The following is a 136,369-nucleotide window of genomic DNA, read 5'->3' as shown; positions in this document are numbered from 1 at the left end:
ACTGACCGATACTCTAATCCACTTCAACATTATTTTTCCTGTTGTCTTTTCTCAGGGGCCTAAGTTTTGGGGTTTTGTTCTGTTTTGACACAGAGTCTCACCACGTAGCTCAGACCGGCCTTTGACTGACTGTATAGCCCAGGTCGTCATTACACACATTCCTTCTGCCTGACTCTCCAGAGCGCTAGCATTCAAGGTAGGCCACCTTGCCGTCCTTTCGGGGCCTAGGTTGTTGGATTCAAACCAGAAGTTGTCTGGGTTAGTCACAAGGAACTTCCCAAACCTTCCTTCCCATGGGAGGGAACCAGAGGCAGGGAGGAGAATATGCTGGAGAGACTGCCCTGAGAACAGGTTCCAACCTGGACAGTGCCAAGGTAGAGCAGAACCAGCGTCAGGACCTTAACGGGAGGTCTTGGCACTGGGCCAGCCGTGGTGTCACCTGCCTCTGAGAGACAGCGCCTTTGAGCATCTGTAAATGACAGTGGGGGCTGAAGCCCATAGACCCATGCCCAAATGTCTCATACTCCTCAGGACTTCCGTTCAACCCTGGAGGTGACAAAAGGGAGGGGACTCCTACAGGTTACTGGGAGGACATGTGACATAGTCTTCTGAGGAAGGAGTGGAGTTCATCTACGACTTCATCCGATTTTCAGAATGAAAAGGGGTGCTGTTCCTCACACCTCATGGGGTACTCCTAACATTTGTCCTACCCCCCCCCACACATAAATGAGTGCGCACACACACACACACACACACACACACACCACACCACACCACACCACACAACTGAGTGCATGCACATGAGAGAGAAATATACAGACACCAAGCACATGAGCTTAGAAGCAGTCACAGACTCACGAGCAGAAAGCCACTCTCAGACACAGATATTATCCAACCATGGATGGCCTCTCAGTCACCTAAAACACATACATTCCAGCACATAAGAGAAGGAACAAAGACATCCAAAGCCCTCAGATTCACATGCACACATAGTACATACAACTCCCTAGGCACACACACAAAAGTCCTCACAAACAATACACAAATCCACACCCACCCATAACACACAGACCTCCAGAGACACAAGCTCCAACACAAAGACATAACTCAAGATCTAGCGCGATGGCTCAGCAGTGAAAAGCACTTGATGTGCTACCACGAGGATGCGAGTTCAGATCCCAGCACCCACACAACCAACCAGGTGCCCTGGCAAGTCTGTAATCGCAGCTCCAATGGGGACAGAGGCAGGAGGATTGCTGGGTCTTGCTGGTCCCTAGTCTCACTGAGAAAACAGGAGCTCCAGGACATCCAATGACCTCCTTCTGGCTGCTGCACACGCACAGGCATGTGTACCCACACATGGGAACATACAGTGACTCAAACACATGATTAAATAGAGAAATAATAAAATAATCTTTAACCCAAAAATCAAAGACACAATCCAAGTGCACACAGACACATCTGGATCAGCCACAGAAAAAATCATCTCTGGGCAGTTGTGATATGGGGTGGGAATGATATCATCATCTCTAGCTAGGAGACAGCTGGGTTCTGGGTCCCTATTTGGTAGCACCTAGGGTCCGCTGAGTCACCTTCCTTGCCCACCCCCACATTTGCATACGTTCCCACCCGCCTGCCCAGCCCATACCGTGCTGAAGTTGGGGAAGAGACTGAGCGGGGCGGTGCCATTGAAGTGGAGGGCGAGCAAGTGCTTGAAGTCCAGCGGGGTTTGCAGAGGCCGGGTGGGCAGGGTCAGGGAGGCCAGCAGGGGGCTGGGGGCGCTGGAGGCCGGGCCTGCTGCAGGAGGAAGAAGGGCAGGGTCTGAAGTGAGGAGCCAGAGGGCTCTCTCCCACCTCTGCTGCCGCAAAGAAAGGCTGTTTTACAGCCAGGACAGGAACTCCTGGCTCCCTCTTTATAACTGTACCAGCCGAACCCAGTCGGGGAAGCAGAGTCAGGGAGTCTACAGCTCAAGCCTCCTAGGCAGAAGAGTGACCCTCTCTCACAGACAGGGTCAGCACAGTGACCCAAATAGACACCCAAAAGGGAGTCCGCCAAGAGAGGGGTCGGAGGAGTCAGGGGCGACATACACACAACTATGTTGACAGCCTGGTGTTCTGTGTTCCCGCTTTATCCCACGCACCGAACTCAGGGAGTGTAGGGAAAGGTCAGTTCCCTTTCCTCTCACTAACTGTCCCCTCTCTCCCTTTAGGCTCCACACCACTCACAGAAGGGATGAAAACAAACCCACAGCACGGGGCTGGAGAGATGGCACAGTGGTTAGAGCACTGGTCATTCTTCTACAGGACCTAGGTTTGATTCCCAGCTCACAACTGTAACTTCAGTTCCAGCAGACACAACGCCTGCTTCTGACCTCTCCAGGCATCAGGCACACACAGAGTGCCCATACATATATGCAGCAGGCAAAGCATTCATACATATAAAATAAATCTAAAAGGTCCCAAAAAATTAAATAAGAAAGAAACCCACAGAATTCTGAAGGTTTGGGTCTCTAGTTCTGGTGAGACTCCAAACCAGTCCTCAGGACCCCCAGGAACTACACTGTGGTTTTGCAATCTTTAGTCTTAACAGTGTAAAGTGGAGCAGGAAAGAGCTGGGAACCGACAAACCAAGTTTTAAGGAAGTAGAGATAGATAGATAGATAGATAGATAGATAGATAGATAGATAGATAGATAGAGAAGCAGATATCAATCCAGGCTATTGGAGACTTTCTTGGGACCTGTAATTGCAAAACCAAAAGAAGTGCTTTTCAATTCTTGGGTGTTAACCCTCTGAAACATAAGATGGGTTTATTTAGCATCTGTAGATGTATGCCTATAAACACAGTCATTACAGAAAAGCCCCGGGGCAGCAGGGGGAGGGGGAGGGGTGGGGAGGCAGAGCACCACTGCCTCCCTGGAATCATCGTGCACTTGGTCTATCAGTTTGTGCCCAGCTAGCACTGCGCTGTGGGAGAGAAACAAGCACTGCATTTGGATGGCAATCTCTTGGGAAAGAGACACTGCAAAGCATGGGGCGAGGAAATTCTCAGGGACCCGGTCTTCTTCACCTCTGTTCCCCCAGTTCCTCAAGCCCAACAGAGAGGAAAAGCAAACTCTGAAAGGCCGGAAGGCACTGGAACTGTCCAGACCCTCGCTAGCACCTCTACCACTTGCCCCCGCTCCTCTTTCCTCACAGGCCAGAGGTCTGGTCTGCTGAAGAGCGGGGACAGCACAGTAGGTCAGCTTGAGGTTAGTATGGTTAAGGCTGTGTGTGCTCTCCCTTCAATTTCCACTGCCGTGGGCTAAGGGGAGGGGAGGCCGCCCCCGAGTGAAGTGCCACCCCAGGAGTCCTTCTCCCATCTACTTTCTAAGAGCTCCACTCATGCAGTGGGGGGCGGCATGGATCGTGATCTTCACCATGTGGCCACCATGGCCCGCCCGGGCCGCTCTGTCCCCACCACGCAACTTGCGGCGCTGCCCACCTTGCCCAGCAGCCCCGCGTCCAAGGGCAGCACCAAGACTAGGGAGGAGAAGTTAGGGAAGAATTCGTACAGCTCAAAATGTACGCACGCCAGCTTGGCTCACAGAGCCCGTGGGCAGAGGCGCCCGAGGCTGGCCACCATGCGTTTGAAGAACACGAAGTCGCCCAGCACGCTGGTGCACCAGTGCCCTGCAGCAGCACTCAAAGAGCCTCCTGGCCGTGCGTGCCCCAATCGAAGATCATCGCCACCGCATCCAAAGAGAGTCTGGGGAAGGGCACACCCCACGCGCGCGCGAATGGAACCCCGGAAAGCTTCCTGGAGGCGCCCCAAGCCTAGCAGAGAAGCCCTGGAGTTGCCTAGCAGCCCCAGCAGCAGCCCCGTGTTAGGGGCGGGCTCAGAAATCGCCAGTTACTGCAGGAAGCCCTGGAGCCCCGCTGAGCTTGCAGCGAAGCTGTGCCTGCCATCACCACCGGCTGCAGCAAGACCAGGTCCGGGTCTTTGTGCTGCAGGACCAGGGCAAGCTTCTGCACCAAAGGCAGAGCGTAGAGCAGCGTGGGGTTGAAGGCTACGGAAGTGAATTGGGAACTGGCATATGGCTGAGGCCAGTGCAGCAGCCGTCCACCCGGGGAGGCCAGGGCAAATGCGCACCAAGCAAGGCCAGGCCTCAGCCACTACTTCCACAATGGGCAACACAGAGGACCAGCATACTGGCCGAGGATCCGCCAAGTCAATAGCTGCACGGTCCAAGGCTGCGCGGAGCTCAGGGATCATGTGGGAACTGGGGTCACCATGCAGATAGAACAAGGCATATGCTCTCATATTCACCCAGATAGACAGGGGGCTTAGGGTATGTCGGGCCAGGGAGACAGTGAAGATCCATGAGCAATGGGCAAGTGGCCCTGAGCTGCAGGCCAACACTCCCCAGTCCGTTACAGGGGAGGCTTGAATTGAGCCAGGCCAGTTTGGGTGCAGATATGCCAAAAACCTGTAGGATGTCTAGGTGTGGGCAAGCGATAGCCTCACCCTCCTGTAGCTCTACACTGCCAAAAAAAAGTGGTAGCGGGTTGGCCATCACATGGGGACACCAAAGTGGCCAACAGGGACAGAGTATGGGACTCTGCCCAGTCCCTGGTCTCTTCTAACACCAACCCCACATATGGACATGCTTTCAGGTGCTGACAGGCCTCTGTGTGCAAGACACCGGCAACAGCCACCTGCAACAGGCGCCAAGCTTGGGGCCAGGCAGACTGTCACTTATTGACTGTGCTATCCTGGGCAAGTCACTTTATCTGTCTGAGCTTCGGTTTTCTCAGCTCTAATGCCTGTCTGCCCTCGTCTCCCTAAAAAGGCTACCATGAGTTAGAAATGTAAACCTTTGCCATTGCATTTATGAATGTAAAGCGATTCACAAACCATAAAGAATGCTAAGAAGGGTGGATTGCTATGCCTTGCTTTTTTGTGGTTTTTGTTGTTTGCTTGTTTGTTTGTTTTTGTTTTGTTGTTTGGTGTTCTTTGTCTGGCCCCAATCTGCTTTATTTCTGCAGGGGCAGGGCTTACCCTTTATTTGATAGCTCAGGGGCTCACTAATAGACATATTCACTAGCAATTCCCAGCCATTCAAGGGTCTCAGCTATGTGTGATTTGTCTCTGTAGAATGAATCCAACCCTCATCCCACCCCAACTCATGCAGCTGAACCCAGGTAGAGCTGCAGAGTTCACAGCTCTAGAAGCCACATGAGCGGTTTATAACTTGAAGTGGAATCAGGGATAAAAGTAGGAAATCCATGGAAAGTCCAGGCTCTGGACTATATAATACCCTACCCTGGAAGCAGGAAGACTTCCTTTTCCAGTGGATATCACAAAGCCAGTTCTTGACCGTCTCCTGGTTTTTTGATGTTTGGTTTTTTTTTGTTTTGGTTTGGTTTGGTTTGGTTTTTCGAGACAGGGTTTCTCTGTGTAACTTTGCGCCTTTTCTGGAACTTTCTCTGTAGCCCAGGCTGGCCTCGAACTCACAGAGATCCGCCTGGCTCTGCCTCCCAAGTGCTGGGATTAAAGGCATGCGCCACTACCACCCGGCCTTTTGTTTTTTAATATATCCCAGGCTGGTCTCCAGTTCACCATGTAGCTAAAGATAACCTTGACTTCTGATCTTCCTGCCTTACTCTCCCAAGTGCTGGGATTACAGGCGTGTGCCACTACATCTATTTCTGAATGTTTTGTTTTGTATTGTTTTGGAATTCACTTTGTACACCCGGCTGGCCTGGAACTCACAGAGATCCTTCCTGCCTCTGCCTCCCAAGGACTGGGATTAAAAGATGTGTGCCACCACATCCAGCTGAGTTTTTAAAATTGAAATTAAATTGAGTTTTTTAAAAAACTCATCAAACCCAATGATACATCGTCAATCAGGGCCCCAGATCACCAGTGTCCAACCTCTGGCCCAGGGAGTGAGAAGTGTGACTGTTCACCCAATGACAGGGGCCAGCTCTGGCTTCTTCACTGTTGTACTCAATGTGGCCGACCCAGTGCCAGGCCCGCAGGCAGCCCCTGGTGAAGGGCTAACATAGTGGAGGTATGAATGAAGTATGGTGGTTCCTACCCAGGGGCCTGGCAAACCCAGGTGGCTGAGAGCCTCCCTCCCGCTTAGTCCTCCCCTTATCTCTGGCTGCCACTCACCCACATATCCCTCACCCTCATGGGGCTGTAGTATTCACCATGCTCTGTGCCCAGCAGTGCCTGACACAGGTTGAACCTCTGCAGCTCGAGCAGGGCAGAACGTTGGTTATCAGGCACATTTTTAGTCACATAGTCCACAGTGGTCAGCACAGCCACCTCAGCTAGGTCTGCCTCCGCCTTGATGGCCTCAGAGGTGGGAGTGGTTGTCAGGCTGCCGTAGGTCCCTTCACCCTCAAGCAGGGCCGTCCAGAGCGGGCTGACCCTGGTTGGCTGCCAGAGCCTGGCGGTGAGCGCCTGAGGTGACACCATGCAGCAGGGCATGGTGTTGGACGTGTTAGTGCCCACCGCGACGGCATTCCTGGCTTTGCCACGCTTGTTGCGCACCAGGGCCTGGCGACATTCTAGACGGAGCATCAGCTTCACTTGTCGTCAGAGTTCAGTCAGGGAAGCTCCTCCTTCCACTGCTCACTGAGGAGTGGCTTGCACTTCTCGTTGGAGTGGGAGGCCTCTCCAGCGGGCTTCTTCCCGGGGGGCACCATGCCTGCTCTCAGGGCAGGGGACCCAGGACCCCCTCCTAATGCTCATGGCCTCCTGCTTCTTCTAATTGCTGTTGCAACTAGGAGTGCCACACAGCACCTCCCTAGATAAGATAGCTGGTGAAGAGGTGAGACGACCCACCAAGCCAAGGGGGACCAGCCATCCAACTTAGCTTGGAAATTTTATTCCAGCTCTGCCATAGGAGACCGGAGATGAAAGAGACAAGGGAGAGATATTTAGGGGGGAGTAGGGGACTAAGCTGTCCATGGGGATGCGTGCAGAGTCATGCATTGAGCCACACTGGGGAGAGGGAAGGGACCCCCAGCTCCCTCTACCCAGGACAAGGAAGGTACTGACTGGCAATGGCTGCTGTAGCGTCTTAGAACATAGTCGAGATTTTTAAAATTGAGTCCTGGAGACAGATGTGATTCTCAGGGCTCCTGAGTATTTTGTAGCTGAGCCAGGACTACAACACAGACCTCCTGATTCCTAACCCACAAGATGTTGTCCTCAAAGTCCATAGACGCCTGTATTATCAGAAGGAAGTCAATACGCAGCTGGGCATCTCAAGGCCATCTGCTTTCCCCTAGTACATCTGTCCCTACACACACAGGTGCTGGCTCATACTTAGGAACACTAGTGTGTGGTCCTGGGGAGGGTAGCTCAGAAATAGGCCACAGAGTGAGGACAGACTACGGGCTGGGCTGCAGACTGAGTATAACCAGCTGGGTAGCCTCTACCTGCCCATAGACATGAGGTCAGGATGAGTCTCTTCTGAGATCTGAAGTTCTTGTCCGGTTGGGTTGGACCTGCCAACTGTACCTCCCAGTGAAGTGACGTTTGTCTCCTCTTGTGCCAAATAGCAGCAGCAGCAGCTACAGTTTATCCAGTCAGCGGAAACTGAGCCAGGCCCTAGGTTAAGACCCCACACGATTCCTCACGAAGACCAAGATTATTACTGTCTGTGGGTGGGGAAACTGAGACACTGGACTAAGTCACTCCCCAAGGTTTCTCAAGCCTCAAGCAGCTGAGGTACAGTCGGAACGCTCAGCTTCCTGCTGCCATAGGCCTCACTGCAAACCGCGGGCTGCATGCCTCTCCTCTCCGCAGCCCTGCCCGGGCCCAGGTCAGGCTGTCACCCTCTTGCACTGGTCACTGGAGGAGTCTCTGATTCTGCACTATTCCCCTACAGCCAGAGAACAGTCAGCTCACGCTGATCCGGCTGGCGACCTCCTTTGCTTTACCTCTTCAATGAGACCTTACGACTTAAGTCAAGCACCGTGCCAAGGGCCGAGACTTCCCCAACCTCTGAATATCTCTGATTTTTAGCACTCCTGTCTGCCTAGCCACCTCCAAAAAGGCTATTTCATAAAGCTGCTGAAGTTGTTACTGTGTTCTGTCTCTCTGTCTCTCTTTCCATCTCTGTCTCTTTCTGTCTGTCTCTCTCCATCTCTGTCTCTCTCTCCATCTCTGTCTCCCTGGGGATTGAACCCAGATCCCCGAACACTCTAGGCACCCTCATCCCCTGAGCCTAGAATTCCCATTCTTCTCTCCTTGATCAGTATCCCCGCTTCCACTCCTTGAGATCATCTCAGACATCCCCTCTGCTACCCTGATTCCGACAGCTGGACTGGCATCTGGCCTCCTGTCTGAGGCAGTTTCCCATGTGCAGTGAGTTCTCTGTGTATCTGCAACCGAAAGCCGTTATCCAGGAAGTGCCGCCATTTTCCGTCACTGCCCCTGCTGTCCCCTCCAGTCCACCCCTTACACATTTCTGGTTCTGTTGCCTCACGGCACTTCCCTCAAGTACATTCCCCAAGGACAGGAAAGACAACCAGCTTCTCTTTTCTTTTTTCTCTCTTTGAGATAGGGTCTCACATGTAGACCAGGCTGGCTTCAAACATGCTATAAAAAAGGACGACCTTGGCCAAGTGGTGCTGGCGCACGCCTTTAATCCCAGCATTCGGGAGGCAGAGCCAGGCAGATCTCTGTGAATTTAAGGCCAGCTCGGTCTACTGAGCGAGATCCAGGACAGGCACCAAAACTACACAGAGAAACCCTGTCTTGAAAATTCCCCTCCTCCACACCAAAAAAAAAAAAAAAAAAAAAAAAAATGACCTTGAATGTCTTATTCTCCTACCTCTAGCCCCTGATTACAGATGTGTCCATCACATCCAGCTCTATGCATGCTGGAGCTCAAAACCAGGGGTCCCTGAATATTAGGCAAGAACGCTACAAGCTGAGTCACATCCCCAGACCAGTAACTTCTTCATGTGTGAACTCCAGATAGGGCAATCGTACCTGACTTCTAAAACACGTATCACAAAATTTGTAGAAAGAATTTTAAAAAGCAAGCCAAGTGTGTGTGTGTGTGTGTGTGTGTGTGTGTGGGGGGTGAGGGGGTTCAAGCATGCGCATGTGCAGCAGATCGACCTTGGGCACCTGCTAGTGGGTTAAAATACCTTCCTCCCTCACCTTTTCTTCCCAACAGCCTGTGATATCGACATTTTATCCTGCCTACCACCCAAAGGATGGAAGAATGGGAGACAAACGCAACACCAAGATCAGGTGACAGATTCCTCCCGTATTCCTAGAACCCGAGTATCCCATCCATCCTGCAGCAGCGTGATGAGAACACTAAAATGGAAACATGTTTTCAATCAAAGATTGTATGTGGAACCTGGGACGGTGAAGGCCACATGACACTGTTCCAGACAGTGGTCCTTAGACCCTGGGGATGCTTCATTAGAATTCAGGGGCAGGAGAGAGGGCATTTTAATGGAATAACATCACCCTGGCTGCCACCCAACAGACAGGGTCCAAGGAAACCACATTTTGTAGTTGTACCATCATTGGAAAAGATCGATGCCCACCTCCAAGATCCAGAGGTAGCCACCCACACAGACAGTGCAAGACATAGATGCCAGGCACGTGTGCACATACATCTCCCCACGGTGAGACCAAGTCTAATATCTAGGACATGATGCTCATGCGGTGACACACATCCCCTCAGGCGCCCAGTGGGAGCCTGCATGTACACACAGATGGACACGATCAACAACAGATCAGTGGACACAGACCCTTCCAGATGTCTTTAGATAACTAGAAACCCTAAGCATGGGCTGAGCAGCACGAGCTGAGCGGCACGAGCTGAGCGGCACACTCCTTGGCAAAGAAAGATGCAAACACACTGAGATGGGGACCCAGGACACAAGTGTGTGTACACACTTCCCTACCAAACCAGATACATCTGACTCATAAGATCACCAGACCAAACAGTCCCCTTTTCCTCCCACAGCACTCCAAGCCCAGGGCAGAGGTAGAGACCTCCCAGAGGCACACATGTGTGCACACACGTGCACATAGAAAGGTAACAATACTGTTTCTATCATAGATAAAACAAAAACTCAGAGGGAGAGGCCCATGAGGCCCTACATCTCCCTGGGAGGTCTACACGCAGTTAGTGCTTCCTAGTGGTGGGAGAGGCATTTTTCTTTAGTGGTGTAGCCATGGGTCAGGCATCCACAGTCCTGTAAATAACCTCTCCTACATGCATGCTCCAGCCAGCAACCTTAATGAAACTCATTGGCTCACCAAGAAAGAAAAGAACAGCAGCAAACTGTGGACGGAGAAGGGGGATTATTTGGGAAGAGGAAGGGAGTCAGCAGGAGCAGACAAGGGAGGATGATGGGGATAGAACCAACAAACAGTAAATAGCGAGTATGAAAATGTCATGATTAGCCGGGCAGTGGTGGCGCATGCTTTTAATCCCAGCACTCGGGAGGCAGAGCCAAGTGGATCTCTGTGAGTTCAAGGCCAGCCTGGTCTACAGAGTGATATCCAGGACAAGCACCAAACAACACAGAGAAACCCTGTTTGAAAAAACAAAGAAAGAAAGAAAGAAAGAGAGAGAGAAGAGAGAGAGAGAGAGAAGAGAGAGAAAGAAAGAAGGAAGGAAGGAAGGAAGAAAGAAAGAAAGAAAGAAAGGAAGAAAGAAGAAAGGAAGAAAGAAAAAATGTCATGATAAAACCCATCCATATGCATAATTAATATATGCTAATGACTTTTTAATATGCAAAGAAAATGGAAATCCAGAGGGAGGGCCAAAGGTGAGGTGGAAAGTGGCAACGCAGGGGTTGGGGGTGGGGTGCAGATTGAACTGAGACCCAATATTTGCCCACTCCACTCCCGAGTAGGATTCTAAGTATGGCCAAGGGTCCCTCCTCACATTCACCAGAGCCTCTCTCTCACTTCTGGGATGTCTGGAGTGTGCTGATGCTTCGGACCCTGTCCAATCGAGAGGAACTCCAAAGTCCAATAGCTAGAAAACTCCACTATGCCTCGTTTGACCCTCTGCCTCCAGACCCCTGTCCCTGGAAGAGCTTTCCAGAAACCTTTGAGAGGCGCCTTGCTCCAAAAATTCCCCGAGAGACAGGTGTGGCAGTGCATGCGCACAATCCCAGCACTGAGGCTGAGCCGGGATGGTGAGTTTAAAGCCATCCTAGGCTACAGAGTAAGTTCAAAACCAGCCTGGGTTGCAGCAAGAGTTGATGGGAGCCAGGGTGGGCAGGGGTTGGGGGGAGAAACAAAAACAAAAGACCTGACGACCCTATGTGGGGAGGTAAGGAGAGGGTAAAGACACAAGTAAAGTGGGGTGTGAGGGTACTGATGTGACACCCCTGTGTCCAGGCTGTCTCTCAGCTAGGAGCTTTCTGCCCCATCTTGTCTTCTCTCTCTCTCTCCACAGAGGAGGCAACAGCTCTTCAGCCCCTTCCCATGCCTCCCCTCTCTCCGCCCTTCGAGGAGGGGAAAGTAAGATTTCCTAGGAGTCTTTAGCTCAGGCCCCCACCACCACCACATTTACCCAGATGTGCAGCCCCCTGGAGTCCTCAGGGCACACTCTCCAGCTGTTCCTCCTCTTCCTCATCCTTTGTTCTCAGCCACAGTCCAGGCTAGATAGGACTGGGGTCAGGGAGGGGAGTCTACTGACTTTGGGTCCCCAGCAGACAACCTCTGGGGGTCAACAGTAGCAGGAAAAGGATGGGGTGGTGGTGGAGGAGGCGACCACCTTTTCCTGGAAGCCTCTGAGCCCGGCCCCCACTCCCCACCCAGGTCAGGCGACCTCCGCACTCACCCAAGAGCATTCTCAGCCTTTGGAGACACCACACACAGCAGAGAGCAGAGCAGGAGCGAATGGAATCCAGCCAGAGTGACAGAGGGAAGGGGGATGTGAAGGGCAGGAGGGGAGGGCTTCAGGGGAGGGACTCCCAGTTAGGCTGGAAAGCCCTGTTCCCCTTTGCCAGAAAAGGAGTGCCCAGCCCCTGATTTCTGAGTCCCAACCCTGGGGGACTGAGCAGAGTAACGATCTTTGCCAGTCTGCAGGAGTGTGAGGGAATGTGGAAACCAGGGACCGAGGAGAGAGAGCGTGGATGGAGTGCATCCTACTCACCCCCCTCCTGTGCCCCAGGGTCCCTGCCTTGTGCCTCTTGTGCTGAAACAAAAGGGTGACTTTGTCCACAGAAAACCTCCAGGGACAGAGGTACTACCCCCCCCACCACCCCCACACTTCACCCCTGCCCTGCTGCCAGGCTCCCCTGCTTCTGGACTTGCTGAAGCCCTCTTCTCACCAATTCCTCCTCTCCCGGTTATCGCCTCATATTTACCTGCTTTCACTGAAGGGGAAACAGAGAGGTGTCACAGAGGGCTAGCACCGAGGTAGGAAGGGAGTCCAGGTTAGCCCCTTAGACCTGTTACCTCGGCAATGCCAGGAGGGAACTGAGGAGTAGTCTGCCCGATCAGCTAGAGCTTCTGACACCTGGCTGGGGTTTCCCATCCCTCCTCTCTGCCCTTGCTCCTTCCTCCCCCTCCTGGTGCCGAAAGCTGGCTCCCTACTCATCTGAGCACCTGGTTTGGGGGGGCGGGGTGGGGGTGGAAAAGAGGAGACAGTCAGGCCACAGCTGGGAACCAGTCTCGAATTCCAAACCCTGTCTGCACCCAGTGTGTGTGGGGGGAGTAAGGGGGGGTGTGGGGAGTTGGGGGGGGGAGTAAGGGGGGGGAGGGGGGGCACCAATTCAACATCCTGTCTCCATCGGACAATGACCAGACTCACTAGCAATCTCAGGGCAGCCGATACCTGCCCCACAGAGCCGAGGGAGGAACTGACCATGGCTGCTCTTTGTTAGGAAGGGGCTTTGAGGGGGAAGGAGCTGTCTGTGTGGGGAAAGGAAAGAAACTCAAGCCCAGAGTTAATGAACCCCACCCAGAGACACCAAAGTTCTGCCTTCTTCCAGGCAGAGATCTAAGCTAAGCCCCCTAATTCTCTACCCAGACAGCCTCGCCTCTCTGGGTGGTCTGGGGGGCAGGTCTCACCTGGGGAAAGAGGATGTTTTGGCTGTCTTGGGAGAATGTAGGAGACATTTCTGTCACCTGTCACGGTAGTAGGAGACTGTGGCTGGACTCAGTGGCCTGGAGGGGAATACTATTTCTTTGAAGCTTGCACCTGAAGGCCTCAGGATGATGGGGCTGGAGATGGGCGGCGGCGGCAGAGGGGGGGAGCTGGAGGGGCCGAGGGGGTACTTCAGTGAAGAGGAATCAGCAACCCAGAGAGATGGGAGGGAAGTGGGGAGGTGGGGGGCTGCTTCCGGAGCCTCCTGGCGGGACTGAAATTAATCCATCTGTGGGGAACAGTAGGTGAGGAGCGCTCATCAAGCTGGTGACTCAGGCATGACCCACACCTTTGATTTCCAGGGCTCAGGGTGCAGCCAGAAGCTTCGAAACTCAAAGTTGGAGAGGAGAAGGGCTGGGGGAGCTCTAGGGTGTAGGGTCGGGTGGGGAGTGTGGAAGACTTCACTCTGCTTGCCACAACTACGGGGGGTCACCTTTGACTTCATCTGACCCATCTCCTGTTCGCCTGTCCCTCCCCATGTCTATCTTACATTCTCCCTCCAGGGTCCCTCTAGCCACTTCAGTAAGTCAGAGCTTAAGGCATTTCCGAAGTCCCTTCCTGTTCCTTCAGGTTTCTGTTACAATGCACAGGATGGATGGTGAGGGAAAGGGCCTGGCCTCATTCTCAGTTAGATAGTGCCATCTACCCAGAGAGACAGAGAGAAAGTGGCTGGCTTTAGGAAGCTATCCTTCCTTAGTCATCTAGAGAGGCAGGAGATAGCTGATGGTTCCCCTTCCTTCCTTCCTTCCTTCCTTCCTTCCTTCCTTCCTTCCTTGTTTTTCTTTCTTTTATTTATTTATTTTGAGACAAGGTCTCACTATGTAGCCCTGGCTGTCCTAGAACTCCCTGCATAGACCAGGCTGGCCTTGAACTCACAGAGAGATCCACCCGCCTCTGCCTCCTGAGTGCTGGGATTAAAGGTGTGTATGACCACCATGCTGGGCCTGGTTCCCCACTTTAAGTGGAGGAAACACAGAACAGAGATGTGGCTGGAGGTTCATGAGCTTCTGTATAATCATCTTGCTGGACCTACTTCCTCAGGCCAAGCCCCTTTCCCATTCTCAAACACTGTGGCTCGCGCCACTCTCTCTCTTTCTCTCTCTCTCTCCAAGGTTTTACTATATAGCCCTGCCTGGCTAGCCGGAAACTCTCTACATCTACCAGGCCTTAAACTCTTAGTAACCCTGTTGGCCTTGCCTCCCAAGTGTTGGGATAACAGGGAAATGCCACCCTGACCAACTCAACCCTCTTCAAGTATTGGTTGCTCTCTTCAGCCAGGGTAGGAGTGTGAGATAGGATTGAGAGTCAGCCACCCGGGATGAACACCCAGTTAGCTGGCTTTGGGTATGTTATTTTCTCTGAGCCTGCATAGTCCTGTGTATAGAGTGAGAGCTGAACACCCTCATCTGCTGGGTTGGCATGGGGCTGCCTGCTCTGTGAGCAGTTTGGCTATATAACGATGCTTTATATAGGGCAGGGGTAGACCACAGCTCCTCACCCAGGTCTCCCAGCTCACTGTGCTGCACCAACATCTGGGCTGCAGTCAGGACGGAAGCTGCGCCACGCCTTTGTGTCTGCAGATGTTGAAGAATCAAGTAAGTAGTTTAGGGTGGTGTCTGTGTGAGGTGAGTACCATCACTGGCTTCAGCCTCAGTGTTCCCGGTGACCACATCCCCGTCCCCTGAGAGCAGGGCAAGGGAGTAAAGGCTAGCCCAAGACACATCCCTCCAGACTGAAGGGACCTCCTGGCTGGCAGACAGGTGACAGCAGATATGGAGGCTTGGGGGCGTATCCAGAGGTGGAGATGGGGAAGTGTAACCCAGGTGTGGCTGTAAGAGTTCCTGCAGCTGGTCGAGGTTAAGGAAGGAGGCCTCAGACCTGAGCCAGAGAGGAAGCTCAAGGAGGGAAGGGCCCCGCCCACCTCTGTAACTCCTCCTACAGGCCTCCTCAGGAAGGACAGCAGGAGAGGGTCCTGGCTTCACTGCCTGTGACTGCCTGTCACGAGGGAAGAAGCCTCTAGCCCCAAAGGACCCTAATCAAAGTGACAGCTGTGGTTACACGAGACAAGGACCTTGGGTCTCCTTGTGTGGTGTGGCATCTCAGTGAGTACCTAGGAATTAAGCAGCTTTGTTGAAGGTTCCCCACCTCCAGCTTCCCTGAACTAGGTGGGGATCTCTCCATTTCCCTGGGGAGCTCCAGCAGCCCCAGCCTGATCCCACACCAGGCTGGAACCAGTTTTCAGCAGGACTCAAAGCGCCATGGCTTTTCTTCCCACAACTGACGTCCACCTTGGGCGGCTGCTAGCTAGCATCTCCCTACCCAGGGAGACGTACCTGAGGCCACGACCCGGTGAAGGCCCAGAATTAACCAGGCCAGTGAAGATGGCAGCTTCTCCCACCAGAGCTTCCGAATAACATGGTTATTAGAAACCTGAGGCCTCACATCCTGGCCCTAAGCACAGCTGTCATCCTGTCTACTCCTACCATGCTGGCCATACCTCTCAGCATGGCCAATGGGAGAAGGCCTGGTTCCATACCTGCCTCCCCTGCCTAGCTGTAAGTGCTGAGGGGCAGGCACCTAGTATCCCTCTGAGGATATCTCAGCATCTTGCATTGGGCCAGCCTAAGACTTCTGATTTCTTGACACATCCCGGATACACGGTCTGGAGTGGAGTGCTAGGCATCACATTGCTCGGTGACTCCTAATTTGGTGATCTCCCAAACCAACCCCATCAGCACTGGCCCTCTTCCCTTTGGGTATCTCATTCTAACAACTGAAATGCCCTACTCTCCTCCTCCCCAAGAGCCTGCCTACCGGAAGTCATCCGTGCCTCTCCCTCTCCCTTGGTCCCTAAAGCCCATCAATCACCGAGCCTCGATGGTTCTGCCACATGAAACTGTTTTCCTACATGATCTCTTTCTTCACCGTGTGTCTCTAAGCTTCTCTCATGTCCTTTCCTGGGGACATCTGAAACAGTAAATACGCCTGCCCACACTGCTGCTGTGAAGCCTATCACCTCTGAAACAAAGGTCAAAGGCTAACCTGGTGGACAGCTCCTGCAGAGGTTACCATCTTATCTCAACCAAGCTCAGCCCATACCCTGCATAAGGCCCCACTGGCCACTGCCCAGCAAGGCTTTTGGTCCCCTTCCTGGTATCTTTCCACTACCCCTTTTCTTTTTTTCCTCCGGTACCAGGGATTGAACTCAGAGCCTCAGGCAGGCTAGACAAGTGTTCTACCTCTGAACTATACCCCTACCTTTGTTCCTTTTAACATGAAGACAGGATCTCACTAAGTTGCCGAGGCTGTCTTTGAACTTACTCTCTAGCCCAGGCTAGCCTTGAACTTGAAATCCTCTTGCCTCTGCCTTCCAAATAACTGGGATTACTGACCTGTGTACTGGGTTCTCTTGACGCTCCCTTCACTCATCTCTACAAGGCCTAGTATTATCTGAGAATAAATTAATCTTTATATAGAGTGATTTAGACAGCTTTTTTTTTTTTTTTGGTAGATTTGAAAGCCTTAAAAATGTGAGTCCCCCACCCTCAAGCTGGGTGGTGTTGGCGCATGTCTTTAATCCCAGCATGAAGGAAGCAGAGGCAGGCAGATCTCTGAGTTCAAGTCCAGCCTGGTCTACAAAGTGAGTTTCAGGATGGCCAGGGTTACACAGAGAAACCCTGTCTCAAACAACAACAAAAACAGTGAGCCCCCTGAGCAGCAGCTTGAAGCTCAATAGATAAATAAATATATTTGATGAATAAATGTTTGATAAATAAATGTGTGACTTTTAAAAAGGCAATCTTGCTATATAATCCAGGCTGGCCTTGAATTTACAGCCAGCTAGCCTGCCTCAGCATCCTGATTACAGGCATGCACCACCCACCCAGCTTAAATGAATGACCTTTGAACCCCGGTCTTGCATGCTCCAGAAATATTGATCCATCAGATTGCTTAGTCACAGCCTGGGGAGCTCAGCTCTAAGTGCCTCCTTGGAGGAATTAATTCCCACTACCACAGTCTTCCTGTCACTTGCTGTGGATGTGACCTCTGCCTGAAATGCTCCTCACCTGTCATGCTCATGCTCTCTCCCTCCAAGGCCTTTGTGCCCCCGAGGGAATGTCTCAACTCCTATCATGCTTAGGGGACACAGTATGAATGTCACCCGATGATTAGGCGCTCTCAAGGTTCAGGGTAGCCTCTGGCAAAACCGCCCAGCTGGACTGCAAGGTGGGTTTCTCCAAGCCACCTCCAGGATCTGGGGTACCAATGCCCCCTTCCTCTCCTCCCTAGGCCTGCGTGTGGCTCTGTCTTCCCTGCCAGCCTGCAGCTCGTGACCCCCATGTGCCTGTCAGCAGGCATCACCCTCACAGAAGCATTCACCCATCTCCCCCAGAACACAGCACTGCAGCCAGCTGCCCCTCCAGCATCGGCAGCTAAACCCTACAAAGTCACCCCAGCCAGGGAGAGGCAGAAATCCTGGCCGGGAGTCCGGCTGCCACAGGAAGAGCAGCTCCTGTTTTTCCTTGGTCGGAGTGCTGTGCACTGTGCTGACCTCAGCCTGAAGAGCAGGAGCTTGGAACACCCTGAGGGAGAGGCCATTGTCTGGAAGACTGTCCCTGCCAGGATGCTCCAGGCTGGGGAAATGTTATGAATGTCCTAATCACACACACCACCCTCAGGGAGAGCTCCTAGAAATGAAGGGACCTCAAGAGGAGACCTGAAGACTCTCCTGTCCCAAGAGATCCATAGAAAGCTGTCCAGAAGCAAAACAAAACTTTCTTTGGTTTTGCGGTGCTAAATTCAGAGCACATGCCGGACAGGTACCATGCCGCTGGGCTACATCCCCAGCTCAGTAAATAAAACCTGAGAGTATCAGGGAAGCCACAAACCCAGTCCCCCTTAAGGGACCCAGATCTAGTTTTTAGGAAGGGTGCTAGGTTCAGCGCCACTCTGCACTGACCTGGCCCTGTGGAGGTCTTGCCCAGGCTGAGCTGCCGAAGCCTCCTCTGGTGGGCACGTCCCCCACAGTGCACCTGGGCCTGGGCAGCGGAGTTCAGCTGGATGTTGCAGACATCGCAGAGTGTATAGGAAGGTCGTTTCCTTTCCCGCTTAGGCTTCGATGACTCTGGAGAGTGAGGGGGGCACTCGGGTGCTGCAGTGGTGGGGGGCTCCTTCTCGCCTGAGGGGGATGGGCTCAGTGGCCTCTTCATACCTGAGCAGATAGAGAGAAGGAGACAGACAGGTGACGGCTGAGTGGTTGCGAACCCACAGAGCGGGAGAGGTTTGCAATTTGAAGACGCTGGTGGGTATGCCAGGTGACCCCCACCTGAGTTCCAAAATGTCAAGAGGAAACATGGTGGGGTGGCCTGTTTTAGGCAGAGCAGCATTAAAATACGGGAGTACTGGGAAGACTGTAAGACATGGCTGCACACTGAAAGGCCAGTGGCTCACAGGATCTCAGGGCCGGAGAGCCAATCTCAGAGAGGAAGATGGGGTTTTGGAGACAAGCAGCACTTCAGAATCAGCAGGAGACCATCAGAGTCGTGTTTGGGGACCTCATTGTCCTGTTCTCAGCCTCGAGGCAGGAACTGACAATCCCCTGCCAGACAGGCGTGTGGTACGGTGTACTTACTGGAGACGCAACAGTCCTCTGGCCAGAAACCCAACCATCTTGTGCCCTCTACCTAGCCAGGTGACATTCACCAAGAGTGACAGCCTGCAGAGACGTCCCAGCCCCTGTCCCACATGGCCTGAGATGTCCCTACTGTCTTGGTCACCTGAGCTGAGGCCACCGTTGGTCATTTGGTTGAGACAATCAGAACACACAGCGTCCCAGCCTGGACACCCCAGCCTGGACTCTCAAGTCCTCCTTTCAGGCAATTACCCCCATTTCCCAGATAACCTCCCCTTCCTTCCTCATTTCTTGGGGACTTTCATTTGTCGGCTTCTGTTTCTGCTCAGGAGCTGGCTGCCAAATCCCCTCTTTCAGACAGAACTTGTGATATTCACTTCCTTCCTGGTGTGTGTATGTGCATGTTTACAACGTGTGTGTGATCGCTTCTCGGCCTTTTGGCTAAGATCAAGTGTACAATGTGTGTGTGCATATGGATATGTGTGTGCACCTGTGCATATGTGTGTGTTTCCTGCCTCAGCTTCACTGGGAGACTTCCTGAAGTCACTGCCTGTTCCCCTCAGACTTGAGCAACCCCAAGGTTTGGGGAAAGCATGGATGAGCCCTTCTTTCTAATCACAGATGAACTGTGCAAACTTTTTCCACTCATGTTGAAGCCCTAACCTTAAGTATACCAGAATGTGACTGTATTTGGATAAAAGACTTTTTTCCTCCCCAGGCAGGGTTCCTCCTGGAACTCTGTAGACCAGGCTGGCTTCGAACTCACAGAGAAACCGCCTGCCTCTGCCTCCCAAGTGCTGGGATTAAAGGAGTGGTCAGCTCACCAACACCCTGCTCAAATACTGTCTTAATAAGAAAGAAATTTGAACAAAGCTATTTCAGAAGAAATCAACCCTGAGCCTGGGTGTTAACACACACCTGTTATCCCAGCTTTAGTGGAGGCTTAGGCGGGGGATCAGGAGCTGGAAGCCAGCCTGGGTTACATAGCAAAATGTCTTAAAAAAAAAAAAAAAAAAAAAGAGTAGAAAGTTGGTCTGTAGCTCAGTTGATAGAGTTGCCTAGCCAGGGAAGTCCTAGGTTCAGTCCCCAACATTACGGGAACCAAGCATCGGTGGCATATCCTGTGATCCCAGTGCTTGGAGGGATGAGAGGCTCAAGGTTATTCTTAGCCACATAAAGAGTTTGAGGACAAACCTAGGGTACACCAGACTCTGCCTATGAATTAATGAAAATAATAAGTAAGGAGAGAAGCCACCACTGCCACCGCCAACCCTGTGACACCATGGGTCCTTAGCTCCAGAACTAAGATACAACACATTTCCGTTGTTTAAGCCCCGGTCTTGCACTGCTCTGTGTGGCAGCTGGAGAGAGCTAATACTCCTCCTTCAAGGTCACTTCCTGCGTCCTTAGCCACAGCATATCAGCTCAGTTAGGAAATACCCCAAGGTTCTCACAAGAGCACACATCTAGTGGGGGGGGGGGCACATCTGAAGAGGAGGTTGATTACCCAAGTCCATGGCCGTGAACCTGCACGCATTTCCTAAATGTCCTCCGTGAGCTGTTTAGTGTTTTTGTGGGCAGAGGTCCATGTGAGACGTGTCTGTCATTGCTCGTATTGGGACTGTGGGTGGAAGAGTGACCTAGCTTAGAGTAGGTGTTCCCTGATGGTTCACACCTCCAGTCTCAGTTCTGGCCACATGTCACTCGCGACGCGTTAGGTCACTGCAAGTGTCTCTGTTCACTGTCACATCCACCCTGTGTGCACATCATGTGAGGATGGATACAGAGATCAGGCTATGCACCTACAAGCCGAGGGATCCCAAAGATGACCAGATATCCACTGTAGTTTAGGGGAATGACATGGGACAGATTCCCCTTCACAGTCCTCAAAGGCACCAGCCTTGAGAACCCAGCTCTGTGAGACAATCAATTCTGTTGTCCATTTTGTGTTATTCTCTTACCCCCTACTCTATTAAACTAACACACTGTGGGTTTGACCCTCATATAGCCACAGACATCTGAGAATTTGAAGCTCCCATCCCGGGTTCAGGGTAGTGCCCCTGGGCTGAAGTACCAGCAGTCACTTCCAAGTGGTCCAGTGGGCAGCTATCGGGAAGCTAAGAGGCAGATACCCTGAGCAGGGATACATCACTCTTCTAAATGCATGAGGCACCAAAGTCACCCCTACAGCCATGCCAGGGACCCAGAACACTGCCCTCCCCACAGAAGCCACACTGGAGGTCACACTCTCATCACTCTGAGCAGGTCCCCAGTGCTGCGTGGAGTCTCACTAATACTCAGTCCTCTTTCAGCCCTAGGTGGCAGGCCTCACAGCTCTTCTGCCTTCTCCAACTCTTCCTCCACGCTCTAGCAGGAGATGGGAAGGAGGTCCCAGATGCCACTGTTAGATGATGTGGCCCAGGTGTCAAGAGCCAGGTGGAGACCTCAAAGGAATGGGACTTTCTTAGCTGTCCAGGAAGAGCTCAAGGGGACAGGGATATTTTGAAATCTCAGTGCAATTTATGGCAGACTGGACGGGGACATGGCTCAAGAGAGCAGACAACTATGTGCCACACTGCTGCTTAAACCTCTGTGATATACAGCCTCTGGGCTCGCAGAACTGCCGGGATGCTGGGCTAACGTGTGTCCCCTGCCAGGATGCTGGGCCTGCTGTGGCCTGTCCTGCTTGACCCAGCCTTCCCAGCTGTCCCCTCCTGAGCGACACTGTCCCAGCTAAGCCAGGGCTCTCAGTCATATGGAGACATGGGCAAGTGTGGGGATGCACAGGGCTTGTCTAACTCTACATGAACATCATGGGCACGCACGTGTACACACATACACACATACACACACACACACACACACACACACACACACACACACCCCACCACACCACACCAGCCATACTCAACACCATCATGACTCACCGCTCTCCTGCGACCTCCCCTTCAATCTTAGTGATGTGCCAAGAGAAGAAATGGAGTCCAACGCCGGGCGGTGGTGGCATACGCCTTTAATCCCAGCACTCGGGAGGCAGAGGCAGGCGGATCTCTGTGAGTTCGAGCCCAGCCTGGTCTACAAAGTGAGTTCCAGGAAAGGCGCAAAGCTACACAGAGAAACCCTGTCTCAAAAAACCAAAAAAAAAAAAAAAGAAAAAAGAAAAAGAAAAGAAAGAAATGGAGTCCAAGAGCAAGGCAGTGAGTAGGCTTGCTTCAAAGACCAGGGAAAACCAGGGTGAAAACTGGAGAAAAAAAGTCTCAGAAGCTTCTCTGGGCCTAGGGCAATAGCTCAGTTGCTATTGTTTTCTGCCTAGAATGCATGAACTTCTGGATTTGATCCCTAGCAGCATATAAAACCCAGAGTGGTAGCACATGCCTGTAGTCCCAGCATTTGGGAGAGGCAGAAGGATCAGAAATTCAGAGTCAGCCTTGGATACATAGAGAGCTCAAGGCCAGCCTGGGCTATGTGAGATCCTGTCTCCTCTTCCTCCTTTTCTTTTCTATTTTTTTTTTTTGTTGTTGTTTTTGTTTTGTTTTGTTTTTCAAGACAAGGTTTCTCTGTGTAGTCCTGGGTGTTCTGGAATTTACTCCATAGACCAGGTTGGCCTGAACTCACAGAGATCCACTTGCCTCTGCCTCCTGAGTGCCAGGATTAAAGATGTGCACCACCACCACCCAGCAAGATCTTTTTAAAACTCCACAACAACCTCATGAGGTGGACACTATTAGCAGCCTGCTGCACACCTCCACAGGGTAGAGAACTTCACGGTTCCCAGCTAGACCTGAACTGCACTTGTCTGACTCAGAGTCCTTAACCACTGCCCTGTCCCACCTCTTTTGACTGAACAGCCTGTGGGGAGGTTGCTCAAAGGCCCAAGGGGATCATGGGAGGGTATCAGCTATATATTCCCCTATTAGGTTGAGAATGCTCTTGGGTGAGTGCGGAGGTCGCCTGACCTGGGTGGGGAGTGGGGGCCCGGCTCAGAGGCTTCCAGGAAAGGGTGGTCGCCTCCCCCACCCCCACCCCATCCTTTCCCTGCTACTGTTGACCCCCAGAGGTTGTCTGCTGGGGACCCAAAGTCAGTAGACTCCCCTCCCTGACCCCAGTCCTATCTAGCCTGGACTGTGGCTGAGAACAAAGGATGAGGAAGAGGAGGAACAGCTGGAGAGTGTGCCCTGAGGACTCCAGGGGGCTGCACATCTGGGTAAATGTGGTGGTGGTGGGGGACCTGAGCTAAAGACTCCTAGGAAATCTTACCTTCCCCTCCTCGAAGGGCGGAGGGAGGGGAGGCATTGGGAGGGGCTGAAGAGCTCTTGCCTCCTCTGTGGAGAGAGAGAGAGAAGACAAGATGGGGCAGAAAGCTCCTAGCTGAGAGACAGCCTGGACACGGGCGGGGGCCAGGCAGGGAGATGCCACACTCTGGGTGAGAAGTGATAGGACCAGAGCCAAGGAGGCCAGATGGAAGGACAGGACGAGAGAGAGAAAGAGCATGCGTGGGTCCATCTGTCCAGTGTACCCAGGAAGGGGGGTACCCCTCCCTCTTCCCACCTTCTCTGAGAGAGGGCCCAAGGCTGAAGCAGAGAGAAGGGCTGTGAGTATGATGGGGGCCAGCCTGTGAAAGAGCTGTATCTGTCCACATGGAGCTGGTGGGTGGGGTGGGGGAGCACTCAGACACAGCCCCCAGGGTCCCCTCTCTACAGCTCTGGATGGATAACGAATGCCCTTCAGAACCCCTGGCTTCTAGTGGATTCCTCGGCTACTGCTCGCCAGTGAGATCCTCTGCTTGCCTATGCAGAGGGTGAGAGGGTCAGGGGTCAAAGGCCAGAGAACACGCAGAGGAGAGGGTTGTCTCCCAGAAGGCCAGGGAAGATGTCCTCTTCCAAAGGGGTAACTGGAGGAGAAATTTCTAGGCCTGTTCCCAACTTCAGGCCGGCATGGAGACTCCCTCAGCAAACACTTAATGAGCCCAATTACACTCTGGCATTTCCCCCGAGGCCTGCCAACAGCCACCTTGTATCTCTTCCAGCCAGGCCCCAGGCCCTGGCCCTGAGAAGGGGGCCTGGCTAGCGGGCCAACCTCAGCTGGTCCCTGCCTATCTGGGCTTTGGTTTCCTGGTCTTTAAGGAGAGAGGACTTAGGTTGAACATGATCTCTTGGGACCTTTACAGACAGAGCCACAGTGGTAAAATCAGCGAGGGCAGCTGTGTGCTGGGGGGCCAGGCCAGGCTCTGTGACCCTGCATAAAAGGAGCTGCTGCCGGGTGGGTGAGTGCCCAGCACCGCAAGGCACTGTAGAAAACCCCCCACCCCCCACCCCCCACACCTCAGGACACTCCGGAGGTTCTGCGGGTTCAGAGTGGAAGAGGCAAGTGAATTGGGCCAGGTCCCCCTCCCCCATACACATCCCGAACTGTCCTAGGGAGTCAGGGTGAGGACCCAAGCAGACCATCTCAGTCACTCTCCTGGCTATGAGCAGAGTGGGAGGAGGGCCAACCCTACCATGGACCCAGTTACGCAAGGAAGTTTCTAGAAGAGGAGAAGCCTCCTCATGCTCCTGTCCTCGTGGAGCCAGAGCCCCTTCCGTGAGCTGGAGGAACTGCCACCAAGCTTGGTGGCTTCTCTGCCATCTCAGCCGCCTGCCTCCTGCCGTCTCCCAGGGTGAGCAGAGAAAACAGCCCTGGAGTACATGCAATTGATGGTACCTAGCCACGCTGGCTGGGACTCAGGGCGCCTGTGGAGGCTTCTGTCTAGCCTGTACTGTTCACAGGGAGCTTAGGGGTGGGATGGAGGGGGCGCAGCTCCCCAGGTCCCCTCTCCACCACGCTGGAAGGATGATAAATGCATTTCAGAACCCTGGGCTTCAGTGGGGTTCTCAGCTATCGTTCTCCTGTGAGGTCCTCTGTCAGCCCATGCAGAGGAAGGGGTGGAAAGGGACCAGAGGCCATAGCATGTAGGGTAGAGGGTCGTCTCATGACTCAGACCCCACAGGAGCCAGAGGCCCCCACCTAGAGGACCGAGTTGGATGCTCTGAACAAGGCCAGCCCTGCTGGCCCCCCAGTCCCATACAAGATGCTTGGGGTTGGGCCCAGGAAGCATAGGCCAGGCCTGAAGTTCCACGGGACAAGCGCCAAACAGCCATGTCTGTCTCCTTTCTCAAGTAGTGACAACAGAAACCTGTTTCCTCCCTGGAGACTTCTGGGTGCTTAGGATTGGGAGTGAGCTGGCCAAGAGTTTTGGAAAGTCAGCTTTCCATCCAGCTCCAAGGTAGGGTAAGAGGGCAGAGGAGGTGAGGGCGTGCGATGGTTCGGATAAGATCACAGCCTTTCTCTCCCTGTGCCCTGCCCTGTCCCCACTTCTTGGTGTCGTCTAGGTGCTCCAGGGGACACCCCTTCTTCCCGAAAGCCCAAAGAAGAAGGGGCTTCTTCTCCTGAGCCTTAAGACTCCTCTAAAAGACCCACAACCCATTCTTAAGAAGTAAGGAAGTCCTTCTTACTATCTAACCCGCATCTTTCCTTACATGGTCCTCAATAGCAATTCGGAGTAACTACCTCTCAGGTAGGGGAAGGGAGGGCTAGCGGACTCAGTGCCGCTCTCTCTTCCCTCTGCTGCCTGGAAAAGCTTGTGAAACCTAACTTGTGGGAGTAGGTGTGCTATGCCCTATGTCCTCTCCCAGGCATCCCTGGGCCTGCATCCTGGCAGAGCTTGCACTGATCCTACTTCTCCTAGCCATACTCTTTAAAGTGTCAAAAAGAATAGCACCCCAAAACCCACCCTCTGCCCACCACAGCACCACCAATCAACACTCCCAAAGTCCTGGGAGTCAGGAGGAGGGGGGTCTGGGGGATCCAGGGATGGCTTCAGAGGAGGAGTGGGGGTGGATGAAACGAGGAGGACCCCCTCTTTGTTGAAATGAGCCCCTGGGCTTGGAGGAGGGGACAGGACAAAAAGCCATGGATGCCTGAGAAGGTCATGGGTAGGGGCAGGTGGTAGAAGTGCCCCTTGCACCCTCAAAAAAAAAAAAAAAAAAAAAAAAAACTCGGGACCCCCCCCCATTTTAGAGCCCACCTGGGACCTGATGGGCTAGCTGGACTTTGGGATCCTCTGAATGCCTGAGGAAAAGAAACGGGCCGTTTGGTGGAGCCCTTGTTCCCAAAGGCAAATCTCTAGCTGCCAAATGATCCCAGCCTCCCTGGCCATCACCTACAGCTATAGGTCTTCCCCGCGATCATCACCCAGGCTGTCTCCTTCCCAACCTCAACTTCAGGTTAAGTTGAATATCCCTAGGTCACAAGGCGGGGCAGGGACCTCACTACTGCCCCCCCCCCACCTCACCAAGCCGCCCTGCCGAGCTTGCCCCTCCCTCCCCACCCCCCACCTCGCCTCAGTCAGTCCGCGCAGGGAACCGGGAGTCTGGCGCCCCCGCCTACCTGAACAGGGCCAGGGACGCACCCCGCTGAGCGGCACCAGGGCGATTGTGATCTCAGTTACAGCCGGCCAGTCCCTGTCCCGCGCCTCCTCCGAGCCCGCCCCCGCATGGCCCGTGTCCGAGTAGTTGCCAGGAGCCCTCCCCAGTCCCGCTCTGGAAAATGCCCGCAGAGAGGGGCTCGGTCTCCTGGCTGAAGAGCTGGGCCAGCGCAGCGGACCCACCTTCTTCCTGGACCTTTTTGTTTGGGGACGTGACAGACACTGCGGTTCAAGGCACACTCCTAGATGCCAGGAGACATCCACTCTGCCCAGACTGGCTGAGTCCTTACTTTACAGAGCAGGAAAAGATCCGGGTCCAAAGTCACTCAGGAAGTGAGCACCAAAACCTTCAGACTGGCCCAAGACTGTCCAGAGGTGAGGGGCAGGAGGGGAGACTGCCGGGGACGCTACAGCCAGAGAGAGGATCTGTGGAGGTAGGGGCTGGTGTCATGACCTCCCGTTAGCCCTGGCACTAAGCGTTGGAGAAGCAATCACCAGGTAAGAAAGCAGCAGCCATAGAAAAGGGTCACAGGTGGCTTTTGCATGCTGCCTACCCCTTCTTGACCTGAGGGGAACCTTAAGCGAACAGGCCACCTAAAGAGAAAGCACCAAAGAACCTTGGGGATGCCTGGCCCACCAGACAGGGCACTGGCCAGCCACCCAGGCTCCTGGCCGGTCTTGGCCTTCAAATCTACCCACTGACTCCAGCCCCAGGGTCTTTGCTGTTCATTAGCCTGGAATATTCCCTTGACCTCACTATCTACTTGTCACTGGTCTCCTCGGCTCAAATGTCACCTCCCACACCCCTTTTCCCAGCTCTGTCCCAACCATCATCTCCTGCATCTCCCAGGTGACTGTTCTTTGGATTGAACACTTACCTGTCTTCCCCAAAGAGGCGGGACCTTTATTTCCCAGGTATTCAAGACACCAACGCAGAGCTTGATGAACACTCAGGAGATTCTCCATAGAGAGTTGTGAAGGGACAAATTCGTAGCCACTTGGAAGTCTGTACACTTTAGACAGGCGGATCGTATGGTACACGGATTACATCTCAATAAGACAGTTGCCCGTTTTTTAAAAAGTAAATCCAGGAAAGGGATGGCAGCTACGATCCACCCTGTATACGCGCCACCCCACAGGACACTCATCCTCTCTCCAGACCCAGTCATACTGCCTTCCCACAGTCCACACCCCACGTCTGTCAGTGGTGAATGCAGTTGCTCGGACTTGGAAGGGACCTTAGAGGTCACTCTGTCTCTTTTACACTGTCCCTGACCAGTTACCCTCTGTCCTAAGCTTGGACATGCCCATGACAGAGACCCCAGGACCCCACAGAATGCCCCCATTCCATTGCTTGACTAGTTCATCTCTGGGGGAGACAGCCTTTTCCCAGTGACACCCACATCCTGGTCCTCCATCTGTTCCATGTGACACAGAACAAGCCACTCGGCTTTACATAGAGAGATCTGACTGAGGCCTCTTCCATAGAGGTTCTCTTCAACCAGCTTGAAACCATATTCCTCCATATGCTGCGCTGGATATGGCCTCCTCCTCCAGGAAGCCCTCAAAGATGTGACTCCCAGAGCACACTGAACCCATCACACTGCATTCTTGCCTTCTGAAACCTCACACTGGCTCCCCACCACTTGGATCCTCTCTCCTCAGCCAACATAATTCTGAGGCTTTATGCCCTGCCTAGTACCTGACCCATCATCCCAGCTCCATCTCCCCCAACTGACTTGGGCTTTTCCTCTTTAGCACACAACAATGAACAAGTCTCCTCCTGCTGCCTCAACCTGTCCTCTATGAAAGACACCACCCCTTTACTCTCCTGCAATCTAGACAGAGCCGAGGGTCGGTCCGTGAACCCCCCCCCCCCCCCCTGCCTGCTTCCGTGGGATGTAGCTGTGGGTGAGTTCAGTCTCCATGTTTCGCTCCCTAGTGAGTGACTCCCTCTTTTTTATTTTTGAGGTGCTTGGCATCAAACCCACAGCTTCACGCATGCTTGGCAAGCACACTACGGCCGAGCTACGGCACAGTTCACAAGTACTTTCTGGATAGATGAACAGCACACCGCATGTTTATGCTGTTGGCCCTCCCATCTGCCAGCTCAGGGGCATCACTCAGCAGGGCCACAGGTGCCAGCTCGGGGCCACCGCAAAGACGTGGCTTCACCTAGATACACAGTAATAAGATACATCCCTAGAAGCAACCCCGTACATTGACAAAACATTGTCCTCTGTAGCTGGCCTTGTCTTCCAGACCCTTCCCACAGCTTTAAGGACCCATCGGCTCTGATGATCCCCCTAAAGATCAGTGAGACTCTCATTATGCAGGGAAGGATGGAGGGACACTGAGAGGTTAACTTACCTGTCCCAGGTCACACAGCAAAAGAGCAGTAGAGTTGGGGTCTGAACGCCATCTGGCTGGCTCCAGAGTCTGGGCTATTTCTTTCCTCTATGTTAAGGTGCTTCTAAGGGCCTATTCCAGTGTGCTGGGTGACCTTTGCCCTATGAAGGTGGGATAGGGCCAGGCATGATGGTGGCATGTCTGAGAACACGCACTCTGGAGGCTGAGGAAGGAGGATCATGAGTCTGAAGCCAGCCTAGGGTACATAGCCAGTTTTAGTCTAGCCTAGACTACATTAAAACCAAAACCAAATGGGTATGGTAAGGAGGGAAGAAAAGGCAGCCCCCTGTGTAATTACGGCACCGGCTGGCACGGGCTCTCCCCTGCTCGTCTTCCGCTTGCCCAGGGAGGGCTCCAGTCCCCCTTGTTCTCCTCCAGCCAGAAAAGAATGACCCATGGTCTAAATAAAGCCACCAAGCCTCCAGGTTGGCCATCCTGGGACTCACCCCTGCCGGTTTCATCCCATCTCCTCTTCCCAGGCACCAGTCAGCACACACACTGCTAGATTTGCCCGGTGAACAGAATGACTCACAGCGGGTTTGAGAAGAACAGACTAGGTACTGTGCTCTGGCTGTGTGAGCTTGGGCAAATCACCTCCCCTCTCTGAGCTTGTAAAACATGGCAGTGAACAATACATCACCGCGTTAGGTGTTGTGAGGTCATCTTTGCAGAGTTCCCGATAAAGCAGATGCCCAGTTAACAGCATGGGCACCACCAGTTAGGCATGCCTGGTGCCTGCCTTGGAGATGGGAATGCTGAGGTTGGAGGGGTGTATGCTATTACCCAACTTGGAAGTGGCCCTGGAGAACAGGGGCACTGGAGAACCTAACGTCAAGGCTGCCCCTGTTGTCCCTCCCAGGGACCTTCCCAGAGAGCTTAATAAATGTAATTTCTTGTTTTCCTTTCTTTTGAGTCAGGGTCTCTTGCAGCTCAGACTGGCCCCTAAGCTCACTTTACAGGAGAGGGTGACCTTGAGTTTCTGATCCTCCCGCCTCTACTTCCCGGGGGCTGGGACTACAGGCATTACTACCATGCCCAGTTATATTCCTTTTGGAGGTTGAACTCAGAGCTTTGTGAACGTATGATCAGCAGGCTCTTTACCAACTTCAGCTACATCTCAAGCCCCTCAATAAATGTAATCTTGGCTATAAATATATGCAACTGTTATTATTCTAATTACCCACTATAATAATAATTACCCATTATAATAATAGCAAGAACTCTGGTGGGAGCAAGGCCCTTGCCATGGGGCTCAGGCCAGGAGCCCCATCCTTCCCCAGCTGCTTCTCCATCTTGCCCATTGCCCATATGGGGTCAGATTGCACTGCCATAGTTCTGGACCCATGGGTTCCAGAGGGAAAGTGGGACGGAACCCCATCTTGGGTCTGCATCCTACCCTATCCATCCTGGGTTCTTTATGCTCCTACAGGAGGGACAAAGCCACCAGCCCCTCCCCCCCACCTCCTCTTAAAATAGCTCTGAGCCACCATGTGGCCAGGGCGGCTCCCCACTAGCCGCAAATCCCCCTGAAATCAAATCCCCATCCTGCCCCAAGCAGGATGGCACCACCTCCTGCCACCGCTGGGCTGAGCGCTGGCTGGGCTCCCCCCTCCCCTCCCCGATGGAAACCCGGACAGTTGTCCTTCACAGTGACCGGGACAATCATAAATCCCCAAATAATGAGACAGGCGCTGGGAACACAGAGTCAGACAGAGTGCTAATTGGGTGGCTTCTGAGCGGGGATGCCATGGGGACAACAGCTGTCCTCAGTTTCCCAGCCAGGACATCGGGATGGGGCAGCAGAACGGCCTCTAAGTCACCGACTAGGTTGTTTCTAGGCTCTCCCATCAGCCTCCCAGCCAGGTGAGCCAGCAGCACCAATCTGGAACCTTCTATAGCTCAGTATAGAAGAGAAGCCCAGCCCCCACCGCACCCCATTCGGGTCTCAAATCGGGAAGCCTGACTCATTTCCAGCAGTGTCTGGTAATTGTGTCTTGCAGCTAAAGAACAAACAGATCCTTCCCAGCATGCAGAGGGGCAAGGAGGCAGATTGCCCAGTACAGACACTGAGCTTGTTCCTCCTGTGAGGTCCCTAATGGGTTCTTGGATGAAGCCAGGGAGGCCCTTGGTGTGCAGCAAGCAGGCAGAGATTATCACATTATATGTTCAAAGGCTTTGCCCACGAAGGAGCAGAGCAGCTGGAACCCTGACTTCCCAAGTCTGCCACCCCCTTCTCCTGGGCCGTGGCCACAGGAGCTGCGTATACACTTCCCCGGGGAAGGGATAGAGGCAGGGGGATGGACAGGATGACCTCTCTAGGACTAAGCACTTTGGAGTTGATGAGATGGGGGGGGCACATGTGCAGAGGGGTGTGTCTCTGGGTGTAATCTGAGGGACTCACATGAGGATAGGTGTGACTGAATCAGGCAGATACGTTTGTGTTACCACTTGGTCACTTATTAGCCTTCTCTGCAATGGGAATAGCAACACCAAGCACTCTGCAAACTGTAAAGTCCCGCCCACGAGGAGGACAAAATCCTTAGTTACAGCAGAAGCAACCAGGATTAGACCTCAGAAAGAACTTCCTCATAGCTGCGCTTTAGAAACCAATGTCTCAAAAGTGGTAGGAAGACAAACAAGCCTAGGTCGAATGCAAAAAAGCCTCGGGGTGCCCTCTCCCAAGTCTCCCGAGACTCAGGTCTAGGCTGAGCCCCTCCCCCACTTGTCCCTCATCTTGCACCTCAAAGCTGTCAGTCTATCCTCAGTCTTTCCCAGACCAGAGTCGATTCCTACTTGAGGCTAATGTCAAAGCAAAGGAAATGATTTTGACCTCCTCACCCAGCTTGGCAGAGCTGTCTGGGGGTGTATAGAGAGGCCAGAGCTGGAGAAAAGGAGGCTGGAGAGTTTGGAAAACCACCAGCCAGCAGGGGCAGCCCCTCCCCAATGAGCATCACTCACAGCAGTCTAGCAGGTAATCAGCCCGTGGGAGGACTTCACGGGAGTTACTGCCTGGAAGGGACTGTAAAGACCAAGGTTTGGGGTCCCCCTGGGACAACCTTGGCTCCCTTCCTCTTACTTCAAGAGAGGCATTCAGAAGATGCCCACAGGAACCCTGACTATAAGCCAGGGCCAACCCTACGGAAATTAAGATCTCGAGGCTCCTGACCCACCCTTCATTTCCTGTACCTTTTATTTAATGAGTCAGCTGAGCAGAATCCTCCCTCTAAGTCCACTCCATGAACCCATAGTTGGTCCTTGTTGTGAGACACAACCTAATCCATCCAAACTCAGGATGGAAGAGAGGGAGCTGAAGTTGAACCTGAGGCTTGGAGGAAGGGTGGCTCTCCAAGCCCATTGGCCGAAAGAGCCAGTGGTATGGGGTGGCCAGAGCCCCATCTGGTCAACCAGGCAGCAGGTGACCACATCCACGCATCCTTCTCTGGTGATCTGTGGCACAGACCACCAAGAGTCTGTCTTTCTTCCTTCTCTTTCTTTCTTCTGAAACAGGGTCATATTATGTAGCCCTGTCTGCCTTAGAACTGGCTATGTAAATCAGGCTGGCCTTGAACAGGCTAGGATTGAAAGTGTACGCCACCATGGTTCCAGGAAACACCCTACTGATACAGAATGTGTCACTATATCTTTGGGCCCCATCCCCTCTTTCAGTCCCCGGAGGTTTCCCCTAGCTGAGCTACCCGAAGGCCTCAGCTATAAAGGGCCCAGGACACAGCCTGGGCGTGGAATGCCTCACCTCTATGCTTGGTCAAATATACCCCCTGGGATCCCTGGATCAATTGAGAGGAAATATAAGAATCATGTCTCCCAGCCCAGATCTGTCCAACAAGTGGGACAGGCACACTGGAGAGGTCCCTCTGTGTACTTACTCACCTGAACCAAAACCAGAACCACCTACAACTCACCTGAACCAAAACCAGAACTACCGATAACTCTGAGAACTTCTAATGCCCAAGGCCCTTGTGGGCTCTGATGAGCTTGCCTTGTGCTGTGGCCTGAGAACTTTGATCTTCTGCCCAGGTGATTCTAATGTGCACCTAAGGGCTAGACTCTTGTGTCCACCAGCCTTCCAAAGACACGCCTGGCCTTGGAAGTGTCTCCTGGGAAGTTTGGCAGGGTCCTCCTCCAGCTCCTACCCCTCAGCCTTAGACTCAGGGACCTGGGGTAAAGAGTTTTGTTGTTGCTGTTAAGATTTCTTTGCATGGTAGTTTGAATAAGAATGGCCCCCCATAGGCTCATATAGTTGAATGCTTAGTCACAGAGTGGAACTCTTTGATAGGATTAGAAGGATTAGGAGGTGTGGCCTTGTTGGAGGAAGTGTGTCATTGGGGTGGGCTTTGAGGTTTCAAAAGCCTGTGTCAGATTCAATCTCTCTCTTTGCCTGTGGATCAGGATGTAGCTCTCAGCGACTTCTCCTGCACCAAGCCTGGCATTTCTGCTGCCATGCCACCTGCCATGATGATAGCAATGGACTAAGCCTCTGAAACTGTAAGTCAGCCCCAATTAAATGCTTTCCTTTACAAGAGTTGCCCTGGTCATGGTGTCTCTTCACAGCAATAGAACAGGGCTAAACCATTTTGCTTTTTATTTACTAGTATGTGTGTGTACTTGTGTGAGTTTATGTGCACCAGTGAGGAGGCCAGAGGGTGTTGGCTCCTTGAAATTGGTGTAACAGGCAATTGTGAGGCCTCTGATATGGGTGCTGGGAACCAACCCTCTGGTAGAGCAGCAAGTGTTCCTAATTGCTGAGTCATCTCTCCAGCCCTTCCCCTCTCCCTTTTTGAGACAGGGTGTCATGTGGCCCAAGCTGACTTTGAACTCACTATGTAACCAAGGATGACTGTGAATTTCTGATCCACCTCCCGATGCCCAGATGCTCTATGTATTGATTGGTTTTGTGTGTCAACTTGACATAAGCTAGAGTCATCAGAGAGGAAGGAGCCTCAGTTGAGGAAATGCCTACATGAGATCCAGGGGCAGGCATTTTCTCAATTAGTGATCAACATGAGAGGGCCCAGCCCATGGTGGGTGGTGCCATCCCTGGGCTGGTGGTCCTGGATTCTATAAGAAAGCAGGCTGAGCTAGTAAGCAGCACCCTTCCCTGGCCTCTGCATCAGCTCCTGCCTCCATGATCCTGCCCTATTTGAGTTCCTGTCCTGACTTTCTTCAGTGATGAACAGCAATGTGGAAGTGTAAGCCTTTACAAAAATAAACCCTTTTCTCCCAAACTTGCTTTTTGGTTATGGTGTTTCGCCACAGCAATAGAAACCCTAACTAAGACACTCTATTTTGGTTGTTTTTGTTTGTTTGTTTGTTTTGTTTTGGGAGGTTTTTTTTCAGACAGGATCTGAACATGTAGTTCAGGGTCTCAAACTCTAGATTCCCCAACCTCAGCCTCCGAGTGCTGGGATTCCAGTCCTGTGCCAACAGACCTCTCTGTGGCTGCTTTTTCAACTGTATCTGGGTGGTTCTGAGGAGCAGCTGAACAGAGATGCTGGTAGGAAAAGCTATCTGAGCTCCAGGCTTGGCTTTTGGAGTCCTCATCCACCCGCCCGAGTGACGCTGCTTGTTACTTTCCACGCTACCCATCCCCCAGCACCCATCCCACCCGGCTGCCATCTCAGCCCGGGAAGATCTGCTAACCACACTCCCAGGCTGTCCTCCACCTTCAGGCCTGGGCTGTGGCCCCCATGCCATGCTTTGTGTTCCAATGGACATTGGCCTCTAGGGAATGGGGTCAGCTTGTTCCCAGCACATGGCCCCAGCTGGGCACCCCTCAGGGTATAACTCAACCTTGTTGAAGGAATACAGTCTAGATCAGCTTGTGCCCGGGACAGCAGCTTCCGCAGCTGGGCCCTGGGCAGCAGAGTTGCGACAGGGTTCCTCTTGATTCCCGCTCTGTCCTACTCTTGATTTCTACTGCTCCCAAGAAGTGTGACTTCCGTCCTCTTCCTGTCCCTTGGCGTGGGGACAATGTGTAGTTATAGTCACTAAGGTACACGTGGTCTGGGAAACATCTTCCCTTTGAAGGACCCCCACATCTATTGAGGCACATGGCCTAAGGAATGCCTTCCTCGCTTTCAACAGAAGCAAGAGTGTGTAGCTATAGGACCTGGGTTCAAATCTTGCCTTTGAGCCTCAGTTTCCCCTATGTGTAATATAAGGATAAATACTAATAGTACCCACTTAGTGGGTCTTTACAGGGATCAAATGAGTCAATATCTGTAAAGTGCTTAGCAAACGTGCATACGATAATGTTATGTGTATATGCTAAGTGATACTTAACGAGCACTCAGTCAGGCAATGAGCAGTGCCGACCTTGTGCCAGGTCTGGGAAGCTGGAGTCTAGATCCCCATCTTACAGGTGAGGAAGTGACTTAGCCCCATGACACTCAAACCTCAGGTGTGTGTCACCTCAGGTTTCTCCCTGTACTCTCAGGCCACTTCCTCACTCCTTGGGCGCCTGGCTTGCTCCAGGTGGGCACAGTGCCCCACACTGACAGAGGCTCCTTTGTACCCTCGCCTAGGGTCACACCCTGAGCTCCGAGCCACAGCAGGACAAGCGCCCTGTGTCTGAGTCTGTTTCAGGGCCAGGTCTGTGGCCAGTGGTTGTTCCAGCCACGTGACTCTGGATCATGGGTGGGATCATGCATCCCCTCCCCTGCTGGCATTCAGGGGCAGACAACCTAGGCATTAGTTCCTACCCTGCAAAAACCCTGGGGCCAGACTCTTGCTTCCAGGTTGTTTGTAGTATCAGGAGGAAGGGAGGTGTGGGAGGCCATTGGGAGGATCCTGGGGGGTGGGATGAGTTCTTACCTTTTCTTGCTAAATCTCCAATTCTCTTACTCCTCCTGCCTGAATGGAGAATGGTGGCCACCTTACCTGGCTGCTCTGCCTGTCCCTCACTCCTCCTAAATATTCTCTACACACAGCCAGAACATGGTGGTTGGGGAAAAGCTAAGAGGTAGATCACCCGCCTAGCATGGGAAGGCCCTGGGTTCGATCTTCAGCACCACAAAAACAAACGAACAAACAAATAAATAAATGAATGAATGAATGAATAATAAATAAATAAGCAAGCAAGCTCTAGGCACACCATCTGCCTGTTTAAAAGGACTGAGGAGATGACTTTAAAAGCATCCAGTGTGAGTTCGAGGCCAGCCTGATCTACAGAGCAAGATCTAGGACAGGCACCAAAACTACACAGAGAAACCCTGTCTCGAAAAACCAAAAATAAATAAGTAAATAAATAAATAAGTAAATAAATAAATAAAAGCACCCGGTGAGATGACTCTGGGAGATGGGGCAGTTGCAGAGGGCGCTCTTTCTGCTATGCCTGATGACCTATATTTGATCCCTGGAATCCACATGATAAAAGGAGAGAGCTGGCTCCCAGGAGTTGTCTTCAGACTTCCACATAAGCACTGTGGTGCGTGTGCATGTGCATGTGCGTGTGTGTTTATAAATAAGTTTATAAAAATTATTTATAAACAAATCATTTTAAAAGGTAAAGCACTCAGGAGGTCAAGGTAGTTGGGTTGCTGGGAGTTCAAGACCACATGGCTACACAGTGATGCTGGGCTAGCCTGGGGTACAAAGTGGGGCCTTGCCACAAACAAACAAAAGCTTCAAAAGTTCCCTCCTCTTGGGGAAAATCCTCACCCCAGCTGGAAGGTGGATAGTGGCTCCAGCCATGCCCCGCCTTTCAATATTGCAACACCACCTTGTCATCTACAAAGTTCACACTCAAGAAACTTGCAAATGAATTACAGAAGAAGAGGAGGAGGGGGGAGAGAGAGAGAGAGAGAGAGGAGAGCTGGAGAGGTGGCTCAGCAGTTAAGAGCAAGCATTATTTGGTTCCCAGCACCTACATTGTGGCTCACACCCACCTATAACTCAAGCTCCAGTGGATCCAACACCCTCTTCTGATCTCTCCAGGCACCTGCATGCATGTGGCATAAACCCACACAACGCACACACACACACACACACACACACATGCATAAATAAAAATAACTTTCAAAAATAATAAAATCAATCTTTTTTTTTTCAAATCTCATAATGTTTTTAAGTTTACAATTTTGTGCTGGGCCACATTTTCTTGCTGTCCATAGCCTTATGTGACCTGCAAACCTTAGGTTGGATGGCTGGGTCCTTCTTGGCCTCTTTCAAATCTTTCTCCCTTCTCCCAGCACCCCGCCCACCCTGCCCCTCCCACAGATTAACTGAGATATAAATACTACTTGCTGACTAAAAATATTCCTGGTAGAAGTAACAGTGTGATTACCAGAAACTGGCTAGGAGAAAACTCATTCTTGACTGAAACCGACAAAACATTGTAATCCTGACCATGGGTCTTGTTTTACTTTCCAATCTTCCCAAACTGCATGGGGTTACCTGGTCACATTCACAATGGCAGAGCCTGGTGCTGAGAGCCTGCAACTCCCAGACTGATAGACAGATCAAATCCCAGTGGCAACATCGAGCACGAGGAATTGATGCCGAGGAAGAGTTATAGTTGAAATTAAAACGGAATGAAAAGCGTGGACATTTATTTGTTCTGCTGTAGAACATTTATTTCCTCCATAGGGAGGAAAATTGAAAAAAAAAAAAAAAAACCTCATCAAGGGAATGAAGTTGGGTGACTAGAATTCAAAGTGGAAAACATCTCCCCAAAAGTGCACGGTGCTGGCATGTTTTAGTTTAAAATGTTTGTATTCAAAACATCCTTGCGGTTAAAATATCCAGGTCAAAATAGTCAGTGCTCACCCCATCTATTTCCATACGCTCTCATCTCCAGAGGAGGGATACTCCCACCACACAAGGGTCTTTCTGTCCCAGGAGCCTATCATGACTTCCCTCCCTCCCGAGACCTGGGCTTTTTGCCTTGAGCACTCCTTAGCTCTGGGTCCTCCCTCCTCCTGCTCTGGCCATCTCCTCCATGAGAAACTTCCTCATAGCCCTCTCTAAAATGGGTTTTCTGTCTGTCTCCTAGGTGTGTGTGTGTGTGTGTGTGTGTGTGTGTGTGTGTGTGTACACGCACGTGTGCAGTCACCCCTATGGGGTCAAAGGAGAATTTATAGGGTTCAGTTCTCTCCTTCTCCCATGCGGGTCCTAGGAACAGCACCCAGGCCATCAGGCTTAGTGGAAAGTGCTGTTCCCCGCCGAGCTGTCCTTTCTGTACAGTGATGACAACTTCTCAGATCCCCAGGGCAGGACTGTAACTTTGGAATGTAGCAGATGATGAGCTTGAACTTCTGATATTCCTGCCTCCACTTCCTCAGTGCCAGGATCACAGGTGTGTACACTACCACACCTAGTTTATGGGGTGCTGGGGATTGAATTCAGGGCCGACCCAGCTACATCCCTAGCTGCCTCGTTCTGTCTCCTCTTAGTCCCTTCGCTTTATGCTCTCTTGTTTTCTCTTGAATTCCCAAGGCAGATCCCAGGGTAGGCACTCAAGGAATGTTTGTTGAGGGGCTGGAGAGATGGCTCAGTGGTTAAGAGCACAGGAGGCCCTTTCAGAGGACGCAGGTTCAATTCCCAGCACCCACATGGCTGCTCACAACTGTCTGTAACTCCAGTCCAGGAGATATGATGCCCTCTGCTGGCCTCCACAGGCACAGCACACACATGATGCACAAATACACATGCAGCAAAACACCCATACACATGGAATAATAAAATAAATTAAAAAAGAAATGTTTGTTGAGTGAATCCGTGTCCATGGGACAAGGGATGGGGAAGTGGGGTGGGACTCCCAGAGCTCTGGAGAAAAGAGAAAAGGGTATAGTCACATCCCTTGCACACCTCTGACAGCAAGCACCAGAGAAGCCCAGGCCAGCAGGAGAGTAAAGATACCTACCAAGGTGGCTTTATTCCCTGCCCCCATCCAGGCCCATCTTCCCAAGGATCATCCATGTGCCAACAGCTGCCCCAACCTGGACTGTCCCTTCGTTCCTGGCTCCTACATTTGGCTGCTGGCAAGGTTGTCCAGGAAAACCTGGTGATCTCCACTCTGGCTTCTTTACCCCGAATACACACCTCAACCTGAAGATCCTGGTTAGACGCCCTTAACCTTAAGCAATGCTAGTCAAATTCCCAATTAGTGCTCAGCTGGTTAAAAGCCTTTTCTAAAAGCTTTGAGTCCCTTTCCCCCACCGGAAGCTGCTAACTAGGGCATCAAGTCTCAGAATGAGGGCACAGAAATACTACCTATCCCCAGCCTCCCTTCCCAGCCTGAGACACGGGTCCGGGATGAGGAGCCCCGGGTGGAAGGTCCTCCAGGAGGTGGGGCAAAAATGAGAGTAGGAAAGCCAGAGGCCAGCCAGGCAGTGGTGGCGCACACCTTTAATCCCAGCCCTCGGGAGGCAGAGGCAGGCGGATCTCTGTGAGTTCGAGGTCAGCCTGATCTACAGAGGGAGTTCCAGGACACCCAAGGCTACACAAAGAAACCATCTTGTCTTGAAAAACCAAAATTAAACAAACAAAACAAAACAAAAAGAAAGCCAGAGGCCACTGTAGCCTGTGGGTCTTTTACCCAAGGAGACCTAGGTTCAAGGCTGCACCTTGAGCAAGTAGCTTTGACCTCTGCACTTGCCTATCACCGCACAAGGGACCTTTATTTCTGTGGTGTTCACAGGGCAGAACCAGACCGCTCTGGATTGACTGTGAAAAATCAAGCACTTGAAAGACCCTGGGGTCCGGGGGATACTTCTTCGGAGTTCCTGGAAGGGGCCATGTGATGGTTCATCTTGTCGATTCGATGACATTTAGGATCACCATGGAAACCATCCTCTAGGCATGTTTGTGAGGGATTATCCAGGTCAGGCTGAGGTGGAAGGAAGGTCCATCCTACCTGTGAGCAGCACCATTCATTGGGCTGCAGTCCCCAATAAAATAAAGAGGAACAGAGCACCTGAATGCATCTCTTTGCTCCCCGGCTTCCGACCCAATGTGCCCAGCTGTCTCCCATGCCTGCCTCACTTGGCCTGAGGGGCTGGACCTTCTGACTGTGAGCCAAAACAGACCTTTCCTTCCTAAAACTGCCTTCGTCAGGTCCCTTGTCATAGCGGTGAGACAACTGTCCCAAGCCAAGTCACTGAATGGCCAGCTCAAGCTCAGCCAAGGAGGACAGACTGGAAGGTGGGCAGATCTCCCCTGACGCCTAAAGTCTATACCTCACACCCCCCATGTTTCTCCCCGCCAGAAAACACAAAGCTCCTGGCGTCTAACATCATTCCTGGTATCCCCCCTCTAGAACTCTCAAATCAGGGCAGGGCTGGCATCATGTAGGAATCGGCAAGGCCAGGCCAGGAGGGTGGGGAGGGGAGGTGCTGGGCCCGGGAAGGCAATGAGGGAGCTAGGGCAGTTGAGATGTGGCCAGGCCTCTCCATGGGCATCTGGAGTTCGGGAGGGTCTACGGCTCTGGATCTCACCACACCCAAGGAAACCTTAGGCAAATAAACAAGCAGCCAACACAGCAAGGCCTGTGCAGGAGCTGCGGCCACGGTGTGGCCAGCAGCAGGGAGCAGAAAGGCCAGGGGACTGTTTAAAGAGGCCCAGCGGAAAGGCTGGAGCAGGGTGGGGGCACCGTGGTGGTTTGGAGCAGGAAGCTGGGCCTGAGATGCATGGGTTGAACTTGGCTGCTTCAAGGTAAAAAGAAAGGTGTTGATTCAACCCTGCTCTTGTCCACACTTCTTCTGAGGGAGGCGCCAAGTCCTTGCCTTCCATTTAAACTCAAACTGGTCAACAGGACAGACAAGGGGCTGCCCCTCCCTCACTCTGAACCCCCAGTTCTGCTTCCAGGCCTATGACTCTGGGCCTTGTCATTGAAGAATATTCCATTTCCAGAGCCAGAGTTCCCAACAGAGGGCCAGGGAAAGAGGCACCAACCTTGACCTATTGTCCTGATACCCTCATTTGCTTGGGGGAGGACAGTCGTGCCCCAGGATGCTTTGCCACTTCCTGTAACCCAGAGTTACTCGTCTACACTGTTCCCCTGAGCTTCCTCAAGAGAGTGAGTCCCAGAGACACAGACCACCACGCCTAAGCTGAGAGGTAGAGGCATGGAGCTGGGGGTGTCGGCTCATGTCTGCAATCCCAGCACTTAAGAGGTTAAAGCACGAGGATTGCGGTGAATTGGAGGCTAGCTAGCCTGGGCTACACAGTGAGTTCTGAGCCAGCCTGAGCTGTAGATTAAGATCTTGTCTTCAAAATGAACCAAAACAGACAGAGACAGAACTACGGAACCATGCAGCCAGAGAGAAAGTGTGTGTGTGTGTGTGTGTGTGTGTGTGTGTGTGTGTGTGTGTGTGTAGTGGGGGGAGGGGAAGAGGAGAGAAAAGACAGCAACAGAGACAGGAAGAGAGGGGAGACAGGGATGGCACACACAGCAGAGAGAGGACAAACACATTCTAAGGCAGAGGAAGGCCCCAAGAACCACACAGCCAGGCAGAGCTAGAGATTCCGGTCCCCTAGACCCTCCTGAGAAATTCTGGAGACAGGTGCTGAACACCAAGTCCCACGGGCCTTGAGGGAGTCCCAGGACGGTGATTCTACTGCCTCCTATCTCCAACACTGAGCAACTGCAGGCTGCTGGCCCCCAGCCACCATCAAGTAAGTCATTGGCTGGCCACTGAAGCTGGTGGGTCACCCAAGGTGAATGAAAGGCACCAACGAGGGAGGGGAGAGGCCATGAGTGCAGGAAGGGCGTAGGCTGCACGCTGTAGGGCATCGGGCGATGTGCAGGGGTGTCCACGTGAGACTTGGTGCTCAGGAACGGTTTGTGAGCCAGGTAGCATGCTGGGTAAGTGAGTGTATGCATGTGGGTGTGTGTGTCTATTTCCATAAAAAAACTTTGCAGTGTTAAGGAGGCCAAAGTAGCAGGCTGGTCCCCAGACAGCCCAGTAAGAATCATGACTGAGCAGAGCTGGTCACAAAAGAGGTGGCAGGCCTTTGTTTTCTGAGCAGATGGTATGTATGCCCAGGTGCCACAGGGCACTCCACAGCAGCCTAGAACAACATGCCACTTCTTTCCATTGGGATGATCCCAGCTACCAGCTCACCACCGGCTCCCACACTCCTGAAGAAGCCCCTCCTCCCTGGCTGTGGGTGTGAGAGGGCATGGTGGGGTGGGGTGGGGGATGGGAGGCATGGTGGGTATTCAGCCTTGCCTTCCTCTGATCTAGCTTCTACCGTCTCGTTGCTGCATACAAGCTTATTTCGTCGTCCTTGCTCCTTGGGAGCAGAAAGTGCCACATCCTTGCCACGCTGGAAAGAAAAGCAAGCTCTCCTCCGCATCCCTTTCCACTCAAGCGTCATAGGACATAAAAAAAAGAAAAATGTCCCAATTTTTAGTTAGAGAATGAGGTCAGGAAGCCCAAGGGGGGACCGTTTATTGGTGACAACTGACAATTTTCATTTCACCTTGAATCTCCCTCCTTGTCTAGACATGTGTGGCCCAAGCCCAGTTTTAAGGCCACTTTACCGGAGGAGTAGAAGGATGAGGTTAACGAAATGACCCTGAGGATCACAGACTCAGCCAGGTCCCCCGTCACCTTTGCAGGGCATGGAGCAAGAAAACTGCTGGCGGTCACAGACACAGGCCGACATAGCTAAAGTTCGGACGGTATGGTGGCACCGGCCTGCAATCCCAGCTGCCTGAGAAGCTGAGGCAGGAGGACAGCTTCAAGTTTAAGGTCAGCCTAAATAGCTTGATCAGGCCTTGTCCCCCACACAAAAGAAAACGAAACGGGCTGGGAGATGACTCCGTGGTAGAGCACTTGACTAGCCCGCACAAAGCCCTGGGTTTGATCTCCAGTGCACAAAGTAACAACAACAATATATGTTTTAAAGTTATAGATCTTGTTAATGAAATGTCCAGTATTTTTGAGATGAGGTCGCGTGTATACCAGGCTAGCCTCAAACTCTAAATCCCCCTGTTTATCTAAATCAGATAAACTTCTGCTCCCCCTGACCCCCCCTCCCCAGTTGTGGGATTACAGGCATGTTCCACCATGGCTGGTTTTAGGCAGTGCTGGGGGTAGAACAGTGGGGGGGGGGTGTCTTGTGCATGCTGGGCTAGCACTCTATGAACTGAGCTCCACCCCCAGCCCCATGTCCAATAAATTATTTTCTAGCCCCCTACCTTGACAGATACACCATCATGGGCAACCTAGGAGACCAGGCTTGAATTCAGGTTTTTCGGCTTCCTGTGAGGCGAGTTTCACACCAGAATGACATCAGTCTAGAGAGATGGCTTCATTCTCACCCTGGCTCCAGCCACCCCTGCCCTATTCCCACAGCTAGGTCCTCTCCACACCACAAGGGCCGCCCAGACAGACACCTGGCTTCAGTCTGCTTCCGGCCACAGTCCCCGTAAAATAGCATGCCGTGGCAAGCTCTGCCAGCTGAGCTGCATCCCCAGCCCTGAGCATTTATGTGGTCCTGATGCTCAGCCCTGCTGTCTACACTTGACAGAAAGCTGCCAGAACAGAGCACTGGGAAGCACCCGGGCTAGGGCATGTGCACGGCCTCCCTTGCCCAGATTTTAAGGGTACTCGGGGATTGTTCTTCTTTGGCGGCCACCAGAGCTGGAGCCAGGGCTTGAAGCTCTCCCTCCCTCCACTGGAGGGGAGCTCGGACAATCCCCAGGCAGGATTATTAGTCTTCCTGGAAAAACCCAGCCCGGTTTGATCCCAACTTGTGGATTTCTGGAGGTGGGGAGGGCAGGGAGGTGGCGCCAACAGGGCATCTTTGTCAAGCTGGGTCTCCAAACCAGAGCTCGTGCCATCTAGGCACAGCCCCAAGTGTTGTCCGTCCGTCCGTCCCCCCCCCCCCTGCCGCAGCTCCCTGGATCCTGCCTCACCCCAAAGATGAAAGGCAATGCAAATAAGGTGACAGAGCCAGGAGCGGGTAAGGGGTTCTGGACCGCACAGGGGTGGGAAACAGCAGGGGGCCACCGGGGCCTGTTAGGGGAGGAGGGCAGGGCATCGCTCTTTCTGGACAAGCTTTAAAATTTTCCACCCCGTCCCCACCCCCTGCAGATCGGCTTTGCTGTCCTACCCAGGAGGGGACACTTAGACCTGTTGAGCCATCACCAGACGCCAGGACTGTGCTAAACACTCCTCTTCATGCGTATTCCCATTACATCCCCGCAGCCACCCTATGAGGTGGGCTTTATCCTTATCTCCATTTTCAAGTAAGGAAGCCAGTTCAGAAGTAGAGGTGATAGGACTCAAGACTAACCCACCCCAAAGTTCCCCTTTCCTAAACTCACTGCCTCCCAGAAGCAAGAAGCTTGCTATCCCAAAAGCAGAAAAGATGGTCAGAAATGAGCAAGGGCCATTAAGATGGCTTAGCAGGTATGGGCACTTGCTGCCAAGCCTGATGATCTGAGTTCGATTCCCCAGCACCACATACATGGTGGAAAGCAAGAAAGAACTCCAACAAGTTGTTCTTGCTTATGTCAAGGCACACACACACACACAGGGGAAGAATTTACTGACAATGACCATGTATGGGGGAAGAGACCATGGAATGAGGAATCTAGATGACCACGAAAAGTCCTCCCTGCTATCCCCAGTCATCACTTCATTCTATCCAAAGACTCATGATGGTCTCTGGAAGGTTCCTGGAGGAGTCTTGGCTGGGACCAGGTGGCATCACCCTTATTTCCCTCTGTTCCACACCCCAGGGCTTTTTGCTTTACTAAGTGGACCATGAGGTTCCAAGTTGCCTCTCCTTTGTGGCTCAGGGAATCCAGCATCACAGCTGGGTTAGCTCAGATAGCCTCTTGCAGAAAACCTACTCTGGATCCTAGGAGACAGTGTCCCATCCTAAAGCCCAAATCCCACATGAGGGAGCATGGTTATCTCATGCCTGCCTTCATCTCCATAGCCTGACTCCAAAAAGAATGGACCTGCGGAGCCTGGGCCAGTATTTCCTTACACACACCTCTTCCCTGCATCTGTACCCAGATGCAAATGATGCAGATGACCCGGGATCACCAGAAAACCCAGGTCCCAGTCAAGCAAGCAGCAGCTGTCACCTCACTTGCCCCCAGAACAGAAACCTTTCGGTTCATCCCATCGCTCCAAACCACTGTGAAAGATACTGCCCTGGGACCCACACAGGGCACTTGGGGTGACGAAGCGCCACCCCCCCACACACACACACCTGCTGCCCTCCGGAACAATGTAGTGTCTACTGCCCGATGCCGCCTTCCCCAGCCCTCGGACCCTGGCAGCATCACGCACAGCCAGCGGGGTCCTTGCAACTTCCTCAGAGTTTATTCGCACACGCTGAGTCCAGACAGAGAACGTCTTTGGGGGTCCCCTAGGTTTGAGACGCGGGCAGAGGACAGGGCAAAGCGCTTCTTTGTCCTCTCGAGCTGCCCTCGAGGTCCTCAGTGTGGACCTGCCAGCATTGCTTATCTTACCTGCAGGGAAGAGACGGAGCCGGCGGTGGCCACCTGCTCTCCCGGGTTTGCTTCGCACAGGCTCTGGGCTCACCGGCCGGGACTGGCTGGCGGGGGGCGGGGCCGAGCCGGGAGGGGCGGGGTCTCCCGTCCCACCCCGGTCCTGGCGGTGAGGAGTCTGGATGCACTTTGAGGTGGCCAGTAGGTCCCAGAACAGGGCCACTGGGAGTTCCGGTTTCTTTTTTTTCTTTCTCCCTCACCCCGCTTTTGAAACAGGGTCTTATGTAGCCCAGGGTTACCTTGAGTTCTTGGTCCTCCAGCCTCTACCTTCCGAATGCTAGGATCACATGCATGTGCCACCACACCTCAGGCTTGCTCATGCTCTTTCCTCCCTTTCCCCCTTTTATCTTTTTTCCCTTTTCTTCCTTCCTTCTTCCTCCTCCTCTATCTTCTCTTCTTTCTCATTTTTTTTATTTTTATTTTTTATTTTTTTGAAGCTGGGGACCAAACCCAGGGCCTTGCTGCGCTTGCTGAACTAAATCCCCAACCCCTTCATTTTTTTTTTTTTTTTTAAAGGCAAGGTTGCATCAGGCCTGGTCTTGAACTAGTCAACTAACATCAGTTCTTCCTCTGCCTCCCAAGTGCCAGGACTACAGGCAAAGAACCACCACACTTGACTTTCTGAGGGTTAGGATACTTGGGGCCTCCTGACCTTATAAAATTCCCTCCTTCAGACAGCCTGGTCCTGATGCTCACAAGCCTGGCTTCATCAGAAGACCCCAGCCCAAAGCAGCAGCAGCAGCAAGAACAGACTTGCCTGAGCCTCCCTTCCCCAGTCTGAGGCGCTCACAAAATTGAAGGTGGGTGGGGATAGGCCCCTCCTCTAAAGGTCAGCTCCGATTCCGGAGTCAGCCACAGAGAGACTCGGCCTCTGGAGGGATGTTAAGTGCCCATCTTCTTCCTCTCTCTTTGAAACACTGGGCCTGCCACCCCCCCCCCCCCAAACACCCTTGCAGGTCCCTCAGCTGTCACTGTTTAGCGCTGGAATGACAGGCGTCCAGATTCCGTGAGTCCAGCCACATTCAAGGCCATTGAGCTTAGCACTCTTGGCCCCCGCCCCCCACCCCCATCAGTCGCTAATTTTATTGACCTGTAAAAGGCACGTTCCTGGCTGGGGGGTGGGGTGGGCGGATAACTCGGGGCACAGTGGGGAGCGGACAAGCAGAAGACACCCGTGAGGAAGGACAAGGACTCCCGAAGGGGCCAAGGACACCTGGAGAGGAAGAAGGGCTCTAAGAGAACCCTTCTTTTTACTCAGAGCTAAGATGGATGCCCAAAAGAGTGGAAGAGACATTTTAGCCCTCAGCCAGAAAAGACTGGGAGAAGAGAGAATGAACTATTTTCCAAGCACTCTGAGGCAGGCAAGGATGAAGCAGGAGAGATGAAGGTTGGATAGCAGGAAGAACTGTCATCCTTTCATCACATCTCTACCCTAACCCTTTCCTCCCCCCTTGAAGGTGACTCCTGCCTGCTGGGCCTCTTACTACAGAAATAGCCCTTTCCCTGAAGAATCAACCTAGATCTTGCCTCTCTTAAAATGAGAACAAAAAATTTAGGCCTTTGTGATTCTCCCTATTCTGTGCCTACCTCATCCCAGCCCTCAAATTGTCAGGTTCTCTTCACCGGTGAGAAGGGGGAAGAGGAGGGGGGCGGTGGGGTTAGAACCTGTTAGCAGAGAGCTCACACAATGGCCTTACATTCTTGGAGGGCCTCGAATTGAGGCTTTTTAGATCTGGGAACGGAACCCAGAGCCTCTTTCGTGCTAGGCATGTTCTCTGCCTGTGAACCCTGTCTTCAACACCTCAGATTTATCCTGCTGCTGATCTACATGAGGGCCCAGCAGACACGGAAGAGTTTTTTTTTTTTTTTTTTTTTTTTTTTTTTAGACTGGATCTCATGTAGCCCAGCCTGGCCTCAAACTCACTATGTAGCCAAGGATGACTTTGAACTTAAACTAGTTGTTTTGTATGTGTGATGTGTGTGTGCAGGAGCACACTACAGGCATGTGAGGAGGTCAGAGAAGAACTTGGCAGGAGCGATCCCCTCCTGGGAACACTTTACCCATTAAACTGGGGCTTTCTCTAATTTGGTCTGATTTGGATTGCTAGGTCAGCAGAGAGGCCTATCGGGGTGCAAAAAGATTATCATCTGGAGGTCCACCGAAGGGGGCTTGATTGCCCTCCACCGTCCGCCTAAGATTGGCTTTCAGCTGGGTAAGTTGCCTTTCCAAATCATTGCCTAAGAGGCCCAAGGCCTTTTCAAATTTTGGGGTGTCCTGCCAAAGATGCAACCACACCAGACCCCCGACCCATTCTGGAGCAAAGGGCTGCCTTTGTTCTGTGGGACCCCTTCTCCAGAAGACGTTCTGTTGAAGGGAATTTCCCACACACCCTCTTTTTTGACCCAAGACTTACCACAGTGGATGCATTGTGCTACGCTTCGGGCCCCTGGCATAGACTTGAGAAATGGGCACTTGCCAGTCAAAGCCTGATCCCCAAATGTCCCTGCAGTGTCTTTTACAAAATCTATCCAAATTGGGACTATCTGATACCATCTGTCCTGAACGTTTGATTTCTCTGAGCACTAAGGCCTAGCCACAATATGCTCTCGAAACAGTCAGGTGACCTCCTGAGGGAACCTTACAATTCTCCATCCTCCATGATATTGAAAATTTTTTCTCGGCTTGGAGGTAATTGGACAGAACTGCCCTATGTCCACAGTTTTTGGGTTCTCATTCCCGCCCTCCCTCCAGAGGCCAGTGTGCCACAGCACTAGTCTTGTTGGCTAGGGTCATAGCACCTCCAGATTCCCGCCTATCTGGGAACTGGGACCCTGAAAATTCCACTCTGACCATGCATGCTGCCAGGGATACTGGCCCCTCCCCCACTTCCCCAAACTCTACTTCCCCAACCACCTCTTACCTCTCACATGTTCCATTCAGTGGCCAACACACCTCTATTCACCCTCCCCCTTTCCCCCCTCCAGGACAAAGGTTGAAGCCTTCCCCGCCTTCCTCCTCCCCCCCTTCTTCCCCCTCCAGAATAAATTTCTCCTCTTTACCCACCTTCCCAGTGCCTCAACTTACATCCAGGTCCCCCTCTACACACTGGCCTAACGCCTCTGAATCTTCCCTGGTTTCTTCTTATACTGGGTCTCGCCAGACTTCTGCCCTCCTCTGCCCTCTCCAAGAGGTAGCAGGAGCTGATGGAATCATTCAAGTCCCCAGAGAAGAGACCTCATGGTTTGTTGACTCCTCCAAGATATGGAAATGGTCTCGGACAAAGTTGTTAATTTTGATAAGCTCCGGGAGATTACTCAGATAGCTGATGAAAATCTGGCCATTTTTCTGAACCGGTTTCCAGAGACCATGGTTCACTATACTGGCCTTAACCCAGCCTCCCCAGCAGGAGCCATGGTCCTGACCACCCATTTAATTTCTCAGTCTGTGCCAGGTATTAATAAATTTAAAAAGGCTGAGGAGGGTCCCCAAAACTGCCTTACAGGAATTGGTAAAAATGGCTTTTAAAGTTTTTAATGACAACTGAGTTATCCTAATAGACAAGACTGCAACAGAATATGCTCCAAGCCCAAGCTTTAGCAGCTGCCCTAGGTCACCAGGGCCCCCACAAGGGGACAAGAGAAGTCAGCCATGAGGCTCCATCCCACCGGAGCAAAGCCTAAGTCAACTCTGCCAGAGCCTGCTTCAAATGCGGCAAGCAGGGCCACTGGTCACGGTATTGCCCTGACCCCAGCTGCCCAGGAGGCCATGCCCTGTCTGCCGACAGCCTGGGCACTGGAAATCAGAATGCCCCCATGCGGGCTCGTCCTCTACGCCATGCCATGGAGGTCCAGCCTCACCAACACCAGCATCTGAGACTCTTCTGGCCTTTGAACTCCTAATCCTGGCAGAATGCTGGCTCCCATCGCCCTCTCCGAGCCTAGGGTGATGCTGCAGGTAAGTCTGTTGACTTTCTTCTGGACACAGGAGCTACCTATTCTGTTTTGACATCTTACTCGGGTCCTATAGTTCCCTCGCCAATTTCTGTCACAGGGGTGGACGGGATCCCTTCCTTCCCACTTAAGACCCTGACACTTCCCTGCATTCTTGCGGGGTGATTCTTCTCACACTCTTTTCTGGTCACACCTGCTGGCCCTGCACCTCTGCTTGGTCGCAATATTCTCAGATGCTTTGGGGCCACACTCACCTTGGCCCCCACACTGAGTATTTCACAAGTCCATTCACAAGGAGCCCTCCAGATACAACAGCCTCTGCACCAGCTTTGAGGACACCAACCAGGTGAGGATTGGTAGTGTCATGGAGCTCTTACTGAATCTCTCAACACCTCTGAAAGCTCCACATTCCCTGTCACCCACAATCCTCGGGAAAGGTTGAGAAGGCCAATGGACTCATCAAACATCTCACCAAGCCCTCCTTTGAACTCAGGTTCTCTTGGCCCTCCCTTTTCCCCAACTGCCCTTACTCACCTCTGGGGCACCCCACACTTTCCTGCAGGCCTGAGTCTTTTTGAGCTGCTTTACAGAAGGCCCTTCCTCCTCCATCACCACCTCCCAGCCCAAACTTCCCCACTGGCTGGGTACCTCCCCCACCTCTCTTTTCTGAGGTCCCTTCTCTGCTCACATGCTGACAGCTGTCTCCCTGACCCCACACCAACAGACCCAACGGCCTGCCCCACTCTCCCTGGGGGCCAGAGGACTCCTCAGACAGCTAGCTCCCAAGTCTCTTGAGCCCCGATGGACAGGACCTTATACTGTGATCCTCACCACCCCCTTGGCTGCCAAGCTCCTGGGACATCCATGCTGGTACCATCTCTCCAGGCTCAAGTGGGCACGTATTCAGGATACATGGTCTGTCCAGCCGCCGGGACCCTCCACCCTCTGGCTTTCCAAGATGTCCCAATGCAAGGCCTATCTGTTCTGCTCTGTGCACTCATCTTTACGGTACAGCTAGGGCAGATGTTAATAATCTGCTTCTTCTAGAAACTTGCCTTCTCTGCTTCAAGAAACAGCTGCCCGAGGCATCCAGGATGACAATTAACCAGAGGCTCCTCCCCTCACACCTCCTGCTGAATGTGAGCCCACCAACTCTCCGCTTCCTCATGTCACCCCATGCCTGCAGGAAGTAGTCAGACTCCAACCAGCACCCCTATACCCAAAGAATCTGGAATGTTCTGGTGGAAGAGCCACCTCAACTCCCCTCCCCCATTTCTTTCCCCAAACCCGCCCCTTCAAAGCCCACCAAACACAGCTCCTCCCCCAGAGAGGCTCGAGACCACTCCCACAGGGTATTCAAGCTGCATCCCAGAAAACAGAATCATGGTTGTTCCGGTCTTTCGTCCCGTCTCCCCTCTAGGCGGCTGGAGAATCACCTGGGAATGCTTTACCCATTAAACCAGGACTTTTTCTAATTTGGTCTAATTTGGATTGCTGCATCGGCAGAGAGGCTTATTGGCGGGCGGGGGTTGGGGGGAACAGACTTATCAAAGGGCCTCAAAAAAGAAAAACAAAAACCCAGAAGTTGCCTTGGCAAGGTAGGTATGTTGCGATTCCTAGTACCACACGGCACGTCAATTCTCCTGCATCAGTTTCCCAACTCCATCCAATGTATATAAGAATATCTGGGGCAGAATAAAGGGTACTCCATTCCACATGACTACAGTACTTCCCAGGGGGAGGAGAATGGCCTGTTGAACTACCCTGCCCCCTGCAGCCTGAGTTAGGTATTACAGCCACGAGGGGTCAGTCCAGCAAGAGATCAGACAGGCTCTGGGTGCAGTCCTGCAGGATGTCGAAGTCAGGTACTGAGAAGGGGACCCGGGACCACTTTTTGGCCTGGATCTTCCCGTGAGGGGTCTCCAGGAGCATGCTTCGGATTTTCAGCACTGGCAAGGTCACTGACTTGTAGATCATCTGTAAGCCCCAGATCTGGCGGTGGAACAAACGGCAACATCTGGGTTTCTGGACCCAAACTGGACTTCTGTGATGACCAGACCTGTATGTACCACCTGAGACCATCAGGCAGTGGGCTTCCTAGGACAGGACTGGAGCATAGACTGTGGACTTCCCATAGCAGGGCTGACTGCCACTTTGGGTGAGGGCCTCTGGGGCTGAGGGCTGAGGGCTCTTTGGGCTGGGCCTTACTTACCTCCCCACAGTTACTGCAGTTAATGGTCCCCCCTGGCCTCCAGTCCTTGAAGACCTTGTTAATGACCACAGGCTTCTGGGAGATGGTATAGTAGACCCTAGAGGGGATGAAGAGAGCCCTTCTGGAGCCCCTGTTGTACCCTAGACTTTATGCCCTGTAGCTGGCTGAGCCCTGCCAGGGCATTAGGCTTTTCTGCCAGTCAAGATACAGAACATACCAGAACCAGGAAGTCTAGACGTCAGAGGTCCCGCCTACCCTGTCTGCATGCTGTTCCCACTTTCGGGAAGTTTCTTCATGGATCTCCTCCTTCATTCTTATTTCCAACCCCAAGCCACCTCCCATCCCCTGACAGAGTGTCCTAGAAACATTCACCCCCGTGACATTCCCTGGCTCAGAATGCAGCCAAGGCTTCTAACTGCCTCCTGGATACAGGTTTAACTTTTAGGCCCAACCTTAAAGATGCTCCATGACCCAGTCTGTCCTCATCCTGAATCCCATCACTACTGTCTTCCTCTCAGGGTAACTGTGATCCCTCACCTCTGCCTAGAGTCATCTTCCCATGTTCAAACCCCACCACCCTCCTCCTACCTAGGTGAAATTCTCCCTCAAATGGAACCCACATGAAGAACCCTGGCACCATGGCCTGACACACGGGAGGTGTCTAATAAACAGTTAATGAATGTTGTAAGCAGAAGTAAGGCTACCCTTTAGGAGGTAGAATGGGGTGGGGTGTCTCAGCAAGAGGGGGAGAGCTGGAGCTCTTTGATTTAGTTTACTATGTGTATGATGGGTCAGGAAGGTGTGTGCGCCAGCAAGCTCCTTTGGAGGTCAGAAGGTAACTTTTGGGAGTCTCTCTCCCTCTACCATGGGATCTAGGACTCAAGTTCAGGCCATCTGGATTTTGAGACAGGGTCTCATGTAGCCCAAGATGGCCTCCAACTTGCTATGTAGCTGAGGGTAACCATGACCTACTGATCCTCCTGCCTCTATTTCCAGAGTGCTGGGTTATAGGTTCATACTACCACATCCAGTTGCCTGGGAACCCACAAGGCTTTGTGCATTTTAGGTAAGCATTCTACAGACAGCTACATCCCTAGCACCCCCCACCTCTCTCTCTTTTTTCTCCACCCACCCACCCATCATCCATCCATCCATCCATCCATCCATCCATCCATCCATCCATCCATCTTTTAAGACAGGGTTTCTCTCTATGTAGCCCTGGCTATCCTGTAACTCACTATGAAGACCAGGACCCTTCTCTTTTTGAGTCCAGCCTGGCCTAGAACTCTTTGGGTAGCCAGCCAAGGATGACACCTTGAATTCTTATCTCCCAGGTACTGAAGTACAAGCGTGTACCACCACCGTACCCAACTGCTGCTGCTGCTGCTTTCTTCCTTTTTGAGATGGAGGCCTTTCTATTGCCTGGAATGACTCTGAACTCCTAGGCTCAAGTAATTCTTCTGCCTCAGCCTCCTGAGTAGCAGAGACAGACCGCTTCATCTGACAGACCTGTCTTGTATGTCCCGAAAGTAGGTAGGACCAAGGAGTTAGTTTGTAGTTAAATTCTTTGTATCCTAAATTCCAGTTCTCTTTCAATCACATAATGGCTACAGGCACTTAGACAAGACTCCACACCTCTGCCTCCTCCCTGCCTCATCCTGCCGGCCCTCCCATGGCTCTCACGAGAAGTTGGGGTTCACGTTGACGTGGTGGGTGCCCTCCACCTTCCGCAGGTCGCTCCCGTAGCCCACAGCCACCATGCAGTTGATGCAGAGGAGTCGCACGCGCTCTGCTGGGAACTGCCTCTGCTGGCTCTCCCGCTGGGCCTCGCGTGCTGCTCGTTTAGCGAGAGCTGCCAGCTGCAGCTCCTGGATCTGGGGGGGGGGGCAGTGGGGAGGAAACAAGACACGACATGGACACCAAGGGACCCACGCTCTGGGAAGCCCCCAGGGTTCCCAAAGACCCCAGGTCATTTGTCATTTGTACTCAGACCCAGAGGGGACTTGGTTTGTTTGTTTGAGACAAGGTCTCTTACTGGACCTGGAGCTCCCGGATCCAGTTAAGCTGGCTGGCCAGCAAGCCCAGAGATGCCCCTGTTTCAGTCTTCCCAGAGCTGAGATCCCAGGACCGCTTTGCTCTCCCCAGGTTTTTACTGGGCTGGGAATCTGAATTCAGGTCCTTGTTCTTGTGTGGCACCTTACTGACTGAGCCCTCTCCCCATTCCCATGAAGCTTTGTGAACAAAGATTTGGGGACAGGGGACAGACAGCCTTTGTGCTGACTCTACGTTCTCCCCTTGGAAAAGGTCATGTAAAGCTTTATTATTTATTAATTTAATTATTTGGTTTTTCGAGATAGGGTTTCTCTGTGTAGCTTTGGTGGCTGTCCTGGAACTCACTCTGTAGCCCAGGCTGGCCTCAAACTCACAGAGATCCACCTGCTTCTGCCTCCCAGGTGCTTGGAATAAAGGCCTTCGCCACCACTGTTTACACCCCCCTCCCCCTTTTAAAGACAGATTCTCATGTATCTCCAGTTGGCCTCGAACTTGCTGTGGTAGCCAAGGATAAGGTCAAACCTAGGACAAGGCCTGTTTCTAAGGCTATGTGGAGGACAGGCTTTACCCTCTCTGGCAATGTTACCCTGGCCTTGATCTTTCTCTGCATGGTATAAAAGTTCCCTGGATAAGCCGGGGGAGGTGTGGGGGAACCCCCGGAGTGTGTGGATGCAGTCAGAGCCTCAGGCTCGCACAGGCAGCAGCAGACTGCCTACTGACCTTGGCCTTGAACTCTTTGGGGTCCATCTTCTGTACTGCAGTCACTGCCTGCTCCATCAGCACCTCCAGAGCCTCATTGGTCAGCTCTCGCCGCAGCTCCCGACTGCCCTCTGTCGCCACAAAGGAGTACACGCTCTGCCCAGCTCGAGCGCGGCCCCGGGCCTGGGAAGGACGACACAGGAGAGGCAGAAGTAGGCTGGGGGTCCCTGCGGGATCTTTCCAGGGCTGGTGTAGTGGACAGGAGGGCTGTAGCGTGTACCTGGACCATGGAGATCTCGTTGGTCAGGAGCCCATAGCGCACCACCACATTGCACTTGGCGATATCCAGCCCCTCCTCGGCCACACTTGTGGCCACCAGAAGGTTCAGGATACCATTCCTGAACTGGTGGATCACTTCTTGTTGGTCTTTCTGTGGAAGGATTCGGGGAGGAAGAAAAGGTTTATATAAACTGAGAGTCCCAGCTCTGTCCCCAGGTATCCCCAAGATCTTGCCCATCTTCCCTAGTGACCCCAATCCCTAGGCACGTGCTCTCTCTCTCTCTCTCTCTCTCTCTCTCTCTCTCTCTCTCTCTCTCTCTCTCTCTCTCTCTCTCCCTGTCCTCTCCTCTCCTCTCCTACCTCTCTTCCTTCCCCACTTTAAAAGACAGATTCTCACATATCTCAGACTGGCCTTGAACTTGCTGTTATAGCCAAGAATGACCTTGAGTGTCTAATTCTCCTGCCTCTACCGTCTATCTTCTGAGTACTGGGATTAAATTGTACTACCACGCCTGGCTTACGGCTCTGCGCTTGTTAGGCGAGCATCCTACCAACTGAGCTGGAGCCCTTTCCCTAGTGACTTCTAAAAGTCCCTGCCTGGTCTCTATTCTCCCACATTTCTGACCCTCTGCCCTGAGAAGCCACATCACTCTCTTTTCCTCATGCCCTTGGGCCCTGCTACTCCATTTCGTGGGGACCCTCAGGCAGGGGTGAGGGGTGTGGGGATGGTCTGTTTATCCCAACTCTCAGATTCCTTCCCTAGGAAGATTCGAGTCCTCCCTCCCCAGAGTCTTCCTGCTATCACTCTGAGCTGATGACCCTGTCCCCGCTCTTCCCTATGAAATGCCTCCAGCCAAAACCAAACACCTGGGTCATGTGTGTGCTCTGGCTGGTATTCCCTGCTCCAATCAGCATCTGGGCCTTGATATTCATATTCTGAAGGCCAGGCTGCTGCCAAAGCCAGAGCAGGAGGGAGGAGGCACTCTGGCGGGTTCGGGTGAAGATGATGCCCCGAGGGTGGTTGGGACTCCCAAATTGCTTCAGCAGGATCCCTTCCAGCTTCTCCAACTTCGGATTCTCAGGTCCCTGAGCTGCTAATTGGGCCAGCTCATTCTTATGGCCTGAGAACACCAAAACAGAGGCACGGGGTAGGGGGTGGGTGGGTGAGGGGGTGGGGGGCATGTAAGGCCTGGGTGTGGACAGGGTGCTCACAGAGACAGGGCTATAGGAGAGAATACCTGCTCCTGTTCATTCCCTGAGCTCTTCCAAGAACACACTTAAGGACATACTTTCCACTTATTCTCAAGGCCAGCCTTACACAAGACATTCAGTATAGAATCCATTGCTCATGTACACCAGACCAGTACCCCTTCTCAATCCCGCCATTAGGACCTTTAATGTTGGTTTGGTTTGGTTTTGAGACAGGGTTTCTCTGTGTAGCCCTGGCTGTCCTAGAACTTGATCTGTAGACTAGGCTGGCCTCTAATTCAGAGATCCACCCGCCTCTACCTTGAGTGCTGGGATTAAAGGTGTGAGTCACCACCATCTGGTTACTAGGTAGGACCTTAGAAACTGTTTCAGTTTTTTTCTGACAGCTTCTCAAGTAACCCAGGCTGCTTTTAAACACATTATATAGCCAAGGATAACTTCTGGTCCTGCTTTCACTTCCTTAACCCTGGGATTACAGTCATGGGTGAGTGACTTCACTTGCTTTTATTCTGGAGAACCAAATTGGGCCTTTGTACACGCTAGGTAACTGCTCTAACTACTAGGCTGCATCCAGCCCCACCCGTGGGCTTTTTCCTTCCTTCCTTCCTTCCTTCCTTCCTTCCTTCCTTCCTTCCTTCCTTCCTTCCTTCCTTCTCTTCTCTCTCTCTCTCTCTCTCTCTCTCTCTCTCTCTCTCTCTCTCTCTCTCTCTTTCTTCCTTTTCTCCCCCAGGCCCACAGGGTTTCTCTGTGTAGCCCTGGTTGTCCTGGAACTCGCTCTGTAGACCAGCCTGGTCTTGAACTCAGAGATCTACCTGCCTCTGCCTTCTGAGCGTTGTTGGGATTAAAGGCATGTGTTGTTCGTTTTTTTTTTTTTTTTTTTTTTTTTTTTTTGGCTCTTTTTTGGGGTCTGCCACCCAGTTCCCAAATAAATCACACATGGTAGTTTATTCTTAATTATAAATGCCTGGCCTTAGCTCGGCTTAGTTTCTAGCCAGCTTTCCTTAATTTATCCTGTCTACCTTTTGCCTCTGGGCTTTTCCCATTCTCTTACTTCTGTAAATCTTACTCTTACTCTGTGGCTTGCTGTGTAGCTGGGTGGCTGGCCCTTGGAGTCCTCCTCCTCCTCTGGGTACATCATTCTCTCTCTTTCCAGATTTCTCCCTCTATATATCCTCTCTGCCTGCCAACCCCGCCTATCCTTTCTCCTGCCTTGCTATTGGCTGTTCAGTTCTTTATTAGACCATCCGGTGTTTTAGACAGGCACAGTAACACGGCTTCACAGAATTAAGCAAATGCAACATAAACAAAAGTAATGCATATTAAAATATTCTGCTACAGGCGTGAGTCACCAGTGTTTGGCCTCTGAGCTTTTCAAACTTATCCCTGATACCAGGATAGCTTCAAGCCAGATTTTTTTGGTGTGTGTGTGTTTGTGTGTGTGTGTGTGTGTGTGTGTGTGTGTGTTGTCTTCTATCACTCTCAACCCTTATTTTTAAATTTTTTTTATTGTCATAAATGTCCATGGCATGTGTTCATGGGTATGTGCACCATGGCACGTGTGTGCAGAGTGTAGATTCCATTTTTCCTTCCCCCTTTACATGAGTTTGAGAGATCAAAAGTTTGTACAGCAAGAACATTTACCCAATAAGCCATTTACATTATTATTATTATTATTATTATTATTATTATTATTATTTGCGACAGGGTCTCCTACTGAAACCAGAGTTCACCTACTTGTCAAAATGAACTGTCCAGCAAGCCCCAGGGGTTCAGGGGTCCCCACTGCCTCAGTGCTGAGATGTCAACTCTGCTGCACCTGACTTTTAAGTGGCTGCTTGGGATTTGAATCCAGGACCACATGCTCGTATGGGAAGCCCTTTACCTACGGAGCCACGCTAAGTGGCTTTTAAAATATCTTTGTTGGGGCCTGGCAAGAGGGCTCAGGAAGAAAACTGCTAAGCCTGAAAGTGGAGTTCAATTCCTGGGGCCTACGTTAGGAGGAGAAAACAAACGTCGTCAGGCTCTCCCCCGATCTCCACGAGTGTGCTGCTGCGGCCCCTTTACCCACATGGATGTACACCGTCCTCTCCCCACAACATACATGAATGTATTAAGTGAAAATACCTTTGTTAATCACCTGAACTAGTTTTACTGTTGCAAACGGCCACACTTGAGGAAACAAGCCTGTCACAGCAGCAGCCTTGGGTTTGGGTTAGGAAGAGCCCCAGCCTCAACCGACCTTGAGCTCTCAAGCAGTTCTAAGCCCAGGAGGACTCACCCTCAAACAGCTCCAGCAGCCAGCGCTCAGCATGCAGCATCTGGGGTTTCCTGGTGCGCTCTCCATGGTAGAAGTCTTGCAACATGTCAAGAGCGTCCCGAGCACGGACGGTGTCATGGATCAACAGCGCCTCGTTGTAGCGCCGCAGGTGCAGCGCATACACCCGTCGCTGCTGGAGCCCAGCCTGCGCCGCTGCAGGTAGGGGGGGTGCAGGGTCAATGTTCCTGGGACCTTCTGCTCCTACGCGGCCCACCCAGACGGGCCCCACGTCAAGCGTAGACGATCCATCCCCAGAGGCTCTGCCCAGACAGACCCTCCCAAGCTGCTTCTCTCACCTCCTTGCTCAGCTCCACCACTTGCTGCTCGTATGTCTGGGTCCCAAATTGCTGGCTCAGTTCAGGCATCTTTAGTTGCTGGTGGATTTGGCTCATAAGCTTTTTTAGCAAGTCTCCAAAAGGGTCCTGGGCAAGAAGGAGTGAGGGGATGAGGGATTCCCACACCCATGCGAGGGTTCGGTACCCGCAGGACTCGGTACATTTTCCTTGGGGGTGAGGCCACCAAAGGGCCGGCCTGCTGGGTGGAAGCACTGTGGCCGGAGAGCTTCTGCTGCTCACTCCCTTTACACCTTTGCCCTGTGGCCGGGACACAGTGGTGTCCAGCCCGGGTCCAGCCCTGTCGTTACAGACGTCAGCCAGTGTCACTATTGAAGAAGAGAACTGGTCCAGCCTCGACAGCGAGTACCCCAGCTTCATGGCTTGGGCTACACGTGCCTCAAGGCACAGAAAGGACAGGTGGAGTCACAGAGGCATAGACGAGAGGCCCGAAGGGGCGCGACCTGGGGAAGGTGGAGTCAGGGCCCAAGCCTAGCCCCCGGCCTGCCCGGGGACTCCTCGCCCTAGCCCCCGGCCTGCCCCCAGGGGACTCCTCGCCCTAGCCCCCGGCCCGCCGGGACTCCTCGCCCTAGCCCCCAGCCCGCCCGGGGACTCCTCGCCCTAGCCCCCGGCCCGCCCGGGGACTCCTCGCGCACCTCTTTGCGCCTTTGGCAGAGGTCATACTGTTTGCAGGGCTTCGGGTTGTGCTCCAGCAGCTGAGAGCGGCAATTCTCTGGTGACATGATGCGCCACGCATCCAAGTTGGCACAGAGCTGGAGGCAACAGAGAGGCATCACTGGAAAGAGGAGTCAGGCAGAATTTTGAGGGGGTGGGATGGGCTCCTGGCTAAGAACAGGAGAGCCTGAGGCAGGGCCATTGGAAGTTGGGATTCGTTTCTTCGGGAAGATTTTTTTTATGAGTGTCCCGAGTTACTAATATTCTAGGCACTGGTGAGAGAGAGGGGAGCTCAGACGGGAATGAACATGAAGAAACCACTGAGAAATAGCAAAGAATACACAATGGGAACACATCAGGTCGTCTGAACGAACTCCGAAAATACTAACACTGGTGCTATGAGAGAGCAGTGGGGACAGCCAGGGGAGACTGTGACAATGACAGAGCTGTCCACTGAAGGATGGGGAGGAGTCAGATGGGGGAGGGTCAAAAGCAGGGGCATTCCAGGCAAAAAAAAAAGAATAGTAAGTTCAGGGTTCCCACAAGCACAAGATCGGTGTCGCCACAGTAAGAAGGGTAGGGTTGGTAGGGCTGGGGAGAGGCCGGGCAGACGAGGAGGTCCCTAAGTGGTCTGTAGCGGGAGTGCAGCAGGGGCTCGGCTGACCTGGAGGATGTGGTCAATGGCCCTTGGGAGCTTGGTGGCCCCGCCAGTGCCTGGGGAGGCCGTGAGACCCAGCACCTGGGGAAGACGCTTTGCCTTCTGCAGCTTATGCTCTAGGTACCGGCTCAGGATGATGTTGTAGACGGAGTCCTTGTGGGTGTGGTGACACTCGTCCACCACAAGCAGCGAGAACTCTGGGGGCACATGAGGGACCGTGGTCAGCGGCGCCTGGCACCTCTTCCTTCCAACAGTTTTTGTTCTGTGAAGTCTCCACTCTTGTCTGAAGACTCCCCTCTCCCTTCCCACCTTAGGGCTGGGTCCCAGACAAGGAGCAGGCAGGGATGAAGTATCTTCAGTTGACAGATTAGGAAACTGGGACTGGGCTGGGGAAGGGGCTTCTTTGCCCAGGAGCATGGTTTATAACGAGGATTTGGCTTTGGCAAGGGGGGCCACTCATCCCACGCTGACTGGAGGCCTCAGGTGTTCACAGGGCCCCTGGCCTCACCTGTGAGCTCCACGTGTTCCTCCTCTTCTGGGTTGATGAGTGCCAGCTGCAGCAGCTCTGCTGTGCAGATGAGCAGGTCATGGCTCCGGGCCATCAGGCCAAAGCCAGGTCGTGGTCCCATGTCCCCACTCAGGGTTGTCATGGTCCAGCGATTATCCAACATGCGCCTGAACTCCTCGGCATGCTGGTTCACCAGGTGCACCTGGGAGTGTGAATGATGAAGGGAGAGAACCTGGATTGGGGTGGGTGAGGGAGATGGCAGGTGTTGGGGTGGGGTGGAAGCTGGGAGGAGTGACCCTTCGGGACATCAGTGGGTCCTGAACCAAGGTGAGACCTGGCAGCGCTGTAGTCTAGAAGAGACCAAGAACTGTCGGGAAGAGCCAAGACCCTGGCGCGGGAAGGGCAGACCACTCACCCTGTTGACCAGTACCACCACCTTGCCACCGTCTACTGTCTCTAGATGCCTCTTGGCCACAAAGGCAGCTGCCCGGGTCTTCCCAGCGCCCGTGGGCAACCATATAATTATATTCTTGCCCTCCAGCGCAGGCAAGATCACTTCCCACTGGTAGGGCCGCAGATCCATTCTGGAATGGCAGAGGCATCAGAACCCCTGCCTTCTAGCCCCTCCCCCTCCTGGGCAGCCCAATCAGCTGCAGAAGCTGCCCTTGGCCGAGAACTCCAAGCCTTTCATGGAGGTGGGGCAGCGCACCATAGAGACCCACCTGGAACCTGCCAGGACTGGGGTGGAGTTGGGGAGAGTAGCTGACCAGCCTGATCTCTGCTGAGCCTTCTCAAGTTCTGGAAAGCCCGGGTTGGCAGCTCAATGATCAGAAATGAAACCGAAACAAGGGGAGGAGCCAGACTAGCCAGAGCCCAGCCCATCCTAGCTACAGAAACTAGGATGGGGCGGGATTTACAGTACTGATGGGAAGGCACTTTCATTGCTCTGGGTCCTCTAATTCCTCAGCCTTTCCCCCCAGCCAGCAGGAACCCTGCCCACCTGGGTTAGGTTTAAGGCATGGAGGTTCTGACCTTGGTTGCCTGGAGCAAGACTAGCCTGGAGTCAGATCGGGCAGGCATTAAGGGCAAGCTCTTGTTCTCCCTTTGCAGGTGAGACAGGCTGGAAGCCACTGGAGAAGACGTGAGGGATGGCAGCCAGGCAGGTCCATCACCCCACTACAAACTACAGGGGTCAGCAGTGAAGCTGATGTAGCCTGAAGCCAGGCTTCCAGGTTGCAAGGGGAAGGCCTGGAGGAGTGAAGGTCAGTCCACTAAGTCTGAAGCTACACCCCCAGAAACAATCACACAGGGAAAAAAAAAAAAAGCTTTATTGTTCCCTCCGAGGGATTAATGCCAAGGAATGAATGGTCCTCGTGCCCCAGCCCTGGGGGACAGATGGACAAAACAGTGTAGGACGAGTCACAGCCCCTCACGGCTCCTTCAGTCCGGGGCTGTTTCCATCCCAATGCTAATCACCGAAAGGCCCGGACCCTGGGAAACAGGCCCCTGGATCGGGCTCAGAACTGCAAGCCTGCATAGCTCTGTGAGGACCAGGGCTGAGCAGTTCACCCCCTGGCCACCAGACGTTCTACAAGGGGCTGGTCCCAGACCAGACATCTCCCCAAGGTCGGACGCAATGAAGGCAGGAGGCAGGCGCTGCAGGCTTGGGAGTGCCTGCTGGCTGAAAAGTCTGCAAGATCCGGGGCTGGAGTCTTTCCTGCTGAGTCAGGGATGGGAGGCCCAGGACACCCTAACGGATCTGATGAGACTGAGGCGGACACTGGAGGTCCCAGCCGGGGACTACTTGTCAATGAGCCCCCCCTCCTTGAGCTTGAAGTAGAAGAACTTCTCCAGGGCACTGGCACAGCGACAATATTCGCTGTCTGGGGGGTTGTACTCCCGGCAGTTGGCGATGACCCGCTGCAGGTCAGCTACAAAGAGCTTCCGGGTCACATAGTAGCGACTTCGCAACCGTTCTGTCATGGTCTTCAAGTCTGGGTCACAGGGGAGAAGGGATATGCCTTTAAGAGGTGAAGGGATGGAACTGGGGCTGCCCATCATAGTGGGTCCTGGAGGGGTACCTGACTCCACATAGGCAGGAGCAGATGTGGGGGCACATGCTGGGGAAGAGGAGGTAGGAGGGTCCTCACCAATGGGGAAGCGGATAACCTCGTAGTAGTCGGGGGCCTCTGATTTCTTCACGGGTTCCATGAAGGGCCAGGCACTGGGGTGTGACTGGAGAGAAGAGTTGAGCTGGGGACAGGCTGACGGTGACAACTTGCCCAACCCAAGACTGCCACCCACTTCAATCACCCCTAGGACAGAGAACCCGGCCTCCCACCTTGATCTGGGCCAGCAGGTTTTTGAGGGTCGTGTAGAGCTGGTCGGGGTCCTTCAGCTCCTTGCTGGAACAGGAGATGCCAAGTGTGAGGTCTGGGTCCTTCTGCCCCGCCCTCATTCCCACGCTCGTTTCCCTGACTGAATACTTACCCCTTCTCCTTTCCCAATGGCTTCCAGCCTGTCTCTCCTGCAAAGGGGGAGAGAACATCCCTAAGAATGGCTGCCCGTGCCCAAGAGTGCCCTCCTGCCCTTTCAGCCAAGGCCCCTGCTCACGAATGCCCGGGACGCTCTCCACAGGGATCTGCCTCACTCCTTCCTTGAAGCAGCTGAGTCCAGGGTAGACCTTTCGGATCTGTGCCTGTTTGCGCTCAATCAACTTCTTGATGATCTGAGGAAGCAAGGGTCTGAGGAGCCAACTCAGGTCCAATCACCCCCAAGGCCACGGTCAGGAAATGGTAACATTTACTTCTGACTTTTTCTGAGACAGGGTGAGAACCAAGACCTGGCCTGTCCCCTCCACATGAACACACGCACGGTACATGACTTTGCACATTTACTCCCGGCCAATGCACACTCACGGAATCCTTTTGGATACATGTGCGCACCTCTTTTTGTTTCTTGATGATGTGGGACAGCTCTGTGTAGGGGATCCGGGGATTCAGCTCACACTCCATCAGCGTGGCTCCTTCATAGTCTTTGATGTAGCCCAGGTATCGGCTCTTGGGCACCTTGATGTCCTTGGAGAAGCCCTGGGTGAGTGGATAGTTAAGACCCGATCCATCAGCAAGTACTCTCCAACTTTCACAGCCACCTCTTCAGGAGCACTTGAGAGGTAGAACACAGCATGCTTCCTCTTGCATCAACTAAACAGGCCTGTGACGGTGTGAGAACTCTGCCTGCCTCTGGCTCCAAGCTGGCTGCTCCTCACCTCCTCCAATCCCCCAAAGGACCTGATTCCTGGCCCTGTTCTTCACTGGGTGGCCAGAGGTAGGGAGAAGAAAGGGAGTCCCATCCTCACTGGTGACAGGTGCAACAGGGGACGAGAAGGGAGTCTACTGCCTGGAGCCGCGCACGCTAACCGGGGCCCCAGGCAGCGGGTGTGCAGGAGACCAAGGCTCACCTGCTTTTTGAAGTAGCCGATGGCATATTCGTCAGCATAGGTGAGAAAGTAGAGGATGCTGTGTTTGATGTGGTACTCCTTCAGGTGGTTCATCAGATGCGTGCCATAGCCCTGTGAGGGGAGACGAACAGGCTGGGAGGGAGATGGGGAAGCCACGGCAGGCGGACGGGTGAGCGGCAGAGGCAAAGCAAAGGCTTCCTAGTCGACTGCTCTGGGCTAGATCCTGCACTGAGTCCTCAGACTCCTCACCTGTCAGCCTCCAGTAGGCATTAAAAGCCCCATTTCATAAGAAAACAACAAAACAAAACCCCTGGGACCCAGCTACACAAAGAACAGACTGAGGTCAGCCGACCCCAGACGCAGCAGAGCTGGGTTCCAATTCAACACAGCCTGGGTTGTCCCAGTCCTGGGGCTTTAGCACAATGAATCAGAGGCCTGCTCATGACAGCATCCGAATCCTGATCTCACTCATGTCAGGACCACACAGACATGTACACCAAACAGGACAATGAGAAGCCCAAAACAGTTTGTCGTGAAAGGAGATAGAAGCTGGTACTATTCGCTCTAAGTAACTGTACCAGTTCTCTACAGGTCTGTAAATTCTCCTGTGAAGAAACCACAGCTCACTTAAAAAGTGTTGCTGTCTTGGAAAATAGCTCAGTTAGTAGAGAGCCTGCTCAGCATGCACCAAGACCTGGGTTCAGCCCCCGGCACTGGATAAAACCCGGCATGGTGGTGCACACCTGTTATCCCAGCACTCTGGAAGCAGGGAAGAGAGGATTGGAAGTTTAAGGTCCCCTGGGATTACAGTGTCTTTAAGGCCAGACTGGGCTACACGAGACCCTCTCTGAAACAAAAAGTCGCCAGAGGTTTACTTAAAAAGTATTGCTTGAGCCGGGCGGTGGTGGCACACGCTTTTAATCCCAGCACTCCAGAGGCAGAGGCAGGAGGATCTCTGTGAGTTCAAGGCCAGCCTGCTCTACAGAGCGAGATCCAGGACAGGAACCAAAACTACACAGTGAAACCCTGTCTTGGGGGTGAGGTTGGGGGAAGCCAGGTAATGGTGGAATGTAAGCCTTTAATCCCAGCACCAAGGAGGCAGAGGCAGGCAGACCTCTGTGGGTTCGAGGCCAGCCTGGTCTACAGAGCGAGTTCTTGAGTTCCAGGGCAACCAAGGCTACACAGAGAAACCCTGTCCTGAGATACCAACACACGCACGCACGCACACGCACACACACATATGTATACACACACACACACACACACACACACACACACACACACACACACACACACACAGGGTCAGAACTCAGTGGTAGAATTCTTGCCTAGTGTGCACAAAGCCCAGTGTTCCATCCCAACACCAGAAAAGGAAAAAAAAAATTCATTGCTGATTTGGGTACCTCTTTCTTTTTTTTGTTTGTTAGTTTTTTGAGACAGGGTTTCTCTGTCTAACAACCTTGGTGTCCTGGAACTCGCTCTGTAGACCAGTCTGGCCTCGAACTCACAGAAATCCTCCTGCCTCTGCCTTTCTAGTGTGGGTCTAAGGGGCTGGGCCACTAGGCCCCCTCTGGGTCCTGTTTTAACCACAGGTGTTTCCTGGTGATCAGTTACCAAGGCCGAGCTGCCCCCTTGTGGAAATGTCTGGTCACTACAAGTGCTGGGCACAGCAGTTCTGCCATTGGGGCTGACTTGGTCCAAATTCAGACGCAGGTGGTGGGACGCGTCGTGGTCAGGGCCACTGTGCTCACCTTGACCTGCTCATTCGAGGTGACAGCACAGAAGACGATCTCCGTGAAGCCCTGAGTGGGGAACATGCGGAAGCAAATCCCACCGATGACCCGCCCATCCTTGATCAAGGCCAGAGTCTTATGCTTCCTAAGAGAGAAAAGGCATGTCATGGGATTTACCTGTCCTTTCCATGCTCCCCAGGTCCCTCAACCTTTAAAGAGTGAAGTGTCATCAGGGCTAAGAACAGAGGAAACAGAATCCTGAAAGGTTGAGCTTGGGAGGGTGTCCAGTGTGGAGGGATGGAGAATTCAAGGTGCTCTGGGGCTAAGGGATCCCCAGGGACTCACGGGTCAAAGACGAGGCGGGCAATATATTCCTTGGGCATTCGTGGTAGCTGGTGGGAGAAGACATTCTGTAGCCCCACAAGCCAGAGCAGCACTCGCCGGTTGGCCTTGGGCGTCAGAGAGTTGCCAATGACATGGAATTCAATAATGCCTCGCCGCTCCTCCAGGCGAGCTGTTTCGTCTCGGGCTGCGTTGGCTGAAAGTAGGCTTGTCTAGGCAGAAAAGGGGTGGTAAGCAAGGGCCTCAGGAGGGTGAGGGGTCCTTCTCCAATAGGCCAGCAGGCCGGGCTGCCTACCTCAGGCCCCAGCATGGCAGCAGGGTCAGTGATGGTCAGCATGACCTCGTTGACCAGCTCCATGGGAATGTCACCCATCACACGCAGGCGCTTAGCATCCTCCAGGGTGAGGTTCTCAGGAAGCTTCCTCTTCTCTCCTGCTGGGGAAGATGACAATGTCACCCAGGGGTAGCAGGAACCGTGGAGGGAAGATAAATGGGGGTGAGAGGTCAGGGTCAAGTACCCACCTGGCATGGGCTCAGCCCCTGTGGAATCTAGGCTCAGGGAGCTGTTGCCGCCCCCACCCATGGTGGGGCTGAAGATGGGGGTGCTGGGGACAACCGCTGCACTGACGGTCGCTGTACGAGGGAAGAAATCAAGGACAGGGAGTGGAGGGCGTGGCGGGGTCTTTAGAAGGATCCAGACTCTTCCAGCTCTATGTGAGCCCCAAGGTGTCTTCCCACTGCTACCACACCCCACCACTCTGTCATCCCGGGGGCAAGAGGCCAGCCAGGGTGACCAAGCAGACCCTGCAGGGCTATTGTACAACACACCTGTCCGGGGCACCAGCTGAGTCCCCTCCGAGGGTGGCATGGTGAAGCCAGACTCCCAGATGGGAGAATTTGCCCCGTAGATCTCCTCCTCGAGCATGGACAGGAACCTGTAGGGAGGGAACAACTGTCCCATGACTCCAGCCTTCAACCAAGAGTAGCCTGGGCCAGACCCCAGAGGGATGAGAGGCCAGCCAGCCAGACCCTGTTCTCAGTGGGTGGGGGCCTGTGAGAGGAGACAACTTCTGCTGTCTGGGAAGGCCTACTATGTAGGGGGCGTCTCAGCTCCCTGCCTGCTGAGGACCTCTAAGAGAAAATAAAAGGACAGGACACAACCAGGATACAGATTAGAGACCCAGTTTTGTCCTGATGTATGACATAGGAGAAGGGGTCTGAGCTGAGGTCACCCTATGCTGTGTGGCCTGGCAGGCACTCAGTCACCTGAATTCCCTTACTCCACCTCTGTATCCAAATGGTTTGAGAATCACCCAATCTTGCCGCCTCTTGCTCTCACATGCTGGTTCCCAGCAAAGGTTTTGGAATAGGGAGCTACGACCCAGATTCAAATGGGAGGGAAGTGAGACACAACCGAGGTAAATGTACATTGGAAGGCCTAGAACGGAGACGGGAAGTGAGTCCACCGCAAACATCAACTCTGACCTCTCGGAGCGCTGTGGAGGGAGGGGGTTCTGAGGCTGCATCCAGGTGCCCACAGGAGACTATTAGTAACAATCTACCAGGGGGGTGGGGGTGGGGTAGCGTTAGCTTGGGCCATGTACCTGCCATCCCCAGACTAGCACATACTAGCAAGTAGCTTCTGGGCCATGGGCAAATCTGCCAGGTAGACACCCAGATCCCAGAAGGCCCATGGAGGGAGAGGAGGGACCAATCCAGGAAGCCTTCCTGGAAAAAAGGGGACAACAGCGAGGACATGAATTTGGGGCAAAACCCCGACAGTCCAGACCGAGCCTTACTTGGGGAAGTGAGTGAGGATCAGGGTCCTCTTCTCAGGCACCAGCTTGTCCTTCTCCACTCGGAATTTTTCCAGTAGCTGCCGGCGGGTGACCGTGAAAATGGACCGCAGAAGGCTTCGGCCGAAGACATGGGTGGTCTCATATCGGGGGAGGCTGTCGCAGCTCTGGGGCACGTGGCAGTAACAGAGCCACCTGGGGGAGGCGGAGTGGCAGGTGAGGGTGGAGACCACCCACGGACCACACAAGCCTCCTCCCCTGTGAGGCCCTGCCTGGGCTCACCTGGTATAATTGACTTTGTAGGTAGCCACATCCTCAGACTGGGACCGCTGCCGGAACTGAGCAGGTGTCTCCAGCTTCCAGTAGTTAAGGCAGAGCAGGAACATCTTGGAGAGCTCAAACATTGTCTGGCGCTCTCGGGGGGCCAGGTGGCTGAATTTGTACTGCACAAAGTTCAGTACACCCTGAGAAGGGGGGTGGGGGGAGGTGAGCAGAAGGCGTCATGAACAGCCAGCAGAGGCATCTCAAATACAAGGCAAGGCTTTCCCCTCACTCTGGGAAATCCTGACCCAACTTCCACGCCCATCCTGAGGTCAGCAAACGGAGTCCCTTCTTTCAACCTCTCTCTGTCACAGCTTGAGGAAGAACAGACTCTCCACCCCCCATGCTGCCCCTTCTTAGCTCGGCTGTTACAACCCGTTCTACCTGCTCAATGTTAGGCTTCTCAAATGGGGGGCTGCCTAGGGACCCCTCCACCACTGGTCGAGTCATCTGCAGGATGCATTTCCGCAAGAGCTGTACGGAAGAGGAATACGGAGAAATCAGGGTAGCAGAACTCAGAGAGCCAGATCGCCAACACACACAAATGCCTCACCACATTTAAGTCTTTCATTCCATGAAGGCTCACCTTGAAAAGGTAGAAATAGACCTGTTTGGTGTCTGTGTCCTCTTCCTTGTGAACAGACATGAACAGATTTTCTACATCTACTACCATTCCCAAGAGCCGGTTAATCTCATCCTCTGACACATTCTCCAGGTGGGACACATGGTCGGCTGCAAGGGTTGAGGGGAACAGATAGAAGAGAGATCCACAGGCCTTGATTCCTGCACCTTCTCCTGAGACACACCTTTGATCCTCCAACCCCCCCCCCTTTTTTTTTTTTGGTTTTCGGAGACAGGGTTTCTCTGGGTAGCTTTGGCGCCTGTCCTGGAACTCACTCTGTAGCTCAGGCGGGCCTCGGCCTCGAACTCACAGAGATCCGCCTGTGTCTGCCTCTCAAGTGCTAGGATTAAAGGCGTGTGCCACCACCGCCCGGCTGATCCTCCAATTCTTGAAGGACAGGAAACCCAATGTTCTCAGTTCTCACATCAGCCCTTGGTAGCTCCCTGCTTCTGGGCTGCAGACTTTTTTCCTTCCTTGGGACATACACACACATTCCCAACCCAATCTTTCTTTAGGAAGTCTCTCTGATTTCCCTAAGAGGCTTTATGGTACTTATGTCACCCTGTCCAAACAGGACCTAGCACCTGCCCTCCGCCCCAGCTTCAAAGACGCTGCCTGCCTTACCCAACGGGTGCTCACAGCTACGACACAGCTCGCTCAGGTTGGCAGCTGGCTGCTGAAGGTCCATGCGAGGTGCGGTGGGGGGTTTGGGGTTTTTCCAGCCATTACACTTGCAGGTTTCATTGGCCTGGAGGCGGAAGGATCAGTCAGCTGATACTGTACCCCAAGCGGCCGAGAGGCTCCGTAGCTAGAGCTTCGCCCCCATTCCCACCCGAGCCCTAGGATGCCCCCAAGCCCCGCCTCTTTCACCCTAGGCCCCGCCCCCACCTTGCAAGCTGAGAAGACCCCTAGTTTCTCAAGCTTCTTGGCACGCGGCAGTCCCCGGACTTGTGCCTTCCTCTGGCTAGCGCGCTGCTGCTGACTCAGGCCAGGTCGAGCCGGATCCCCCCCACTCCCCGGCCCCCCACTTCCTACCCCGGCCCCCCCAGTCCCTGTGCTCCCGGCTGGGGCTGCAGCAGGGGCAGGGGCTGGTGCCGGAGTAGGAGCCGGAGTGGGAGCTGAAGCCGGGCTGGGCGCAGGATTCGGAGTTGGGGCAGGGGCCGGGGACTGAAGGGGCCGGGGCTGCGCAGCCGGGGCCGGGTTTGGGGCCTGGGAAGGTTCCGCCATGGCCTCCCCCGCAGCGGAGCGGCGCCGCGCTCCCAGCCCTAGGGCCGCATGGGCAACCGGCGCACAGTGCGCAGGCGTCGCTGCCCCGGCGCACTATGGGAGTCGTAGTCTTTTCTTGCCGCTCCCCATGCTTTGGCCTTCCAGACTTTTCTGTCCTGTTTCTTGGTTACAGACAGCCAAATGTCGCTCGATTGAGCACCCTAGGTTGACCTCTACTTTATTCTAATCTCTTTAAAGCTATCTGGGATAATGACAATTGCTGTTCCTTTTGGGGACAAGAGGAACCCCGGAACACTGGCAGTTTGGAGGACTTGTGGGCTCTGCCCTCTAAAATCCATAGGTGGAAGAACAGGCCTGGACCTGGGGCTTGGCTCCCACACTGCCAAAGCCTCCCCCAAGTGGCTGCCGACTCAGAATTGCTGTTACAATAGAGATGAAATGTAGCATTGAGTCTACATTTTGTGCTGTGTGGTGTTGACACAGATGAATTAACTTTGACATTCGTTCGGCTTTTTTCTGTACTTAGGTTGCTGTTAAACAGAAAGTTTATTTTCAAAAGCACAGCGGCATAATTATGGGCCTTGCTGCTGAGGTTGAGAATGAAACTCAGCTCCAGCCTACAGCAAGGGTGTGTGTGAGAGAGACGGAGACGGGGACAGAGAGAAGAGACTGAAATACTAAGATTGTGTGTAAAGGAGCGAATTAAAAAAAACCAGGGACAGTGCGGGCCGACCCTGCAGTTACGGAACACAGGGAAAGGTCCCCGCTTTTGTTCTATGAATAGGTAAATATGGCTCGCCCAGCTTTAAAGCTGAGCCAAGATCCCTCATCATCTCCTTCCTCCCTCCTATCCTCATCCTTTCCCTGCCTCCCCCGTAGTGGGTGAGAAAGGAGCCAGAGAAATATCCATTTTCTTCTCCATGTGTTAGTTCAGGACCGTGAAAAAGGTCAGGAGAGACCGTTCTTCCAGGAAGACCTGGAAGGCCCCCTCTTCTGGCTCAGTCCAGGGAACAGTCTTCCTTGCCCCAGGCCTGATTCTTAAGAGGGAAGGGCAAGGCCGGGCCGAGCAGGGCAGGGCAGGGCAGGCAGACCAGACCAGACCAGACCAGACCTTTTTAACCTTGTTGCTCAATCCCATTTGGTGTGGAGGAGTTGAAATCCCGCACATTCAAGTGATCCAATTCCTTCACAGCCTCCTGCCCACTGACGTAGACCGAGAAGGGCCCACGGAGGAGCATGGTCCCAGACAGAAGCAGCAGTGGGAGACTAGGTCGCCAACAACCGGCTGCTTTGAGGAAGATGGACCAAGCTGACTTGATCTCTGCCAGCGTTTTCCCCTCGGAATGTGAAGTGGGCGGGCCCTTCCTTTACGCACGAGGGAAGCCCTCGTGCCCTCCAGGGCAGTTGCTCTCTCGGATGCAGCGGGTAGGATCCAGCCGGCAAGAACCAGGGGAGAACCGGGTGGCGTCCCGATGTCCCAGCGCGGCGTCCCGAAGTCCCAGCTCGACCTCAGCTGAACGAAATCAAGTGGCCACACTACCCGTGCGGCTGCTCAGGGATGATCTGGCTGCGGTGCACGGCAGCAGCCGTGCAGATGCAGGTTTCCAGATGAAGATGGACGCCCACGGTTTCGCTCCGGGGGAGCTGATGGTGCAGGTGGACGGCCAGAACCTGACGGTGACTGGTCAGAAGAAACAGCAGTCGAATGACCCGGTCAGGGGCAGTTACCGCATGGAGCAGACAGTGCACCGGCAAATGCAACTCCCACCGAACTTAGATCCTGCAGCTATGACCTGCGGCCTGACACCATCGGGCCATCTGTGGGTCCTGGGACAAAACCGGTCACTATCTCCCCCTGAAGCTCAAACAAGCCAGACCTGGAGACTCAGGGGCCTCGGATCTAAGGGCTCCAAATGATCCTGACCCATTAAACAACCGAGATGTGCAGCAGTCTTGAGTCCCTCAACGTTTTTTCTTGGGGATGGCGGGTTGGAGCTGCAGGGTGGAGGGAGGGGCATCTCAGAGGATAGTTAAGTACACCAATAATCAGGCTTTCAGCCCTGCGATAAACTGGAGGGAAGTATGAACTAAGCTAACAGCACCGGCTCCAGCAGGGAGCAGCAGAGGGCTGGGATGGCCTGTGCCAATGTTCAGAATCAATGGATGGTCCTGAAGCAGGATGGACAGTGCTGAACCTGTCATGGGGGTGCTGTGGATGACAGAGGTGGTGATGGACTGGAGCACTGACCTCATGATCAGTCCTCAGTGTTCCTCTTCAGGGAGAGGACAAAAAGATGGGTGTCATAGTCCTAATGCAGTCTTACCAAAAACACATACACCAAAAACAAACAAACAAAACCCCTCGGAGGTCACTACAGACACCAACAATGTTCAAATACAGGTTGCATATCCTTTAATATAAGCTGAGGGGAGTCAGCGGTCAGCCCCAGGTCAGTCCTATCCTCCTATACCATCAGAGGTGCCAACAGCAGAGCCTCTGTCTTTTGGTTACCATGACCACCAGCATCCTTTCACACGCAGGAGGCGGAGCCATTTGATCAGACTGGATGATTCCTTTATATTAACTTAGGTTAAAATAGAGAGGATATGTATGGCCTGATAAACTGCCAGAGAAAGACGAGGAAGACAAGTGTGAGGTCGATCGATCGGCTGACTATATTGACAAGATACTGATTGGTTACATGTTGAAGAAAACATACAATACAAAATACAGAAAAAGTTGGTTCCATTCCCTCCCACTCCCCCCCCTTACCCACCCACCCCCAAATACTCATCATCGTGATTTGGTCAGAACAGGGCTCAGAGCCAGAGGTCAGAGTGACCGAGGGTGGAGGGGTCCTGGGCCATGGGTGTGTGGCTGTCACAAATGATGCTTCAGTAATGCTGCGGTTTCTCTCCCGGCTGGGAGTTAGATGGGGAGGGCTGCAGCCTGATGACAGCCAGCCCAGGGAAGAGCTGCCTGTCCCTTCCCCAGCCCAGGGCCTGCCCACCGCCCTGGGACCAAGACCACTCCTCCCAGCAAGGTAAGATGTGGGTGTTCTTGCCGAGTCTGCTCTCCAGCAAGAAGGAAAAAGGGTAACTGCTCCAACCCTGTCCCCACAGGCCAGGGCACAGGAGCGTGGCTGCTACCAGCAAAGGGCAGGTGGGAGAGCAGTAGAAAGGGGACTGGGAAGAGCAGAAGATCAAATATATTAAAAAAGTGACTTAAGACTTAAAATTGAATTAGTATTTGTACAGAAAGGTGCAGGTGGAATAACTCCCTCCGGCCTAGGATCAAAGTTATGCGGAGAATTCATGATGGACCCCTCCCCTGCCCCCAGTGGTGGCCCGAGTCGTTAAGTGCGATTGGTTAGAGTGGATTCCAGTCGGGTCATTCTGGTGGAGGAGTGGGGGCAGCGGCAGGCAGGCAAGGGGGGCTCAGTTGCTGCAGCACTGGCTCCGGCTGGCTGGGCTGCTCTCCTGCAGATCCACACCTCTGTTCCGGCCGGGAGCACCAGCTACATTCTGGGGCTCGTTCTTGGGAAGCTTCTTAGCTGTTGAGAGAAGGGGAAATGCACCTGTGGGGCCACCCCAACATCCTCCCCTAGTCGGTGACACCCAGAATACTGGAGGCTTGTGTGCCGGGTGCACTGTGTGTCTCTGGAAACTGGAGCAGAGGAGTTAAGGACTTGCCCCAAACTAGAGTGACAAGTGGCACAGCTAGGATTTGAATCAGGAAGATGAGCTAAAGTCCTATGGGGGGAGGGATGGCAATGGACAGCTCTGACAAGGACAGGGAGTACAACACTGAAACTTTGGCCCAAGTTTTAGAAAGTTCTGCCCCTGGCAGTCAGCTAGACAACAGTTTTATCACATGGTTTAAAATGGTGACAATTCTGTTAGTGAAGGCACCCCACAGACCCACCAGAGACCAGCACACAGGGTTCCTTCCACTCTGCTGGGGAGAAGGATGGGGAGAGGTAATTTACCTATTGCCATGAAGATTTCATTCACGTTCATTGCAGTCTTCGCTGACGTCTCCATGAAGAGCAAACTGTTGTCATCTGCATAGGCTTGTGCTTCCTGATTCAGGAAATCGAGGAAGAGGGTGGGAGGTGAATGTTGGCAGATGGTAGAGGCTAGGGCCCAGGATAAAATCTTCCCTGGTCTCAGGCCTTATAAAACAGACACTGACTGGGCAAATAAAGGGGTTTCAGGCTTAGAGCTCCCCTGTTCTGGGTTCCCCCAAAATACCAGCATCATTTAGCCCCCACTCACACGCTATACCTCCCAGTTCACAAATACTGGCAGATTCTTACTCAGCTTCCCTAGATCCACTCTGCCCACTTGCTCTTCACTCACTAGGCAAGACATTCTTCTAGAAAAATATCCTACAAATACACCTGCACATCTGGACCAAGGCATGAGAGCACAGGGATGCTGCCTGCAGCACAAGCCCTCAACTGTTACAAATGACCTAGGAGGTCATCAGCTAGGTAAAGGATGAGCTGCAGAGTGCTGGAGAGGTGACTCACCATTGTAATTCCAGCACTTGGGAGGTGGAAGAATGAGGTTCAGGAGTTCAAGGCCAGCAGCCAAGGCTACATGAGATACTTTCCTTCCCTCCCCCCTCTCACACACACAAACACAGGACACTGTGACATACAGTACATAGCATACTTCCATCTATATAACAAAAAGGATTCATAAATGTGTACATTTTTGGTAAGACAAAAAACTGTGAATTCTGAGTAAGAGATGCCGAGTTTCTAGGATTAAAGAGACTAAACTCATTTTCTATACCTTCCTGGACTATTTAAATTTACTACATGTGGCTGGGTGGTGGTGGTGCACACCTTTCATCACAGCACTCGGGAGGCAGAGGCAGGTGGATCTCTGTGAGTTCGAGGCCATCCTGGTCTACAGAGTGAGTTCCAGGACAGCTAGGACTGTTATACAGAGAAACCCTGTCCTGGAAGAGGTTAAAAAAAAAAAAAAAGAGTACAAAAGAATGTTTCTACATGCATGCATTGCCTAAAAAAAGTACTTCTTGGGCTGGAGAGATGGCTCAGTGGTTGAGCACTGGCTGTTCTTCCAGAGGACCCAGATTCAATTTCCAGCACCCACATGGCAGGCAGCTCACAGTTGTCTATAACTCCAGTTCCAGGGAATCTGACACCCTCACACAATGCCCATAAAATAAAGTTAAAAAAAAAAAAAAGTACTTCTGGTTCAGTCCATTCAGTGTATAAGGCAAAATGTGCAGAAGCATCACCTACCCCCCCACCCCACCCACAAAAGACCACTGCAAAGACAGTTCTTTTGTGGCCATGCTTAAGTCATGAGAGGGCAGCAGAAAGCTGCTGCTGCTGCCACCTGACATCTTACAGGACCTGAGTGGCCTGTGGAGGCCTCCCTCCCAGAGCCAGCTCACCCTTCCCCTCAAGTTCTATCATCTCCTCACCTGAAACTCCACGGCTCTCTTGCTGGCCAGGTCTGCCTTGTTACCTGCCAGTGCGATGACGATGTTGGGGCTGGCCTGCCTCTGTAACTCCTTCACCCAATTCTTAGCCCGTGCAAATGTATCCTGAGGAGACAGGGTCAAAGTGTCAGAGGGACAGGAGACACTCTACTCTGGGCCACTCACTAGCAAATGAAAACTGGCAGTCAAAGACATCTGATAAGCCATCTAAAGATTCTAGTGAGAGCCAGGCAGCGGTGGCCATGCCTTTAATGCCAGCACTCGAGAGGCAGAGCCAGGTGGATCTCTGTGAGTTCGAGGCCAGCCTGGTCTACAGAGTGGGTTCCAGGACAGGTACCAAAAATACACAGAGAAACCCTGTCTCGAAAAACAAAACAAAACAGATTCTCATGAGAGCATCCCGATGAACAGGAAATCTGCCCATATCCCAGTCGGGAATAGAAGTCTGAGAGGGAGGCCTGAAATGTGGCTTTTATAATCCAATTCTTGGGGCTTTACAGAAATGAAGGGCAAGGAGTAAAGGAAGGAAAATCTTTACTGTGTTGGTGATGTCATAGACCACGATGGCTGCCTGGGCCCCCCGATAGTACATGGGGGCCAGGCTGTGGTATCGCTCCTGTCCAGCTGTGTCCCAGATCTCAAACTTGACCGTGGTATCGTCTAAGCAGACAGTCTGTGTGAGGAAAGCCGCTGTAAGAAAAAGGTGGTGTAATTAGGCAAGGAGGAACTGGAAACCACCTGCCTTATTTTCTGTTGCTGGTTCTGGCATGTAGAAGCCTGTCCACACTGGGCAGGTGAGGCCTGCGCTCCTGTGTTCTGTCAGGGAAGTGCCTGCACTAAGCCATTTGAGAGCCGCCCTACAAAGCACAGCAAGAGCCAGATAAGGAAGGCCCAGGGGAACCCTGAGGCCAAGCCCCAAAGGGTGAGACCCCCTGGCCTTCCTTCCACTGTCCTTCACAGACCCACTTCAGCTACGGGTGACTGTGACCTTCAGTTTCAGGAAGGCATGCTCACTGGGAAATAGACACTGTCACATTGCCAGGCTGCGGCTGGATGACTGGCTTTCCAACTATCCCTGCCACCTCCAGGCACTCCAGCTAGCCAGGTGGCACTCTAGGTGGCACCATCCCTGCAGTGACCCAGAATCATTCCTGTATGGCCAGCCTGTGGTTTGAATACAGACTCACTGGAGATGGGAACACAGGGCACTGGAGCAAATATGCTTTGAAGGAGAATCCTGGAGCGGGGACAGACAAGTAGGGTTCCCCACACCCCGGACCCAGCAGAGGACTACGACGGCTCTGTGAGGAGCCTGGGCCGCCACCTCACTTCCCCCTCTACAGCTCCTGATGGTGCTGAGGAGGCAGAGAGGAGACTGCTGACATGGCCCATTCTGTTTCCAGCTGCCTGGAAACCTCCTACCAACCAAGAGAGGAGAGAGAGACGACTCAAGTCCACAGTGGCCCTGGCCTTCAGGTTCACAGTGACTACGGATGCAAGGGGCCGAGTCCAGACCCTATTTACATCCTAAATGCTGACCAATAGGAACCAGTGACACATTCTGAGCTCCAGAAAGGGTAAAGGTCAGCAGGAGAGATCAGGACATGCATACTGTCCCGCAGAACAAAAAGGACCCTCTGAGAGGTCCTGATGCCAGGTCAGTGGAAGGGGCAGTCACATCCACACAAATAATAAAGAGGCTGGATCAGAACAGGAAGCCAGTTTTCAATCCCTAGCTAATTCTTAGCAGTCATGCTTTTTGGAATGAAGCATGAAGACTGACTGCTGGATTCAATTCCAGGGCCACTGAGGAATGCTCCCAGGCCAGACAGATTTAGTTTCCGCACAGACAGCTTTCCTTCTTCTTAAGGCACCCTGGCCTCCCCAACTCCCTGGCTCACTCACCTCCAATGGTGCTCTCCTGGTACTCGTGGAACTGTCCCTTGACAAAGCGGAGGACGAGGCTGGATTTGCCCACTGCAGACTCCCCCAAGAGGACCAGCTTAAACTGACAGATTTTGTTGCCAGCAGCTGGTCCATTGGGGCGTGCTGCACCTCCCCGACCCGCCATGGCCCAATGCTTGGTAGCAGTACCAGTGAGCGTGGGGGTGGGGCCGGTGCTAGGCAAAGAGGCACTTAATGGGGAGGGAGGCCTCCAACTGCAGGGGAGAAATAAGAAGTGGAGGTTAGGAGGAGACTGCCAACGGTGCCCTCCCAAAATCACAATATTCTCCCTTGCCCTCCCTGATGACCAGGATGACTGATCTCGCCCCTGAACTCCCAGTCCTCCCCACAAGGGTTGAGCTGAAGTCTTCACTAGACTGAACTGCACATCTCCTGGATTTACAACTGGCAGAGAGGTACAGCGCTAAGCGGCTTCCCAACGTTAGGTTCCTGGATCCTGAGCAAACACTAGGACTTCCCTCTCTCAAATACATACATTCACTTATAAAATCCAGGCGAGGAATGGATGGATGCCAGCATGAGTCAACAGGCTCTTTGGGCTCCACCTCCAACCCCCCAAAAAGGGCCCAGAAAGACACTAAGATTTAGGTCAACAAACAATAAGCTTGTAGTCTTGGGTTAGGACCACAGCCTGCTCTGGGCAGAAGCAGAGTGTGTGGGAAGGGGGGTGAAGGCACAGTGAGTCCTGGCAGTGAGCTCCTGAGATAAGATGCTTATGGGCACACAGCGACCAAGGCCCGGCCAGAGCAAGTTCTTATCAAAACAACTAGGCTTGTACCACACAGAAGAATCACTTTCTTGGTCTGAGGCTGGACTGGGTGTACCAGAATCAAAGCAATGTTCTCTTGCTTGTCTTCAACCTCTTTCCCCAGTCTTCTCATTTTGGATGGGCCAGAGTCTCACACATATTAAAAAACAAACCACACAGAAAAACAAACATGCTCTGAAGCCAGCGCTCTGCTCCCAGTCTCCGCTGCCAACTCTCCCTTTGAAATAGAGACCTCGCCTCTATTCTCTACTGGCAGAGGCAGGGGGTGACACAAAGGAAGCCTAAGGGGAAGGCAGGGGTGGAGGCAAACATGAGACACTGAGACCTGCACCCCTCGCAGCTGGTGCTCCAGCCCTGATTCACCACTCAGCTTCAGAGGCTCAAGCTTTTTGGAAGCTTTGGAACTGCACACAAGGATGAGAAGCCTCTAGAAGACACAGAGCAGAAGACAGCAGAACACACACAGGGAGAGAGCTGCCCTGCCCTGAGCAGGACAGTGCACCCGCTCCAGTCAAGGGACAGGAGTGTGATGAACAGAGGGCCTGTGGGAAGCTGTGCTCTGTGCCCCTGCAAGAAGCGGGCGGACAGCAAAGGACCTGCTTTGTCCAGCCTCAAATCCTTTTCCACACCCAGGATCTCCCAGCAACTCATGTAAAAAGTGAGCTTCAGGAAGAATGATTCACTAACCAGGAACAACGGTTTCCTTTCTGGGCAGCGCCAAAGGAAAAAAGCTTTGAAATGGGGGCCACCTCTTCCCCAAAAGTACAAGGAAGGAAGTAGGAGGGGGCAGTCTTCAAGCTGATTACTAACCAGAAATGTCATTTAAAGACGCCATAGGTAAGATGCTTTCTCATTCACCCTGAACAAGGAGGACAAGGCCTGTGCAGTTTCATCGGGACTTCCTCACATTGCTCATGTGTGTTCTAGGAACTCAGAGTGCTTACCCCAGGAAATCATTCTGAAAGGAGCCAGAATTCATAGAGACTACTGCACTATTATCTTGAGCTTTAAAAACCTTCCATTTTTACAGACATAACTTGACAGCATTGAGAGCCCTCCTCAAGGCCACCTAGTATACAAGTGACAGAGCCAGGATACATCTTGGGTTCCTACACATAAGCTCAGTTGTTATCAGGCTGTTCTCCCGGCTTGGGAAGAACAATGAGGCCACACCCAGCCATGGTGTTTGGGTTTGGGGAGCTGCAGCAGTTCTGTGGGCCCTGCAAAGTCTGGTTCCAGTAAAAGTGACCCTGATCCTATAGTCCTTGAGTTCTCCCAAGTATGGGAGGGGCCACCCCATCCAAGGCAAAGCTTCAGCCGCTGAGGGAAAACCACAGTAGAACTACAAGTCACTGACGGCCCTGAGAGCACATGACACAGGGCAAACCACTGGGCTGGAGTACAAGCGAACAAGGAGGGAGTGGGGCCAGGGGACAGACAAGCAAGACCCTGGCTGCAAAAAACCCAAAGCAGCTGTAAAGGGGAGATGGCCACGGGCATGGGCAGCAACCCTCACCTTCTAGATGAGAAAAACAGACGTAGCCAAGTCTAGTCCCTACCAAACCCACAGCTTTGCAAACCTGCCCAGACAGAATGTTCTCCACCTTGTCTGGGTGTCGAAGCCATCTGTGTGGCTGGCTTGCAGAGCTGTCCAGGCTCAGAACAGCTGTCTGCAGGTGCCACTGAAGCACACCAGGGACAGAGCAGCCGGAACCGAGCCAATGAGCAGCCAACGGACTGCAGTGCCCTGAGTGTGACTGTCTCCTCCCACTCAGGGTTACCTCATAAAAGCCACCTGAGCTAAGGCAAACCAGGACGTAGTGATGGGGCACATCAGCGTTAATGTCAGTGTCCCCCCAGAACGCAACTTCTTCTCCACACATGCTGGTGAGCAGACCCTGGCTTCCCTAGTCAACTGAAACAAGTTCTACCCAGCTGGCCTAAACCGGCTGCTGACATGTCCTTCCTGATCACTGGTCCTGCCTCCAGCAACACCTGAGCAGGTGCTCACAGCACTTTTTATGGTCTGTTGCCTCGTGGTTTTCCTGGCCCCAAGAAGGGATCACATGAGCAGAAGTGTCTGACCTTTTCAGCCAATAAAGCACTAAGCAAGACAATTTTTGTCATGAAGTAATGCAGAGATAAGAGCATGTCTGAGACACGTAAAGGCAACACCCAGCTTCCCAAGAAGGCTTACACCCCTCTCCAAGACTGGAAAACCAGAAGATATAGTCCTGGCAGGGGGTAATAGTGAATGAATTCATGGACTGAGCTGTCCTGCCATGTGTATGTGTGTGTGTGTGTGTGTGTGTGTGTGTGTGTGTGTGTGTGTGTGTGTGTATGTGTCTCCTGAACTAGTTGCAAAGATATTTTAGATCGGGCTGGAGAGATGGCTCAGTGGTTAAGAGCACTGGCTGTTCTTCCAGAGCTCCTGAGTTCAGTTCCCAGCAACCACATGGTGGTTCACAACCATCTGTAATGAGATCTGGTGCCCTCTTCTGGCGGGCAGGGGTACATGCAGATAGAACACTATACATAATAAATAAACAAATCTTTTTTAAAAAATGTGAGAAAAAAAGATATTTTAGATCAAGTGATGGAACAATTTTAAGTTGTCTTGGAGTCAAAAAACAAATCCTGCAGCCAGGTAGTGGTGGCGCACGCCTTTAATTCCAGCACTCAGGAGGCAGAGGCAGGTGGATCTCTGTGAGTTCAAGGCCAGCCTGGGGTACAGAGTGAGTTCCAGTACAGACTCCAAAGCTACACAGAGAAACCCTGTCTTGAAAAACCAAAATAAATAAATAAATAACATAAAATCCTGCTTAAGAGCCAGTCACCATTAAAGCTGCTTGTAGGAGACAGGATGAGTCAACAATCTTTCTCCCTGAGTGTCTGGCAATGATGGAGCTTCAGGCCATGGCAAAGGACTCTCAAGACCCACTTCCCAACCTTCTAAATAAGAATCCTGCTTCATTCATGGACCACCAAGAATGGGCACCAGTCCCAACTTCATGCCTTCCATGGGAAAGGGAGCATGTGCAAGGACTGGGGGCACTCTAATTAGTTTGTCTTTTCCCATAGTGCGCACAAAGGGCAGAGGGAACCAGGCCCCTCAACATTCCAGCTCTGCACAGGCCAAGGAAGGACAAGAAACAGGAAGAGCTGAGCGCTGCTCTTCCTGTGCTGACCTGCCTGTATGTACTCTGGGGGTCACAGGTCTGTGGCCACTTTTCTCATCAGAATCCACATTAAACCAACTACATCAGAGTCTCTAGAGGCAGAGTCTGCAACTCAAGGCTTTAAAATCAGCTTCCCAGTTGGGTGCAGAGGATCTCGCATTTCATCCCAGCACTGGGAGGCAGAGGCAGGAGGAGCTCTGTGAGGTCAGAGGCCAGCCAAGGCTACATAGTGAGACCCTGTCTCAAATAAACAAACAGAAGAAGCTGACTAAACACAGGGCTACAGCTGATAACGGAAGGCTTGCAGATCCACACAGTGCTCAGACAGGCCATCGAGCTAAGGCAGGGCCTCGCTAAGCTGAAGCCTTCAAGAAACCAAGTGCTGTGGTAATGCTGCCCTTCCCCAGCCCCTGTGAGACATGACCATGCTTCTCTCCTCTAATCCATACACTGGCTTCACACTGCTGTCCTTGCTGGCTTCACAAGGTCTAGCAACTCCAGCTGGTGGGTGTCTCTGGTGCTTCCTGTTTGCTCTAGAGACTTCCTCTAGCTGCAAGTGAGCACAGCCTGGATTGGGAGCAGATTAGAGAAAGCAGACTGTAGGCCAGAAGGTGGGTGGAGATGCAGTCACTTAAGGTTAGCTACTGGGTAAGGGAGTGGAACAGGACTGAGAACCAAGTGGCCCTGCCTAGAGCTCCAGGGTGGTGGTCTAGCTATCCTTTACTCTGTGGAAAAAAGCCAAGAGTTGAGTTGGAGAAAGCACAGTGCCTCCTGAAACTTGTTAGTTAAGAGAAGGATGCACTGGCCTGAGCAGGAGAGGTAACTGGGTTCAAAGGCTAAGGGGGCAAATAATAAAAGGGAGCCAAATGGAGCCAAGGATCACGTCAGAGGCCTCAGGGAGCTGAGGTGACAACTGACCATAGTCTCAAGAGCCACAGTTCATCCCCTCAGGGAAACCACTGCTAAGGTACACTGGAGCCCAGGACAGCTCTCAGCAGGACTGCCAGGCTGTAGAGACAGAGGAAAGAAGAGACAGCAGCTGCCTGGAGCCCCCATCTCCTCACCCAACCTCAGCATGAGGAGAAGGACATTGGCTCCAGCTTTGGTCAGCTGGTTAGTTCTGTGACCTTGGCCAAATCACACAAGTGGTCATTGTCAGCTTTAGTTCCTTATCTGTAAAATGGTATTATTTAATGCTAATTGCATTGGGTTGCTGTAAAGGTTAAATAAACATAGGGTATCCAACGCAGAATTAAGAGGAAGGTAAGGTTCCCAGTGGCATGCTTATTAAACTACAGGCTAGCTACTTAATCAACTCTGACTCGTTGGCTGTCAGAGCTTAGAGGGCCATATAGACCCAATCCTAACTATGTCAATTACAGAGAAGGAAGATGAGGTGAGGTGAGGTGACTTGCCCAAAGAAACACAATAAGGTGACGGCAGAGACCAAACCCATGACTTATAACTTAGGAAAAGCTAAGAGATGAAAGAAAATCCACCATTACCAACATATTCACATCTACTACGGATAACAAGGAGTCCATTTTTCAACGTGTGGTTTATACTTATTTATTTATCATGGATATGTGTGCATATGCCATTGCATATAGAGAGAGGTCAGAGAACAACTTTCAGGAGTCAGTTCTCTCCATCCACCATGTAGCTCCTGGGGACTGAGCTCAGGCCATCGGGCGTGGTAAAAAGTGCTTTTGCCTGTGGAGTCATCTCAACAGCCCTAAGTATGCTTCAGTAAAATAATGGCTTTCAGCAGGGACACACTTTTTAAAATTAGTTAAAATTTTTAGCTAGCTGTATACTTTATATTTGTAAACCTAACTAAGTACATAAACTTCTTTGTATATGAAAGTTACAAGTTAACAGACAAAATACTTTTAGTATAGAATTTGCATAAAACAATGAAAAACTAAAGCTTAGAAATGATAAAGTGAAGGCCAGGCGGTGATGGTGGTGCACGCCTTTAATCCCAGCACTCGGGAGGCAGAGCCAGGTGGATCTCTGTGAGTTCGAGGCCAGCCTGGTCTACAGAGTGAGATCCAAGACAGGCACCAAAGCTACACAGGGAAACCCTGTCTCGGAAACAAAACAAAAACAAAAAGAAAGAAAGAAATGATATGGTGAGCTGGGAGTAGTAGCATACACCTTTAATCCTAGCCCTTGGAAAGCAGATTTCTGTGAATTTGAGATCAACCTCATCTACACAGCAAGTTCCAGGGCTACATAGTTATGCCAAAAAATAAAAAATAAAAACAAAATATATACGGAACCGATTTCCTCTCCTGTATAAAAACCATTTTTAGCTTTTCTCTAGTATGAAAAGATTCAGAACACTAATACAATAAAAAAAAAAAAAAGATACTGCCTAAATTGGAAAATGATCAAGAGAACAAAGACACCCAAATGTTAATAAGGGACAGGATGAGCTTTTATATAAAAATAATTGTTCAAAGTATGTTAAAGCTGTGTTTACTGTCTAGATACTTAAAACTATGGGCTAGAGAATTGTGAAATTGTTTAAATATTCCTAAAAGAAGAAGCCAGCATGTTTTTACTGAGGAGAAAGAGGTTACAGTGATGTGATGCTCTAATCCCACCTGCCCAGGCTATCTGCAGTGGGAAAAAAGTTGGGGGATCAGGGGAGGGGAACAAAATAAGGTGTAGGACTCGGGTACTGCTGTACTGGGGCCATGTCTCACCTGCAGAGTGAACAGAAAAGGTTGGCCCTGACACCAGACACTCTACAGTCCAGGCTGAGCTCTGGGAAGGACTTTTATGGAAAGCCATTGAGCAGCTGACTTAGGGGAGGAGATGCAGGAAGTGAAGGGGTGCTTAGGTTACAAAGCTACAGATGACTTGGAACCATGTAGCACCCTAGAAGTACGCTCAGAGTCAGCTGGGTTCCCTGCCACTGGGACAGACAGAACCCCTACCTGCCCAGGCCACCCAAGTCTCTTATCTGGCTGGGATTAGTCTTAATACATTCCCCATTCTGGAAAAGACTACAGTGAAGCCTCGTGGAGTACCTAAGAGCTCCAGCCTAAGTTCCCAACTCTGGCAACTCTATCAAAGAGGTTTAAACTCTGGCAACACCACTGGGTAGCCAAGCTGAACACTTTGCCGGGAGTTAGCCAGGAAAGAGCATGGCGAGCTCCCTAATCCCTTTCCCTCAGGTACTGGGTAGAACTGAGGACAGATGCCAAGACAAGTCAGATGGTTGCCATCTCTTCAGAGGCAGACCCCCCAGCTTCTAGAGTCCTGTCCTAGAAAGAAGAAATTCTTCTCGGAGAACTGGCAAGATGGCTCAGTGAGTAAAGGTTCTTGCCACCAAGCCTGACAACCTGAATTTCATTCCCAGGACCCACAAGGTAGAAGTGTCTAATGTGCAAATTGTCTAATGACCTCCAAATGCGTGTGCACGCTCACACACACACACAACTGAAAAACAGAAGAGAAAGAAGAAATCCTTCCCTGACCACCAAGCTGCTTTCTCAGCTCTCCATCGCAGATGGGTTCCCCGAGAGGCCAGAGGAAGCACAGTCAGCGCTAAATTCAGGCAAAGATGGAACCACCTCCAGTGACGTCCTCTCTCCTTCCTGTACTCATGGGGAGGAAGGCAGTGTACGTAATGTCCAAGAAGGATTCCACGACTGCAGTGTCTCAGTCATTCACCTGACAAGGTTCATCCTGCCTAGTGATTCAACATTCCTGAGAAAAATGGAGCCTGGCCTCCAGGGCAGCACTTCTCAGTCAGACTGGCAGATTCTCAGCCCCAAGCCAAAGTTCAGCTTGCAGTGTGGCCCTTCCTGCAGCACAAACCCACACCCATGCTCAGCACAGGGACCAGGAGTTGAGGCTGCAGCTGAATGGGGGCTTACTCCCCTTCCCTGCCTGTGCTAGGTAGGTTAAAAGGCAGCCAATCCGACTGCCTCAGCCCGCATCTGCTGCTGCTCCATCCCGAAGCACAGGCTTCCTGGACAGCAGGGAGGAAGGACGTGAGGTTTCCACTGGCCCACAACTCTATTACTCTGTATGGACATCTAGCTTGGTTCTGAGATTTGGGGTTTTTTGTGCTTTTCATTTTGTGAAGACAGTCTCACCAGCCTGGAGCGTAGAATCCTCCTGTCTCAACCTCTCAAGAACTGAGATCACAGGTGTCCCCCCGCTGGTTTCCTGGGCCTGTCTGGTTTGTGCAGTTATAAACTAACTTAGGATGTTACTAACTGGAATCTCATCAATGCAGGGCCCATCTCCCTCCCTGTCTCAGGACAGGCTCTACAGGGAGGGGCTGGGAGTGTGAGCCAGGACAGCTGCCCCTTCTGCTGCCCCCAGACCCAGCAGGACGGCACCATCTCTGCTCCAGTCAGGGTCGTCCTCAACACCTGTTCTCTCAGGCACTCACACAAGCCCTCCCTGTCTTTACAAACATCCGAGAGAAGAAAAGCAGCTTAAATCACTGCTCTCTTTGTTTCGCCCTCAGCTCCAAGCAGCCAGCAGAGGTGGTCTCTAAGGGGAGGGCAGGAGGGGGCCAGACAGCAGTGAGCCAAATTCCTCCTGTCCAGACACCACATGTGCACTGTGGTCAGAAGCTGCCCAGCTAACAAGAACAAGGTCCAAGTTCTCCCTGTGATATCTAAGGGACAATGGCTCCCGGAAGCCAGAAAACAGTAGTTCAGACAAACTTCTCTCTTCATCTTTTTGTTTTGTTTTTTGTTTGTTTGTTTTTTTTGAGACAGGGTTTCTCTGTGTAGCACTGGCTGTCCTGGATCTCGCTCTGTAGACCAGGCTGACCAGGCTGGCCTCGAACTCACAGAGATCCGATTGGCTCTGCCTTCCGAGTGCTGGAATTAAAGACATGCACCACCACCGCCTGGCCTCTCTTAATTTTTGCTGAACAAAACATATGATGGTGTCAGCTGAAGAAGGGGTCTAGTCAGACAATGAATGGGTCTGAACAAATTTCAATAAATTGACACACTTCGGCTTCCACAGCCCCACATTCTACAAAGACTACTTCCTGCAGTTTAGAGAACTTGGGAGCTTGAGTGCTGAGAATGTGAAGGCAAGAGGACCTAAGTCATTGTCACATATGAAAGGGACGTTGCAAAACTCCCAAAAGTTGGACTGTAGTTTTCCTGTGTGTTAAGCTCATGCCTGGCATACCATAAGGAGTCATAAAAATGGTGAAGTGAACATGTGATACAGGTCAGCCTGGCTAAGTTTGGCAAATAGATAGGGACAGCTGAGAGCTAACAGATGACTTGGACTTTACCCTAAGAGCACTCTAAGCCAGCCAAGATTTCTGACAGGACTTTTCAGGTCCCTGTACAGTAAGTAGCGTTAAGTCAGACAGATATCCAGTCCTGTGGCCATCACTTAGGCTAGCCTTCTGCTGTGCCCTGAATGCATCCCCAAGCCTATAAGAGGGAGAGACTAGCACTCACATCCAGGGCTGCTGGAAAGATGATGTATAAGAGAATGGCCCCTAGAAACACTCAGCAATGCAAGTGGGGTGGGGCTTGCCCCCATGAAACCTCCCGATAAAGCAAGTGGTTCCTCAACCCTTGGCCAGACACCCTTCACCCCAGCTTCCCTGGACCTTATCCTCCAATGTCCCTCATTTGAAAGAGGAAGCCTTTCACTAGTTTCCTGGAACAAGGGCTAGTTTCCTAGAAGACTCATGATGTATTGTCAACAGCCCCAACTTTGAATTCTCTGGAGATGGTCCCGATGCCATTGACTGAAGAAACCATCACCATCCAGTAAATCTTCCCCCACCAAAACCAATCACAGCCCCTTCAAAAGCAATAATAAAAAAGAGTGACTCTTGTTTGAGAGACCCACATCCACGCCCTGGGGTTTTGTGTTGTTGTTTGTTTTTGTTTTTTCTGCACATTGCTTTTAATCCTCATGCTTAAAGTTTATATTAAAATACTTTTTAACAAATCCTGACTCTGCTTCATTAAGTTACATTAAAAATATGAAAAGTTCCTATACATGAAGCATCTTGAAGACCTCATTCCCTTGCTTCCATTTTGAAGTCTCTCTTAGGAAGGGGAAGAAGTGATTCAGCTGCAAGGGGGAAGGGGCAAGAACAGGGCAGCTGACGACAAAACCAGAGTTGAGTTCCTTTTAAAAAGCAGGCTGCAAATGCTAGAGGTTTGTAAATTGGCATCATTCATGACCACAGAGTCTGAGCAGCCCAGAGAGCAATGTGATGACTAGGAGAGCAGCCAGGGTGAGGGAGGCCACCCACAGCCTCCTCAAGCCTGGGATGCTTCCGACAGAGCCACCTGAAGGGGACACACACAGAACCTATGAATAGAAGCAAAGGGCTGGCGCAGGGCTCAGGTTACAGATTTTCAGAGGGTGATTGCAACTGAAGGATTTAAGCTAGTCAATGATTCAAGATCACAGCTCCAAGTGATATCTGCCTTGAGCCTGCCTAGAGCCACAAAGGCTACAACACAAGCCTTCCCAAAGGAGAGGTCTGTTTATGAATGGCAGCAAAAGAGGCGTGACTAGACCACCTGGGATTTCACATGGACTCTCAACCCAGAGTCCAGGAAGGTTTGGCTGGAGAACTCAATGCCCAAAGATTACATCCAGCACCTCTCCATACCTGACAGTAAACTCCAGAGTAAATAGCAAATGTGACCACTGCTTAGCGCAGGTGCAGCATCAGGCAGCTGGACTGGGAACAGGTGAACAGAGGGCAGCGACTTGCTGCAAGGACCAGGTGTTAAGAGCTGGAGGGGATTCTCACCACATGCTACTTGCTACCTTATCCAGCTGTGGGACCGCACCAACCACCACCAGAAGGGATAACCTGAACTCATCCTGTAACTCCAGATCAGGGCATTAGACAGAAAATGTTTGCTAAACAGCCCTTGGAAAGGCAGTCAATTCCAGGGCCCAGGTAGGAAATACACAAACAGCACCTTGTGCCAAAAAGTAAAAAAAAAAAAATGCTCAAAAAACAAAATCAGAAAACCTCACAATGATGGGGGGGTAGGTCAAAGGGAGCTGAAAGAGCAGCCTATGGTCAAAGACAAAACAATGTGAGGAAGAAATGTAGATTACAAATCAAAGTGTAAAATTAAGTATCTGTGAGTCAATACCAACAGATGAATAATTGAAAATAATGAGAGAATGCATCAGGGGACTTAATAATTCATGTAGCTACTCCACCCTCTAAGAGGGGGGCTTGACCTGCCACTCTTCAGTGTGAACTACACATAATGACAGTCTTCCAAAGTGAACAAATGAAACAGGACAACTTTAGAGTGAAGAGACCCCAGCCTGGGGTCAGGCTGACACTGACAATGGTCAGTCACACTGATTCTGTGTGCCTTGATACAACGGGATCAAACGGTACTTTCTACTGGAATCTTCCCCCAACCCTACCACTCCTAACCCAGTCTACTCATGAGAAGAATGTCCAGCATCCCATAAACGATCTGGCTGGTGACCTCCAAACCACCACTGTCACTGAAGACATGTGCAGTCCATGAAACTACCTACCTAGAGTACAGAAGTGTGACATCCAAATGCAGCCTGGGCTCTTGTCACAGAAACAGGACAATCAGGTGCAATCCACAGAAATGTGGATGGAGCATGGACTTTCATGCACTAACACTAATGTAACATGACACTAACAGGGGAACAGGGTCTGAGGCTTGTGAGGAGACTCTGTACAACCCTCATAACTGTCCTAAGACTATTCTGAAAAGCTCACACAATGGAGGGGGGGGCAGTGGCTCATCCTGAAACCAGATGAGATTTGAGGCCGGCTAATCTCATAAACTCAGTTTTGAAGATGAGTTAACCAACAGGGAGCAGGGATAAGAAGAGCTGGTGGAAGTCAGACCAACAGTCCGCAGGTGAGAGAAAGCACACCCCAAACACGGCGGGCTGAGCCTAGAGCAGGGAATTTAAAGGTCATGCAGGTTGGATACCATCAGGCAGGGAGGGCTGCCCTCGATACCTTTTTGTTTTGGTGACAGGGGGTAGAACCAGAACCTCAAAAACGCAAGGTAAGCATTGGACTACTGAGCTATACTTCAGAACTGCCAGTGCTTAAGACCAACATCACTCTGTGCAGACATGCAAAATAGCACCCACTGACCAGAGCAAAATTGAACCTCACTGATCCCCGCTAAGTGCTGCCTGGGTGGGCTTTGTCTCATCACACGCAACTGCAGAAAGTGTAAAATAGTCTGTCCTGCTACCAGATTTATTCTCTGCAGAGGCAGGTGGGGTGGAGGGGGCTCTGCAGCCAGCCAGAGCCATGCCCACCTTCTCCTGCTAGAGCCTTCACAGGAAATGGTGATTTGGAGAACTCCACTGGAGTTCTGGAGACTGGTTCGTACCCTATCTGATTCGCATTATCTGCCCGGTAGCAATTGTTCTTCTTACCTGTTTGCTCTGCTATCTGTGTGTGAGCAGCTGAAGATAGGGCTCAAGCTTGGAATGAGCTGGGGCTAGGTTCAGATTCCAGCTTTACTTGGACAAACTCAGTTTGGGTAGGGGAGTGTTATGGAAGTAGGCAGACAGGGACTTCATGGCAGGGTTCCATGTCTGTGTTTTCCTTTAGCAGCTGCAGTGAGGGCCTCCTATGCTGGACATGATCTATCTGAGATAGAAAGAGCAAGGAACCAGCACTGATGTAGAGAGGAGCTGGTACCTCCTCAGGCTAAAGGGAAGCTTCACAAAAAAAGTGAATTGCAAGTTAAGTCTTGAAAGAAACTAGGGAAAGCAGCTTCCAGGCAGGTGAGGTGGACAGAGTATTCTAGGCAAAAGGAACAGTACACACTTAGCCTAGAGAGGAGAGGCTATCCTGCAGAAGGAGAGTATTATCCGTAACGAGGAATGAGCACAAACTCCTGCCTGCCACTCAGAGAATGGCTCTCACTGTAACATGGGCCTCCCTCCAGGGGTGTGAGGATGAAACTGAGGATGCTCAGAGCTCAGAAGAGTGCCTGGAACATGTCATCAAAACTCTGTAAACTGAGCTTTTAGCCAGTAGTGGTGGTACATGTCTTTAATCCCAGCACTTGGAGGTAAGGACAGGTGGACCTCGGAGTTCAAGGCCAGCCTGGTCTACAGAGTGAGATCCAGGACAGCCAGGGCTGTTACACAGAGAAACCTTGTCTTGAAAAACAAAACAGAAAAATAAGTTTAGTTTATTTTTAACTGGTATCACTGCCCTGTGTACCAGAGATGCAGTAGTTTGAAAAGCAATCAAACTTTTTTATATGCCATGCTCTTGATAAAGAGAATGCCCTTAAAAGATTATTCCAGAGTTCTTTTTGTTTTGTTTGAGATAGGATCTTGCTAAACAGCCTGGGCTGGTCTCAAACTCATGATTCTCCTTCCTCAGCCTCCCAAGTAATAGAAAAAGGCAAGAGCCTCCTCATGCATGCTAGGCAAGTGGTCTACAACTGAGCTACAAAGCCTGAGCTCGTTTTATATTCACAGACAGGGTCTCACTAAGTTACTCAGGCTGGTCTCCAACATGCTCTTTGAATTCGAGGCCAGTCCTGTCTACATGGTGAGTTCAAGGACAGCCAGGGCCAAGTAGAAAGACCCTGCCTCAAATCTAAATAAATGCAGTGACCCCTGATGGGACAATCATGGTGACTGCCTTTGCAGTTTCTTCTGTTTTGTCTTTCTTTTTTGAGTCAGGGTCTCACTATGGCCCAGCTGCCCTTGAACTCATAGAGATCCTCCTGCCTCTGCCTCGCAAGTGCTGGGATTAAAGCCATGAGCTGCCATGCCCAGCACTCCTCCTGTGAGACCCTGACTCAAAAAAGACAGACAGACACCTACCCACCAGAGGCGATTTTGTGAGGATCTGTTGTCCTTGGCACAGGACTGGCCCCTTTACCTTTTGTTTCTAGATCTGCAAGAGATCTAGTATTCCCATTTTATGGAAGAAACAGGTTCAGCGAGCCCAAGTCACCTAACTGGTAAGCAAGAGACTGCGGATGGGAACGCAAGTCCCTGAGTCTAAACCTCTAATAATTTCTACCTACACTGCCCTTCTGATTGCTGAGCAATAGTTCCAAAAAGAGTCAGTCTCACGTAACCCAGGCTGGCCTCCAACTTCCTACTGAGCCAAGGATGACTTTGAACTCTGATCCTCCGGTCTCCATCTCCCAAGCACTGGAGTCACAGATGTATCTACAAGCTTATACAGCGCAGAGATAAGTCTCTGGCAGGGTAACCAAGCGCTCACCAACTGAGCTTTATCCTCAGTCCATTAAGAAGGCTCTTTCCGGGCCAGTGAGAAGACTCAGCAAGTAGAGGTGCTTGCCCCAAGTCTGAAGACCTGAGTTTAGTCTCAGGACCCACCGGGTGGAGGTAGAGAACAGGCTCCCACAAGCTGTCCTCTCACGGCTTCACGTGCACAATGGTGCGCATGTGCACATACACAGACAGGAAATAGACGAGTACGCGTAGGTTCTTTGAAGGAATATGCTCGCTTGGTGGTGCTCAGTTTGAATGTGTGAGTTTGAAGCTGGGCATAGTGGGGGACAGGTTTAATCTTAGCACTGGGGAGGCAGCGACAAGTGGATCTCTGTAAGTTCAAGGCCAGCCTGGTCTACAAAAGCAGTTCCAGGCCAGCCAGGACTACACAGTGAGAGTCAAAATCAGCAGGCAGCATCAAAGGGGAATCAGAAGGCACAACCGTTCGATCCTGCCCAGCCGGACCCTTCAGTTCGTCACTTTCACTTTCACTTTCTAGTCATTCTGAGTTAAGTTCTGGAGAAATTAATGACACACACAGACACTAGCAAACTCTTGGGCCCTGAAGAGTACAGGCTCAGGACTCTTAACCATCGTGGCCTCCATAGCAAAGGGAGAAAAAGAAGAGAGTAGGCTGTTGGGAAAGCGAAGGAAGCCAAGAAGGAATGCCATGATGAGGAAGGCCAAGGGTCTGTACTCACGCACACCCCCACACCCTACACCCCAATTCACTATTTCTGCAAGTTCATTCATTTAACAAGCACACCAGGCTAGGAGGAGAGCCTGCTTTAGAAAAGGTGAGGTTACGTTTGAACCCAAGCTCCAAACACTGACCACTTCTAACTGTACGGTCCTAGGGGAAGAATGGTCAGTAAGGTGGGGACACAAACACCACTATCTCCACGACACTTGTGAGGAATGTATGGGAAGAACTCTGGGGCTTCAAATCTTATAAATAAGATATACACTTACACTCCTGCAGTGAACAGCAGAAAGGCCAGCTAGCTAGGTGTGAGAAGCGAGAGGAGAGGCGAAGAGTAGACTCTGAGAGGAGGGACTCCCTCTGTCAGTGCCCTCCCTCCCTCCCTCTCCCGGCAGAGCAGTGACAGGCTTCAGCTGGGCCTCTCCAATTTCTGAAAGCCAAAAGTGGCTGCAGAACTCCAGTGCCTCCTGCCTCTCTAAGAGTTTCTCCTCAACATCGTGTTTCAGAGTCAAAGCTGGGAGAGGATGTCCAGACAAATGCCAGAAATGCCCATCAGAAGCCTTGCCTGCCTCAGCCAGGAATCACAATCCACTCCTGAGCTGGGAAGTGGTTTCCAGCAGAAACCAATCCCTGTGAGCAGACAGGATTCACTGTTTCTCCCCCTCAGAAAAACATGCTGAATAGATCAGAGAATCTAGGCTGTCTGAGGGAGTCTCCAATGAGCCCACACAGAAAGAGTGTCTCATCTAGCTGTTGACCCTAATAAGGAAGGGGTTTCTTGTTGTCCAATAAGAAGTAAAATACAGCCGGGCAGTGGTGGTTCACGCCTTTAATCCCAGCACTCGGGAAATAGAGACAGGAGCATCTCTGTGAGTTCGAGGCCAGCCTGGTCTACAGAGCGAGTTCCAGGACAGGCTCCAAAGCTACAAAGAAACCCTGTCTCAAAAAACAAAACAACAAACAAACAAAGAAAGAAGTAAAATACATACATTCCAGAATTAGCTTAAAATGTTGTACTGACTGGACACCAGCAACTGTCCAAAAGTAGATCAGAAAGATCTCAAAGCAAAACCTTTTAACTTTTGTGTGATAAGCGTCTTAGGGTGGTCAGGAATGCCCAAGGACTGAATGGCTTCTCCATTCTTCCTCCACAGCAGACAGCAAGGGTCAGTTGTGGCCTCGGAATCAGGCTACTCCTCAGGAAGGTAGTCTCTGACCTGTACTTTGGCCACTTAACTAAAGAACTTTCCAGCTTGGTCAGAAACAGCAGCCATTTCACACACTTCAGTCCCAAGGAAAAGACAAGGGCCCTGCGTCAAGACGGTTGGGGGAACCGGCACTTCATGACACACAGAGCAATTCCTTCACCTACAAAAGCTAGAGCTGCCAATGGGATCTGGGCTAACTGCTTTGGGGTAAATCCAAGCCAAAAAGAGGCTGGAGACTCTGGTGAGGCATGGACCTGTTGCTCAGGTGTACAGTGTTGTGCGATTGGGGGGTGGAAGAAGAGATGCTCCCTCAATGCCACACTGCTCGCATTTGGCCGACTTCTCCTCTCTACAGAACAGCAGACAGCAGGCCCTCTAAGGAAACCACTCACATGCTCTGGAAGGCCAGGGCTGAGCCTGGAGCCGGGGGAAGGAGGAGGAGAGAAGGAAGATAATGAATGGGCAGATCCTCCCTGATCTGTCGCTAGGATTGAGCAAAGCTCAGCTAAATTCTTCAGAGGCAGGAAGACGGACACACACCGAGAGAACATAGGCAGGGCTGGGGGCCTAACCCAGCAGCACAAGGAGAGGGGCGCTGCTGGTTCCCTGTAAGTGACCCAGAATTCAAACTCTGCTGAGGTCCCGGTAGGCTCGGGAGGAAGTAAGGAACTGTAAGAGCAAACACACTTCTGTGCCCGTGGAACATTCTCATCCGGACACCCACCATCCCCGCACACCCTAAATCTAGATAAAAATTCTTTCAGGGCTGCCGGGGGCAACTGTTTTTTTTTGGGGGGGGTTGGGATTTTGGGGAGGGGGACACAGGAAAGGAAAACCAGGAAAGACAGCACTCCCCACCACCTCTGAAAGGGAAGGGAGACAGGTCCCTTCACACCTGGCAAAGACTCTTTGATTCTGAAAGCGAGGGGGTGGAGAGCGGAACTTGGGGTCCCTCTCTCCCACAACTGAACTGGACAGGCCGGAGGGGAGCCTTGAAGGACTCCTGAAGGCCCCCGAGGGGCAGGTAAACGAAGGGAAGAGGAGCTGCCCCTTTGGCCCGACGCCCTAGGGAGCCCCTGAGAGGGGGCTACGGGTCGGGGGAGGGGTCAGTGTCCCCCCCAGCTAAGGTTGGGCAGGAGGAAAGAGTACCCCAGGAAGGCTTCCAGGCAGGCGAGAGACTGGCTCTGAGACAGGCATACTCACCGCGGCTCCGGGGCGGCAGCGTTACTTGGGCCGGGGCTCCTACAGACTCCGCTCCTCTCCCCCCCGGCGGTGTCCCAGGCTCCGGCCTCCACTTCCGCCTTTCAGCCGCTCCGGATCCGGATCTCCAGCTCTGCCCCGCCTCTCTATAGTCCCAGGTGACTGACAGAAAGGACAGACCAATGGGAGGCACTCTGATCCTACCCACAGTCAACGCGGGAAAAGACGGAGAGTGCGCGCGAGGGATGGCGGGACTTGTAGTTCTCAGCACAGGGAGGAGCCGGCGGCTGCCTGGCACTTGTTTAGGGTGGAACCCGTGGCTGGTGGGGCGGAGCTGGTCCGGGCCTGCTTATCGCGTCACTGCCAGTTCCAGGTGCCGCGAGGGAAGGCGTGTGGCGGAGCTTTGCAAGAGGGCAGAGAGGACTGTGCTTGCAGACGTGAGAAAGGAGAAATATGATGCTCGTGAGGCAGCATAGACGGTGTGCACTTGGCAACTTAGAGAAGCCCCTGTCCACACTTTGCGGCCACGACAGGTCCAGGAGGCTGATTGCTGAGGACATACTATTATATGAAAGGCGATGGAGCCCGGCGTGGTGGCTCACTCGGAAAGCAGAGCCTGGCAGATCTCTGTAACAGCGAGGGCTGCGTAGTAAACCCTGGCTCAAAGAGGGGGAAAAAAACATGTAAAGAAAAGAAAAGTAGAGGTGGGGAGAAGGTGACGCTCTGTAGAAATGACTCCTTGGGGACTAACGACATGGCTCAACGGGTAAAGGTGCTTGCCGCCAAACCTAACTTCTATCCCTGGGACCCACATAGCGTAAGGAGAGAACAGACTTCCACAAGTTGTCCTTTGACATCCACATGTATGGCATGGCATGTAGGAACCCAGCTTCCCTCCCCTCAAATAAGTGAAGAAGTGAAGGAATGTTTTGTTTGTTTGTTTGTTTGTTTGTTTGTTTGTTTGTTTTTTAAGGAGTGCCTCTCTGGAGGATCCTAGGTGGGATGAACAAGGAGAACTGCTGCTGCCCACCATAGGCTTGCCCGCCGGCCCTCCCTGCCTTCCTTTCACATAGGCTTTCACTAACTATGTAGCCCTGATTGGCCTGGAACTTGTTATGTAGACTGGGCTGTCTTTAACTCACAGAGACCCTCCTGCCTCTCCTTCTGGAGTGCTGGGATTAAAGGTGTGTGCGACACCACCACAGACTAAGCTTTCTTTATGAGGCTCCGCTCCCAACACACCAGAGCCACCTCCACCCCCAACCAGAACCTGACTCTCCTCCAACAACAACCTCTGCCTGGGTTCTCTCCACCCATCACTGTAGACAAAAACCACTCCCCCTCCTAATATGGGTCAGTTCTGTTTCTGTTTCTTCTAATTCCTTCTATATGAATTAGGACCACTTCTGCTTCTGCTCCACCCCAACCAAAGGCCAGCGTTTCCTCTTTCTGCATCTCTCTCCCAGGGTCATTATTCAAAACCTATATGAAATCAAAGCCCACCCCAGAGACCAGGGGGCCTTTGTGCCTATGCTATGAGTCATACCCTGAAAACTTGAGCTGAAGAATGGACCTGTCTGGAACAACCTACTGCAATGCTGTGCCCACATCTAATTTCATCTTGTCATCAAGGTGCCAATTTCTTACAACGTATATACCACAGGGCATGCACAGCTCTTCAGAGAAATGCTATAAGCTAAGAGAAGACATTCTTAGCAGGTTCTCGACTGGTGACAAGCTCTTCCCTCCAGCTGCCTGCCCACTATAACACACTATATCTAGCTCAACACCAAATACCTGGGAAGAATTCCTTATTCCGGAGGGCAGGGCAACTCCTGGGGCTATCTTTCTAAGTCTAGAGATTAGGCTGGTCTCTCCCACACACTGTGTATTTGTGGTTGTCACTGGGTGGTGGGGAGGAAGGAGTGTAACAGGCCCTTGGTGACTCATTAAGGTTTCTCCCTTATCCCAGGAGTCCCTGGTGTCGTGAATACGGCGCCAAGTGGATTGGCTGGCGCCTCTGCCCTTCCTAGAGACAGCAACAGGGCCCTGGAGTATGGTGGGGTGTGTCTCCTTGTGTTGGCTCTTTCAAAGCCCTGGGGCTCTCAGACCAACCCCCAGAAACAGCCAGAGTCAAGGTCTACAAAAATAAAAAATTTATTTCCTATCCAAAAGTGAGCCTGGGGTGTTGAGTGGGGAAGGAAAGCTGGAAGCCGGGGTAGGTTTTGCCCAGACCCTCAGTGGAGACCGTGTTGGAGGGGAGAGGGGGCAGATTTGGCTGGGGTTTGGAGGAGGGAACAGCAAAAGGGGGGGTGGTGCTAGGAATGCCTTGAACTGCTGGCAGCAGACCACCTTGCATGACAGCCTGCGGAGAGACAGAAACAGAGATGTTGATAGGCTCGAGGCCGAGAGAGGAAGCAGACATTATTAAGACCCCCTTGGAGCCCACGCTAAGGCAGGGATTACAAATTGAAATAACTCAGGGACCTAACAGATAAGGGAAGCTGAGTGGGCATCAGGAAATGATGGACCAACAGGCTATGAAGAAATGAGGACTATTTCTCAGCCACCCGTGACCAGGTGATTACTGATTTTGCCAGATGAATGTTGGCTCTTGGTAGCCAGACAGCTTTGTTTTTCTTGAGAAGTTAGAATACTGAATATTTTGTGACTCTTGTATGGAGTTTGATATTGATAACTAGTTCGAAACAAAACAAACAAAACAAAAACGAATTGGAAAAACAAATGTTCCGAGAGGTCAAAGACACACGTGGTGTCATCAGTTTGCTTTCTGTGTGTGCTGTGGGGTGAAGTGACTGGTAACGGGAGGCCTAAGATGTCCTGAGTTTCTCAAATAACAGCTGGAATCTCAAAACCCACTCCTTTCAAGGAGACATCCTTCCCAGGGTCTTTGACAAGGGATCCAGAATCTGGGACGGAAGAGCTCCATAACACTGTAATAGCATCTATTCCTCTTGATATAGACCCTGCCTGGTCTAGCCATGGCCTTCATTTACTAGGCTAGATCCTTGCTCTTGACCATTCTTCTGTTCCCAGTCTATACCTGCCTCCAAGTCTTGGGAAGACAGCAGGCAGGACATCTCATCTGCCCAGCCCAGCAGGGCACCACGGTCCATTTCATGCCTGCTGGATTCCATGGCCTCAGGTGGTGGCTCCCCTCACAGAAGAGGAGGATGGGGGATGGTTGAGAAAATGGAACAGGGTTAGATGTGGCCACTCTTTGTTAAAAAGTCCAGAGAATCCAGAGCCAACCAGGCCGGCTGGTGGCTGCTGATCCTAAGGCAAGAGGCCAAGGAGCCCAGCTCCTCCCTGGATGGCAGGTTGGTAATACCCACCCCAGACAGGCCTGGGCCTGAGGCCAGGGTCAGTGGAATGTGTCTGACCCAGACTGGAAGCTGTGCCTCATGAGGCTTGGGGTCAGGGGAGAAGCCTCTGGCACTGGAGAGGGTCCGAGAGAATCAGGTTCTGAGGGATGGGGTGCCATCATGGAAGGTCTCCGCTCTGAGGGGGTGGCCCCTATCTCCACTGTCCCCACACTGGCTGGACAGTGAACCACAGCAAGTGTAGTATCCTGGAGACCCGGTGGGGGTCCAGACACATGAGGAGAGACGCACGGTGGCCTCTGGTGATGGCAAGGAAGGCCTTGGGGCCACGCTGAGTCAGATGAGTGGCTGGGGGGACCCAGCCTGGCCTGGAGAAGGCCCATCACTTGCCGCAGCTCCCGGCTCAGCTGAGATACTTCCTGATTGAGGCGGGAGATCTGTTGGAAACAGGAGCAAAGTGTCTCAGGATGCCAGGACAAAAACCAGGCTCACTCCCCACCCCCACACTATAGTTTACAAAATTCTTTAATCACTGTCTGCCCACAGCCACCTGGGAAGAAGAAAGACCAGGGGCTGTAACAACCAACAAGTAAAGTACCCCAATTGATTTCCAAAATGTATCTGCAGCAGGAGTCATTGCTGCCCCAGCTCCCTCTCTCTTCATGTATTTATTTCATTTTCGTGTGTGTGTGTGTGTGTGTGTGTGTGTGTGTGTGTGTGTGTGTGCAGTGAATGTGTGTTTGTGTGTATGTGTGTGTGCACTTGAGTGCAGGTGTCCCTCTAGGCCAGAGGTCATCATCATTGGATAGCATTCTCTCATCATTCTCTCTGTTTATTTGTTTTGTTTTGTTGTTTTGTTTTTGAGACAGAGTCTCTCTTTGAATTTGGAGCTCATCAATCTGCTAGACTGGCCCCAGCCCAGACATTCCAAACCAGTTAAGGCCCAGGGTAGTTCTGGTTCACACTCAGATATGGGAATCACTGACCTAGGGAGGAGGGCGGCCTGAGACAGTGAGCAGAAGCAGGACTTGCCCTTAACCTTGAACTGTAGACAGTTCTAGGCCCTGCCCTAGCCCAGGTGCCACCTCTCTGGGTTGCCTGCTGTTTATCAGAACTGAGGGAAGGTGGCTCCCAGGGGCTGGGCTTGGTAGCTATGTGGCGACAATACCGAGATCCCTTGGGAAAGAGGTAGAAGCAATGCCTAGCCTAGGCATTTAGAATCTAGCTCTTCCTGGCCAAGATTCAGCCATATGGGCATTGGTCCTAAAAGCCTCTCCACTTCCCTATCCACTGATCCTCCCCCAAAACACACACACCACACAGACCCCCATACACATCCCCTCCACATACACACACAAGGACTGGGTAAAGAGAAAAGGCTTGAGCCTTGAGCATCAGACTTGGGGGGGATGGGTCCCAGGCTGTAAATGGAGACTCAGTTGTGGGAGAAAGAGGTATGAGTACTGGAGATGCAGAAGGGACTGGACCAGATACTTGGATGTAGCTGGAGAGTTTTCCTGCCTGACTCACAGTCAGGACAAATCTCTGTCACCCACCAGTCCCACAGCCGCTCAGACCCAATCAAGTAAACAAAGAGACTTATATTACTTACAAACCATATGGCCGTGGCACACTTCTTGCTAACTGTTCTTATATCTTAAATTAATCCATTTCTATAAATCTATACCTTGCCACGTGGCTTGTGGCTTACTGGCCTCTTCACATGCTGCTTGTCATGGTGGAGGCTGGCAGTGTCTCCCTTCCTCTACCGTCTGCTTCCCAGAATTCTCCTCTCTGTTTGTCCTGCCTATACTTCCTGCCTGGCCACTGGCCAATCAGTGTTTTATTTATACATAATGATATCCACAGCACATGTGCACTCTTCTCACACTTCTGGGAAGGACATGTGATTTTTCTATTTATTTACTTATTTGTTTGTTTGTTTTTGAGACAGGATTTCTCTGTGTAGCCTTGGCTATCCTAGAACTCACTCTGTAGACCAGGCTGGCCTCTGCCTCCTGAGTGCTGGGATTAAAGATGTATGCCACCACCACCACCACCACCACCCAGCGACATATTGCTTTTCTAACTTTTAGGTGAGGAAGTAAGGCCAGCTCAGGGTCATTTAGCTAGTGTGACAGAACACAGGACTCTGGCTAGCTCCAAACATGACATGCTCCTCTCAGATCCCCAGACAATATTCGATGGGGTGGGCAGGGAAGAGCCAAACCAAACCTACCTCCTGGTTCAGCCTGCAGACCTTTTCCTTCACCTCTTCTGCTGCCTCTGTGGCGGGTTCCCGGCTGGGCCTGGGGCCTTCGGGCAGCATGGGTTAAAGAGATGCAGATGAGTTCATGGAGCACGGACACCCAAAGTCCCCACTCCTCTCTGTTGCCTGACAAGCAGGGAGCAAGGAATAGAATGCTCTGGTGTCAGCGAGGTGGGGAAACCAACCCCAGAAGCTGATTTTGAAGCCTAGCCTCCGGCCTTCCTCCATACCCACTCCCACCCCACCCTGCTCTAGGCACAGGGATGCTTGGCATCCAAACACTGTATAGTGTCTCTTCTGTGCATTCCTTCACACCTTGAACATCTGCTCCACCATACCAAAAGGCCATGCTCTTCTTTTCAATTACATTTATTTATTTATAGTTGTGTCTATGTGTGCCCCACAGTGCTCGTGTGGAAATCAGAGAACAGCTTTCAGAAATTGGGTCCATCCTTCCACCATACAGGCACTAGGGATCAAACTCAGTTTGTCAAGCTTTATCTTTACCATTGAACCATGTCACTGGCTCCTTACAGTCCATTTAAGGAGTAACCAAAGCATCCCCTCTATTCCTACCACAAAGTCTTGTTCTTTTCTCAGTTGTAGAACTTGGCACATAATTATAATTCTAGAATTGTTATCTGTGTACATAGGTGTTGCTCCCCTCCATGCTAAAATGTTGGCTGGATCTGATTTGTATTCCTAGGATGGCATGTGACATATGTAACATGAGTGGATGGATGGATGGATGGATGGATGGATGAGTGGATTGTTGGATAGGTGAGTGGGTGGATGGATGGATGGATGGATGGATATGTAAATGGATAGTTAGGTGGGTGGATGGATGGATGGATGAGCAGATCGTTGGATGGGTGAGTGGGTGGATGGATGGATAGATGGATGGATAGATGGATGGATGGATGGATGAGTGGATCATTGGATAGGTGAGTGGGTGGATGGATGGATAGATGGATGGATAGATGGATGGATGGGTATGTAAATGGATAGTTAGGTGGGTGGATGGTTGGATGGATGAGCGGATCGTTGGATAGGTGGGTGGATGGATGGATAGATGGATTGATGAGCGGATCGTTGGATAGGTGAGTGGGTGGATAGATGGATAGATGGATGGATGGATAAGCGGATCGTTGGATAGATGAGTGGGTGGATGGATGGATGGATGAGTGGATCATTAGATAGTTGAGTGGATGGATGGATGGATGGATGGATGGATGAGTGGATGAGTGGATCATTAGATAGTTGAGTGGATGGATGGATGGATGGATGGATGGATGGATGGATGAGTGGATGAGCGGATCATTGGATAGGTGAGTGGATGGATGGGTGGATGGGTGGATGGGTGGATGAATGGATGGATGGATGGATGGGTATGTAAATGGATAGATGGACTGATGGGGACAAATAGATGGGTGGGTGGATGGATGGATAGATGGACAGATGTGAGTAACTGTGAGCTGAAATCACTGTGGTTCCTTACCTGAAGGGGGAGCCTGTGAGCGAGTTCTGGTGGGCTCTGGCCTCTTGCTGAACCTGAATGTAGGGGCCTCAGCTGTGTGACTGGAGTCCTCAATGCCATCCACAATCCTGGGGGTAGAGTAGTGCTCATCAGCACCAGGGGGAGGATGCAGGGCCCGAACAGAGCAGGCAAAAGGTGAAGGAGGGTAGCAGAGCCAGGAAACTGGGGAAGAACAATGGTCAAAGCGGAATGGGATTGCAAGCTGTGGTTGGAAAGGCAAGGCTGGCACATGGGGCAGAGACAGTAAGGAGCACTGGTTGGAACGCTGGGAATGGAGCCCAAAGAAGGTTCTGGAAGCCAGCAGGGATATGAGAAAGGCAAGGAAGGCTGGCATCTCACCGGGGACTGAGGTCCGGAGGTCCAAATGTTCCCAGTGGGGGAATGAGGAGCTGGGGGGGCTTCCAGGCAGCAGAGCCCCTGGGGGGGCTGTGCAGGGAGGGACTCTGGCCCCGGCCAGCCAGGGCAGGGGAAGGAGATGGGGAGAGGGAAGGAGAAGAGACAAGGGCTGAGAATGGGGGCAGCTCCTCGCCCAAAAGGCTGACCAGGGACCCCCGAGGCCGTGCTGGACTGAGGTTGGGCAGCAGGAGGGGCCGACGGGGCTTGGGACCAGCCCCAGGCTCCATGCCACCCTCGGTTTCTGTGATGGATGGCAGAGTCTTGTCTGAGGAGGAGCCAAGAGTGTCGGAGCGTGGCTGTGGGAAGGAGCGAGCGTTGTTACGGGACGCTGGACAGTAGGACACTTCATTGGGGGGCCACCCTCAGCACTGTGCACTGCCCCCCACCCTCTATTTCTTCTCCCCACGGCAGAGGAGCCAAGGGAAGCTGCCCCCCTCCCAATCTCTCCACAGAACAACCTCACCCCACCCAGGAGTGAGTATTACCTGGGAGAGGCGAGGAGAGCGTGAGAAGCGGCTGAGGCCCTGTGGGGACAGAGTAGGGTTCAGCTGACTCCCTGGGACGGAACCCCTCTTCACTCCCCCTAACCGTGTTAAGCGACCGAGAACACGGAATTGAGCCAGACACCACCAACTCTAACTCAGAGAAATTCGGAGTGACAAAGTGAACCCCCAAAGTTGAGGAAGACAGAGGTCTCAGGTAGAGACATATCAACCGAAAACAAAGTGGGAAACGTTGGGATAACAGTGGAGGAGAGGAACCTCGGTGTGTGGGGGGGAGGGGGGTGGTGTGCCACCAGTCCAGACAGGGACTTCATAAAGCTAAATGAGGCTGAGAGGTACTCAGTAAGAGCAGGTTGTAAGAGATTGTCAAGGGGCCGGGCGAGGCCCATGGGGAGTGGGGTTGGAAGATGTTAAGTGTACATGAAGTCATAGAAGAAGGTGGTCGAGGTGAGAGGTGATGTTTTGAGGGAGGTGAGACATGCAAGAGGCTCTCTGGGGCTGGAGGAGGTCTGTTTTGAAGGGAGGTACCGTGGTGGGGATTGCAGCCATACGGTGTCTACATACGTTGTTTTCAGAGCCTTGGCGCAGGTTGAAGGTTAGGTCCCGGGGTAGGCCAGCCCGGAAGGCAGCCCCATATTCCGGATACAGCCGCAGGACCTCTGCCAGCCCTCGGCTGCTCAGCTGCTGCAGGCCACAGTAAGTCAATGCTTTCACATCAGCGCTGGTCTTCAGCACGCAGCTGGGGCCTGTCCCTGACCAAGGCTCCTGCCCCAACTCAGGGATGTCTGCCCCGATCAAGTCCCCCTTCCCTGTGGGTAAAGGAAGGGGACAGTCAACTAGGATGTAGGGGACACTCGGTGTCAGTGGGAGGTGGTCCACATATCTGAGAGGTGGGCAGTGTACTTAAAGGACGGTCGAAGGCGAGTTAATAAAGCCCACTGGAAAGAGGGAACTTCGGAAAGGCCAGTGGGGGATGGCTGGTGCAGCCGGCCAACAGCTAGTGGGAGAGGTCAGTAGTGCTGGGGAAAGGGCCAGCAGAATTGGAGGATCAATAAAGACTGGCCAGAAGGGTCAGTTAAAGGGTAAAGGTCAGTGGGTTTTAGAGTCACTGGGGAATGGACAATGGAACTGGAAGATGATGCAAAGGGATAGATTGAGTTGACTGAATGACACTCATTGATGGAGGGCCAGTGGGTTAAGGGGTGGCCCAAGCAAGAGAGGCGAGTAGAGGGAGTGACCAAGGCGGACCTGTAATAGGGTAAAGGGATCAAGGAAGAATACTCCTCAGTAGGCTTTCTAGGGACTCACTAGGGGTCTGCCATTCCCTGGACCCCAGGCTATTCCCAAGTCCTCTGGGGAAGGTCTTAGGATGGGCAGTGCGTGGTGGTGGGGTTCTCACCGAGGATGGCCAGCACCATGTTGTCTCGGAGCACCTCAAGCGAGCCAGAGCAGACATAGTAGTGAGCCTGCAGGGCATCCCCACGGCGTAAGAGGTACTCCCCAGGAGCACAAAACGAGGCCTTGATGTGCAGGGAGAGAGCCCGAAGGCAGCCCCTGCTAGCTGCTCCAAACAAGGGCAGCTGCAGGATCTCCCGATTCAGGTGCATAGCAATGTCAGCTCGCAGCTCATCCGGGAAGTCACGCAGTAACTGCATAAGAGGCAGAAGTCACTCTGGCCATCCCCCTGCAAACACTCCTCGAATCTTACGAATGAGTTGTGCTGCTCAAGGCAAGAGTGCCAACTTGTCCTCTCTCTGAAATTACCCACTAGACCTTAAGGAAGACTTCTTTGTCTACTCTCAATTTTCTTTGCCAATCTTGTTCACCCAATCTAACTTCTGGGCAGAGACCAAGTCTTTGCTCTGGTTACTTCACATGGCTACACACACGGAGCACGCCTAGACTCTGATTCCTCAGGTCTACCCAGTCAAGAGTCGTCCCTGGTGGGACTTCTTCAACTGGGAATGGGAAAGTCACAGTCATCTTTGTTCCTATGTTCCTGGGGACTTTGGACTCTGTTTCCCATCTCTGGGCCTCAGTATTCCTAACTGTAAAACTCGGGCTCACACTAGAGCTTACATTTGACCGGTTCTCCTCACATTTCCCTCGTAGTATCGCGGAGCCCCTCCGCGGTTCCGTCTTGCTGACCTCTCCCTTATTGTCCCACCAGGGCCCCTGGGAGGGACTCCCGGCCAGTTCTTCTACCTTCTCATTTCTTCCCCAGGCTCCTGGCACAGCCCAGGCCCCTCGACTCACTTCTTACTTCCACATCCTCCCACATCATGGCAACTAGTCCCTGTCTTCACCACCCAGACCTGGAAGCCCAATGTTGGGTTCACGTGTGGATTTACAACTCCCTGATGGACAACCTCCACCTGGGTCTCCCACAGACACCGCATGGGGATGACGGCCCGGCCCAGGACTCTCACCTGCATCCATTAACCCGGTCTTCCTCCTGGAGTGCCTTCATCTCATCCCTTGACCCCAAGCCAAACCTGACCACCCCTGTGGGCTGCTCTCTTGCAACCAACTGGAATTGCCTGCTCCTGTACAACCTTTCCAGTCAAAAAATCTCCCGTCTCCCCTCTCCTCCACCCTCCGCCACACCCCATCCCAGAGATCTGGCAGAATACAACTGCAAACTCAAGGCGATCCACTCTCTGGGGCTGTGGCTGCCCCAGCCCCAACTCTGGCGCTGGCACCTCCCAGTACAACCTCCCCTTCTCTGAGGCTCACTCAACTACTTTCAGATCCCTGGACCCATTCACTCAGGTTTACCAGCACTCATGAACCTAGGTTCCTATTGCTCTTTTTTTTTTTTTTTTTTTTTTTTTGCCTGGAATGGCCTTCCGAGGCAGACTGATTCTCTTGACCATGATGTACCACTTTCCTCTGCCATCTTCCTTGTCTCCTCTGGGCTCAGACACAATGAGAGCCCTGCTGCAGGGATGTTACTCCTGTATGGTTCCATTCCCTGTGTGCGTCTCTGTACCTGTCTCCCCCTCACCTTTCTTGGGGTCTCCTTGAGGGCAGAAGCCGTGGTGTGTAATCACCTCTAGCTGCCCCCATCCTCCACTGCGTTCAGGACATAGAGAACGAATGGAAAATGGTGGCTTGGCCCATCACAGGGCTGGGAGGAAATGGTGCTGCCTACCACGATGGAGAAACTGAGGCCAAGAGTAGGCAAGTTGTCCACCCAAGTCCAGACTCAAGCATTCAACTTCCTTTGGAGGTCTATGTTTAAGCTCCAAAGGAAGGGCTGGGGCCACATCCTTGCTAAGGGCCCTGTACCTCCCTACACCCTGGCTGCCTCCATTCCAGTCCTGGAGAGGTGGTAACCCTTCCCCACCACACTGCCACATGGCTGGAGGCCCTGCTCAGCACTACCTCGTTGGCGTCGATGCCGCTGTTGACAGCCCATGTGGTCTGGAAGTACTCCAGCATGCGCTGCTTGAGTGGGCGGGGCAGGCGGTGCACTCGGATGAAATCCTTGAGGTCCTTCATGCGGCTGTGGTAGAGCGAGCGTCGGGAGTACATGCGCTGGATGATGGCTGTGACGTTCCCAAACACCACGGCATGCATCAGAGCTGCGGGGGTGGCAACCCACAGCGTGTCAGAGGCGATCACCTCTCCTTCTGCTGCTGGTGCTCCCCAAATCACCCAGCCTTGGATGGGTCTCAGAGGTTCTGGGGGGCGCACAGGAGAGCTAGCAGGTGAGCTAGAGGTGAGCACATCTGGCCGTCAGAGGCAGGGAAAGCAGGTGGCAATCCGTAGATGGGGGCAACTCGTACTCCTCTCTGATCACCTCCTTAGGTCATGACCTTAGGTGTCTCACCTCTCGAAAGAGGTCACACCTGTTTATGGGCCCAGGCATGCGCAGAGAAGAAAGGGATTGTGAACGAACACGTGACTGTGTGGACTTGGGTGGGCCCCTTGCTTTCCCTGGGCCTCAGTTTCCCTGTACACAAGCCTGGATTTACAGGACTCCCTGGGCGTCGTGGGTCTGGCCTCACCGCCTATGAGCATGGTGCAGATGGAGAAGATCTTCTCGGCATCAGTGTTGGCACATACGTTGCCGAAGCCCACACTGGTGAGGCTGCTCAGGGTGAAGTACAGTGCGGCGATGTAGGCACTGCGCCGCGACGGTCCACCTGCCGAGCCGTTGACATAGGGCTCCTCCAACCGCTTGCCCAGCTCATGCAACCAACCTGCGACAGGGAAGGAAGGAGGGAATCACGGCTGGCCATGCAAGCGCTGGAGAGAGCGTTTCCCTGATCTGCCTGTTTGACCCTGGATACACATTTACAGAGGAGAGGGGCAGTTTGCAGCTGCTGAGACGGGAAGTGTGCAGAGCTGCTGTGAGGCGGCCTGGAGGCCATGCACTGGCTAAGGAGTGCACTCCAAGGCTACCCACTCCTTAGATTATTGACTGCAGGGGCCCCTTCAACCCCCTCCTATGTTACTGTGTTTCCTGTGTGTTGGAGGGAGGGTGCTGAGATCCGACCCCAGGGCTATCTCTGCCATCACCTGTAAACGTCAAGGAGAGAGGACACGAACTATTTCAGGTGGGAGGCAAGCTACTAAAGGGTTAGAAACCACAGCAGGTTAAGGGAGCCAAGATGGATCCTAGGGACATGGTTCTCTTAGGACATGCCATTTTGGTGGAAGCTGAGAGCATAGAAAATTCACCACAGGGAAGGAGCGGGGCCTCCCAGGAAGGAAAACATGTACGAGGCCCAGAGTGAGAGAGCAGCAGGTCAGGTCCAGGAGGGCCGTCAGTGTCTACGGGCTGTACAGGGAGAAGTAAAGTGGTGGGACACAGATCATGCAGAGCTGCCCACGTGACACGTGACCACCAAGCATAGACTTCAGTTTGCGGCCAGTGGGGAGCTAGTGTAAGGGCCCAGGTAGAAGCTGGGAGAGGGTCGTGTCTATTCTTTATAAAAGAATTATTATTATAGATATATTTATTTCATTTTTAATGTGTATGAATGTTTGCCAACACGTTATGTATTTGTACCATGTGTGTCTGGTGCTCGCACAGGTCAGAAAAGGTCATCAGGTCCCCTACGAGCTACCTATCACATGGGTGTTGGGAACTGAGCCCAGGTCCTCTGCAAGGTCAGCAAGTGCTCTTAAGCCTCCAGTCTCTCCAGCCATCTCCCCAGGCCTCCAGGGTTGGTTCATGGGAGACCAGTTTGGCTGCAGCAAGGAGAGCGGCTGAGGGTGGGGGTAAGAGGAAGACAGGGAAAGAAAGCGTGGGGTCCGCCGTAGGAGTCACTGAGGGAGGAAGGTGGGGGAGACCGGCCAAGGTATCGAGATGGGGAGAAGATGCCAGATCCAAGTGGGCAGATCAGGTGTGGGCTGAAGAGGGAGGAATCAAGATCAGCGCCTACGATCTGACAACTTTCCAAGGAGACACTGAGAGCCGGGAGCTGCCTCCGGGCCAGTGGCTCCATTAATTGTGGCTAAGGAGGAACTGATGATGGCAGAGAGCTGAGAGAATGAGAAGCCTTTCTCAGCCCTTTCCACACACTGATTTCCTCTGTCCAAAATACTCTCCATCAGGGTATTTCCGCTGTCACTGACTGATCCTGGTCTCCTTCCCAGCTAGGCTGGAAGTTTCCCCCAAGCAGAACCCTTCACTCCAAACCAGTGTCCCCACACTTGATCCAGAAGGAGCACAGGTCATTTTATTGGACGGATAGAGGACTGCGGGATGGGGAGATGTTAAGTCCCGGTGGCATCAGGTCGGGGACAGGACAGGTGGAGAGGTAAGCAAGTGAAAGTCTAGGACCGGTGGCTCACCAATGTCCCAGAGCAGCGGGTCATTGGCCTCCATCTCCCGGCGCCCGATGACATACCAGACGCAGGCCATCCAATGAGCAAGGAGTGCAAAGACGGACATGAGCAGCGTGAGCACCACCGCGCTGCACTGTGAGTACCGCTCCAGCTTCTGCAGCAGCCGCAGCAACCGCAGGAGCCGCACCGTTTTCAGCAGGTGTACCAGCGAGGTCTGCGGGAGGGCAGCGGGGGAGGCTGTCAGCAGGCACAGCTCCCCAGAACCTTCACATAGCACCCCCTAACCCCCTCCAGGCCCTTCCCATCAGACGCCCTGGAGCCAGGGGAAGCTGCAAAAAAAAACTGTCGCTGCTGTCCTGAGAAAGTGACTATAAAATGCATCAGGGGAGAGTCATTAACTTAGCCACCGAGGACTTCTTTTGCATTGTGCCACCACGATGATAGGCATTTGTAATCCTCATGAAAACAAACAAAACAATCTTCGAGCCTTTGGTCCAGTTATCATCCCAGGTCCCCATTTGCTGATGAATGCACTAGGATTCACAGACGCTAGGGACTTGCTCCAAGGTCACAGACCAAGGAAATAATGGAGCTGTAACTGAAGTCCAAGAGGATGGACACCAAGTCCATTTGAGACTAAGCTGCCTCACAGAACTGTGGGATGATTCAGGAGCAAGCCCTGGTCAGGGCTGAGGGGGAGGGGGTAGACTGAATGATCTATTGAAGACCCCTGTTCAAAGCTCCAGTGTCCTAGGAACAATCTAGCAGGGTCGGCAGGTGATGTGGAGAAGTGTGATGACCGGAAGGGGAACGGGTGAGGAGCCTGAGGACTACCAAAGGTTAAGGGCGTCCACCTTTTGTAGGTCAGCTGCAGGTGAGAAGGAAAGCATGGACTGAGGACACCCGCTTTGAACTAGAGGTTGATGGAGCCTTGGTGTCTAGCAAGGACCCTGGAAACTTTCGTTAATTTTCCCTGCTATGGGGAAAGGAATGCAGGGATCAAACCTAGGACTTTATGCATTCTAGACAAGTTTTTTTTTTATTTTACTTTCTTTAAAGCCATAAAGCCGTATCCCTGAATCTGCTGTTTTTGTTATAATTAACACTTCAACTAGACCTTATAACACGGCAGACAAGGAGTGGGATGGGGGTTTATTTGTGTATAGGAGCAGCTTGGCATCCAGAGCTGTAAGAGACTCGAGAGTAGAGTACAAAGCCCTCTGTAGAGCACGAGAGACTTGGTCCAAAGCCCTCGCCGCACTTCAGGGAGCTCCAGGCAGGAGCACACCCCAAAGCCCTGACATTACACTGCTCCAGAACCACCTCGTGGATCTCTAATGTGAAGTGAAGGGGCTAGAAAGGAGGTGGCCCTGGTTCCCCAACAGGAACCCCTTTTAAAGTCTTAACTAAAATCTTAACTTTTGACTTAACACAGCTACCTCCAGCCCCAGAATATCTGGCTCCCAAACTTGAACATTTCAGGGCTCCCCAAAGTCACTTGCTCCCGTGTCCCACACCGTTAAGGCCCCTTCTCTCACGGTTCCGTTCTATCTCTCCCAGGCTTCCCATGTTACTCCTCATCCCCCATAAGCCGTACACCTGCGGACCCTGGCTATCTGGGAAGCAGCTTGTATATGGGCAAGAATGCTAGACTAGGATTCTGGAGACCTAGTTCCATGTGAGTTTCCATATCAACATGGGAAAAAGCTTTAAGAACCTCCCCGGAAGGGTTCCCCGTGGTGTGTGTAATACTTTACTGATCTGTAAAGTACTCCCAAAGGTACCAGAGGAGAGGGGACAGCCCAGGAGGAGGGGCTGGCAGCTCTCTTCTGTAAGGACAGCTGTCTGGTAGGGCTGACACTACCTGGTGGGCAGAGAGGCGTGGCTACAGGACTGAGGACCGGCAGGAAGCCCTTTCCTGAATGGTCAGGACCTCAAGGCAGACTTAACACACACACACACACACACACACACACACACACACACACACACACACACACACTTTCTCTCTCTCTTGAGTGTGTGTGTGTGTGTAAGTAGGAGCATGCACACACATGTGCACAGCCAGTAGAAGGGGCCCACAGCCCGTTGGCGGCTAGTTAAATCCGGCTTCGTGTAGGCGGTTTCCTGCTATAGGGGAGTGCACACAGCACTCAGGAGGGAGAGCACACAGGAAAACGGCTCCCCACCTCTCCTCCCCCACAACGGCGGCGAGGGGGCTTGGGGACACGGGCCAAGACGGCCTCACCTTGGACTAGAAAAGACCTACTGTCTGGCTCCATCCTGACCACTCAGGGCATTTCCAGGCGGTCCCGAGTGAAGACACAGGCCCCGGCACCCGACCCAGCCTCTCACTCGCTGGCTTGACTTAACTATGCGCTTTCTCTGGCTTCTCATCCTTTGCTAGCCAAATCCTGTTCGCTCTTAGAGGCTTAGCTCTGCTCCCACCTCCTCCAGGAACAGTTCCTTCCCAGACCACCTCAGCCCCTGCCCAACTGGGATGCTTCTGCCCCCGGGTGCTGGCCTGATTTCAGAATGTTTTTGCATATGCCGGCATTCCAGCCTAGATCTCCAAGGCCAGTCCAGACTCCACGCATCGATACCACGCTGCTATTGCCCACTCCCATTCAGCAGTTCTGCGGCTTGATGTCCTCCTTCCACTCTTCTTGCCTGTCTCACCAATCTGAGGGGGCTTGGAGTGCCAAGTCCTTGTCTCTTTCTACCTTAGTGACCAGGCCCCCCATACAGTGTTTTGCAGACAGCTAAATGCTCATCAGTTGTTTGTGAAATAAAAAAAAAATGTGAAAAGTACCACTCATCTGGCATCATACCAACGCCGCCTTGGTAGCCATAGTTAGCTTTTCGCTTGTCTCAGCTTCCCTCAAAGACTGTGAGCTGAGTTCTCCAAGAGCATAGACCCTTTGGGCTCCTTCCCAGTGCCTGGCTCAGGCCTGTGCCCACAGCAGAGTCAGAGAGCCATCTATCTGCACAGGAATTGATAGGAAGGACTGTGGCTGGATTTGTGCTTGCCTGCCCCTCTAACGGGAGATGCGGGGTTGGGAGTTCAGACGCTAGGAGGCATGGTGGGATGGGAGTCACTCACCACAGTGATGTTGAAGACATACAGCAGGTCAAAGGGCAAAGCAGCAATAAGGTCCACGAAGAACCAGGTGGCCAGGTAGTGGAGGCCAATGGAACGAGGAGCAGAGACCACCTGGCCCGATTGGGACACATAGGTGGTGCGGAAGTTCAAGATGATGTCTGAGGAATGCAAGAGGCTGTTACGAGGGGCCATGGCCTGGACTCTCAGGTCAGGTAGCTAACGAATAGGGAAGCTGTGCGTGAGCACAGGAGACCCAGGATGGAGGAGGAGGAGGCAGAATGGAGAAAGCTGGGACTCTTGGCTGGTCTACAGGGAGGAAAGGCCACAGGCTGAAGGCTGCAGAGCACCTGGCACTATAGGACTTACAGGGTCTGGGGGAGAAGTGTTAGCCTCTTCCCCCTCTGAGGGCATACTCACCCCTCACTGGGCCCCTAGAATTCAGAACTACAAAGAGAAGGTAAGACCCTTCAAGCTAGGGAAGGGTCCTGCGGGCCCAGCAAGGAGGGAGGCTTGTCAGAGTGGGTCCCCACAGCCCACCCTCCAGGTTAGTAGGGTAGAGGGTCTGACCCAGGATGAAGAGCATCTCCACAGCGATGTCACTGACAAGGGTGTGTCGGGAGGTGATGGGGGTGTCGTCGTCACCGGAGAAGCAGACATTGTAGGGGACGGTGACCGCAACGTAGAATGTGGCGAGGAGGATGAGGCCATCCCAGACAGCCTTGGGGATGCTGTAGTGGAGGAGGAGGCAGCGGGAGCCCCCCACGGAGGCCACCTTGTACTCAGGCACTGATGGCTTTGGCTCAAACACGTTCTAAAGGGAGAGGGGAGGTGGTTGGGGACACTTGGGGGGAAAGAAGAGTCGAGGCTGGGGGAAGGGAGAGTCAGGGGGTAGGAGAAAGGAGAAGGTGGGCATCGGAACAGTAGCCAGAAAGGGGATGGAAGGTGTGGGGGAGGAATTCTCAAGCTGGCACCTGGCACTTCTGTCTCCGTACCAAGCTATTGCTCAGGCTCGTTTTTGTAATTCTTTTCACTTCTTTCTTTCCATTCTTGTGCTGGAGACTGAACCCAGGGGACTAGTACTTGCAAGGCAGGCACTCTGTCACTCAGTTAAATCTCCACAAAACACCCTCAGGCCCCTTCTGAGGACATCTTGCTTTATCAGCTGTGTTTACCTGGACTGACCCTTGCCCTCCTTGAAGAGATAATGACAACCAGGCAAACAGCCTAGCCTGAAGGGTCATAACTTCTTTGTAGTTCTGAGTTCTAGGGACCTGGAGAGGGGTGAGTATGCCCCAGAGGGGGGAAGTTAGCCCAGCTGACTTCCTGATAGCCTTAACAGGCTTAACAGAAGCCTGTGGGAGACTCCATCCCATAGCTTTGTTGGGATCCTTGGGGGCGGCACATAGGGTGGGATGCTAGATCCGCAACAGGAGCTTTCTTCCTAAGATCACAGCAGTTTGTAAGGTCATCCCTCAAGATACAACCCTTACACTTAATCCTCAGGGGGAGGGTTACTGCTAGAGCTCCATCCCCTGTGACGTCACCAGAGCAAGGTCAATCACCCAGTGAAGAAAAGGAAATGGGATGGAGGAGGGGTTGGGGGGCAGATGTAATGAAGCAGAAAGCTGCCTATGAAAAATGGGTGGACAGAGGAACAAGCCGACAGAGGGAGACTGGGCAGACAGGGACAGAGGGAGAGGGTAGCAGGGAATTAGGGTTGGAGAACTTGGAAATACTAGTTGCAAGTGGCACTCACATTATTCGCTTTCACATTTCCCTGGCCCCGGCGACCAAAGTGGCCAGTCAGTCGGTGCAGGACAGTCCGATTCTGCCTCCTGGTGGACCGAAGTTTTGAGCTGGTTCCTCTCCTCCCAAGGGAGTTTTCTATTAGGGGGGGAAATGGACAGATAAGTTGGGGCGCATCCTAAGAGGCTGTGTGTGGAGCAGTCTATTGTGACCCAGACTTATAGTTACCATGATTATTGTCCCCATGGATTCCAGGTGAGCCAAGTCCTGGGCCTCCACTCTGAGTGATGTCCTTGAAGGAAAACAGGAAAAGCACAACCTCCCCCATCTCATTCTTGATGGGCATCATGTCCAGGAGACACCAAAAGGCTGAGCCTGTGGGCACAGAGAGAGGGCAGAGGTGTGTGAGCAGCCTTGGGCATACCTTTGGTCCTCCTTGGTTTCTCGATGCAGTCAAAGGCTTTGGCAAATGTTTAGAACTGGAGACAGCCCAGAGATTTGTCATCTGGTTCCTTCACTTTACAAAGGGAGAGACCAAGGCCCAGAAAAGATCAGGGATGAGCGTAGTCCTGTAGCCAGCTCGCGGCCACGGAAGAATAAGCCCCAAAGCTCCGACGTGCCCAGCAGACTCTGGGTGAGACCTGGGATTTGGGCAGACGTCAAGCCAGGTCAGGCTCCTCACCATCCTTTCGGTAAAAGCAGATTTCAGCTCGGTGTTCCTGGTGGCCCTCCAGGGCTTTTTGCAGCCGTTGCAGGGCCGGCTCACTGGTCTCCGGGCCATAGAGGAACCGGCAGCTACAGGTTTTCTGCATGACCTCGGTGCGGCCGTAGCCGGTGAGCTCGCAGAAGCCGTCCGAGCAGTAGACGATGGGAAAACCCCGTGGGCCCTGTGCATTGGCCAGAAGGAAGTTGCTGTCTACAGGAGGGAGAAGTCAGGGGGTCAGGGCCAGGCCAAAAGGGGAGCTAACGTCCAGATGAACAATTCCCTCAAGTGGTGGGCAGAGATCAGAGAGCTAGAAGGTTCTAGGCGGTTCCTAAGGGAGCTCTGAGATGTTCTGAAATGAGGACGAGAGAGAGAGAGAGAGGGAGAGAGAGAGCAAAAGGGCAAGGACTCGAGGGTGGCCTAGAGTCTGTAGGAGGACTAGAGAAGGAACCCCACGAGGCCATGGGGTTCACGCTCCTGCCTTCAAGCTGGGCGGCTGTGACTGCAGAAAGCAGAAAAAAAGGGGGAGGAAGGGCATGGGCTCCAGCACCCATTTCCACCACTCACTGAACGTGACCCTAGGCATGTTAACTACGGCTCCTGTGCCTCAGCTTCCTTATCTGCAAAGTGGGACACAACGTGCCTTTCCCTGGTGGCTGTGGGTTGCATCAGGTAACTTGAGAAGGTCTCCTGGTACTTAGTAAATGCTACTCTGAGAAAGGAAAAAGATTCCGCCCCCACCCCCTCCCCAGTCACTCAATTTTTGGAAGCACGTCCTTGGATACTACCCTAGCATCCTCTTATAATGAGCAGGACAAAGATTCTGATGACATCATACTCTTATTGTTAAACCAAAAGGCAGACAATTTCCAAACTCACAAATGTGCATAAAGTGAGGGGAAGACACTTGCCTTCCAGGAAATGCCTGCTTTTTGATATTTTTTAGCTAGGTTCAGGGGATCTATCTGTTCCTGGTGCTCAAAGTCAAACCCGAGAAGACATTGAGGTGTGAGCTGCAGCCGCCCCCAGCACCAGAACCTGAGTTGGCTCCCTCTAGCTTTAGTGGATTAGAGGCTTCTGGGTGGGAGGGCACCCAGGGACAGGCTCAGTTCAGGGATATGAGACACAAACAGTCCAAGGACCCTAGGAGAGGTTACTGTCAGGGGATGGGATGGCTGATCGGGACACTTAGGATGCCTAGGAAGCACTGGGTCCTGGGCACAGCCTACTTCTTCCATCCCAGGGCCCGTTGCCTCGGTGATTGGCGCTATGGAAACAAGGGGGGGGGTAGGGCCCTGGCGGCTTGGTTTCCGCCCTCGGCTACCGCTCCCCCACCCTCCTAATGCCCGCCAGGGTTTTGGAGAGGGACAAAGGGAAGACACAGGGGTTCCAGAGTTGGGCGAGGGAATGGCGGGAGAAGACGCCGGGAAGGAGCTATGCGGCTGTCCAAGGTGCTGAACTTGGAACCCAGCTCAGGTGGGCTAGCAGAGTTCCCCTAGTCTCAAGTACTTGCCCCCGCTTTGCCTCATCCACCTCACACACAGATATCTCATAATTTGGGGGCGCGTGACCTTACTACAAACTAGGTCTTGCCTAAGTCTGATATCTCTCTCTCTCTCTCTCTCTCTCTCTCTCTCTCTCTCTCTCTCTCTCTCTCCTCTCCACCTCCTCTCTCCCCTCTCTTCTGGGGCAGGGGCATCTGGAGTCATCAGACCACTTTGTCCCATCTGTACATCTCAGAAACCTCCATGCACACCCCCAGCACAGCTCTGCCCGGGAGTGGGTGGCTCCCAAGGCCCCTCCTCCGTTTTATGGCACAAAGAACCTCTTCTGCCTTGAGTCACACCCCCTAACCTTGTCCTCTCCACCACCACCACCACCCCCAACGCCGCCTCAGTCTCTTGATCTTCCACTCTCAGGGGCTTCGCACCCTGTTTCTTTACCACGGTTTTAGGAATTCCTGCATGCCCCTGCACCCCATTCTCTCTCCTCTAATCACACCATATCCAGGATACCCACCCTGTCCCAAGGAGACTTGACCCAGCCCCCACCCAACTCACGCGTGCCGTCAAAGCGGGTGGCGATGGTGTCCAGAAAGGTGTTTTGAGGGGCCAGCAACCCCTTCATGACCGGCATGGCCCCGGGTGCGGGTTCGAGGCGTTGCGCGGGCTGCGTTCAGCGCGGCCTGGCCGGAGGGGGCGCGCTACCGGCGGGGCCGGGGCGCCCCATGCGCCGGCCTGCCTCCTCCCCTCCTCTCGCCGCCGCTGCCTCTCTGCTCTGATCCTGGTAGCTCTGAGCTCTGCTCAGCAGCACTTCGAGAGCCACCCCCCCTCCCGCCCCTCCCCACCTCCCCACGGGTCAGGTTCTTCCCGGAGGGCTCGGCCCGCGCCCACCACGTGGCTCCGCACCGGGAGGGGCCGCCAGAGACACCCGCACCCCTCCTCTGCGGCCCTCCTCCCAGAGGGGAGCGGCCCACGCGTGTCTCCTGGGGAGAGTCTCGGAGACACGCCCACCATCGAGGCTGGAGGTGATGAGGTGGGGCTCGGACGGTGGCCACGCCCTTCTTTCGGGGTGATCACGCCCCTACGCGTGGTTCCCTGGCTGCTCTGGTAGCTCCACCCCACGGGTTTCCCCGCGCGGCCCACGCTAGGGCTGGTGTCTGGTGTCTGGTTAATAGTGCCGCCTGCTGGAGTTGGGATATTTCTTTCTTTTCAAAAAAGGGTTGTTAACATTTATTTATTTTGCGTATGTGTGTGTATGCCTGTGCCATATGTAGTGCAGGATGTGGAGGTCAGAGAATAATTTTCAGTGGTCGGTTCTCGCCTTCCACTTTGTGGGTCCCCAGGATCGAACTCAGTTCTTCAGTCTTGGCAGTAAGGGCCTCTATCTACTGAGCCATCTAGCCAGCCCTCATGTCTGTTTTTGAATTTTACATTACTATCTTACGGTTATAGCAAAGTGACGCAGAGTGCATGGTTTAAACAGTTCTGGGATCTAGAAATCAGAGCTCAAGGTTAGACCCCCAACTCAGGGCTTAGGTCTCTCTGAAGGCTGTGAAGAAGAGTCTTCCATGCTATCCTCTTCCAGCTTCTAAGGTTGCTGGTGGCCTCTGGCTTTCTTTGGCTTGTGGGTGCATTGCCCTTGGTCTTGGTTTCCATGTTCATGTGAGTTCTTCCTGAGTCTCTGCAGATACACCAATTCCCCTTTTTTTATGAGAGCACTACTCATAACTGGATTAGAAGTCTGCCATACTCCAATCTTAACTTATCTTACTTAACTGCATCAGCAAGGCCACTTCCTAAATGCTGGGAGATTAAGACTTCAACGTGTGAATTTGGGGGCAGCACACTTCAACCTACAACAGGTATCTTTTTGCTAGAGTTGTAGAATCTCTGAGTTTCTAAATCTTTAGAGTTTCCCCATCTCTGCTTAAGAACATTCCCAGACTCCATTCTATACAATGAAGTGCAAAATCTGGTCATATGCAATGGCTGCACAAACTTAACCCACCTGCTTCCCAGTGTGACATTGCTCACACTCCACAGTACAGCTGACCACACCACCCCCACTCTGGAAGGCTCACCATGGAAACTCACAAGCCTTGCCTTTCTTGCAACCTTACATCCAGCCCTTGCCAGCTGGATTCTGTTCCCGTGCGCAGCTGGATGATTCTGTTCCCGTGCGCAGCTTTCCAGAACCTCTCTCTCTATAGGTCCCTATTATAAAACCGTAGGAGCCCAGGATATAGCTCAGTTGGTAGAGTGCTTGCTTAATATTCACGAAGCTCTGGGTTCAGCCCCCTAGTACTGCAGAAACCAGGTGTGACAGAGCACACTTGCAATTTCAACAGCACTGGGGAGGTAGAGGCAGTAGGATCAAAGGGTCATTTAAGTTTAAGGCCACTCTGGTCATCCGAGGACAACCTGGTACACATAAGACCCCGTTTTAAAATAAAATAAGTAAATAAATAACTAAAGTGGATAGTAGAACAACGTGGAACACATCAGTCCCTCACTTGCACTCTCCCAAGCATGCACCTCCCTCGGGACTCTGCAAGGTTCCTTGAACTGGGTTCTTCCGGACCAAGTATTTAGGACAAGAAACACAGCTCCTTCCCTGCCCTGGAGCCTACACAGGTCTCAAGATGCTTTCCCGCCCCCTGGAGGCCTGAACTTGACACACAGGAACAAAGATTAGCCACACCATCAGGGACTTGTCTTTATTGCCGTTTTCCTAGAGACTGACACTGGCGAGCAGAGGGGAGAAGATAGGACCAGGACAGGGACTGAAGACAGGTTCAGACTCCGGACCCGCCCCGGGGCGCCAAAGCGGTGGCCGTTGCGGTCAGACAGCGGCGACCAGGGCAGGGACGTGGCTCTAGCTCTGCGCCTGCGCGGCGGCCCATGGTCAGGATGCCGGCAGCGTGGTTGCCGTTGGCCTGCAGAAGGCGCTGCAGCCGGCCCTGGAGGCCCGGGGGTCCGGGACGCCGCTTTCCCAGAGTCAGGATGCCCGCGGCGTGGTTGCCAGCGCCGTGCAACAGTTCGTAGAGGCGGCAAGAGCAGGTCTTCTGGCGACAGCAGTCGGGCAGTGGCTGTGCGTCCACCCCAAGCGACAGCAGCGCCGGCGGCAGCAATAGCAGCAACAGCAGCGTCACGGCGGCCCAGGGAACCTAAAAGGGACACGAGACAAGGCGCGAATGGGTTTCACTCCATGCCCAGGCGGCTCCGAACCTCTCCATGCCTGAGGTCGTGCTTGGCGGTCCCTGAGTTTCCTGCGTCTGGCTCTTTGGTCAGCTCATCCTTCAATCCACAGCTGAGCCATCTCCTCTAGCCCTCATAGACTTCGGCTGGCAGAATAAGTTGAACATACTTAACATATTTAAAGGCTTACTCCTCCACCTGCAGACAGGTGTGTCTGAGTCTGTGGGAACCAAACATGAAAGCTTAGCGGAAACAAAGGGTTGATTCAGTGTCGCCCTTCCCTCTCCTCACACAGCAGGCCTGTTCCTTTGCTGGGGAAAACCGAACATTTGTGGCTTTGGACCAGTTTCTCACCCTCTTGGGACAGCCCTTCCTAACCTACAAACTAGGCATTAAATCATTCCTACTACCCAGGCTGTTGAGTTGGAAGACAATCACAAAAGCATCTGAAATACACGGGCTCAATAAACACGAGCCTCTAAGAAAGTGGCGTAACTAGTGTTAACCAAGCAGGCTCACTGCCGGGATCCCTCCCAAGTCAAGGCTGTGCTAGTCCAGATCAGCACCCAGACTCCTGCCTCAGTGCTCCATGAGAAGGATCATCTTGGGCCCAGCCCGTGGGCAAGCACTCTAGTGGCCTCAGTAGTTTGATGAGGCTCGCCCCTATTCCTAGCTCTTTACCTTTGTAGAAGGAAGATTCATGGTGTCTGGAGCTCAGAGCAGGGCAATCTGGAAAGAGGGTGTCTTCAGTGCAGTGGTCCAAATACCCAAGATGTCTGAGGCGGTCTTCGACTGTGGCCTGCTTCCAGGGGCCAGGGGTTTATAGTGCTCTGAGGTGTGTGGGGGGCAGAGACATGAGCACTTGCGTCCACTTTAAACCAGACAAAGGGATGTCTAAGATTAGCATCTTTCATTGGAGCTGTCTCCAGGTTGGACCCAAAGAATGGCCGCCCTGTCCTTGGTCTCCCGCTTGTCTGTCTGCCTGTTCCTTGGAGATGGGGCGGTCTCCGGGTACTAATGAGGCTACCTTGCACCCAGGAATCTGAGTTCACAAAAGAGGCCCTGGCTGGGGCACTGGCCAGAGACAATGGGGGAGGGGGCGAGTTGCTAATTAGGGGCAGAAGTGGCCGCCTAAGAACCGCTGTTCATGGTATGTGGAGGGTGGGGGGTAGGGAGGGTACCTGGGTAGCATTCACCCCCTGCCACCCCCCACCCCGCTCCTTGTCACTGACTCTGGGGTCCATCGGGTTCCAGGGCCTTTTTCCTCCATGGAAACAGCTCTTGAGCTGCCTGCCCTCCCCACCCCACAGCTCTCCATCTCTCCTGTTCCCTTCACCAAACTCATCCTTGTTAAGGAGCTCTTGATGTAGATCAGTTCTACACGGGCACAGTGACAGCAGTGTGCCTTTTTTTTTCTTTTTCTTTACTTTTCTTTTTAAAGCATACTCCTTTTGTTTGTTTGTTTGTTTGTTTGTTTCGAGGCAGAGTTTCTCTGTGTAGCTTTGCACCTTTCCTGGAACTCACTCTGTAGCCCAGGCTGGCCTCAAATTCACAGAGATCCACCTGGCTCTGCCTCCTGAGTGCTGGGATTAAAGATGTGTGCCACCACCATCCGACTACTTTTTTTTTTTCTTTTGGCTTTTCGAGACAGAGTTTCTCTGTGTAGCCCTGACCATCTTGGAGCTTGCTCTGTAGACCAGGCTGGCCTCAAACTCAGAGATCTACCTACCTCTGTCTCCTGAGTGCTGGGATTAAATGTGTGCCCACCATTGCCCGATTGTGACCCCATTTTCTTAGCCTGTGTGTATGGATATGCACTGCATGTGTGCCTGGTGCCTGTGAATACAAAAAGAGGGTTTTGGACTCCTGGAACTGGAGTTATGGATGGTTGTGAGCCACTATGTGGGCACTGGGAACTGAGCCAGGTTCTCTGCAAAAGTAGTAAGTGCTCTTACAGGGCCATCTCTCTAGCAGCCATGTCCCCACTTTCAAGGAGAACACAAGTCTGGGGGTGGGAGTGTGACATCTGGGCCCAAGGATAGTTCAGTGCAAAGAAGGGTGATTAGCCAGCGCACGCCTTTAATCCCAGTACTTGGGAGGCAGAGCCAGGCGGATCTTTGTGAGTTCGAGTCCAGCCTGGGCTACAGAGTGAGTTCCAGGACAGCCAGGACTGTTACACAGAGAAACCCTGTCCTGAAAAATCCAAAACAAACAAACAAACAAAAACCACAAAAACCAGTGATTAGACTGTCACTTCCTTCTGGGTGGGACAGGGGTGGGGTGGGGTGGTGGTGGTCCCTCAAAGATTTTGCTTGAAAAGTAGCAAAGTAGCTTCTACTAGGTAGGTACGGGGACAGAGCATGCCTGAGAAGGGACAAGGTGAGCAAAGGCTTGGATGGGATAGTGCTTGCTCGCACGGCATGGGGTGTGGGCCTCACAGTTTCTATGGAACTAAAGGGAGAGGCAAGTTGGGTAAAGTTTTCCAGGGCCTTAGGGAAGTCTTTGTTGGGGAATTTTAAATGGCTGATGGCAACTGGCGACGGAAGAAGGAGGAGCCCACAGGCAGGGACATAGAAGGACAGAGAAACGATTCAGAGGCAGAACTGAAAGCTGGATGCTGATCTGGACCAGCACTGACTTCGGAGGGCCTGCAGGTCTTGGCCTCCTGACCTTCGGGCTTAGTTTCCTCACTGCTAAGGACACTTTCTGCAGGGAGTGCTGAGGCTCCTTCCTGCTGTGACACTTGGTGACTTGAGGTATAACTTCCTCCTTTCTCATTGTGGAAGTGATTTGTACAGGCTAGGCCGGGAAGGAGCCTGGTGCTGAGGCAGGGGGGTGAAGCTGGCAACAAACAGCCCCTTCACTTCAAGCTGTGCTGAAGATTTGAGGAGAGAGGGCATCTGTCTGCTTGGTCCTGTTAAGCCATGATGGGAGCTGAAGCTCCTGTGTGCTCTCTTGGGACTAACCTAAGCCAGTGTGCAGAGTAGGTGAAAACCCTGGAGCTCAGGGCTGAGAGGAGGGTGGCCAGCTGGGCTCCACAGGCTGTGGCTGAACCGGGCTGCATGGGACTCCACATGGCATTCCCAAAGCAGCATCCAGAGTCTGGGTTGCGGGGCATTTACCCACCAACCCCACAGTTCCCCAGAGTTTTCTTGAGTGCAAGCAGCAGGAAATATAAGATAGAAGGATTTAGATTGTGGAGATAAACAGAAAATACAGGATAGCCTGGAGAGGGCCTGGAACCTATTCCAAGGAGCCCTGACTGTCTCTGCCCCAGGGTTTTTATAGAGACGCCAAGGGGGTGGAGCAAAAGACCTCCCCCCAGCCCAGCCAAGTGCAGACTATCTCAGACACCTGCACTCAGGCCCGTGGCCCTAATCATCCTCTTTATGCAGACCTGCTGGGTAAAGCCACGAGGAACCTGAAAATGGGCTCCCACATTGGGTATGAGAATTTTATGTGAGGTTCTGGAGAGATGACTCAGCAGCCAAGAATCCTTGATGTTTTTATAGAGGACCTGGTTTTGGTTCCCAGTACCTACATAGCAGCTCTCAACTGCCTATAACTCCGGTTTCAAAGAATTCACAATCTTATTCTGGCCTCTGGAGGCATTTGCATACACACGGTCCACATACACACATGAAGGCGCACACAGATAATATAAAATAAATACATAAATATTTTAAAAAGAATTTTATTTGGGAGTTGATCCAGGGAGCCAAATGATAAAATGGACAAGGGAGGGAAGGATGGAGGGAAGGAAGGAGAGCTGGGAGGAAGAATATTAAACACTGGATTACTCCTGTGGGCTAGAGTGCTGTGGATATCGCTCTATATAAATAAAACACTGATTGGCCAGTGACCAGGCAGGAAGTATAGGTGGGACAAGGAGAGAGGAGAATTGAGGGAACAGGAAGAAGGAGGGGGAGACACTGCCAGCCACTGCCAGGACAAGCAGCATGTAAAGATGCTGGTAAGCCATGAGCCACATGGCAAGGTATAGATTTATAGAAATGGGTTAATTTAAGATATAAGAACAGTTAGCAAAAAGCCTGCCATGGCCATACCGTTTATAAGCAATATAAGCATCTGAATGATTATTTTATTCATGGGTTGTGGGACTGCAGGGCTTGGTGGGACCTGGAAAGAAGCTCTCCAGCAACAAATGGCACCCACGTTGGGCACCAGCTATTGGTGAAATTATTAAGGCCACTCCACGTAGTTAAAAGGAGATTTATTTAATGGCGTAACTTACAAATTAAGGGATAGGTAGGTCATGGGGTCTGAGGAAGGTGTATCGCAGTCCAGCGGTGTTCTCTGGAGCTCTGCTCGGTCCACCTCCACCGTTCAGGGTCCCGAAACAGAGAGAGTGCTGGCCCATCCAGATCTCGGGTCTCCAGGCGCCTCCCTTGGCCCCGCCTTGCAGGCGTGACAGTTGCCGAAGTCTCAATGGGGGTTGGAACTTCCAGATCAAAGCTGGAATGGCTACCCACTACACTACAGTCTCACCCTTTCAGGAGATTGTGCAAGATATACCTCAGACCATGAGACAATGATCTTTGTTCATTTGCTCCTGCTCCTGAGGGAGCCACTCTGGGAGCATCACCTACACTTTCAGCCCATGTTGTACCCTGGTCCAGCACACGAAAGGGCTGAGATACAGGAAGCCACCAGGGTGCATCAGAACTCCTCAGCAGTGTCAAGTAGAGTAGGCTGAAGGGACAGTCATAGGGCACACTGCTGGGTTCTGCTGTACACCAAAGCCTCCACCTTAATACCAGCCAATGAGTCCAAGGCCTCCCTAAGGCCAATGGCTCTGATGGGCCTATATTATGCAATGTCCAGTCCAGGCCTCAACATCTGGAGATACCCCCAAGGAAGGAGCGAGGAGGCAAAGGGAAGCCTGGTGATGGTTGCCTTGGTTAGGATATCACCCTCTTCTGCAGGAGCTGGGCCAGGTGTCTGAGCCTGAGGACCCGAGGCATTTCAGGAGGGAAGGAGGAGCGGCAGGTTGCTAGTGCTTCCCGGAGTACTCTGAAGCTCCCTGGCCCCACCAGATGAACTTTGGCAGGACCCACACTGCCCCGGAACCGCAAGGACTTGTAGTGAGGGGAGGCTTCCTGAAGGCAGTGGTCAAGCTAGGAGCAGAAGGATGGAGTGAGACTACCCTGCGGTGGGTAGCATGTGTACGAGATGTGCATGCCCATGCCCAAGGCTACCTGCACTTCGGACTTTGGTGTGCAAGTGCATGTTGTAGGACCCATGCCCCTTCCCAGATTCCCTGAAGAGGGGTCCCCCTCCTCGGTACCCCTTCCCCTGAACTCCCAGGACAACCGGGGAGAGCTTGTAGAGCAAAAGAGACTTAGAATCAGACTCTGGTCTCATCTTTTACCTTGTCTCGATTTTCCTCCGACAGATTCCTCAATCCCCTCAGCTCCACGAACACCTCGTAGTGTGGGGCAGAACCGTCACAGGAGTCTGAGGATAAAGCCACCCGTACACTTCCTGAGGACAAGGTGGCTGCCAGAGCCATCGGCCTCTGCCTTTACGTCTTCCCTAGTCTAAGGTTCAGGGAGTGGAGAGACGATTCCTGGTGGCAAGTAGCAAATAGAGGGAAACCTAGAACCCACTCCTGAATATGAGACAGATCAGGAATGAAAATGGGTGGAGTCTGTAGTGGGAGGGATGGGCGTTAGATCGAGGGAGGGGCTTTTGTTAGGAATAGTAGAGAAGACTGTGTGTGTGTTGAGGATCCTTCCTAGATGTCTCTGCTCAGGGTGAACATGGGTTGGGGGAAAGCCAGACCCAAGAAAGTGAGGTAGGAGCTACTAGTAATACTTACCCAGAATGCTGCTCTCCACACAGGCATGGTCCAACAGTTTGGCCCCTGGCCACTGCTCCACTGCCTGGGCCAGGGCCGCCGAGAATAAATTCTCATCAGTAACTTCTCCTCGAACACTCAGGGTCTGTCCCAGCCTGAAGGAAGAAGGAGGAGGGAGTGGACCCAAAGGCACAGGGACAGCCCCTTGGCATCCCCGGGGGTCACTACCTGCAGGTGAACTTGACAACAGGACACTGATTGTAGGCACCAACCACCTGTACCACATCTCCCAGGCGGCACCTGATGATGAGTGGGGTTGGGTAGAAGAGTGAGCTTGTGTCCCCTCCCAAAGGGCGGGACATCGGAGGTGACAGGAGCCAGTAGAGGATCACCTGGTCAGGCCGGCCTGGTCAGTCAGCACCAGCTCATACTCTTCCTCCCTCTGGACATCAGTAAGAAGGAGAGTGGAGGGCGCCTCCTCTTGGGCTCCTGCCTTGATTGGAAGCAGCTCAACAAAGGGGATTCCAGGGGGAAGAAGGTAGAATCCTTGGGGCCGCTCTGGCCACAGGTTTAGGGCCATCACCCCTAGAGAGAGCAAAAAAATCTTCTTGTTGTCAACCACCTTGTGGTGCATCCCCTCCTGCCAGGCACCCGCAGAACACAATGCCTCACTCTGGACAACAGGCCCGGCTCATAGGAGCAGCTGATCCTCCTGCTCCAGCTTTTCTGGACACCCCCAGGTCCAGCCTGCCCCTCCTGGTCCTGACTGGGTAGAGGCAGGCAGAGACGTGGTTCCACAGGGATCAGACATGAAAGGAAATCCTGGTACCCCAGGAGTCTGTGGTGTGAGAGGCTGTGTCTCAGTGAACCTTAGCATGCTGTGCTGTCAGTCAGAGCGAGTAACCCATACCATCCCGGGGCGCTGAGAAGGAGTCAAGAAGATAGGTGTATGCCGTGGCTCAAAGCACGGCAGTTAGCTGTGTGAGCTCTGCCCCTGGCCCCACCTGCATCCAGTCCCCACATCAAGCTGACCTCCAGAGGCAGCATAGGCAGGAGAGAAGAAGGCCAGCCCTTGGCACCACAAGGCCCGAAGGGCAGCCACAGCTTCTGCCTGGCCTCCTGCATCCAGAGTCACCACCACCTGCAGCTTTGGCCAGAGCCGAAGGGCCAATCCTCGGGGTCCCTGTTCCAGGGCTTCCTGAAGTTCGGCTGCTCTTCTGGGGAGAGGCGTTGTTCCTAGGTTCCCGGCTGCTATGGCCTCAGCCAGCTCTTCACCGTCTGCCTCCAGGCCCACAAAGACGTCCAGGAGCTCCCCTGCGGTCCTGGCCTCCAGCGCCCTCAGCCCTGGGGATACCAGTGCCTCCAGCAGCAGGGTCCGAGTGTCCTTGGTTCCAAGGGGGCTTACCCGGCCCAGGGCGTGCCCCAGCCAGGGGACAGGGCTGGGCCATGGGGATGTAGGGGTCACACAGGCGGTGCTTCCTGGAGTCAGCACTTCTGGGAAGGCCTTGTTTAGGGTTACTAGACCCAGCAGGGTGGCCTGGAAGGATACAAGAAGGACTGTCACTCAGACTGCAGAATCAGACCCCAAGCTACTACTTATGGGCTTTCTTTGCCCATCCTTCGGCAGGGGTTTTCTGCTGTGGGGTGCCTCTGTTTACCTGCAGAGATGCCTCTCCATGGTACTGGGGTAAAGCAGGGGGCAGGTGCTTCTCTTCATTTTCTTCCCCCAGGGCTTGGCTGGTTTTGGTTAGTGGGAGATGATTCCGGAAGGTGCTCATGTCTGTAGCCCCCCCAAAATACCAGAAACTCCTCAGGAAGAGAGAAGAATGTGGAGACCCTCGAGGAAGGGACCCAGAAAGGGCATGGGAAGTGGGGTGAGGGCTAGAGCTGGGTCCAGCAAAGGAAAATCCATCTTGACAGGAGAAGCAGACATGGGTCGTGGTAGGACTCTGGGTCGGGCCACAGAGTGTCGGTAGTAAATGAAGGGGCCTTTGTGTTCTAGAATCTGTCTTGTGGGATTTCTTTTTTTTCCCCTCTTTGGGTCACCTCCCCCGGGTGTCGGAAACACACCTGTGTTCCCCCTGGGGAGACAGCAGGGACTCTGGGCCCTCTTCAGACACCACACGAGTGCCTGCTGCTGGCTCTGGCCCGCGTGCCGTGTGCTCTCTTCCAGTTTTCGCTGCTGCCAGGCGGCTGCCCAGCCCAGTGCCCCCCAGGCCACCTGGTGCTGGAGGCGGATCAGCCAGGATGGCCTGGCATCCCGAGACCTCTGTGGCCACAGCATGGCCAGTGGGGGCAGCAGCAGCAGCAGCAGCAGCCCTAACAGCAGCATCTCCAAGTAGCTCCTGGGAGAAGAATGGAACAGAGTGGGGTCTGAGGGGGTCTGAGGGGATAACCATGTCTTCCCCCACACTCCACTGTACACAGAAAACCGAGGAAGAAGTCAGTGGGAGGAAGCCAGGCCCTGCTGGGCAGGCAATACAGAAGACAGACAGACCCTCGAGATTCTGGGGTCCTACTGACAGGCACCCTCGAGTCCCCAGCCCTGTAGCTGGAAGAACTGCTCGGCCAGCTCCTCCCTCGGAAGGCACAGAGAGGGCTGGGCAAGACGTATGACATCTTACCGGCTCCCAAGTGACTTTACTTTCTCTCGGGATCTTCCCTGTCCTGGTCCCCTTCCCCTCTAGAGCCTTGGGTATATATGCACCTGTCACAGCCTACTTCTGTCTACTTTCAGCACCCCAGATCCCTCAGTGTCTCTGGTTTCTGAACCCAGCAATCCAGAAAGTTGAAGAGATGACTTTAAAGGGTAGGGTTCGGACAGGAAATCCGGCCCGACTGGGCGGATCCTGGGGGCGGGGCGGGGTGGGGGTGCTCTTAAAGGAACAGGTCACCTAAAGGGTGACAAGTTGGGTACGGGCTCAGGTTGGCAGATGAGGGAGTTAGGGCCAGGGTAGCAAGATCTCAAGAAAGAGAAAAGAAGGCGTGTGGAAAGAGTGTTTGCACTCCATCCTGGAACAGGCTCAGACTTGAGAACAGCTGAAAACCACAGCCGCGGAGGTGTGGGTGTGCACACCTGTCATCCCAGCCCTCACGGATGGGGCAGCAAGAGGATTGGGAGTTAAAGGTCATCCTCAGCCGTATAACAAGTTGAAGGCCAGCCAGAGCTATGTGGAGATCTTGTCTTTAAAAAAAATCGTACAGGGTGCAGTGGGCAACGCAGCGTTTGGGAGGCTGGGGAAGAAGATTGGCTTAAGTATGTTCCCAGGCTAGTCTGGGCTCTGTAGCCTGATACTGGTGTAAAGAATAAACAGTAGGGCAGTGGTGGCACACGCCTTTAATCCCAGCACTCGGGAGAAAGAGGCAGGCTGATCTCTGTGAGTTCGAGGCCAGAGTGAGTTCCAGGAAAGGTGCAAAGCTATACAGAGAAACCCTGTCTCAAAAATAAATAAATAAATAAATAAATAAATAAATAAATAAATAAATAAATAAATAAATTAAAAAAAAGAATAAGAATAAGAATAAACAATAGCCAGGCACTGTGGTGGTATTGTGTTCCCCAAAATATTGTGCACGCTAATAAACTTATCTGGGGCCAGAGAAGAGAACAGCCACAATATTAAACATAGAGGATAGGCAGTGGTAGCACACACCTTTAATCAGCATTCCAGAGGCAGAAATCCCTCTGGATCTCTGTGAGTTCAAGACCACATTGGAAACAGCCAGGCATGGTGACACACGCCTTTAATCCCAAGAGGTGAGCCTTTAATCCCAGGGAGTGATGGCAGATAGCAGAAAGGTATATAAAGCGTGGAGACCAGGAACTGGAGGCATTTGGCTGGTTAAGCTTTCAGGCTTTCGAGCAGCAGTTCAGCTGAGATTCATTCTGGATGAGGACTCAGAGGCTTTCAGTCTGAGGAAACAGGATCAGCTGAGGATCCAGCAAGGTGAGGAAATTGTGGCTTGTTCTACGTCTCTGATCTTCCAGAGTTCACCCCAATAACTGGCCTCAAGTTTGATTTTATTAATAAGACCATTTAAGATTCCTGCTACAAGGCATTGTGGTGCATACTTTTAAGTCCAGCATTCAGGAGGCAGAGGCAGGTGGATCTCTGTGAGTTTGAGGCCAGCCTGGTCTACAGAGTGAGTTCCAGGCTGTACAGAGTAACCCTGTCTCGAAAAATTGGGGAAAAAAGGAAAAAGAAAAGAAAAGAAAGAAAATGACTTTCACCTTTGCAGCTGTTAAGCCCGAATTCCGAGTGTGTCACAGGCAATCTGCTGAGAAATCTAAAGACAGGGCTTGCCCTTTTATACAGACAAGCAGAAACAGTTTACTATCCAATGGCCAGTCCTTTAAGTACGATGACCTCACAGCACTGTTTGTCATATATAATTTGGTCAAATTTACCTGTGACTGAGTTTACTCACTGACTTTATCTCAAGGAAAAACACGCTTGAAATAGTTGTTTAGTTTATTTTTATTTTAGTTTTTATTTTATGTGCATTGGTGTTTTGCCTGCATGTATGTCTGTGTGAGGGTGCTGGATCCCCTGAAATTGGAGTTACAGACTGTTGTGAGCTGCCATGTGTGGGCTGGGAATTGAACCCTGGTCCTTTGGTACCATGTACAGTTTTTTGTTTTCTTTTCTTTTCTTTTTTTTTTTTTTTGGTTTTTTTCGAGACAGGGTTTCTCTGTGTAGCTTTGGAGCCTGTCCTGGATCTTGCTCTGTAGCCCAGGCTGGCCTGCAACTCAGAAATCCACCTAGCTCTGCCTCCTGAGTGCTGGGTTTAAGGGCTTGCGCCACCACTGCCCAGCAGTTTTTTTTTGTTTTTTTTTTTTTTTTAAGATTTATTTATTTATTATGTATACAGTGTTCCATCTGCACACATCCCTTCATGCCAGAAGAGGGCACCATATCTCATTACAGATGGTTCTGAGCCACTATGTGGGTGCTGGGAATTGAACTCAGGACCTCTGGAAGAGCAGCCAGTGCTCTTAACCTCTGAGCCACCTCTTCCACTTGCCCAGCAGTTTTTTGTTTCCTTAACTTTATGTTCAGAGACGATAAGGGCTTTTTCAGGGTTAGCCTAAGATGTATTGTAATTTAATTTAGTTTTAATTTTAGTATTACTTTAAAGAAAATTAAAAGTTTATTTTTAGGATACCCAAAGGGTTGTAAAAAGTCTCAAAAAGGGGATTGATTTCCAGGCAAGTTTCCCACAAGGTGACCTGATGGCCTAGGGTGGTACAGTGCACAGTAATGCTGGCTGGTCAGAGCGGTTACCCCTCTGCACAGAACTAGCGGGGCCTGAGGGACAGTGGCACAGAGGGACAAGAAGGGCCAGTACTTTAGGGGCCGGCTCACCAGCTAGGGACAGAGGGAACTCCGGTCCTTTGGAAGAGCAGCCAGTACTCTTTCCCACTGAGCCTTCTCTCCAGCCCCGAAGTATTTATTTTTATTATGTGATTCTGTGTGTCCCCACGTGTGCAGATGCCTGTGGAATCCAGAAGAAGGCTTTGGATCTGCTCCAGTCACACGATAGGAGTGACAAAAGTTCAGGGCATCTGGAACGGCAGCCCTGAAGTGCTCTTGACTATGGGGCCAGCTCTCCACACCCCTCCCCTTCTTTTGAAACAGGGTCTCACGTAGTCAAGGCTGACTTTGAACTTGATAGGTAGCTAAGAATGACTTTGAACTCTTGATCCTCCTGCCGCTACTTCCAGAGTGCTGAGAGAGAGAGAGAGAGAGAGAGAGAGAGAGAGAGAGAGAGAGAGAGAGAGAGAGAGAAAGGGGATCTATTAGAATAGCTCACAGGCTGTGAGCCAACTAGCCCAGCTACGGCTGGCCACCCACAGAAGGCCCAAGAATCCAGTGTTGTTCAGCCCGTGAGTAGTTGTCTCAGCTGCTTTTCAACACACACTGGAATCCCACAGAAGTGGGTAGGCGCTAATGCCAGTGAGGGCATGGATTTGCCAGCAAGATGCTTTCCCACCCAGGAGCATCACGATTGCTGCTTCCGGTTTTTTCGTTCCTGATCTTAGGTGAGAGTGTGAACTTTATCACCAGTGTGATGGGAGCTGGCAGGATTTTGCATCTTTTGAAGAGGTCATACTGTTGCCCCCTCCCTCTCCCCCCCCCCCCACACACACACAGGGTTTCTCGATGTAGCCCTGGCTGTCCTGGAACTCACTTTGTAGACCAGACAGGCCTTGAACTCAGAGAGCCCCCTACCTCTGCCTCCCAAGTACTAGGATTAAAAGTGTGTGTCACCACACCAGCTTTTCTTATTTTTTTTTTTAAAAGGGGAGGTGTTTGAGACTGTGTCTTGCTACACAGCTCACATTGACCTTGAACTCAAAATTCTCTGTCACAGTCTCCTGAATGCTAGGATTATAGGCGTGCACCATCATAGCCAACTCTTCCTGCCTTTGTTCGTATGTTCGTTCCTTCCTTTCCTCTTTTCTTCCTTTCTGTCTTCTTCCTCCCTTCCTTTGGGATTACAGGTGTGCACCCCAAAGTGACTCAAGTGTGTGTGTGTGTGTGTTTTGTGTGCGCATGTGTTTTGTGTGTGTGTGTGTGTGTTGTGTGTGTGTGTACATGAGTATGTGATTCACATGTGTGTAGTGGTCAGAGACCAATGTTGGGTGTTGATCACCAATTACTCTCCATCTTCATTTTTTAAAGATAATATCTGTCACCGAGCCTGGAGCCCACAGACTGGACTAGATTGTCTAGCCAGGTAGACTCCACAGACCCCTCTATCTCCACCTCCCCAACCCTGGAACCACAGCCATGTGCCCTCACACCTGGCCTTTTACATTACATGGGTCCTGGGGATCCAGACTCTGGCCCTCATGCTTCTGCAGTAGGCATTGTGCCGACTGACTCACCTCTCTAGCCTGTCTATTTTTAACTCTGCTGATACTCAAATAGACTTCCATACGATAAGCTCATTCCAAATCCCTTACAGAGATAAAGCTAACTTTGTGGTGATGTACAGTTCCTTTTATATGCTGATGAATTCCATCTGCTAGCATGTGTTCAGGATGTTTGTGTCCGTCCTCATGAGTCATGTTGGTCTTGTGATGTCTTAGTCTGGTTTTGGCGTTAGGACAATGTTGGTTCCATGGCATGATCTACACTTCTGAAAAGTTTGTGGGGGCTGCAGAGACGGCTCAGTGGTTAAGAGCCCTTGCTGCTCTTGCAGAGGACCAGGTTCAGTTTCCTTTTGGCTCCAGGAGATCGAATGGCTTCTTGTGGTTGCTACAGGCCTGCAGCGCACACAGCGCACTTAAACACATGCAGGCAAAACGCCCATACGCATACAATTAAATACATATTTTAAAAACCTAACACTTTGGTTAAGTATATATGTGTATGATGTGTCCCCCAAGCCTCCATGTCCTGGGGCAGGCTGGTCCTCTGGCTCTGGAATTGAGAGACTGAAGAACAGCAAAACAGCCTCAAACTAGAAACATCATGTCCTTGAGAACAGCTACAGGGAGAAACCATTTCCAACAGAGGTTACCATAGCTCAGCTCATGGTTAAAAAAAAAAAAAGACTACATTTTTGAGCAGAAGTTCATTGATTGAGAATAAGGTCAACGAATGAGGTCAATCAGGAACTCCATTTGACTGCATCAGTCTCCCCACTCCATCTCTGCTGAACATTTTTGTTTGTTTTTCAAGACAGGGTTTCACTGTGTAGCTTTGGAGCCTGTTCTGGAAACTCACTCTGCAGACCAGGCTGGCTTCGAACTTACAGAGACTCAAACTCACAGAGATCCGCCTCCCTCTGCCTCGAGTGCTGGGATTAAAGGCATGCGCCACCACCGCCCAGCTCTGCTGGACGTTTTTAAGCCTCCGGTTTGACGATGTTCCCTCTGTGTCCTCTCTCAGTCAGGCTACTCTCGTTATCTCTGCCAGATGCTATAAACTCCTGATGTGGCGTTTGATATGTATCTGCTCCTCGTTATTCCATCATTTGCTTTTGCTTGCTAACTGAATAAGCTCATTCAAACTCCCAAGTACAGCTGTTGTAGCTAGCTAGTGCAGAACACAGTCTCTAACCCAGGATGGACTCAGACATGTTACTTCTGGCATTAGAAGCATATATCACCACACCTGGTAACGTACTGATGGGAATCAAACGCAGAGCCTGTGCATACTAAGTACTCAGTCAACTGAGCTACATCCTCAGTACATAATGAGTGTTTTCAAAACGCATCCATACCCAGATCTATGCTCTGAGCCTGTCGGCCATCTGTTTCCTTTTCTTCCCTGCCATGCTCCCCCATCACCCCGTGAGAGGCATCTGTAATAGACAAAAAGATATATATATATATATATATTTTAACTTCTTCTGTGCCAGGGATCGAACCCAGAGTCTTCAGCACAAGAGGCAAGGGTTCTACCACTGAACTACAGTCCTAGCCCTTTGAGGAGCATAGAACTCTATCATCATTTTCCAAGCCTCAAACTTGAAATGAGTCTAGATTTCAACTGTCCTCCAATGTTGGTTATTACGTTCATGACCACACTTCAGGCCTAGGGCTGTGGGTCCCCAGATGTCACTATCTTCTCTTGCTTGAACTACTGAAATGGCCTGCCAGCTTTCCCTCACCACTTGCTCTGTCTCCCTTCAAGCTACATACACTGGGGCTACAGTGGATCTGTCTTACAAAACAAAACACAAAACATTTGAGCTGGGCGGCGCACGCCTTTAATCCCAGCACTCAGGAGGCAGAGCCAGGCAGACCTCTGTGAGTTCGAGGCCAGCCTGGTCTACAGAGTGAGTTCCAGGACAGGCACCAAAACTACACGGAGAAACCCTGTCTTGGAAACAAACAAACAAACAAACAAAAAACCCATTTGTTTGTTTTTATCTTTCGTGTATGAATGTTTGCCTACATGGATGTACATGCACCACGTGTATGCTTGGTTCCCATGGGGGCCAGAAGAAGGTATTAAATCTTCTGGAACTAGAGTCATACATGGTTGTTAGCTACCATGTGGGTGCTGGGGACTGAATCCAGGCCTTCTGCAAGAGAGTGTTTTTGTTTTTTTCTTTTTCTTTTTTCTTCCTGTTTTTTCGTTTTTTTTTTTCTTTTTGTGTTGGTTTTGTGTGGCGCAATGTTATTCATTAATTCAGATTGCTTGATCATGCTGCACACAAATTAACAAATTATGCGATCATGCAGCACATGGATTACGTAGGACACAATGGCTAATGGACTGGGCATGTGCAGTCATGTAGCAACATTTTGAGATAGGGTTTCTCTGTGTATTTCTGGCTGTCCTGGAACTTGCTCTGTAGACCAGGCTGGACTCAAACTCTGCTTCTGCCTCCCAAGTGCTGGGATTAAAGGTGTGTGCCACTGCCTGGTCTCCTGTTCTTTTTTGAGATAAGGTCTCCTGTTGCCTAGGCTACCCTTGTTATTATCTAGCCAAGGATGGCCTTGAACTTCTGATCCTCCTGCCTCCACCTCCCAAGTGCTGGAATTACGGCAAGTACCACCATGCCTAGCTTAAAGTAGGGTGTGCTGGCTAGTTTTATGTTATCTTGACACAAACTAGTCACTTGGAGAGGAGAGAGCCTCAGTTGAGAAAATGCCTCAGTAAGATCAGGCTATAGGCAGGCTCGTAGTGTTATTTTCTTAATTCATGATCGGTGGGGGAGGACCCAGCCCGTTGTGATTGGGGCCATCCCCGGGCTGATGGTCCGGGTTCTATAAGAATGCAGGCTGGGCAAGCCATGGGGAGCAAGTCTAGCAGCTCCCCTCCACGGTACTGTTGCCTGTCCTGACGTCCTTTGATGATGAACAGTGCTGTGGAGGTGTAAGTCAAACACACCCTTTCCTCCCAACTCACCGTTTGGTGTTTCATCGCAGCAACAGCAATCCTAAGACATAGGGTTTCTTAAAAGGGAAATCTGGTCATTCCAACTTGCTGAGATTTCATCTCCGACGATCTCACTCAGGCCACGTTCAAGCCTTCAGTCAGGCCTCTGAGGTCCCTCAGTCCCCTGCCTTGCAGCCTCATCCCCATGCAAGAGACTTCTCACAGCATGGCCCCTGGCCCAAGATCTCCAGAGAACTTGTGAGGAGTGGGCAGAAGTTTTGGCCTACACTGTACCCAGCCTTCCAGGAGATTCTGCCACACACTGAAGTTTCCGCACACAATGCCTTGGCTCCGGCCCCCCTCTTGCTTTCCTCTAAGCTCACACTTGGCTGCTCCCTTAGGCTGGATGCATTTTCCTCCCTGAACTCCTGTGTGTCCTGAGTTGACCCACCCCTCTGGAGACTGAGAAAGTGAGCTGAACAACAGCCTGAGACCTTGTCTCAAAAGAAAAAGAGGGCCGGGCATTAGGGGGCATAGCTAAGTGGTGGAGAGCTTCCTTAGCATGTTTGAGGCCCTAGGTTCAAGCCCCACAAAGAAGAGGGGAAGGAAGGCCACCTTGGGCTTTCTATGGCTCTTCCTTTATGTTCTTTTATATTTCATAACGACCTGGGGTGGCAGGAGCCAACATCCTGTTATCACCCGTTCCCCGACACGGTGCCAGGCTCAGGGGAGGAATCCGAACACACTCAGTTAGGGCTGGCTCTCCATCAGGAAGAGAAGGTGGAGAATCTGAGATGGCTATCGGTCCCATTTCCCAAACATTTTCCAGCAGGAAGAAAAGCCGCCCCTGTCTGCCATCCAAGTCCATGCGTGTGTCATCTCAGGCTGTTGACTCCCAACTAGTTCCCCTTCTTAGGGTCACGCTGATGACTGAGAACTTTTTCCTGTTAAAGCCACCCTCCCTTGACACATGATGGAAAGGAAACAGGACTCAATATTGTCCTTCAGAAGACTCCTTTATTGTAACATAAAATACACAATTTTGTGGCTGTTCCAATTTATACACAATACTTTTTGGTGGCTATATACTAATCTGCCTCGACACTAAAATATGTATCTGAAATAAAATGTTAAAAAGAAAAATTACAGAAGAATATTTTCATTGTTAGAGAAAGCCACTTTGAATCTTCTTCCACCCTGACAAAGCCCCCCACACGCCACACCCCAAAGCTGAGACCTTTCAGGACTCACGTGTGGGTCTGTGAGCAGGCAAGAGGTGGGTGGAGATCTGCCCTGGCCTCGTCTTTGTGTGCAGGAGTCGGGCAGAGAGAGAGAGAGAGAGAGAGAGAGAGAGACATGCAGACAGGGAACACAGCTTCCAGTTCAAAGCCTCTCCCATCTCCAGGTACAGCCTCAGTAAAACCCAGGGGAGTGAAGCGACCGTGTGGAAGCCTTACTCGGGCTCCTTCTTCTCCAACCCAACTCGAGAGTAAGCTTGGAACCTTCTAGGGGTGCCAGGCTGCTCTGTTACCCCCATGCTCTGGGGCCGTGTCCACAGTAAATCTAGAAGTGCGTCAAGTCCACACCCTTGGGAGGGTTACCAGGACAAACAGGCCACATGACAGGTGGGGAAGAGTCCCATAAGCCTGGATTCCTCAAGCAGCTCCAGCCTTCTCCTGAGGGGGCAGAGAGAGGCCTCACGCCGCCTCCATCCAGCGAGCACCTGAGGCAGAGAGGCTACCGCCAGGCATAGAAAAATCAGTGTACAAAACCAAGCCAAGGCAAGCAGCAGCTTTTAAAAAGTCATCTTCCAATAAATAATTTACGACACAGGAGTATTTCCCTTTAACAGTAAAACACTGATAAATTCAGAAGTTATTTTTGTAAAAAAAATAGGTTTATTTACTTGCATGTATAAAAATAAGGTTTTGGGGCCCTCCTCTCCTGGGTGTGGCTCTGCCCGTGTTTGGAGAGGAAGCCAAGGAGGGCTTTGCAGGCCTGAGAGGTAACCGCTCTCTGCTTGCCCCTCTCCCTGCCTGCCCCCTGCAGCCCCTTCCTTCCTTCTGGGGACACTCCAGCAGACTGGGGAAGAAAGTCACGCTGCAGCTCCCGTCCATCTCGTTCCTAAAGCTTACCCAACTTCCCAGCAAACCTGCTGACTGCATTTCCCTAACTCCCAACAGCACCCAGCACCCCACAGTGGTGGCTGCCTGCGTGGCAGGCTGGCCCCAGGTACGGGTCACAATCCCTACCACCTATTCCTCAGGACACTCTGTGACACTGGAGGGAAAAGGGGTGAC

The 136,369-nt window shown here is 52.3% G+C and overlaps 10 protein-coding genes across 23 annotated transcripts in view; 1 reads left to right on the top strand and 9 right to left on the bottom strand.

The window, feature by feature from the left end:
- Window positions 1–45,201, bottom strand: part of Znf385c (zinc finger protein 385C) — a 52,694-nt gene extending 7,493 nt beyond the window's left edge. For 2 of the 7 annotated variants that reach the window (XM_028856850.2, XM_037200642.1), the window contains exons 1-3: window positions 45,100–45,201; window positions 18,101–18,352; window positions 1,649–1,797 (exon numbers count right to left, since the gene is read on the bottom strand). In XM_028856850.2, coding sequence (XP_028712683.1) covers window positions 1,649–1,797; window positions 18,101–18,350 — 399 coding nt within the window. In that variant the 5' untranslated portion in view covers window positions 18,351–18,352; window positions 45,100–45,201. Of the gene's footprint in view, window positions 1–1,648; window positions 1,798–18,100; window positions 18,353–26,197; window positions 26,533–27,112; window positions 27,432–45,099 lie in introns of those variants that run through there. The other 5 variants (XM_028856851.2, XM_037200640.1, XM_037200639.1 and 2 more) reach the window with 5 other exon arrangements.
- Window positions 2,887–8,613, bottom strand: C8BH17orf113 (chromosome 8b C17orf113 homolog). The gene is given in 13 exon segments (XM_037200643.1): window positions 2,887–3,436; window positions 3,438–3,470; window positions 3,472–3,652; window positions 3,655–3,772; window positions 3,774–3,910; window positions 3,913–4,078; window positions 4,080–4,290; window positions 4,292–4,533; window positions 4,535–4,696; window positions 6,159–6,392; window positions 6,394–6,488; window positions 6,491–6,586; window positions 6,589–8,613. Coding segments are annotated over 13 exon segments (1,860 nt in total). The 5' UTR covers window positions 6,698–8,613; the 3' UTR covers window positions 2,887–3,360.
- Window positions 45,202–50,674: 5,473 nt separating the features above from the next.
- On the bottom strand, window positions 50,675–61,064 carry Dhx58 (DExH-box helicase 58). 3 transcript variants are annotated; one of them, XM_037201334.1, is made up of 13 exons: window positions 60,753–61,064; window positions 60,446–60,614; window positions 60,031–60,232; window positions 59,604–59,719; window positions 58,846–58,962; window positions 58,154–58,279; window positions 57,819–58,011; window positions 55,199–55,452; window positions 54,333–54,482; window positions 54,074–54,235; window positions 52,985–53,175; window positions 51,302–51,398; window positions 50,675–51,081 (listed from the first exon to the last, which is right to left on the bottom strand). In XM_037201334.1, exons 2-13 carry the CDS (start codon window positions 60,611–60,613, stop codon window positions 50,896–50,898), a joined length of 1,962 nt encoding a protein of 653 aa, XP_037057229.1. In that variant the 5' UTR covers window position 60,614; window positions 60,753–61,064; the 3' UTR covers window positions 50,675–50,895. The 3 variants fall into 3 exon arrangements, with proteins under 3 accessions (XP_037057229.1, XP_037057228.1, XP_037057230.1); XM_037201333.1 differs by having other exon boundaries at window positions 59,529–59,719; window positions 60,753–61,057; XM_037201335.1 differs by lacking the exon at window positions 60,446–60,614 and having other exon boundaries at window positions 59,529–59,719; window positions 60,753–61,054.
- Window positions 61,065–61,177: 113 nt separating this feature from the next.
- On the top strand, window positions 61,178–71,481 carry Hspb9 (heat shock protein family B (small) member 9). 2 transcript variants are annotated; one of them, XM_037201336.1, is made up of 2 exons: window positions 61,178–61,292; window positions 70,724–71,481. In XM_037201336.1, the coding sequence occupies exon 2, from the start codon at window positions 70,768–70,770 to the stop codon at window positions 71,446–71,448; it is 681 nt and encodes a 226-aa protein (XP_037057231.1). In that variant the 5' UTR covers window positions 61,178–61,292; window positions 70,724–70,767; the 3' UTR covers window positions 71,449–71,481. The 2 variants fall into 2 exon arrangements, with proteins under 2 accessions (XP_037057231.1, XP_028712646.1); XM_028856813.2 differs by lacking the exon at window positions 61,178–61,292 and adding an exon at window positions 69,211–69,296.
- On the bottom strand, window positions 61,342–69,595 carry Kat2a (lysine acetyltransferase 2A). Of its 2 annotated transcripts, none has more exons than XM_028856838.2 (18): window positions 69,193–69,595; window positions 68,929–69,052; window positions 68,269–68,414; window positions 68,067–68,156; window positions 67,644–67,825; window positions 67,365–67,556; window positions 66,394–66,500; window positions 66,088–66,198; window positions 65,861–66,000; window positions 65,569–65,777; window positions 65,242–65,368; window positions 63,491–63,601; window positions 62,976–63,119; window positions 62,644–62,758; window positions 62,521–62,557; window positions 62,372–62,435; window positions 62,181–62,265; window positions 61,342–62,024 (listed from the first exon to the last, which is right to left on the bottom strand). In XM_028856838.2, the coding sequence occupies exons 1-18, from the start codon at window positions 69,529–69,531 to the stop codon at window positions 61,831–61,833; spliced, it is 2,517 nt and encodes an 838-aa protein (XP_028712671.1). In that variant the 5' UTR covers window positions 69,532–69,595; the 3' UTR covers window positions 61,342–61,830. The 2 variants fall into 2 exon arrangements, with proteins under 2 accessions (XP_028712671.1, XP_028712672.1); XM_028856839.2 differs by having other exon boundaries at window positions 65,861–65,997.
- Window positions 71,482–71,927: 446 nt separating the features above from the next.
- Window positions 71,928–94,433, bottom strand: Rab5c (RAB5C, member RAS oncogene family). The gene is made up of 6 exons (XM_028856814.2): window positions 94,307–94,433; window positions 76,919–77,172; window positions 75,552–75,703; window positions 74,996–75,118; window positions 73,521–73,614; window positions 71,928–73,085 (listed from the first exon to the last, which is right to left on the bottom strand). Exons 2-6 carry the CDS (start codon window positions 77,082–77,084, stop codon window positions 72,970–72,972), a joined length of 651 nt encoding a protein of 216 aa, XP_028712647.1. The 5' UTR covers window positions 77,085–77,172; window positions 94,307–94,433; the 3' UTR covers window positions 71,928–72,969.
- Window positions 94,434–96,471: 2,038 nt separating this feature from the next.
- Kcnh4 (potassium voltage-gated channel subfamily H member 4) lies at window positions 96,472–116,015 on the bottom strand. 2 transcript variants are annotated; one of them, XR_003733092.2, is made up of 17 exons: window positions 115,767–116,015; window positions 113,686–113,919; window positions 113,232–113,378; window positions 113,014–113,141; window positions 111,825–112,068; window positions 111,258–111,415; window positions 108,161–108,368; window positions 106,366–106,560; window positions 105,740–105,939; window positions 103,752–104,001; window positions 102,917–103,161; window positions 102,335–102,373; window positions 101,793–102,145; window positions 101,415–101,521; window positions 99,887–99,963; window positions 97,368–98,084; window positions 96,472–96,668 (listed from the first exon to the last, which is right to left on the bottom strand). XR_003733092.2 is itself a non-coding variant. In XM_028856859.2 (16 exons), exons 1-16 carry the CDS (start codon window positions 115,840–115,842, stop codon window positions 97,689–97,691), a joined length of 3,057 nt encoding a protein of 1,018 aa, XP_028712692.1. In that variant the 5' UTR covers window positions 115,843–116,015; the 3' UTR covers window positions 96,472–97,688. The 2 variants fall into 2 exon arrangements, 1 of the variants encoding a protein (XP_028712692.1); XM_028856859.2 differs by having other exon boundaries at window positions 96,472–98,084.
- Window positions 116,016–117,850: 1,835 nt separating this feature from the next.
- On the bottom strand, window positions 117,851–119,650 carry Hcrt (hypocretin neuropeptide precursor). Its single transcript, XM_037201192.1, has 2 exons — window positions 119,588–119,650; window positions 117,851–118,375 (listed from the first exon to the last, which is right to left on the bottom strand). The coding sequence occupies exons 1-2, from the start codon at window positions 119,648–119,650 to the stop codon at window positions 118,004–118,006; spliced, it is 435 nt and encodes a 144-aa protein (XP_037057087.1). The 3' UTR covers window positions 117,851–118,003.
- A 3,180-nt stretch (window positions 119,651–122,830) lies between these two features.
- On the bottom strand, window positions 122,831–127,055 carry Ghdc (GH3 domain containing). Of its 3 annotated transcripts, none has more exons than XM_037200958.1 (9): window positions 126,852–127,055; window positions 126,298–126,572; window positions 125,886–126,007; window positions 125,260–125,764; window positions 124,620–124,812; window positions 124,456–124,527; window positions 124,249–124,382; window positions 123,799–123,884; window positions 122,831–123,544 (listed from the first exon to the last, which is right to left on the bottom strand). In XM_037200958.1, the coding sequence occupies exons 2-9, from the start codon at window positions 126,557–126,559 to the stop codon at window positions 123,329–123,331; spliced, it is 1,590 nt and encodes a 529-aa protein (XP_037056853.1). In that variant the 5' UTR covers window positions 126,560–126,572; window positions 126,852–127,055; the 3' UTR covers window positions 122,831–123,328. The 3 variants fall into 3 exon arrangements, with proteins under 3 accessions (XP_037056853.1, XP_028712695.1, XP_037056854.1); XM_028856862.2 differs by having other exon boundaries at window positions 126,935–127,055; XM_037200959.1 differs by lacking the exons at window positions 122,831–123,544; window positions 123,799–123,884 and adding an exon at window positions 123,893–123,996 and having other exon boundaries at window positions 126,935–127,055.
- Window positions 127,056–135,066: 8,011 nt separating this feature from the next.
- LOC114682785 (signal transducer and activator of transcription 5B) overlaps window positions 135,067–136,369 on the bottom strand; it is a 72,147-nt gene continuing 70,844 nt past the window's right edge. Inside the window, 1 exon segment of the mRNA XM_028856798.2 lies at window positions 135,067–136,369. This exon segment is cut by the window's right edge and continues 1,177 nt beyond it. The gene's annotated coding sequence lies outside the window, so the exon portion shown is untranslated.

The sequence above is a fragment of the Peromyscus leucopus genome, chromosome 8b, assembly GCF_004664715.2.
Source record: "Peromyscus leucopus breed LL Stock chromosome 8b, UCI_PerLeu_2.1, whole genome shotgun sequence".
Taxonomy (NCBI): domain Eukaryota; kingdom Metazoa; phylum Chordata; class Mammalia; order Rodentia; family Cricetidae; genus Peromyscus; species Peromyscus leucopus.
The sequence above is the reverse complement of the archived record's forward strand: the minus strand, read 5'-3'. Positions and strand labels throughout refer to the sequence as shown.

Coding starts and splice junctions, on each gene's coding strand:
- Kcnh4 (XM_028856859.2), bottom strand. CDS start 115,842: ATGCCGGTCATGAAGGGGTTGCTGGCCCCTCAAAACACCTTTCTGGAC. Junction 111,416..111,824: donor GGAGATGCTCTTCATCCTGG/GTCAGACCCTCT, acceptor TGCATTCCTCAG/ACATCATCTTGAACTTCCGC. Junction 101,522..101,792: donor CCTCCGGACCTCAGTCCCCG/GTGAGATGCCAG, acceptor CTCTACCCCCAG/GATTGTGGATGGCATTGAGG.
- Rab5c (XM_028856814.2), bottom strand. CDS start 77,084: ATGGCGGGTCGGGGAGGTGCAGCACGCCCCAATGGACCAGCTGCTGGC. Junction 75,704..76,918: donor CCAGGAGAGCACCATTGGAG/GTGAGTGAGCCA, acceptor TTTTTCTTACAG/CGGCTTTCCTCACACAGACT. Junction 73,615..74,995: donor AGAGAGCCGTGGAGTTTCAG/GTGAGGAGATGA, acceptor TTCCTGAATCAG/GAAGCACAAGCCTATGCAGA.
- Hspb9 (XM_037201336.1), top strand. CDS start 70,768: ATGGTCCCAGACAGAAGCAGCAGTGGGAGACTAGGTCGCCAACAACCG.
- Hcrt (XM_037201192.1), bottom strand. CDS start 119,650: ATGGACCCCAGAGTCAGTGACAAGGAGCGGGGTGGGGGGTGGCAGGGG. Junction 118,376..119,587: donor AGGGGGTGAATGCTACCCAG/GTACCCTCCCTA, acceptor TGTCCCTTTTAG/GTTCCCTGGGCCGCCGTGAC.
- Dhx58 (XM_037201333.1), bottom strand. CDS start 60,613: ATGGATCTGCGGCCCTACCAGTGGGAAGTGATCTTGCCTGCGCTGGAG. Junction 54,236..54,332: donor ACGAGATCTCCATGGTCCAG/GTACACGCTACA, acceptor CGTCCTTCCCAG/GCCCGGGGCCGCGCTCGAGC. Junction 51,082..51,301: donor ACTGCAGTAACTGTGGGGAG/GTAAGTAAGGCC, acceptor TTCCACCGCCAG/ATCTGGGGCTTACAGATGAT.
- Kat2a (XM_028856838.2), bottom strand. CDS start 69,531: ATGGCGGAACCTTCCCAGGCCCCAAACCCGGCCCCGGCTGCGCAGCCC. Junction 66,501..67,364: donor ATCCTCACTCACTTCCCCAA/GTAAGGCTCGGT, acceptor CCCTCCCTACAG/GTTCCTGTCCATGCTCGAGG. Junction 62,025..62,180: donor GGTTATCCGCTTCCCCATTG/GTGAGGACCCTC, acceptor CCTGTGACCCAG/ACTTGAAGACCATGACAGAA.
- Ghdc (XM_037200958.1), bottom strand. CDS start 126,559: ATGCTGCTGTTAGGGCTGCTGCTGCTGCTGCTGCTGCCCCCACTGGCC. Junction 124,528..124,619: donor GACCAGGCCGGCCTGACCAG/GTGATCCTCTAC, acceptor ACTCATCATCAG/GTGCCGCCTGGGAGATGTGG. Junction 124,383..124,455: donor GTTGTCAAGTTCACCTGCAG/GTAGTGACCCCC, acceptor TTCTTCCTTCAG/GCTGGGACAGACCCTGAGTG.